The sequence below is a fragment of the Lepidochelys kempii genome, chromosome 10 (assembly GCF_965140285.1).
Source record: "Lepidochelys kempii isolate rLepKem1 chromosome 10, rLepKem1.hap1, whole genome shotgun sequence".
NCBI classification, from domain to species: domain Eukaryota; kingdom Metazoa; phylum Chordata; order Testudines; family Cheloniidae; genus Lepidochelys; species Lepidochelys kempii.
Genome location: NC_136389.1, coordinates 41,136,485 through 41,279,775, shown reverse-complemented (window position 1 = coordinate 41,279,775; position 143,291 = coordinate 41,136,485). Strand labels below are relative to the sequence as shown.

Sequence of the window (143,291 nt, the reverse complement as noted above, 5' to 3'; positions counted from 1 at the left end):
CCCCCAGCTCCTTTTGGATCCTTTCCTCTGCCCTCACCCCTCTGTGCAAATCCACCCCCTTTAGTGGCACCTGGCAGCTTTCTTCATGTGCAGTTCTCGCCATTACCACGTTGTTCAGGGAGAATATGAAGAAGACCTGGCTCAACGCCAAGCTGTGCAGAACTCCCCTCTCCAGCCCTTCACTTCAGGGCAGCAGGTCTTTACTGATCATGGGATTAGAGGACCTGGGGATTACAGTGGATGAGAATCTGGATATGAGTCAGCAGTGTGCCCTTGCTGCCAAGAAGGCTAATGGCATATTGGGCTACATTAGTAGGAGCATTGCCAGCAGATCGAGGAAAATGATTATTCCCCTCTGTTCGGCACTGGTGAGAACACATCTGTAGTATTGCGTCCAGTTTTGGGCCCCCCACTACAGAAAGGATACGGACAAACTGGAGAGAGTCCAGCGGAGGGCAACGAAAATGATTAGGAGCCTGGGGCACATGACTTATGAGGAGAGGCTGAGGGAACTGGGTTTATTTAGTCTGCAGAGAAGAGTGAGAGGGGATTTGATAGCAGCCTTCAACTACCTGAAGGTAGGTTCCAAAGAGGATGGAACTAGGCTGTTCTCAGTGGTGGCAGATGACAGAACAAGAAGTAATGATGATGATGAAAGGGGGATTTTGAGTGCTCGCCACACCCATCATCCTTGCAGGGCTGCAAGCTGATGGAGGTGTTCTAAATCTCCTCTCTGGCCCAAGACAGGCTCCTGTGCAGGCCTGACCTGCTGCCCCAGGTGTGTGAGCCAGGGTTTGCAGAAGAATGAGGGGGGATTTGATAGCTGCTTTCAACTACCTGAAAGGGGGTTCCAAAGAGGATGGCTCTAGACTGTTCTCAGTGGTAGCAGATGACAGAACGAGGAGTAATGGTCTCAAGTTGCAGTGGGAGAGGTTTAGATTGGATATTAGGAAAAACTTTTTCACTAAGAGGGTGGTGAAACACTGGAATGCATTACCTAGGGAGGTGGTAGAATCTCCTTCCTTAGAAGTTTTTAAGGTCAGGCTTGACAAAGCCCTGGCTGGGATGATTTAACTGGGAATTGGTCCTGCTTCGAGCAGGGGGTTAGACTAGATGACCTTCTGGGGTCCCTTCCAACCCTGATATTCTATGATTCTATGATTCTATAATGGTCTCAAGTTGCAGTGTGGGTAGGTCTAGGTTGGATATTAGGAAACACTATTTCACTGGGAGGGTGGTGAAGCACTGGAATGGGTTACCGAGGGAGGTGGTAGAATCTCCATCCTTAGAGGCTTTTAAGGCCCGGCTTGACAAAGCCCTGGCTGGGATGATTTAGTTGGTGTTGGTCCTGTTTTGAAAAGGGGGTTGGACTTGATGACCTCCTGACATCTCTTCCAACCCTAATATTCTATGATTCTGTGACACACTCTACACGTGGTGGCAAAAGAGATGTATAAAAAGAGAAACATTCTTGGGTTAGTGTCAGGGCTTGTCTGCACTGCGAAGGGGACTCGTGTTATAAGACTCAAGTATGTACCCTACTTCGCGTTCTGTCCCCACACTTGAGTGCATTTGTGCTTTTAACTCCAGTTAGCCTACATGCTCCTCAGACCAGTTACAACTCAAGGGAGCACAAATCGTCTGCCATTTTGTTACCCTTTGGGGAGGGGGTGCCGAAGAGACTGGGCCAGTACAGGGGTTGGGAAGCCCAGGTTACTTCAGGGGATGGTTCTGGGGATTCTGGGCTGAAGTCCAGTTCTTGAGGAGTGCTGTTTTGAGAAGGGACATGAACTCTGAGCCTAGCCCCTTGAGATCCTGTGACTCCAGCTGTAAGTGAGGGGGATGGGCCCTGGTCTCCGTGGCAAACTCCACCCTTGCTGGTTATCTTGGCTTCTCCCCTCTGCAAAGACACCAGCTGAGGAGTGAATGTGGTGTCTGAGTGTAATACGCTGTCTTGTGTGCCCCCTGACCACAGCAACTGCGCTATGCTGCAGTCCCAGCAGGGGCTCCGTTAGCTCACGTGCCAGGGGCTGACACTTGGTTTGATTTCTGCTGATGACTGATAGCAGCCAGTAGCCATGAGTCTGGGTCACAAGCATTCTCCTGTGCTCAGGGGACAGAGCTAGAGGGACAAGGTGCTAGCTAGCCCCAGGCAGCACTCAGTGGAGGGGAGTTGCAGCTCATGCCACAGGGGGTGGGTGAGAAAGCAACCCTCGCAGCTGGCTGCACTGTGAGGCGTGTGCCAGCTGTGAGGGTCGTCGGAAGGCCCAGCACTGTGAGACACCTGGTTACCTCTTTCCCTCCTGTGCTTAACTGGGTCCCTGCCCCTGCCATATCCAGTCTGTTAGCCACCCATCCCATCTCCTCTGCGTTCCCACAGCCCTTACTTTGCTCCCTGCTCCCTGAGTCCTTTTGGAGTCTTCCCCTCTAGGGTCCAGACATACCAGGGTGGCTGACTCCAAGGGACCAGTCTACATCTCAGTTTGGATTATTCAGCTGAGAGCCAGCACCTAGTTCAATATCCTAGCACTGAGATAGCATTATAGTGAAACCAACAACACATTTATCAACAAAGATTCAAGAGCTATTAAGGAAAATAGAAGCAAAAGGGTCACATGTAAAACAAAGTTATGAGATGCTTTTTGGAGACTGAACTTAGCAGGCTAACCTCCACTCTGAATACGCCTCACCCCAAGTGTCCTCTGTAGCGTTTCAACCCAGGCTGACTGAGAGCCTGGGGTCACTCATGTAAACACCCTCCCCATTGCCACAGTGCAGGCTAAAGGGGTGTTGTTTTTCCTTCTCCTTCTATCCCCTAAGTTATTGTCTGTCTTCATGGACAGACACTCCCCCCACCCCACCCTTCCCAGTCATTGGTGTTCTTGGGTCATGCTTCCTCCCCATTGATTTCATATGCCCCTGTTGGCTTCCAATGTGGAGGTGTAGCTGTTTTGTTAGCTACGATAATCAATGTACATGCTGACAGAGGGGTGAACAGACAGCTGTTGTCTGACAGGAAGCCTGCTTGTCAATGCTGTCTTGATACAGACTTTAAAACCTGTTTTTAGCAGGCCTCCGTTATTCCTGGCATGGCATCTGCCCATACATTTCCCAGTGACTTCAATGCCCAGCGTGCCCCTGGCTTTCATTTCAGACTCACCTGACATTCTTTGGGGAACCAGAACATACAGACCAGGATCAGGATCTTCTTGTAACCCACTGACCAGCTAATAGGGGTCACACATGCCCGAGTCAGGCTGCCTGCTTCCATTGCCAGAGCTTTGAAGTGGGGCAGAGGTATATGGAGGGAAGAGCATCCCCCTGCATGGGGCCATGGGCAAAGCTGCAGTGGAAGTGCACCTTTGTGCTATGCAGTGGCAGGGATATACAGAGCTTTTGTGCAGCAGGGAGAGCCACCCATGTGACCGAGGGCTCTATTTCCAGCTCTGCCACTGACTCCCTGGGTGACCGGGCAGCACCCTCCATGCTTCACTTTCCCTCTCAGTAGAATGCAAACAACAATACAACAAAACGGGATGGATCTTCCTCCTCATCACAGGCTGGTTTCCCCTCGAGCCCTGCTGTAGCTCCTGCCTACCCTGAGGTAGAGCGGGAGCCATGTTTGACGGGATGGTTCCTTGTCCTTCACGCTGTCTTCATTGATCCATCAAACAGGTGGTCAAAATCCAGGCACTCAGGAAGAAGAAACCAACCCAAACTCCCCTTTGGAAGAGGCATAGCACAGAGATCTCCTTGCATTTGGTTCCCTGACAAGCCTTCTGTACCTAGCTCCTGTCTCTCTGAGAAAAACTCCTTGGAGGATTCCAGTGAAAGCCAGCCACAAACAGCCCTCCCCGCCCTCGCGGCTGCTCTGGCTTCATCCCTGCTGCTTGGCTTCAGCCCATATCAACAGCAGAGTCCCAGTGGCTCTGTGCCTTTGGGCCCAGCCTCACTCAACTCAGATGCCAGGGATTCCCAGCCACCTCCAGCAGGGGTTCTCAGCCTTTTTTCCCTAAGACCCCCCCCACACACCCCACCACGCTATAAAAACTCCATGGCCCACCTGTGCCACAGCAACTGGTTTTCTGCATACAAAAGCCAGGGCTGGCGTTAGGGGGTAGGAAGCTGGGCAATTGCCTGGGGCCCCACGCCACATGGGCCCTTGTGAAGCTACATTGCTCAGGCTTTGGCTTCAGCCCCAGGTGGCAGGACTCAGGGCCCTGGGCTTCAGGCCCATGCAGTGGGCTTCAGCCTTCTACCCTGGGCCCCAGCAAGTCTAATGCTGGCCCTGCTTGGCAGCCCCCCTGAAACCTGTTTGCAGCCCCCCAGGAGGCCCCAGACCCCTGGTTGAGAACCACTGGGGCTCACATGGTCCCATGCCGTGGCAATCGGGACCAGACACAAGTAAAAGTAGCCTCACTTGGTGAGTCGGGCTGGGGTAGGTCAGCCAGGCAGTGGCAGCAGAGCCATGGATATTACTGAGCCCAGCTCTCATGGGCCTTTGGCCACTCTCTCTAGGAGGTTTTCCCCTCCGCCCCTTCCCCCTCTGAGTCCCAGTACTTGTACTCTCGACAGGGATTGGGTTTGCTCTGGGTGTCGCCATCACTCAATCCCCAGCCCTGCTGTCTCCTCTGATCCTCACATGCAGTAATCAAGAGGATACCAGCTAGCACTTCGGGGCCTGATCTTGCAGACCCGGGCTCAGCATTTTGATTGGATGCTCCCAGACTGGACAGGGTAGAAGGGGGCAGACCTGGAGACCAGTGGCTTGTGTTTCTGCACAGGCCTGGTATAGTGCAGTGCAAGCATAACCCACACACCTTCTGGGTGTGATGTTCTGTTCCCTCTAGTGACACAGAGACCACATAGAGATTAATGCACCTGCTACAGCCTTAGCTAATGGCCATGTGGCTTTTAGCACATGCAGTGGAGGCTCATTCATTTAGCTCCAGAGATCTCAGGTTCAATCCCGCCCTTCGACAACAGGGGTCTGTCAGTGTTACACAAGTTCCTCCAAAGCTGCCCCATCACCATGCCATACGCCTGACCTGCTGGGAAGCATCTTGAATGGCAAGAGATTTGTCCATTCTTAACAGCCTGTTCCATATCCGGCCTCCCTGCTGGCAAATTTCTTTTCCATGGTGTAACAAGGTGCTGGCCAGGAGGTCCTGAGCCAGGCCCCTATTTAGCCCAGCTCCAATTAAGAAGTATTAATTGGGGCTGGCTGAGTATGCCAGGCCTAATTGCTGGAAGAGAAGCACCTGCAGGCCTTATTAGCTGGGAGCTATACAAAGCTGGCAGGAAGGAAGTAGGTGGGGGGTGGCAAGGGTGGAGCCAAAGGCTATGCAACCCTGCTGGCTGGAGAAGCTAGCTTTCCCCCAGGTTGCTGGTTTGGAGCAGACTGTAAATAGAAGGTGGTGGGAGCTGACACTGAAAATAAAAAGCACTGGTGATTGCACTCAGCAGAGGTCTCGGACTAATTTGTTGTGAGGACCAGTGAAGGCCTTGTTACACATGGGCAATTCCAACATTTGTTTTCATTCCGAAGCTGAACACAAAGTCAGTTTGTTCTGGGATGAAAACTCCAAAAATTTTCAATCTGCAAACATCAGAACATTTCATTTCAACAATCTGGCAAATTGTTTACCCCTCCTCAGAAAGTTTCAGATTTTGAAGACCTTTCCTGTGCTGAATCATTCCAAAAAGTCAGTCTCAATTTTTCTGCAAACTGAAGATCTATAAAAAAGTTTAGGTCAATCAAAATGTTTCATTTCAATAGTTTTTAAATGTTTTGATTTTGGGTTTGTTTTTCTCTCACACACAAAACGTAGAACCCAAAAGTCTTTTGAATCTGAAAACCAGGATTTTTCATTTCTAAAAACATCAAAATGGAACATTTTAATTTCAAGACTTTTCTGCAGAATTTTATATTTTGAGTTCAAAAATTCATCAAAACTGATCCTTTCCTGTGCAAAGTTTTGGTTCTCAGGAGTTGGCATTTCAATAATGTCAAGACATTCTAAGACATTATAAAATATTAAATATTATGCATAACATACATTAAAATTATCATGAAAATTAATGTCAAAACAAAATGAAAAGAGAAAGTCAAAATGAAACATTTTTACCTTATCAAAACAAGACATTTTGATAACGTCAAAGTGCATCAACAAAGTCTCAGTGACTCAGTTTGACACTTTCCTGTCAAAATCAGCATGTTCCCATGAAATGTTCTGATTTTGATGTGGCGGCCTTTGCTGATGGAAAATGTCCTCCAAAAGTGAGGGACCAATTAGCGCCACTGAAGGAGTGGATTTGCACTGGGGTCCATTCACCCAAGGGAGCTGACTGGAAGCCAGCACTCAGTATTTATGGAGTTGTACAGCACTCTGTGTAAGGATGTTAGGAGGTGCAGATGTGGGCGTCCTGCTCTCCATATGACACAATAATCATCTGCCTTAGAACAGCCTGTTACAGCTTTGGCTGTTAAAAATTTATTGCTAATATCATTCTTGGCACCTTTCATAATGAAGTATTAAAGAGACCAGCTCCATCTATTAGTCATTCATTTGAATGGACCAGATTATAACAGGCTCAGACACCCAGGTGTTTACACAGAGAATAACAGATGAACTGGAGTAACTTCCAAAGGAGTCATTCCACACAGGGTGGGTTCTGGTGCCATCAGGAAGCCGTAAGAGCTTGCCTATGTGACTCGTCGTTACCGGGATCTCAGCAGAGCACCTGAGCTAGCTGTGCGGGGGAGGGACATCTCCAAAAACCCCAGTAGCCAGATTCTCCACGGCCTGGTAGAACAGGTTGGGAGGGCAGCTTTTCATCCCATTTCACACAGGTGTAAGTGGCCAGCCAAGGAGCAGGGGCCTGATTCCCCACTGTCTTAAGAGATGATGGGGGAATTGTGGGGGTTCAGGAGCCTAATTCAGAAGGAAGAGTTCCATTGGGCTAGGCTGTGGTTTGCTGCCATGCATCTGGGGGTTTTCTATTTAAGATCCTGCCTCCCTGTGGTCATTGAAGGACTAGGACTTCAGAGACCTGGACTGCATTCCTGTCTTGCCTAAGGTCACTCAGCAGGCCAGTGGCTAAGTCGCTTCACCATTATATGCCTCAGTTTCCCCAGCTGTCAGGTTTGGTTAATGATCCTGGCCTCCGTTCGTAAAGAGCTTTGAGATATCACTACACAACAGTTCAGGACAGGAAGAGAAGAGAAGGGGAAAGCAGAAAGCAATGATCTAAACTGGGCTCAGTAATCAGAGCAGCACATTCCACCCATAGATCTCCAAGTGGGCAGTCACACTCCAGCCCAGAGGTGGCTGCATTTCAGTGGCAGTGGAAGCAAGCTATGTATATGGAGCCCACCCTGACCGCAGAGGGCTGTTGTAATTGTTCTCTCAGATAATGTTCTGAAAGTGCTTGAGAGGGGTTGTCTAAGAACAATGCATTTGTTCTCTGGGCTGGTGCAACCTGGGCCATGACAGGATAGGCGTCCCTGCCCCTCCCTTTCCTTGTGCCTTCATTGTGCCCTGCAAGGCCAGCTCCAGTGAGGAGAGAAGAGTCCAGGCTTCATGGCCCATTCAGCCCTGGGCCCCTCTGATGAGGCTGCCCATGGGGGACCGACAGGGGGGTTCTTGCTCACTGGGGTGGTTGTTTTGTGGGGCCTGGCCCAGAGGGGAACAGGACTGAGGCTGGCTGCCCTTCACAAAGGTGGAAGGAAACTGGCCAGAGGGTGACAGTGGCCTCTGCTCACTGCTGAGCCAGCAGGGGTTGAGTTCTGCAGAGGCCCCGTATCCTGGCTCCCCTGTTCCCCCCACTCCACCAACCCCCCGGGTCCTCATCCCATCTATATCCTTCTTCTTATTCCCCCAAGCCCCACAATATCTCCAGCCCGCACACTGTTCTATCCCAAGTCCCCACAGTCCATCCCACTCCTCACTGCTCCCCATTGCACTCCCTCATCCCCAGAATGGCCTGATCTATTGTCACATGTTGCTAACCAGACTACCACGAAGAGGCAGACCCCATTATCTAGGGCGTTCTCTCCTTGGGGCTGTGCAGAATACAGTCACTCACCCCCTCGAGGGAATTACGCCCGGTAATGGGGGAAGATGTAAGTCTAAAGTGGGATCAGGGCTCTTACAGAAACCCCAGCATTGCTACCTTCGTGTACAAGGGATTAAAGAATGAATCACCTAATAGCATCTCTGCTGCCTGGACTACTCCTCCTAAGTGCCTTGTCAGAATAGAGGGAGCACCAAGGTTTCCGAGGCCTCCAGCACCTGAGCACCAGGGCCAAGTAGCGGGGTTTGCTAGCAGGATGCTGACAGGGTATGTAGTCATTCAGGGCTTCCTGTAGCCTTAGAATAAAGGGGTTTTAAACCCCAAGCCCAGACATCCCCTTCTCTGGATTCCCAGGGTCCCTCAGCTGGAGACTGGTAAGACAGAGCGTGACACTGCACAGGGAAGGAGTCTTAGATTTTAAGGCTTGAAGGGACCTGGGAGAACACAGGCCAGAGAACTCCACCCTGTGATTCTTGCATCCAGCCTGTATCTTGTTATGGTGCATATCGTTTACAAAGACATTCAGTCTGGCTGTAGAGATTGACAACAATGCCTCCACTGCCTAGCTCTTCTCAGCAGTAGATCTCAAAGCACTTTAAAATGGGAGGGCAGTGTCATTACTTCCATTTGGGGAAACTGAGGCATGGAGCAGGGACGTACCTTGTCCAAAGCCACCCAGCAGGCCAGTGACAGAGGCAGAAATAGATTCCTGATCTCTTGCACCCTAGCCCCCTGCTCTACACATTAAGCCATACTGCCTCCTATAGCTGATGCTGAATGCACCATGTCCTTAGACCAGTGGTTCCAATGTTAGTTACCAGAGGAACTGGCGCAGTTAGGAAGAACTGGTTGGGGAATGCCTGGGGTGGGGTGGGGGCATGTGTGTGGAATTTTTAAAGCTTTGGACAATGTTTGTCAAAACTGTTTTTGTTTGAATGTGTGCTTTTGAAGTCTCATTTCTCTATTTGTTTCTCCTTTTTCCTTCTTCCGTCTCTTACCCACTTCTCCCTTCCCCCGAGCTTGCCACTGAAAGAGGGAAGAAGAAAAAGAGTAAATTAAATATAACCCTTCTGCCAGGCCAAGTTGATAGCAGCAAGGACCGGGTTCAGTACACAGGGGTTCCCTCTCATCAAAGCAAATGCAAAACTGGCTCGAGCCCACACCCAGTGACCTGGGAAAATCTTACACCTGGGGACCCTGGGCGCCTCAAAGAGGCAATACTTCCCCTCTCGCAAGCACAGAGTCTCGGTGTAGCAGAGAATCTTTAATAACATGAAGTAAACGACATCAGCATTAAATTGGGGAAACACCACAACTAGTGTTCATTAACCAAACCATGAGCAAAGACCCACCCCAGCAAATTGGGCCACATCCTTTCCCTTGGGTTCTTGAGTCCCAGAACCCAAACGTCTCTTGAGTCCAGCAATCCACAAATCACCCAAAGTCCAAAAAGTCCAGCCCCAGAGTTCAAAAGTTCATCTGCAGAGTGTTACCCCCCAGTCTGGCTAAAATTGTGCATGGGGGGGGGGGGGGAGGAAGAGGTAAGGGGCACCTTACGTGACCTGAAGCTGACTGCCCCACAGGGCTCCGCTCTGCACAGCTCACCATCTCACAAACACTCCACCATCTCATAAATGGCTCCGCTCTGCACAGCTCACCTCACTGTCTCACAAACGCTCCACCAGCCTATCCACAAACAGCACCACTGCACTCTAGATCTTCCGGCTCCCCACTACTTGACACAGCGCTCAGTGATTTCAGCTCATAGTACTGGGAGCCTTAGTGCTGGTGCACCATAAGGCCAAAGTGAAGTCAGCACAGTATCTGTAGCAAGACTCTTAACAGACCCAAAATTAGCTCTGACATTCTACAGTGGAGAGAGGTGCAATTAGTGTTTCAGGACCTCACCAAGGCACCCACACCACCAGGCACTAATACCTGTCCCAAACCTCTCAATTCACAGAGTTTTGGAACCCATGTCCCTTGCCTAGTGAGTGCTACTTAGTTGATGGTGAGTCCCTCCATCATAACAAAAGGCCAAGTACAATTCCAAGCACAATTCCCATAATCAGGGTAATAACAATTTATTCTTCCTGCCCCAATAACAGAGACACTGGGGATCCCACAACAGCCAAAGTGACCATTTGGGCAGCTATGGCCTCATTCTAGGCAAGGTGGGTGTGCCTATGCAAATGAGATCGGCCCCTGAAGTTCTTTTCCACAACTTGCCACACCTCACTACCAGATGTCAGGGTGGAGCTCATCCTGACTCTGCTTACATAAAGAATCCCCCAAACCAGAAAGCAATGCTTTTCATTTTCTGATTTCCAAAACAACCGTCTGCCCTGCCCTGCCAACCCAACTAGAAAGTTTCCAAACAAAACCAGAGTTCTGTTACACACCATTTTGATTTCTGAGAAAGGCCATTTTCCAACAAACATTAATTCAGAAAATTCTGGCCCACTCCCTCTTCACTTTTCCAGGGAGTTCAGAGCCCTCGCTGAGCATCAGAACTCCATGCTGTACTACTAGTGAGGAGAAGAGCAGGGTGGCTTCCCAAGATCTTTACAAGAAACATTAAGGTCATTATCTCTATTTTACACATGGGGAAACTAAGGCACAGAGCAGTGCCATGACTTGCTCAAGGTCACTGAGCAGGTCAAGCTAGGAATAGAACCCAGGTCTCCTAAGTCCCATCCAGCATTCTATTCATTAGGCAACACTGCCTCCCTAACCCTCCTCTTCTGAAACAAACCACATTGCTGTTCAAATTGCACCCACCCTCATGACTCCCTAAGTCCTTTGCAAGTAGCACTTTGGGGGCGCTGCACACACACAACCCACAAGAGAAAACCCTCCACCTTTGCGCCCTGTGGTGGCTGGCCCCCGAGGCTCCAAGCCTATGGCAACTGCCAGCGAAGGAGGCTAAGCGCTGAGGTGAGTGGTCAGATCCTGTTGTCTCTACAAGCACTGTAACAAATCCATGCTCCTAGGGGCAGGGAAGAGTTTTCCCCACCTTACAAGTGGGCAAAAGGAAACCCTGGGAAGCCCCATGCCTTGTCCAAGGTTATGTCAGTGGCCCGAGGAGCTAGCATATTGGGCTAGGGCCTGAGAGCCCCAGTCAGGGACCAGAGCCCGGTGCATACACTCACCCAAGGAAAGGCCAGCTCCTGCCCCAGGCAGCTCACAATCTGAGTACAAGTCAAGAGACACCAAGTGGATGCAGACAGACAGACTGGAGCGCAAGGAAACAAGGAGGCAATTCTGGTCTTAGCACACCCACTGCTTGACCACTGTCACTCTTTGCCTGGTGTGTGCTCTCACCACCGCACTGCACTGCCTCAGCATGACGGGGATGTTTGGCTCGGGGTGTGTGCAACTGGAGGAGCCTCTGTCCAAGCGGTGCAATACCCCCCTGAAATTCTCTGCCAGCAGCACCGAGGAAGTGGAATCCAGACCCGCCCCTTGCAACTGTTGGTGATCACATGGGCGCTCACTAACTGGTACTCCCCAGCATTTGGGTGGGGTCCCAAGGTGGCTCTCCAGTGACACAGCAGAGCCCACAGTGTGGCTCTGACTGGCAGGGAGACGTCTGAGGGTCAGGCCTGCCTTTAAGTCCGGTGTTGAGCTGGCACTTGAGATGCCCATGCATGGCTGAGGGGAGCAGGCTTTAACCCCAGCATCCTGGCCAGAGTGCGACTGCCCCCGGCAAGAATCATTCCTTCCTTCCTGTGCTGAGCACTGCTACACAGCTGCTGCTGGTGCAGGGGCTGGGTCCCAGCACCGCCTGGGTGGAGATCCTATGGGAGGAGAGGATGATGAAGGCACCCAAGAACATTCAGATACGCAGAGCGAGGAAGCTCCTGAAGGGCAACCAACTCCCAAAAGGAAACGTTTTCTGCCCCAAGGCAGTGCTTGGAACAGCAAGGGGCTGATCGCTCTGGCCAGCACCAGGCATAAAGCAGGATGGTCCACCTCTGCCAGCTGCCAGTGCCCCTTGCTCCTGATTTGGGGTAGCTCTGCTGTTCCAGTGCTAGAACCTGTGTCCACCCCAGCACTGCCAAGGCCCCCCTCAGAGGCTGCTCTACAGCCAGGCCCAGGATTGGGAGCACCAGTGGGGGTGCAAAGGTGGCTTCAAGTGCCATGAGGTGTCGTGGATGCAGCCCATCATCTCCATTCCCTCTGACCCCCATGGACCCACCCCCACCAATCTCTGTTCCCTCTGCCCCCAGTGGCCCCACCTCCCACCGCCCCCTAATGGCCCCACCCATCTCCATTCCCTCTGCCCCCATAGCTCCCCCAATCATCTCCAAGTCACAGTGCGATCACACTTAGACAAGTGAGGGGCTTGGCCCTGTTGGTAGGGATCCAGCCTGGAGTCCCACCACAATTCCGTGCGCTACCTGCTCCAATGTGGGCCAGGGGTGCTGAGCTGGTGAAACCCAGGGAGTGGGCAGCCCGGAGTATGGGGGTGGGGTGCTGCTGCTCCAGCCCATCCCCCGATCAGTCTCTACTCCCAGGCCAGGGTAGCTTCCTGCTTCCCTTTACCTGGCAGAGCTCCCAGGGGAAGGAGGAGGGATTGCTGTCTCCTTTGGGTGAAGGACTTCCCTGACACAAAGAGTGCCAGATTCAAGGGAGTCAAGCCCACCACAGTCTGTGGCGCCTGCATGCCAACCTGGGCTGCTCCAGGTGGGTCATCACAGCCATAGCTAGGCTGTCACCTCAGAGGTAGAGAAAGCCCCAAGCCATCCAGGATGATCCATCAAACTGGTGATCTGGTCATGTGCAGGGAGCACCCTTATTTCCCAGGGCAGCCATCTCAGAAAGCGGGACCATCCTAGGAGATCCTGGACAGGTGGCAACCCTAGCCATAGCCAGCTTCCCTGGCACATGCATCCAGGCTCTGTCAGCCCTGCTCCAAGAGAGCCAGTGGGGTGCCAGCCTGCCATGCCTGGGAGCTTGCCTGGGATCTCCAGTGCAGGCGATGACGTCAGAGCCAGGAAGTGCCAGCTTGAGTTCAAGGCCAGGGTGCACCGGAGAGGTGTCTTTTGTATGTGAAACTGGACAAAATTTCCTGTGGAATCCAGCCCCCCTTTGCTGGCTATTGCCAGGCTTTGACATCCAGTGTTGTGGGGGGAGAGGGAGAGGGCTGGTAGCAGATGAGTGCTTACAAGAGTTTGACAAGACAGGCTAGAAGGAAAAGACTGTTTCTTAAATGCCCTCCCCAAGCTGCTCCAAGAAGCCCCTCAGCAGCCTCCACTTTAGCGTGCACCAAAATTTCAGATTTTGACATTTGACAAAAGCCAGGGAACGTTTCGGAACATTTCTGCAAAAAGCCCCATGCCCATTTTTACCTGCTCGAGGGGTCAGAGTGTGACATTTGTGAACATTTCCTCTTTTTAACCCTCTCTGACTAAAACAGAGCTGGGCCCTGAACCACACACTGGGATCGACTCCTCCCAACCTGGGACGGACTTCAGATTCAGATCCAAACGTGCAGTTCTGACCCATTTGGGGCCTGATACCTAGTTCTTGCACCATCTTTCTCGGAAGTGGAGGGCAGGATCCCCTATTGCTCTGGACCCAGCTCAGTCACAGCACTCCAGGCCAGAAGGGGCCAGACCATCAAGTCTGGCCTCCTGGAAATCACAGGCCACCAGCACCCAGACACTAACCCAACAACTGAGCTGAGACCAAAGTTTGATAGCCCACAGGAGACTGGCTTTGTAAGAGCCACAAGCAGAGAACAGGAGGGACAAGAAGCACCAGGGCCGGAGGTCCCTGCTCTGGCAGGAAAGTGATGAAGTGAGATACACCCAGATAAGCTTGGCAAGTGATCCTCATGCACATGCTACAGAGGGAGGCAAAACCACTCCTGGCCCAAGGTCACTGTCAATAGGAGCTGGGGGAAATACCTTCCCAAGCCCACATAAGGCGATCAGTTAGACCCTGACCATGTGTCATAAATACAAAGGGAAGGGTAACCACCTTTTTGTATACAGTGCTATAAAATCCCTCCTGGCCAGAGGCAACATCCTGTTACCTGTAGAGGGTTAAGAAGCTCAGCTAACCTGGCTGGCACCTGACCCAAAGGACCAATAAGGGGAGAAGATACTTTCAAATCTTGGTGGGGGATGGGGGGGAAGGTTTTTGTTTGTGTTCTTCGTTTACAGGGTTGTTCTGTCTTGGGACTGAGAGAGGCCAGACAGAAATCCATCTTCTCCAACCCATCCTAATCCAAGTCTCCAATATTGCAACCAGTATAGGTAAGCCAGGCAATGCGGATTAGTTTATCTTTTGTTTTATGTGAATTTTCCCTGTGTTAAGAGGGAGGTTTATTTCTGTTTTCTGTAACTAAGGTTTTGCCCAGAGGGGGATCCTCTGTGTTTTGAATCTGAATACCCTGTAAAGTATTTTCCATCCTGATTTTACAGAGATGATTTTCACTTTTTTTTTTAAAATAAAATCCTTCTTTTAAGAACCTGACTGATTTTTCCATTGTTCCAAGATCCAGGGGTTTGGGTCTTTGATGATTTTGTAACCAATTGGTTAGGATATTATTCTCAAGCCTCCCCAGGAAAGGGTGTGTGTAGGGCTTGGGGGGATATTTTGGGGAAAGAGGTCTCCAAGTGGTCTCTTTCCCTGTTCTTTGTTTAAAACGCTTGGTGGTGGCAGCATACTGTTCAAGGACAAGGCAAAGTTTGTACCTTGGGGAAGTTTTTAACCTAAGCTGGTAAGAATAAGCTTAGGGGGTCTTTCATGAGGGTCCCCACATCTGTACCCTAGAGTTCAGAGTGGGGAAGGAACCCTGACACCATGTGAGCAAGAACCTGCCAGCAAGCACCTGAGAGAGACTGCTCAGTGTCAGCTCAGAACCATGCTCCTCTCGTCCAGTGTCCCACTGTGGCCAACCCTGTTGTTTCAGAGGAAGAAGATAAAAACTTCCCCCTTGTCTAACAAAAAAACATTAGAATACATGGGGAGGGGGTGAATCCCCTGCTGACCCCTGCGGGCTGAAACCCTGAAGCCTGAGCTTGCAGGAATGCAAGATGTAAACAAGAAGTGAGCCCCAGGGCTGCTGATCACAAGTAACCCCTTCATACAGGGATTTATTACATGCACCTGGCACTGGTATGTGCTACCAAATCACAGTGGTGGCACTTGGCAGCTGCTGTCTAAATGACTACCTCAGAGGCAGCGTAGTGGTGAATCAAGCCCGCAATGCCTTCCCATTGACCTCTCTGTGGTACCTTTACCGTGCATGTGTCTGGAGCAATCAGAAGAATAATTGGCAGATAAAAACAGAAACCTTTGCTAAGAGTGCTGTGGGTGAGACAATGGCTCACTTACAAACCTGTGCTGCTGGAACTTCGCCACTAGCATTTCTAGCAGGCCCAAGTTCTCCAAAGAGTTCTGGGCTGGGCTGCCTCTGTGACAGAGACTCTCATGCTACCTTGGAAAGTGTTATCAAAACGTGTTAGGAAGGGTGAAGTTAAGGTGCCTTTGTTAAAACTAATTCTGCTCCCACTTCCCTGTCCAACGCCCACCTCACTGGGGTCATGGGTAAGGCACTGTACCCCATATTCTTCATAGAGATATACCTTTATCAGATAGATCATAATAATTATGATGTATTTTATGCAAGATAGGTCATGTGAGGTGTAATTGGAAAGGTTATGATTTACTGAATATAATCATCCTACCTGTATGCATGTATCATCGCTGTATCTAAAGTTAGGAATATTGTCTATGTATCTGTGTCAAGTATCAGGGGGTAGCCGTGTTAGTCTGTATCCACAAAAAACAACAAGGAGTCTGGTGGCACCTTAACTACTAACAGATTTATTTGGGCATAAGCTTTCATGGGTGAAAAACCCACTTCTTCAGATACATGGAGTGAAAATTACAGATGCAGGCGTTATATACTGACACATGAAAAGAAGGGAGTTACCTCACAGGTGGAGAACCAGTGTTGACAGGGCCAATTCAATCAGGGTGGATGTACTCCATTCCCAATAATTGATGAGGAGGTGTCAATTCCAGGAGAAGGAAAGTTGCTTTAGTAGTGAGACAGCCACTCCCAGTTCCTATTCAAGCCCAAATTAATGGTGTTAAATTTGTAAATGAATTTTAGTTCTGCAGTTTCTCTTTGAAGTCTGTTTCTGAAGTTTTTTTTGTTCAAGTATAGCTACTTTTAAATCTGTTATAGAATGTCCAGGAAGACTGAAGTGTTCTCCTACTGGCTTTTATATGTTACCATTCCTGATGTCCGATTTGTGTCCATTTATTCTTTTACATAGAGATTTTCCGGTTTGGCCAATGTACATGACAAAGGGGCATTGCTGGCACATATCACAGTAGTAGATGTGCAGGTGCATGAGTCCCTGATGGTGTGGCTGATGTGGTTGAGTCCTCTAATGGTGTCGCTAGAGTAGATATGGGGACAGAGTAGGCAACGAGGTTTGTTACAGGGATTGGTTTGTGGGTTAGTGTTTCTGTGGTGTGGTGTGTAGTTGCTGGTGAGTATTTGCTTCAGGTTGGGGGGCTGTCGTAAGCAAGGACTGGCCTGCATCCAAGGTCTGTGAGAGTGAGGGATTGTTTTCCAGGATAGGTTGTAGATCGTTGATGATGTGCTGGAGAGGTTTTAGCTGGGGGCTGTATATGATGGCCAGTGGTGTTCTATTATTTTCCTTGTTGGGCCTTTCCTGTAGTAGGTGACTTCTGGATACTGTCCTGTAGTAGGTGAACTTCTGGGTAGTTCTGAGTGGACTACATCCACCCTGATTGAATTGGCCCCATCAACACTGGTTCTCCACTTGTGAGAACTCCCTTCTCTTCATGTGTCAGTATAACAATGCCTGCATCTGTAATTTTCATTCCATGCATCTGAAGAAGTGGTTTTTTTACCCATGAAAGCTTATGCCCAAATAAATCTGTTAGTAGTTAAGGTGCCACCAGACTCCTTGTCTATGTATCTATTACAAATGTGTTTACATATGGGGAACGCCCACTAGGTAGAATGCACTCAGTCTAGTCTCAGAATGCCATTCCCTTAACTCTGGCTCCTCTCTGATCCTTGGGGCGGGTCTCCATTGCTCACTCTCTTCCCCACAAAGGGAACTAACATGCTAGGGACCAGAGCCAGACACCCAGAGAGCGGCACTGAGAGGGACATGTTGCCCTGGGTTTCCAAAGGTGTTTTAGCTGCCATCAGTGGGAGTCAAGTGGGTTGTGCTAACCCCACAGCACCACACAGATGTGCCCCAGCTGAACACCTGCCCTCAAGGCCATTGAAACGTCCCCCAGTGTTCAGTCTGCGTTACTGGTGCAGAGTGAGTGGTCACATGGGGAGGGGCAAACGCCAGAACCCTAAAGCAGCTGACTCCAACAAACCAATCCTCTCAGTGGCTGCTGGCCGTGGGAGGGGCCTGGGCTCAATGTAAGCCAGACCTGGCTTCTTCTAGAGAGGGGAGGATTGTAGAAGTGCTAAGGGGGAAATAGCTCCACAAAGGGGCAGCAGGAGAGGCTATCACCTTGTCTAGATGGCTGGCTGGGAAGGCCCCATTCAGCTTAAAGGGCCATTAGGAGAAAACAATAGGCCTTATAAGAAGCTTATCTCCCATCGGGGGTGGGGTGTTCCTGAGGACGCTCAAAACAGACATTGGGGGAGGGATAGCTTAGTGGTTTGAGCATTGGCCTGCTAAACCCAGGGTTGTGAGTTCAATCCTTGAGGGGGCCATTTAGGGATCTGGGGCAAAAACTGGGGATTGGTCCTACTTTGAGCAGGGGGTTGGACTAGATGACCTCCTGAGGTCCCTTCCAACCCTGATATTCTAGGATTCTATGGCTGCTATGACAATACAGGGACTCCAAGGACCACAGAGCCACACAGAACAGCTGAGATCTACAAGAGCTTCTCCTGCTATCCCTGTAGGCCTTGCTATAGCTCCACTGGCAGATCCACACCAGCCCTTCCATGGGATGCTACACAACATGTATCTCTGGAGGCTAGTCTCTCTCCACCAGTGTTTTCAGCTCCAGGTAGTTCAGCAGATGATCATTGAAGATGACCCTCCAGCTACACCTCTCCTCTCCCAGCTCCAGTAACACTACACCATTGCCTGGAGGGCCAGGATGACCTGCCTACTGAAAAGGTGCAGGGAGAAAGGACACCAGAGAGGCTGTAATAGTACTTACCAGAGGGGTGAATCAGGATTTAGTTTATCACCATCCACGCACAGAGCCTTTGGTCCCATTCCCCCATAAACTCTCTCACCTCACAGGCAAATCCAATGCATTCTAGGGAGGCAGCGCCCAGCCTGTGCCCTTTCCCAAGGTGATAGCCTCTCCTGCTGCCTGCACTTCTACAATCCTCCCCTCTCTAGAAGAAGCCAGGTTATATTGAGCCTAGGCCCCTCCCACAGCCAGCAGCCCCTGAGAGGATTGGTTTGTTGGAGTCAGCTGCTTTAGGGTTCTGGGGTTTGCCCCTCCCCATGTGACCACTCACTGTGCACCAGTAACACACACTGAACACTGGGGGACGTTTCAATGGCCTTGAGGGCAGGTGTTCAGCTGGGGCATATCTGCGTGGTGCCGTGGGGTTAGCACAACCCACTTGACTCCCACTGATGGCAGCTAAAACACCTTTGGAAACCCAGGGCAATATTTCCCTCTCAGCGCCGCCCCCTGGGTGCCTGACTCTGGTCCCTAGTATGTTAGTTCCCTTTGTGGGGAAGGGAGTGAGCAATGGAGACCCGCCCCAAGGATCAGAGAGGAGCCAGAGTTAAGGGAATTGCACCCAGAGAGTTAAGCCAGACCCATGGCCTTTGGTGTTCTCTCCACCCTGCTAGAGGTGCAAGCAGCAGCAGGTTGGCAGCGATTAAGGAAGAGGAGGAAATCTTGATCCCTGAGATTCTCCAGGGCCTGGGAACAGCCAGGGGAGTGGGAAGGCAGTTGGCATACAATGGCCTGCTCCCCATGCTTTTGAGGCTCCCAGAGGGCTGGAGTCGCTCCCAGCTGGGAGCTGGAGACATTTCCAGGGCTGTCAAAGAAGCCGCTTTCCCATCCCTAGCCTAAAAGGGGACCTGCCTAGGGAAACAATGGTTGTGTCCCCTTTATTCACTGCCCTATATCTTAAAAAAGCCATAACAATACCTAGCTCTTTGCACTGTTGGAGCTCAAAGCACTTTACAAAGGAGGAGGGGACCTTTATCCCCCATTCACAGATTGGGAAATTGAGGCACAGGGTGGTGAAGAGACATGCCCAAAGTCACCCAGCAGGCTGGTGACAGAGGTGCGTATCGTTCCCAGATCGCTTGAATCCCAGTCTAGTGCTCTACCCACTAGATCACACTGCCTCCCAGCCGGTACCCCCGGAGCTCCACTGGCTTTACACCAGCTGAGGATCCAGACTACTGAAGTCAATGAAGCAACAGCAGTTTGCACCAGCTGAGGATCTGGCCTTTGCGGCTTTGTCTGAAGACATATGAGCTGCGTTTTCCAACAGAGGCCACTAATTAGGGTGCCTCTGGTCTTGGGCGCTTGGCTCTTCCCCCCAGGGTTGCTGAGCACGGCAAATTCTGTCTGATGGCCATCGGCATTACCAGTGTTCAGCACCTGTGGGACGCAGGCTCTGATCTCCCAAACTCCTCATAAATCAATAGCCACATGGGGAAAATTCAGGCCAGGGCGGTCCCACCCCCACCACTGGTTTTTGCTCTTTGCCAGAGAAATGGCCTTGTCCAGCCTTTAACAGAACATTCAGGTGTAGTTACATTTTAACAAAGAGAATTTTCCTCCCTCCAGTTTGTTGGACTTGGAGTCCAACTGTGGTTAACAAAACCAAACCATTCTAACCAGCCCTTCCCCTGTCAGTTACACGTTCTTCACTCCCTTGGCACAGATGATGTTATCAGCCTACCAGCTCTCCAGTCATCCAGTGAGTCTTCCAGGAAGAAAGGGCAGAGAAGACCCGGTCTCTGTCCTCACATTTGGAATTGGCTTGATTTCCCCTCACCTCCAACCATCACTTGTCTTCCTCTCACGGGATCCAGCTTTGCTTGTGTGAGTTTCAGTGTCAATAACCACTCTTCCCCCCAGCCAGAGGCATGGTGAGCAGGCTCCGAGGAATGGTTGTGACTGAAGTGGTGCCAAGATCTTTTCCTGGCCCTCTAGGCTGGGTAAATTTCACTCAGTCACCCCTGCTGCCTTTATTTCCTGATTGTTTTGTGCTGACACCCCTGATGTGCCAGAGAACTTAGAGCTGGGAAAGGCCATCCCGAAGTCTATCCCCTCCACTCCCACAGCACATCGAGCTAATGCATGGTAGTCACACTGCTCCATAGCCACTAGCATTTGGTCTGGTGCAGGTTTAAACAGAACAAACAATGTGGCGTCCACGCCATCCCTTGGGAGACAACTGCACAGCCTCAGTGATTGCCCTGTCAGGCCATTTCCCCTGGTAGCTGTCAATTTCCTTTAGCTACATGTTCTTGGATCACACTCCCCAAGTCCTTTCAATCAAGGCTTATAGACAGTCAACACGCTGCTCTCTTCCCAATCTTGCTCAGTGCTCTCTCAAGCGAGCCGAGAAAGAGAGAGAGAGAGAGAGAGAGAGAGAGAGAGGAAATTAACCCTTTGAGGGCTGGTTGCTGAGCTCAGTTAATTTGGGGGTGACTCCAGTGTAATGCCATCAGGCCAGCCGATGCAGTGCCCCCACTGCCCTGTGCCAGGTACACCACTGCACTGTGCCTACTGGAGAGCCAGGAGGGGTTGTGCATTGATTTTTCTGCCTGGGACTCCCTGGGAGGGGTTGGGGCAGTCTGCACCGGGGTGGATTGTTCTTGGGACCAGTGGAAAGGTGGTGGGGCTGAGTCCTGGCCCTGCCTCCTCCTGAACTCTTTCTGGGTGACCTGACCATGTGGACAGATAGGCCCACAAAGGGGAAAGAGGCTGGGCTCCAGTTATCTTTGAAAACTCGTGGCGAACGGGGGAAGTCCCGGATGACTGGAAAAAGGCTAATGTAGTGCCAATCTTTAAAAAAGGGAAGAAGGAGGATCCTGGGAACTACAGGCCAGTAAGCCTCACCTCAGTCCCCGGAAAAATCATGGAGCAGGTCCTCAAAGAATCAATCCTGAAGCACTTACATGAGAGGAAAGTGATCAGGAACAGTCAGCATGGATTCACCAAGGGAAGGTCATGCCTGACTAATCTAATCGCCTTCTATGATGAGATTACTAGTTCTGTGGATAAAGGGAAAGCAGTAGATGTATTGTATCTTGACTTTAGCAAAGTTTTTGACACCGTCTCCCACAGTATTCTTGTCAGCAAGTTAAGGAAGTATGGGCTGGATGAATGCACTATAAGGTGGGTAGAAAGTTGGCTAGATTGTCGGGCTCAACGGGTAGTGATCAATGGCTCCATGTCTAGTTGGCAGCCGGTGTCAAGTGGAGTGCCCCAGGGGTCGGTCCTGGGGCCTGTTTTGTTCAATATCTTCATAAATGATCTGGAGGATGGTGTGGATTGCACTCTCAGCAAATTTGCAGATGATACTAAACAAGGGAGGAGTGGTAGATACGCTGGAGGGCAGGGATAGGGTACAGAGGGACCTAGACAATTTGGAGGATTGGGCCAAAAGAAATCTGATGAGGTTCAATAAGGATAAGTGCAGAGTCCTGCACTTAGGACGGAAGAACCCAATGCACAGCTACAGACTAGGGACCGAATGGCTAGGCAGCAGTTCTGCAGAAAAGGACCTAGGGGTGACAGTGGACGAGAAGCTGGATATGAGTCAGCAGTGTGCCCTTGTTGCCAAGAAGGCCAATGGCATTTTGGGATGTATAAGTAGGGGCATAGCGAGCAGATCGAGGGACGTGATCGTCCCCCTCTATTCGACATTGGTGAGGCCTCATCTGGAGTACTGTGTCCAGTTTTGGGCCCCACACTACAAGAAGGATGTGGATAAATTGGAGAGAGTCCAGCGAAGGGCAACAAAAATGATTAGGGGTCTGGAACACATGAGGTATGAGGAGAGGCTGAGGGAACTGGGATTGTTTAGTCTGCGGAAGAGAAGAATGAGGGGGGATTTGATAGCCGCTTTCAACTACCTGAGAGGTAGTTCCAGAGAGGATGGTTCTAGACTATTCTCAGTGGTGGAAGAGGACAGGACAAGGAGTAATGATCTCAAGTTGCAGTGGGGGAGGTTTAGGTTGGATATTAGGAAAATCTTTTTCACTAGGAGGGTGGTGAAACACTGGAATGCGTTGCCTAGGGAGGTGGTGGAATCTCCTTCCTTAGAAGTTTTTAAGGTCAGGCTTGACAAAGCCCTGGCTGGGATCATTTAATTGGGGATGGGTCCTGCTTTTGAGCAGGGGGTTGGACTAGATGACCTCCTGAGGTCCCTTCCAACCCTGATATTCTATGATTCTATATCACAGTCAGGGACCTTGATTTCAGGCGTGTGACTAGGGTTGCCAACTTCCTAATCACACAAAACTGAACACCCCTGCCCTGCCCCTTCACTGAGGCCCAGTCCCTACCTCATCCCTTCTCAAGGCTCTGCCCCGACTTGCCCATCACCCCTCCATCTTTCGCTCACTGTCCCTCACTCACTTTCACAGGGCTGGAGCAGAGGGTGGGGTGTGAGGGGGTACAGGCTCTGGACTGGGGGTACAGGCTCCGGGTGGGGCCAGAAATGAGGGCTTCAGGGTGCGGGAGAGGGCTCCAGGCTGGGGCAGGGAGTTGGGGTGCGGGAAGGGGGTGGGGGCTCTGGCTGGGGGTGTGGGCTCTGAGGTGGGGCGGGGGATGAGGGGTTTGGGATGCTGGGCTGGAGCAGGGAGTTGGGGTATTGCTGCGGGCTCTGGGAAGGAGTTTGGGTGTGGGAGGGGACTCTGTGCTGGGGCAGGGCATTGGGGTACAGAAGTGGGTTTGGAGTGTGGGGTCCTGGCAGTGTTTACCATGGCTCCCAGGAAGCTGCCGCCAGGTCCCTGCAGCCACTAGACACATGGGTGGCCAGGGATGCTCCATGCACTGCCAATGGGAGCTGCAGAGCCGGCCCTCAGGGCGGGGGCAGCGCACGGAGCCTCCCTGGCCGCCCATGCGTCTAGGGGCTGCAGGGACCTGGCGGCCACTTCTGGGAGCCGTGCAGAGCCAGGGCAGGCAGGAAGCATGCCTTAGCTCCAGGCCCCTGCTGCACCACTGACCGGCTTTTAATGGCCCAGTTGGCAGTGCTGACTGGAGCCACCAGGGTCCCATTTCTATGGGGCATTCTGGTCGAAAACAGGATACCTGGCAACCTTAGGAATGACTATGGTCTGGGGTGAGAACTGAGCCTACAAACTGCCCCTCGTTGTGAGCTCAATGGGAAGCCGCATGTAACAGCTTGTACAATGTCACACACTGCTGATAGGAAATGGTACAAAAGGGAGCCAGCAAAAAAGGCCATGTTGAGATAATGCAGAGGATTTCGGGAATAACAGGCGAGATGGAACCTGAAATTAACAAACCAAAATTGGTGTGCTGGCTGTTAGGCCTAATTGGGAGACAAACTAATGAGGGCTTGGGCTGTTCCACCCATCACTCTCTTTTGGGTCCTTAAAGAAAGAGACTGGGGGGAACAGACAAAAGAACAGAAGGAGGCTGCTGGAGCAAAGTTCACCACCATGGCTCCCACCCCACATCTCCTGGGACCCTCTTCATCCTAAAACTACGAGCTATGTTACTGGCCTGGGCCAGCTAGTGGGACCCAGATGACAGCACCACCTCTACCGGCTCCAGCTGACAGCCAAACACCACACGATATGAAACGGGATTGGATTTAGCTCAAGCCCTACTCAACCAACTTTTCTTGTCTCCAAAGGACAGTTCTTACATCTTTGACACCCTCTAAGCAGGCTGTGGTCGCTGTGCCCCAAATCTTGCTGAACAGTTTCGTGCTGCCCAGTGCCTGGATTATGTAAACACCTTTGGCCCATTTGTTCCATATAAATTAATACAATCCTCCACTACCCTGCCCCATGCATGGTCATTTACACTAGACCTGTAGGCAGCAATCTTTTCTACAGCAGGATCCCCTTTTCCATACCAGGACCCACACACCCCATCTAGCCAGAGTCCCTCCCAGTTGGCCATATGGGAATGGCGGGGCTCAGAACCCGTGCTCTACAGCTGAGTGTGTGTACAACGCTTCCATTCTGCTCTGGGTGTGTTTCACAGCTGCCCAGCACTGGAGTACAGAGGCACAGAGCGATGGAAAATTGTGCCTGACAGCTTTGAACTGGGCCTTTGCCACCGACATCAATAGAAGTTTAGCCACTGATTTCAGTGGGTGCAAGATTCTCTCTTAAATCAATGCCTCCAGCCCCTTCATCACGGCTTGTTGCACTTCTTTCCAGTCCCTGAAACTTAGCACCATCCCCCTGGCACAGAGGTAGACATACTGGCAACAAGGTTTGTTCACCCCAGGCCACATGCAATACAACAAACCAAAGCGCATCGGCTTTTCTTGTTGTTGTTAAAGTGCATATGCCAAGCTTTATTGTGCTGGGAGGCTAATGAGATAGCTTTGCCAGTTCATCATCAACAAGGCTAGTGATTAACAAGGTACCTGTTTTGGGGCTATGCTTGGTCAGGAGCCCAGGCTTCGGACAGGATTAAAAGAGTGGCTGGCTAAAGGTTAAGAACAGTCAGTTTTCTTTTCTGGTTGATTTCTTTGTTGGGAATGGATCAGCCAGCTCATTCCCTGTGTTGTGATAGTTCAGAACCAGCTTGAGAAAGCGCTCTCATGCCACAAGGGGTCAGATTCTTGATTTTCACAAACCAAGGGGCTAAATTGTGCTTGTCAGCTCTGCACAGAAAGCCCAGACAGGTGTGGCTGCAAACAGGTGACTGTGTGCAGCTGCAAACTCTGCCCAATCACCAGCATGCATGTGCCCCAGGGGCAGCATAGGCACCTCTATGTGAAAATTAAAACCCCATGGGCTAAATCCTGATGTCAGTTACTCCCTGTGTCAAGCTGCAGTGATGCCATGAAAGTCTCCAGAACGACTCCAGATTTACACTGGTGTAATTGGATCAGAATCTGGCCCTTCTAGGCCCGAGTTCAAGAAAGCACTTCAGCATGTGCTTAACTTTAAACACCTGCTTAAGACTCAGTTGGACTCAATAGAACTTAAGCATGTGCTTAAAGTGAAGCCTGGGCTTCAGCAACTTCCTGATCAGAGCTGGGCTCCTGGCCTTAAACCAGGGTTTTGTCTGGAACTGAAATGCAAGACCTGATGCTCTTCTCATTCCCCTGGGTGTAGATCAGGAATAGCGCCAGGGAAGTTAACTGACATATTTTATACTGGTGTACAATTGGTGTGAGATGAGAATCAGGCATGAAGAATCAAAACCCTTCCAGACATGTCTGGCAATCAGTCCTCCAATGCTATTTTCTTGCCATAGCCACACCCCATTCTGACTCTAGTCCCATTTGACCAAATGACTAGGAAAATCTAACCACCATGAATGGCACTTGACTGATGGAACAGGAGTCACTTGCTGACCCATGGCCAAACACAAAAAAACATTGATTGACCTAGAGAACTGACTTGCTCAGAGGTCCAGCCAATCTGAAACCAATTTGTTCATAAAAATAGAGCATACAAAAATTAATTGTTCTTTAATGAATAAACAGGTTTTTGATTGGCTGATTTCTTTCAGAAGAGGGGTGGGAGCGTGGTCAAAACCCAGAGGTCAATCCAAATTCCGGGGCTCATCCCCATCTCTGGAACGCTGCGGGGAGGCGTAGGATACAAATCCAGCAGCACAAGGGGTTGGCCTGTCTTCCTTTCCCAGAGACTCTTTCAGTCTTAGTTCACTTGCCCCCCCCACCCCCCCAGCCCCGTTTCCCCACTATCCCTATGTAGAGAAGACCCATACGCCGTCCACCCACAGACCTAGTTAGTGAACTGAGGTGCTAGGCTGGCATTTGGGGATGCCCCTGAACATATCTCTCTCCCATCCTCTGCTTCAGAGGTGGGGGTCTATATGTATAGATATTATTTCCCTTGTTCCACACGGTTATTTGATCTCTTTTGTTCAGTAAATAATTTCAAATTCCCTGAGCCTCAAAAATGACAGTTAGGTAGCTGGACATTATTGTTATTAGTTTTACACCTTTTTGTTTTGTTTTTATGATTAGTATTTTGATTTATTTAAATATATATATATATATATATTTCTGCCCCTCCTCCTGCTCCGATCAGTCCCCATAGCTCCGATTCCTCCCCCCCCCACCCCTGCTCAGTTTTTGCCTTTGATTTTCTGCTTGGCCGATACGTAGGGCAGCACGGTCTGAGTGCTTTTGTCCGACACGGTCTGTGTGCTGCTGTTCTTCATCAGTTTCCGTTGCTGAGTGGCACTCAGGTGAGAAGAGTGCCGCTGCAGCAGTGGCAGCGGATTGGCAGAGGGCCCAGCCGGCAGCTTGTGCCCCGCCTCACTGGGCTCCTCCAGAAGGTCCTTGGGCGGTGGCGGCCCGCCAGTGCCTTCCTGGCTGTTCCCGTCGTCATCGTCGCAGCACAAGGCATGGTAGAGCACCTTGTCACTGAAGCGGACCCGCTCCCTCATGCCCGGTGTCCTCTGGTGCTGGGCTTTGAGGTTGGGGCCGGAGCTGAAGGCCTCCTCACTGGAAGAGTCGGGCGTCTCCACCCGGGGTCCGTTAGGGGTCAGCACCCCACCGTTCATCAGCCGGTAGTCTGGCTGGCGGCCTGGCTGCTGCTCCGAGCCGTCCCCAGAGTCAGATGGGGTGGAGACCTCCAGGAAGGAGCAGAACTCCCAGCTGTCAGAGAGGATGTCCGAGGTCATGAAATCCAGCTGGCCGAGGTCGAATGTGCCACCCCCTTTCTCGCTGCTGGATGTGCTGCTCACTGTGGCCGTGGTCCAGTCGTCTGGCTCTAGCTCAAACTCAAAATCCGACGTCAGCTTATCAATCTGGCTCACTACCTGCATGAAGACAGAGCGAGAGAGCAATCAGGGGGCTGGCAGGACCACTCCACAGCAGGCAAGCGGGCCAGCCTTAATGTAACGCAGTCCCACTGGGCAGGCCAGCCGTCCCAGGGCTTGAACCTGGTGTGACGTTGCACTCCATATGTTTTATGGAAATATAAGTGTAAATACAATGTAACTGGAATATGCTTTATGCAAAAGGTCTTTTTGTAAGGTATCATTACAAAGCTTATAATCTACTGAGTGTGATCATCTTATTTGTATGTATGTATCATTCTTGTATCTGAAGCTAGAAATATGAAGTATTACTCTAAAGTCCTATTGTAACTATGCAAAGTGTGGGCCATTAATGGTAGTTTAGAATCTTGATGGATCCCTTTAACCAGGACAATTGGTTGTAAATGGCTCTGTTTACTTGTAAGCCTTCCTGTGTTCATTTGAGTCAGGCTAGAAAGAATGGAGGCTTGGGGATCTCACAGCCCATGTGACCATGTCACATGGTACTGGAATCCATCTTAAACCTGGTGCTTTTCCATTTAGAAGGAAGGATGGGAACCCAGAGAGAGACAAAGGATTCCTGCCTTGTGCCAAAGATATAAAAGGGGCTGGAACAGAACAAAGGGGGCTGCAGTCATGATAAATCCCCTAGTTACCACCTGAGCTGGAACTAACAAGAACTGTACCAGGAGAAAGGATTGGGCCCAGACTAAGAAGGAGTCTAGTGTGTGAAAGAAGCTTATTGGAACATCTCTGAGAATGAGATTTACCTGTATTCAGTTTCTTAATGTATTAGGCTTAGACTTGCGTGTTTTGTTTTATTTTTCTTTGTAACTTACTTTGTTCTGTCTGTTATTACTTGAAAACACTTAAATCCTACTTTTTATATTTAATAAAATCACTTTTGTTTATTAATTAACCCAGAGTAAGTGATTAACACCTGGGGGAGCAAACAGCTGTGCATTTCTCTCTATCAGTGTTACAATTTATGAATTTACCCTGTATAAGCTTTATAGAGTAAAATGAATTTATTTGAGGTTTGGATCCGATTGGGAGCTGGGTGTCTGGGTGTTGGAGACAGGAGTACTTGCTGAGTGGTTTTTGGTTAAATTCTGCAGCTTTGGGGGTGTTGACCAGACCTGGCTGTGTTGCAGCGGAGTAGCGTGTCTGGCTCAACAGGACAGAATTCTGGAGTCTCAAGCTGGCAGGAAAAACGGGCTCAGAGGTAATCTTAGCATGTCAGGTGACAGTCCCAAGGGGGTCTCTGTAACTGAACCCATCACACCTGGGACCATTGGATCTGAAAGCGAGACACTCCACTTCCTGAGCTAAAAGACTCTGTGCTCTCAAAGCCAGCGGCAGACTCAAACTGCTCTTTCTCCTGGTCCCTAGAGGGGGACAGAGCAGCACGGTGCAGATGTGTGATGCACTAGCATTTCCTCCCCATCGCAGAGCTAGGTTTGTGCTGGATTAGAGGCCAAAAGTGAAATGAGTTTTGGTGGGACTCAGTATAGTTTTTAGCAAAGGTGGGCAAAATGGATGAGAAACTAACCTGAACACACCCTCAACTGCCAGACTCCAATAGAAATGTCACTGAAACTCGTGAAAGCTTCCAGCTAGTATTTTTAGCTGTCAGGCTGGGCCTGAAAGTATTGACATGCTAGGAGCAAGGCTATTTCCACTGGCCCAGGAGGCCTGTGTCATTGACGAAGCTCCAACTAATCAGCTGGATCCTGCTTCTGCTACGCTCCCCAGATGTGTTTGTGGCTCCCCCAGCATCTGCCTTCTGGGAAGGTTGCTCACATCCAGTTGAGCATGCAGGAGGAACTTTGCTTAGGCAAAGGCTCTGGGACTGGAAGGACACATGAAAGGGCAACTTCTGATGGGCTGCTCCCACCTCTGAGTGGTGATGGGAGTCAGGAGAGAGAGACAGTGGCAGATGCCCCTAAGTCCCTGATTAGCAGAACCTGGAGGAGAGCTGCAGAGCAGGAGGGTGGCTCATTGGAAGACCTTTTTGTTGTAGAGCTTCATGTATGCCGGGGGTCCAGAGCTCCCAGTAGTGTCCCAGTAGCAAATTCCCACTGCCTAGGCTGGGGTGGGGTTTATACTAGTGCTGCCTCCAGTACAAGTAATAAGACACTCTGGGGTGCTGCAGCAGGGTGCGGGAATCCTGCTTGGTGTTTCCTTTGGCGCGCCAATAATACCTGCTGACAACCACACGTCTCATTCTAAGCATGCCTCTTCACCACAAGGCGCTACCCAGTGTGGTACGGGCGGGGATAGGAGATTGCATGGGTCAAACTACTCCCTGTTCTGCTTCCCACTGGCACAAGGCCCCTGGCTGTCTCCCATGACTGTATCAGATCTGGCTGTTTTCCTTGCTCCGAGATACACTCAATTCCCCTGTTTCTCCTCCTCTGTCTCATGCTCTCCTACAATGGTTTTCTCTTCCGCCTGCATTCCTCTATCGGCTGCTCTCTGCCCCCTTGCTCCCAGTGTCTCTTCCTCTTTCCGCCTGCTCTCTCCTTCTGGCTCTGCCAGCCCACACCTCTTTCACTCTCCCTCTCTGCCCCCTGTGGAGGAAGAACAAAGCCCGAGGCGTTCAGACAGCTCACGCTGCAGATTGGGCCGAGACAAGGCTGGGTCAGAAATGGGCAGATCAGAGAGGAGCTGGCATGGGGAGGCCAATGAACACCAGGAACCAGCTCACCTGTGCACGCACAAACAGAGTCACTGGAGAGGGTGCGCTAGCAAAGTTGGTGCCTGGAAGCCACTGTATTTAAACACTCTGCGCCCAATTCGCCTCTAATTTACACGAGTGTGTAACTCTCCAGACGCCTGATTTACACCAGCAGCAGAGCCCAGCCTTCTCCTTCTCTCTGTCCTTGAGGAGGATTCCCAGGCCTGGCTGATGCCTGCCTGGCATGCACCACCCTGGCTGCACTCCGGTTAGATTTCTGTATGGGTGTAACCTACAGTCACCCACTCTCCCTGCAGCTCACTGCCTGGCTCGCCCTGCTGCTCACCATACCACAGCTCAGGTCTCCCAGGAACCAGCACTTTGTACTGTGAAACTCATCCCCAGCCTGACGGCCATGGGGAGAGCAGGATGCACTGCCATGGAGTTTTGCTCGGCATCTTGGCCTGGGGGAACCCAGAGCAACTTCCCGCCAGCTGCATTGAAGTTCCTCCTCCCCAAATGGCAGCATCCACTCTAGGGGGGCTCTGCATGTACCCAAACACTTTGCAGATTTATACCCCTGGGGCCAGATCCTCAGCTGCTGTATATCACCATAGTTCCATTGACTTCAATGGGCCAGACCAAGAGCTACTCCGATTCACCCCAGCTGAGGCTCTAATCGCCTACTATGATGAGATTACTGGTTCTGTGGATGAAGGGAAAGCAGTGGATGTATTGTTTCTTGACTTTAGCAAAGCTTTTGACACGGTCTCCCACAGTATTCTTGCCAGCAAGTTAAAGGAGTATGGGCTGGATGAATTCACTATAAGATGGGTAGAAAGTTGGCTAGACGGGCTAGTTGGGCTCAACGGGTAGTGATCAATGGCTCCATGTCTAGTTGGCAGCCGGTGTCAAGTGGAGTGCCCCAAGGGTCGGTCCTGGGGCCTGTTTTGTTCAATATCTTCATAAATGATCTGGAGGATGGTGTGGACTGCACCCTCAGCAAGTTTGCGGATGATACTAAACTGGGAGGAGTGGTTGATATGCTGGAGGGCAGGGATAGGATACAGAGGGACCTAGACAAATTGGAGGATTGGGCCAAAAGAAATCTGATGAGGTTCAATAAGGATAAGTGCAGGGTCCTGCACTTAGGACGGAAGAACCCAATGCACAGCTACAGACTAGGGACCGAATGGCTAGGCAGCAGTTCTGCGGAAAAGGACCTAGGGGTGACAGTGGACGAGAAGCTGGATATGAGTCAGCAGTGTGCCCTTGTTGCCAAGAAGACCAATGGCATTTTGGGATGTATAAGTAGGGGCATAGCGAGCAGATCAAGGGACGTGATCGTTCCCCTCTATTCGACATTGGTGAGGCCTCATCTGGAGTACTGTGTCCAGTTTTGGGCCCCACACTACAAGAAGGATATGGATAAATTGGAGAGAGTCCAGCGAAGGGCAACAAAAATGATTAGGGGTCTGGAACACATGACTTATGAGGAGAGGCTGAGGGAACTGGGATTGTTTAGTCTGCAGAAGAGAAGAATGAGGGGGGATTTGATAGCTGCTTTCAACTACCTGAGAGGTGGTTCCAGAGAGGATGGTTCTAGACTATTCTCAGTGGTAGAAGAGGACAGGACAAGGAGTAATGGTCTCAAGTTGCAGTGGGGGAGGTTTAGGTTGGATATTAGGAAAAACTTCTTCACTAAGAGGGTGGTGAAACACTGGAATGCATTACCTAGGGAGGTGGTAGAATCTCCTTCCTTAGAAGTTTTTAAGGTCAGGCTTGACAAAGCCCTGGCTGGGATCATTTAATTGGGGATTGGTCATGCTTTGAGCAGGGGGTTGGACTAGACAACCTCCTGAGGTCCCTTCCAACCCTGATATTCTATGATTCTATGATTCTACCCAATACATTAACCTGTAGGGGGCCCGTTTTACTCCAGCCTCCCCAGACTGCAGACTGCTCTGGGGTGTAATGCAAAAGCCATGATGACACCATCTTGATCCTTTCTATGCCAGGGATTTTGTCCTGGAGAGGCTAACCCAGCAGAAGTCCCATCTGATAGCAGCACGACCCATCTGTGCTAAAGCTTGTTACTGGTGCCACACTCCCTGTCCAGCCAGAGCCACACACTGCACTAATGGAGGACACGAGAGATGGCTGGAGATGAATGAGGACTTAGCACTTTATTGCCCAAGTGGAGTTTGGCCAGGACATCAGAGAAGCAGTCAGGGCTTCTGCCTCCTCGGAAACCCAGTACCCGCAGCAGCACAATGCCCCCTAGGCCCAGGAAGCAGCACCCAACCCCAAGCCAACTAGAGGTGTCAGGTTCAGGTCAGGGCGGGTATGAAAACCCCTTGGCACTCTGAGCCTCGGGTCAGGTTCTCCCTGGCTGTGGTCTAGAAGGGTTTGGGTCAGGCTTCACAATTAGGCCCGAGCAGGAGCAGACTTTAAGCATCTCCCTAAGGTATAGCCCCTCTGACGCCAGCCTCCCCTCCTCCTGGGGAGTGTGCTGGGAAAGGAGGGGGCCAAGCAGCTCTTCCAAAGGGGCTTCCCAGCGGCCCCAGCTGCTGCACTGTCTTGCAGGAAAGGATCTGCCTGCCAGGTGCACCAGAGACCCATGGAGCAGAGCGGTTTTAGAGGAGGAGAGCGAGCCCCATGGCAGAGGGACTAAACAGCCTTGCAAATACAGCAGCATCGCACCAGCGCCTCCTACCCTGGGGGTGCAAATCTTCACCCAACCATCTTCTTTGCAACCAGGGTCTCTGCAGGGTATGCATGGCAGGCACTAGCTCTGTACACCCCCTGGGTCCTCCCTCTCTGTGCTCTGGCTTTGCAGCTCCATTGCATGTAATTTGCACCTGCCACCAGTGTGCTAATAAGCACCCGGGGCATTGCAGGGGCCTGAGACTTGCACCTGACTCAGTTTTGTTACCAGACCCTAACGTTATCACAGCTTTGGATGGGACGGCTGCACAGACCCAGCTCAGGCTCCTCCTTTACTGCCTGCTGGATCCAGAGCCTGTTCCAAGTCGTGGCAGGAATCCACTCCCAGTCCTTCCCTTGGCCCATGTTCCAAAAACATGCACAGCCGCAGGGACTTCTAGCTCTGCCTGATACTTGTGCATGCAGCTCCTAGGTCCTGCACATTGGATTCCTGTGTCGCCCAGGACCAGTCACTGGCTTCTCTTTCTTTAGCTGGCAAGGGCCCTGTTAGTGCACAGTCGGCTGGCAGGGCAGCCCTGGGGCTTGGGGAAGGAGAATTGATTCATTGGCATGTCATCGGGATGCTGTGCCTTTCTCACAGTGCTTTGCAGACATTAACTGATCACATCCCAGCGACAGACAATGGTCACCAGCCCCATTTTATGGACAGGGAAACTGAGGCACAGAGTGGGGCAGTGATGTGTCCAGCAGAGCCAGGGGTACAACCTAATTCTTCCCATTCCTAGTGCTGTGCTTTTCCCCCAGCTCACCCTTCTACAGTAAGGATAAGCAGAGCAGCGTCTCACAGGACTTTTCCTAGTCTCTATGCAAAGCAAAATCCGCATGGACTAAAATGGGATTCGTGCCTGTATGAGGACCAGTGTCGGCTGAGAAAGGTGACAGGTCTCAGGGGCTGGTAGAGGGCACTTAGTGGGCACAGCAGGGAAGCTGGGGGATCAGGGGTCATGCACAGCTGAAAACCAGGAAGGCAGAATCCTTTGAGCTGCATAGGCCCATGGGGAGACCTGCTGGGGAATGCAGGGCAGAGAGCAAGTCTGTCAGGGGATCCACCTGTGCAGCAAGGGTGGCAGAAGGAAACAGCAGTCAGGAGACCGTTTGCTGCGGCTGGGCTGGACAGTCGGCCTGACCAACCCTGGGTGGGCGGGACAAAGCCAGCCTGTGCAGGGCCTAAGAGGAATGGGTGCCACAGGCAGTATGGATTGGCTATGCAGGGAAGCAGAACTGATGCAGTGCTGGTGAAACGGTGCAACCGGGACAGGTCAGCCAAAGCTGGGGGAAGGAAGTATGGTCTGGAGCGAGGAGATCAGTCAGGAGACCTCAAGGCTACTCCCAGCTGTGCCACTGAGCTTCTGCATGACCATGGACAAGTCACTTCCCCACTTTGTGCCTCAGTTTCCCCTCCCATGCTTTGTATGCCTTAGCCTGGCAGCTCTTTGGGGCAGGGTCTGTCTCTCACTATGCACTTGTACAGCACCTAGCACAATGGGTCCTATTATTGTGCAATACAGAGCTGCAGTGCAGTACAGAGTGGGGCCAGTGGGGCTGGCTCCTGGGCAAGGAGGTGTCTCAGGCTCTGTAGCTATGGGAGACTCTTGTCCAAAATCTGCCATCCCCTTTCCCTCCTGAGGGAGGGAGCAGATGCACCATGACCTTGCTTTTATTTGGATCCTGGGCCTGCTGTCTCCTATGGGATAGTTGAGCCAGCTCAGCCCACTTCCTTGGTGCCAGTTCATCCCAGGCGTGGCGTGGGTAGGAGGGGAGGAGCGACCCAGTGGAGAAAGCAGAGGGAGGGAACAGGGAAGGTCAAGGCACGACTGGCAGGCGCTCCATCTGGCAGAGAGGAGTGGGGTAGAAGAAAGAATGGATCAATTCGTCCCATGAGCTTCCCCAGGCCCCACTGCCTGCCTCACAGCCTCCCCCCACCCCACACACTGCCTGTGGGGGAACACGCTCTGGGATGCAGCTGCCTCCATTGTTTTCATCAAGGGAGCTCTAATGAGGCCTGACTGTGGGCGGCTTTTGTCCCCCGGCTCAGTGAGAAGATGGCTCTTTGTTCAAACACAAGGAGAGCTCTTGGGAAGCATACAGGGCTGCGGAGGAGCCATCCACGTGCTCAGAATGGCTCGGGGGCGGTTGTGCAAAGTCAGCTGGCACGTCCCCCATCCTGACCATTCAGAAACAAAATCCGGGAGTGCCCCCCCCCGAGAAACCTGAGAAGCTGCAGCTGACGCTGAGGCAGGGAAGGGAGCCAGGAGATGTCAGGAAATGGAAAGCTCTGGCTTCAGCTGCTTCCCTCGGCTCATGGGCTCGGAGTGTGTTTGTTTGTAGCAGCTTGTTGAGAAGATCTCATGGTCTTGTTTGTTTCAGGCATGTGTCTGCAGAGGTAGGATGATCCGGTGACCTGGAGTGGGCCTTCAGCCTGGGGTCTATTACTGCCTCTGCCCTGCTGGTGCCCTGGGGCAAATCATGTCCCCTCCAACTCTTTGTCTCTCTTGGCTATTCTGGTTATAACCCATCAGACAAGGCACTGTCTCTGTGGCCTTGTGGCCAGAAAGCAGAGATCTTGGTGCGGTTATACAGGTATAGTCAGACAGTACTACCCTGTCGTGGGGTCTGGTATACGTTGCTTTCTCAGTTTAGCTAAAACCCCTTCCCAAGTGACACTCCCAAAAGGCCCTCTTGTCCCAGAGGAGAGAGTATCTAGAGTATCTTGGTGTAATGAGATCGCTTTTGATTCGCACCTGAGGTTGTACAGGAAAACCTTTCCCATGTGGCCAAGGCCATACTGTGTGTGTGCAGAGCCGAGCACAGTGGGTCTTGGATTGCCTGCCGGTCCTATAAATACTAGCAAGGAGGAAGAGGTGAGAGCAGTAAAGCTTATGCTCTAATAAACTGGTTAGTCTCTAAGGTGCCACAAGTACTCCTTTTCTTTTAGTGAAATTTAAGTCCTCTTGCACTTTTCTAAAGGTAAAGCAATGGGATTAGAGTGAGGACAGAATTCCCAGCTCTGCCACAGTTCCCCTGTGTGACCTTGGCCAAGCCCCTGTGTCTTGCTGTATCACAGTTCCCCAGTTGTGAGATGGGATAAAGATACTCCCCGTCTCCCACCTCTTGTCTGTTTAGCCTGGAAGGTCTTTGGGCAGGGACTGTCTCTCTGTATAAGCATGTACAGCACCGAGTGCAATGGGGCCTTGATCATAACTGGCCACTAGCTGCTACCATAATTTCATCCTGCCAATGATAATGGGACAGCTGTGAGGGGTCATAAAGGGAATGAAGGCCTCAGGAGAGGTCCTGAAAGACGGGAGAAGGGCTAACATAGTTCCCGTCTTTAAAAAGAGGGGAAAGGAGGAGCTGGGGAACTATAGACCAGTCAGCCTGACCTCAGTACCTGGGAAGCTACTAGAGCAATGTATAAAACATCCCATTTGCGAATACCTGGAGGATGGAGGGGTGATCACTACCAGCCAGCATGGATTTACCAACAACAAATCATGCCAAACCAGCTTGATTTCCTTCTTTGGCAGGGTAACTGGTTTGGTGGATGCGGGAATGCCGTGGACTTAATATACCTGGACTTCAGCTTGGCTTTTGTCACAGTTCCACATGCTATTCTGATAAGTAAGCTGGAGAATGCAGGCTCGACAGAACTACCATTAAGTGGATACATAGTTGGTTAAACAATATCAAATAAAGAGTAACTGTTAATGGAATGATGTCAGATTGGAGGGAGGTCTCAAGTGACCCGGATGTAGGCATAGAGAGCATACTGATCAAATTTGCAGATGACACAAAGCTGGTGCTAATGCAGAGGTATACACATGTGGTGCTCTCTGCACACATGACCCGAGAGCACCACAAGCCCTCTGAGCGTGAAGCTTTTATGGTGTACTTAATAGGGACAACCGTATTCAAAGAGCAGCGAGAACGCACAGTGCAGTAGCTGCGTTTTAGGCATTAATAAAACAAGCCTTTTAAAAACTAAAACTAAAAGATCATAATGTCCTAGTTCACATTATGGCCAGAACAAAGCTGGTGGAATTATATTTTAAAATCACTGTAGGCTGAGGAATAAAGAGAAAACCCTGAAACTGATCAATCAATCTTTCTTTCCCAGTGTAACACATTAGCAGAGTGTGCATCATGTCCCGCTCTAATGGCTGCTCTATTAGACAGTATTGGTCTAATACTGCTGCCAGCGAAGGAAGTGGTGAGATAGATATGGCAATTCCTGCACTATGCTTGGGAGCTCTTACGGAATTAAGTTTAAGTAGCTTTAGAGTCTGTTGTATTATAAATGCAAAATGTATGTCTTATTGGAGGACTGCATGTAACTTCTCAAAGGGGGAGATGTGAGCAATGGAAACCCTGGGAAGGGTTAGGGATGTCCAACAATCATTTGAATCAGTATGCCAGACAAGAAGGAACTTTTGGGACAGACAAAGTTAAGTGGGTTTCCTAGGACATGCTTGGGAGGAGGGAAAGGCAGATTCCCACCTCTGGACCCAAACTTTTGAAGCTATTCTCTGAGAAGAAACCTGCAGTCTGCTGATTACCTGTTTCTGGATCCTAAAGCACAAAGGCCTGAGCTGTCCAAAGGAGGGACTCACAGAGTCAGGGGGGTGCTTGTTCTGAGCTAGCAGCTACTGTGCACTTGTAACCATAGAACCACTCCTTGATCAGGTTGGAAGGACAGTTCACTGCCCCGAGCCCTTGTTGGAGTTGATGGGTGATCTTTGGCCAGCTTAGCAGCAGGCATGGTAGGTTCCTGTATTGTTTTTAACGTGCTTTCTCTGTAACACATTCACCTTCAGAATAAATGGGCTTGCTTAGAAAGGGCAGGGTGGTAACTTGCCACTGTGGGTGATTACGCTGTTCAGAGTCTCTGAGGAGAAAGCAACGGGCAGACATAGGCTGTTGAGGCTGACTGGCTTGCTGGAATATCGTAGTATAGGCAGAAGCTGTGTAGCCTGGAAGAGCCCTGCTCAGGAAGGAGAGAGACACAGTCTCCACCCACGAGAGGTGACGGCTGCAGGGCCCTTGCTGAACCACAAGCAGGGAAATCCATGTGCTGTTGCCCTGAACTGTGACTAGCAAGTCCTGTAGCTCAAGCACTAGAAGGCGGTGCTGCGATGCAAAGGGCAAGCCCTGCTGACAAAGAACCTACCCATATGCTGTGAATATCCTGCCATGGCTACTGCTTAGGGAATTCATTAGCAAGCAGAAAGGGTTTATGCCTGAGCTATGACCGAGACCCAGAGCCCTGCTGGCATTCTAGCACGTGGCTTCTAGATCACTCCTGCTGCTTCAAGATGCCTCTTGCAGCGGGCCCAATCCTGCACTTATGGTGCACACTCCTGAATGCCCATCACTGTCAGGAGCAACTTTAGGCAGGATCATGACATGCTGTGATGCCAAGGCCCAATGGGGCAGAATGCAGGAAACCGAGGGGAGGGAGTCTTGGCTCCCAATTCCTTCCATCTATGGCCTATGGAGACTTGGACCCCACTTGCTCACTTTCCTCCTGCCCTTTCCCAATCTTCCCTCAGCCCAGCTCTCTTCTCCACTCCACCGGCCCATGGAGGGAGGGAGCAAAGGGGCTTCTCTTTGGGCTAGTGGCTCCCACACACTAGGCAGGGGAAGACCCAGGGGCTTTCCTGGCGCTGGCTACAGCAGAGCAGGGTCTGTAGCATGCTCCTGGCTCCAGCTAGTCTAAGGTAGAGCATTCTGCCTTTGCTCACGGCTGCTGAAGCCGAGTGGGCATGGTCCACAATGATAAGGCCCCATGGAGCATGGGAATGTGTCTGGGAGCCAGCTACCTTCCCAGGGAACCTCGTGGAGTGCCCTAGCAAGCTGGATACTATGCAGCTGGGGAAAAGGCACTTACTTATCCCTTAAACACAGAGGGTGGGGGGCCCCAAATCCCACCTGAACGTAGGGAGAAGCACTGGATTCACCTCTGGAGATGTGGGATAAAATATGGGACAGATCACCAGTGCCATGAGTTTGGTCAGTCTCACATTAGACCCTGGGGAGTCTAAAAAACAAACCTACAGTCTGGTCTGATTGACAGTCTGGGCTCGAGAGATGCTCGGAGGTGGAACAGCAGAAGGCAAGGCTACAAGTCAGGATGGAGGGGCACTGGCAGAACCGTGAGGGGTCCCGGATCTAGGAGAGTAGCAGGAGGTTGCAGAATGACAGAGGGACATTGGTAGAGACCCAAGGGGTCCTGGGCCTGGGAGAGCAGCAGGAGGTTGCAGGGAGGACAGAGGGGCCTTGGCAGAGCTGGGAGGGATCCCTGGCCTAGAAGAGCAGCAGGAGGTTGCAGGGAGGATGGAGGGGCATTGACAGAGCCATGAGGGTTCCCAGGTCTGGGAGAGCAGCAGGAGGTTGCAGGGAGGACAGAGGGGCCTTGGCAGAGCCATGAGGGGTCCCAGATCTGGGAGAGCAGCAGGAGGTTGCAGGGAGGATGGAGGGGCATTGGCAGAGCCGCAAAGGATCCAGGGCCTCGGAGAACAGCAGGAGGTTGCAGGGAGGACGGAGAGGCATTGGCGTGGACTTGCACCCTCAGCAAGTTTGCAGATGACACTCAACTGGGAGGAGAGGTAGATACGCTGGAGGGTAGGGATAGGATACAGAGGGACCTAGACAAATTAGAGGATTGGGCCAAAAGAAATCTCATGAGGATCAACAAGGACAAGTGCAGAGTCCTGCACTGAGGACGGAAGAATCCCATGCACTCTTACAGACTAGGGAGTCGCTAGGCAGCACTTCTGCAGAAAAGGACCTAGGGGTTACAGTGGACGAGAAGCTGGATATGAGTCAACAGTGTGCCCTTGTTGTCAAAAAGGCTAACAGCATTTTGGGCTGTATAAGTAGGAGCACTGCCAGCAGATCGAGGGACGTGATCATTCCCCTCTATTCGACATTGGTGAGGCCTCATCTGGAGTACTGTGTCCAGTTTTGGGCCCCACGCTACAAGACAAATGTGGAAAAATTGGAAAGAGTCCAGTGGAGGACAACAAAAATGATTAGGGGGCTGGAGCACATGACTTATGAGGAGAGGCTGAGGGAACTGGGATTATTTAGTTTGCAGAAGAGAAGAACGAGGGGGGATTTGGTAGCTGCGTTCAACTTCCTGAAAGGGGGTTCCAAAGAGGATGGATCTAGGCTGTTGTCAGTGGTAGCAGATGACAGAACAAGGAGTAGTGGTCTCAAGTTGCAGTGGGGGTGGTTTAGGTTCGATATTAGTGTAAGCAGTGTCAGGATGAGCTCCACCCTGACATCTGGTGGTGAGGTGTGGCAAGTTGTGGAAAAGAACTTCAGGGGCTGATCTCATTTGCATAGGCACACCCACCCCGCCTAGAATGAGGCCATAGCTGCCCAAATGGTCACTTTGGCTGCTGTGGGATCCCCAGTGTCTCTGTTATTGGGGCAGGAAGAATAAATTGTTATTACCCTGATTATGGGAACTGTGCTTGGAACTGTACTTGGCCTTTTGTTATGATGGAGGGACTCACCATCAACTAAGTAGCAGTTGCTAGGCAAGGGTCATGGGTTCCAAAACTCTGTGAATTGAGAGAGGGTGGGGACAAGTATTAATATTTGGTGGTGTGGGCCCCTTGGTGAGGGCCTTACATGCTAATTGTACTTCCTCCTCTCTCCACTGTGGAATATCAGAGCTAATTTTGATTTCATTAGGCGTCTAGTTACATGCTGCTGAGCTCACTTTGGGCTAATGGTGCACCAGCACTGAGGTTCCTCTACTACAAGCTGAATTCACCAAAGAGCTGAACTGACTAAGAGCTGAAATCACTGAGCGCTGTGTTAAGTAGTGGGGGAGCCTGAAGATATATTGTGGAGAAGTTTGGGGGCTCGTCCAGGATGCCTGGGTCAGTACCCCTTGCAAGCACCTGTTGAGTGATCCACTACATTAGGAAACAATTTACATTTTTTTTGTTTGTGCTTATATTTTGAGGAAATTACTGTTTGTATAATGGCTAATATGTCAGGTTTGTTGGGCCCTGGCTCAGCAGCTTCTCGCTCAGAGGCTGCAGCCTCGGCTGATGATTGGACAAAAGCTCTGGGGCAAACATTGGAAAAGGTTGTGCTGTCCCATGCTGCGTCAAACTCTTGTCGTAAGTTAAGATTATTTGCTGGGGAGGAGGAGTTTGAACCCTGGTTAGAGCATACCACTGAAATGCTGCAAGAGTGGGCCGTACCAGATGCAGAAAAGTGAAGATGCCTCATAGAGAGCCTTGGAGGCCCAGCATTAGATGTGATTCGCACCCTGAATCTCATTGACCCCGGGGTCAGTGTGAAGGACTGCCTAGAGGCCCTTGAACACAACTTTGGGAGCGTAGAGGGCCCTGAAGACAGCTACTGTAAGTTCCTTAATTCCCGACAGCAAAAGGGCGAGAAGGCTTCAGCCTACATACAGAGACTGGAGAGACTGCTTCAGAGAGCTGTCATGAGGGGAGCAGTGACTGCTGAGCAGATGGATCAGACCAGACTGGCTCAAATTGTAAGAGGAACTCAGTATCAGAACCTGATTCTACTTCATCTCCAGCTAAGAGAACGACAGGAACATCCCCCAAGTTACTCCCAGCTGATAAAAGAGGTCCGAGAGGAGGAAGAAAGGCAGGCTGCCAGTGAGTTTTGGGAAGCCCAAACATCAGATCCAGCCAGCACAACACCACTGCAAACGGTGATGGTGAGCACCAGAGAGGAACTTGCCCAACAAATGCAGGTCCTGACGGAACAGATAGCTGAGCTGCAAAGTACCGTTGACCAAGTTAAGACTTCCAGGAATAAGAAGCCTCAAACTGTGGTGATTGAGAAGCCCGCACTTAGAGCCACCATCCCACCCAGGCGAAGGGGGAAAGGTCATTTCTTCTGCTACCGATGTGGTCAGGATGGACACAGTGCTGCCAAGTGTCGTAATGAAGAAAACCCCTCCTTAGTGTATGGAAAGCTGAGGATCAGTTGGGAGAGATCTGGTAGCTGCCAGAGGGTCTGGGAACGGGGACCCCCCCAGGTCTGCAGGATTTGAAGATTCCCCCAGAAAAGACTGTCCAGCTGGGATCCCCACAGGACTGACAGGGCCTCGAGCAGAGGTCATGGTGAGGATTGAAGGGGTGGAGTGTAAAGCAGTGCTTGACACTGGATCTCAAGTGACTATTATATTTCAGTCATTCTACCATCAGATGCTTAGGCACCTGCCTATACAGCCACTGACTGGCCTTGGCCTGTGTGGCCTCAGCATGGATGAATACCCCTACTGAGGGTATGTCATAGTGCACCTGGAATTCCCAGAGGAGGTTGCTGGGGTAAGAGAAGACGTAGACACAGCTGCCTTAATATGACCTGACCCTAAAGGGACCTCTGATGTGTCTGTGCTGATAGGGACCAACTCCAGTCTCTTCAAGGTACTCGCGGATTACTGCAGAAGGCAGGCTGGGGACCAGTACCTGAACACCCTGATGATCCATACGCTTTGTGCTGAAGCCTATAGGAAAATTGAGAGCGCTAAAAGGGACACATCTGAGCTACCGCTTGGGGCACTGAAGTTTGCGGGCATGACCCCCTTAGTAGTGTTTGCAAGGACGGAGCAAGAAGTGCTTGTCATGAGTACCTGGCTGAAAGGCAGTAAACGGACATTAGCAATGATAGAGCAGCCAATGGGAGGAGAGCTCCCTGAAGGAGTGCTGGTCCCCAGTGGAGTCATAACCCTACCTGCTGAAGCCCAGGAAAGGTGACTATACTGATTGCTAATGAAACGAGTCGTGATGTTGTTGTGAAGCAAAGACAAAAGATAGCAGACCTCTTTGAGCCTGAATTGATTGTAAAACCTCAGTGTGAAACTCAAGTTCCGATAATAGACCCAGCAAAGTTTGACTTTGGAGATTCACCAGTGTCCGAGGACTGGAAAGATCGCCTGAGGAAGAAACTTTGTGAAAGATCCAAGGTGTTCTCACTGCATGAGTGGGATGTGGGATGTGCAAAAGGAGTAGAGCACAATATCAGACTACATGACTCTCGACCTTTCAGGGAGAGATCTAGGAAGATTGCTCTCTCTGAGATGGAAGATGTGTGACATCATCTTCAGGAGCTGGCTGCGAATGGCATCATTACAGAGTCCCGCAGCCCATACGCCTCACCCATTGTGGTAGTCCGTAAAAAGAATGGGAAAATCCGGATGTGTATTGACCACCGCACACTAAACAGCCATACTGTGGTCGACCAGTACACTATGCCTCGAGTGCAAGATGCCTTAGACTGTTTGCTGGGAAGCCAGTGGTCCTCTGTGTTGGATCTTCGAAGTGGATACTACCAGATCCCTCTGGGAGAAGAAGATAAGGAGAATCTGCCCATTAGGGTTTTATCAATTCGAACGCATGCCCCAAGGGATTTCTGGAGCACCTGCCACCTTTCAACGTCTCATGGAGAAAGTTGTGGGAGACATGAATTTACTGCAAGTGTTAGTTTATTTGGATGACCTGATTGTGTTTGGAAGAACCTTAGAGGAGCATGAAGAAAGACTTCTTAAAGTGCTTGATAGGTTGGAGGATTATGGTCTGAAGCTTTCAATTGACAAATGCCAGTTCTGCAGAACCTCAGTGAAGTATGTGGGTCACATCGTGTCCCAAGAGGGTGTTAGTACTGATCCTGATAAAATAGAAGCACTCACTACATGGCCACGTCCAAGTAACTACAGAGAACTCAATACCTTTCTTGGATTTAGTGGCTACTACCGCAGATTTGTGAAAAACTATGCTACGATTGTAAAGCCTCTGAATGATCTTACCAGGGGACATCAGTCCAGCAAGAACAAATCTAAGTCCAAGAATAAGGGGAGGTCCCCAAAGCCTCCTGTGCAGAGACACTATGGCCCCTTTGAACCATTTGGGCCACGGTGGGATGAGAGATGTGAAAGGGCTTTTCGAGAAATCGTTACTTGCTTAACTCATGCTCCAGTCCTAGTTTTTGCTGACCCAAACAAACCATTTATCCTGCATACTGATGCCAGTTTGGAGGGTCTGGGAGCAGTCTTGTACCAGGAAGTGGAATCATAGAATCATAGAATCATAGAATATCAGGGTTGGAAGGGACCTCAGGAGGTCATCTAGTCCAACCCCCTGCTCAAAGCAGGACCAATCCCCAATTAAATTATCCCAGCCAGGGCTTTGTCAAGCCTGACCTCAAAAACTTCTAAGGAAGGAGATTCTACCACCTCCCTAGGTAACGCATTCCAGTGTTTCACCACCCTCCTAGTGAAAAAGTTTTTCCTAATATCCAACCTAAACCTCCCCCACTGCAACTTGAGACCATTACTCCTTGTCCTGTCCTCTTCTACCACTGAGAATAGTCTAGAACCATTCTCTCTGGAACCACCTCTCAGGTAGTTGAAAGCAGCTATCAAATCCCCCCTCATTCTTCTCTTCTGCAGACTAAACAATCCCAGTTCCCTCAGCCTCTCCTCATAAGTCATGTGTTCCAGACCCCTAATCATTTTTGTTGCCCTTCGCTGGACTCTCTCCAATTTATCCACATCCTTCTTGTAGTGTGGGGCCCAAAACTGGACACAGTACTCCAGATGAGGCCTCACCAATGTCAAATAGAGGGGGAAGGCAAACGTAAACCTGTAGCCTTTGCCAGCCGAGGATTGTCTGATAGTGAAACTTGCTATCCCACCCACAAGCTGGAATTCTTGGCCTTGAAATGGGCCATCACTGAGAAATTTTGAGACTACTTGTATGGTGCTCAGTTCCAGGTGTGGACAGACAACAATTCATTGACTTATGTGTTAACAAGTGCTAAGCTGGGTGCTACAGGGCAGAGATGGATGGCCGCCTTGGCTAGCTATGAGTTCAGCATTTAGTACCGATCAGGGAGAAGCAATGTAGATGCAGATGCATTGTCCAGGCGTCTGCAGGCTCCAGAAGTTGCTGTGATACCCACAGATGGAGCGAGAGCTATTTGCAGTGTGAGTCACCAAGAGCCAGAGGCCCGTGAGAGCCTTCAGGGATATGTTGCAGAAGCTTTGGGCCTGCACCCTGAATGCATGCCTTCTGCTTCAGTGAACTATATTGCATTGGACCAATCTCCTTTGCCCATGCTCTATGTATGGGCTGACTGGCAAGAAGCCCAGCGGCAAGATATTGACATTTGTGATACACTACTTGCCAAAAGGGAGGGGCGAAGCCCAGCTGCGGTTGTCCCACCTAACCCGGAGGGTAAACTACTATTGAGAGAATGGACCAAACTAAAACTGATTCAGGGAGTGCTACACCGAATGACCACTGACCCTTTACAAAAACAATGAGCACAACTAGTACTGACAAAAAAGTACAGAACCCTGGCCATGAGGGCCCTGCATGATGACTTTGGGCATTCAGGGATGGAGAGGACCCTGGAACTTATTCGTAGTAGGTTCTATTGGCCCCGAATGGCTGAAGATGTTCGCAGGAAATGTGAGACTTGCGCTCGATGTGTTCAAAGGAAAACTCTGCCCATGAGGGCTGCATATCTCAAGAACATCACCAGCAACAAACCTTTGGAATTGGTATGCATTGATTTCTTGTCTGTAGAGGTAGACAAGAGGAATGTTGGGAACATTCTAGTAGTGACTGATCATTTTACACGGTATGCACAGGCATATCCCACAGGTGATCAGAGGGCCACAACCGTCGCTCGAGTATTGTGGGACAAATATTTCTCAGTCTATGGATTCCTGGCTCGGATACATTCTGATCAGGGGCGGGATTTTGAGAGTCACCTTCTGAAGGAGGTGCTGAAGAGAGCAGGAATTAAAAAGTCTAGGACAATGCCTTATCACCCCCAAGGTGATCCTCAGCCAGAGAGGTTCAACCGAACCTTATTAGATATGTTGGGAACTTTGTGACCAGAGCAGAAGGCAATCTGGAGCCAGTATGTCGCATTTCTGGTGCATGCCTACAATGCCACAGAGAATGATGCTACGGGAGTCACCCCATATCTCTTGATGTTTGGGCGAGAACCAAGATTACCCATAGACTTGTGCTTTGGTGTATCAGAGATGGAGATAGCTATGAAACTCATCAGCAATATGTATCCCGACTAAGAGAAAAGCTGCGGGATGCTTATCACTTAGCTACCGCTGTGGCTCGGAAGAACGCAGACCGCAACAAACATCGATATGATGCTAGAGTGCGTACACAGGAGCTCCAGCAGGGGGAAAGAGTCCTGCTGCGAAATTTGGGTATTGCTGGCAAACACAAGATAGCTGACAGATGGAAGGCAGTACCTTACCTGGTGATGGAAAAGCTGGGAGATCAGCCGGTCTACAAGATCAAACCTGAAGATGGTCCAGGGCAAATAAAAACAGTGCATAGAAACCTTTTGCTCCCTGTGGGGGAATTGGTAAGCACCCCTTATGAGATGGGCCATGACAGGGCAGCCGGGCAGAACAGAGGTGCTAGACCAAAGCTGCCGTCCAACACAGACAGCGGGCTCCGTGCAGCAAACTTACCCCTATTCTGCACATCTGAGAGTGAGTCTGAGGAGGAAGACACAACCCTGGTGTACCCTGGGATAGAGACAAGATTTCAGTCTCGATCAGCTGAACCAAACGAGAGTTTTCCCTCTTCCGCCCTAAACCCCATGGCGGAATTATTTAGGCCCATTTCTGACACCCCTGTGCCGCTGATGAGACCCTTGTGTGATGACACACACAGGTTATTGGACAGTGGAGACACACAGGTAGAGGATGTCCTGGGCACCTTGGACCCTCCAGCGTTAGAACTAGAAGTGCAGGGGCCTGTGCCAGTAGCCAAGGGACCCTCAAAGGAAGCTTCTCCATCCGTCACTCAAGAGGATGTTCCCCCTACCTCGGCAACAGAGATTCTCAATAGATGAGACAGGGTGATAAGACCAGTAAAATGGTTAACTTATGATGCACCTGGGGTGACTAGTGAGGAGTCAATACATTTAGCACACAGGCTTGTGGAAGCTAAAGTGGGCTTCCTGAGGCCCTTTGGAGGAAACCAATGAGTTGGTATAAAGGCAGTGTGATTTGTCGGGACGACAAATTCTCGGCTGGGGGGAGGATGTAAGCAGTGTCAGGATGAGCTCCACCCTGACATCTGGTGGTGAGGTGTGGCAAGTTGTGGAAAAGAACTTCAGGGGCCAATCTCATTTGCATAGGCACACCCACCTCGCCTAGAATGAGGCCATAGCTGCCCAAATGGTCACTTTGGCTGCTGTGGGATCCCTAGTGTCTCTGTTATTGGGGCAGGAAGAATAAATTGTTATTACCCTGATTATGGGAACTGTGCTTGGAACTGTACTTGGCCTTTTGTTATGATGGAGGGACTCACCATCAACTAAGTAGCAGTTGCTAGGCAAGGGTCATGGGTTCCAAAACTCTGTGAATTGAGAGAGGGTGGGGACAAGTATTAATATTTGGTGGTGTGGGCCCCTTGGTGAGGGCCTTACATGCTAATTGTACTTCCTCCTCTCTCCACTGTGGAATATCAGAGCTAATTTTGATTTCATTAGGCGTCTAGTTACATGCTGCTGAGCTCACTTTGGGCTAATGGTGCACCAGCACTGAGGTTCCTCTACTACAAGCTGAATTCACCAAAGAGCTGAACTGACAAAGAGCTGAAATCACTGAGCGCTGTGTTAAGTAGTGGGGGAGCCTGAAGATATATTGTGGAGAAGTTTGTGGGATGGCTGGAGTGCCTTGTGGACAGGCTGGTGGAGCAGTTCGTGGGATGGCGGGAGCTGCTGGTGGGACACGGAGCAGAGCAGTTTGTGGGATGGCGGGAGCTGCTTGTGGGCCGCAGAGCTGAGCGAAGCAGTTCGTGGGGGTGGCTGGTGGAGCGGAGCGGAGTGAAGGCTTATGGAGCTGTGGGTTGATCAGGTTCAGATCATGTAAGGTGCCTTTTACCCCCGCCCCAATCTCCACCCAGGTTGGGAGGTAAAGCTCTGCAGATAAACTTTTGAACTCTGGGGCTGCCCTAACCAGGGACAGAGACTTTTGGGTCATTGGACTTTTGGGACTTTGGGTGATTTGGGGTTGCTGGACTCAAGAACCAAAGGGAAAGGGCATGCCCCAATTTGCTTGGGGTGGGTTTTTTTGCTTATGGGTTGTGTTATGAATCCTGTTGGTGGTGTTTCCCCAACATAATGCCACATTGTTTCTCTCTGTTATTAAAAGGCTTTTTGCTACACTCAGACTAGGTGCTTGCAAGAGGGGAAGTATTGCCTCTGGGAAGTATTGCCCAGCGGGGGTGGTATATATTTGTCCCAGGTCACTGGGTGGGGGCTCGAGCCGGTTTGTATTATGTTATTGGAATGGATCCCCTAGATATTGAACCTGTTGTTCAAGATATTGAACCTTGTTGCTGCCAACTCTGACGTGCAGAAGGGTTACATTAGGAAAAGCTTTTTCACTAGGAGGGTGGTGAAGCATTGGAATGGGTTACCTAGGGAGGTGGTGGAATCTCCTTCCTTAGAGGTTTTTAAGATCAGGCTTGACAAATCCCTGGCTGGGATGATTTAGTTGGGGATTGGTCCTGCTTTGAGCAGGGGGTTGGACTAGATGACCTCTTGACGTCCCTTCCAACCCTGATATTCTATGATTCTATGATAGGACGCCCTTGGCATGCAGCGCGGCAGCCCAGCCATTGATCCCACCAGCACGGACCTTGGGGAGGGCCCAGCCAGGGCTGTCAAGGTTACCACTATTCTGGGCAGCAGTCACATGGCCTATGGGGATAAGAGGTGCTGGCCATGCAACCTCAGCCTTCAGGCACCGAGCACTCTTTAGCACCACCTGCTGACCACTCTGGGAAGAGCATGGCTAGCCCTTCTGGAGCACAGGTGCAAGGGGTGGCAGCCAGTCAGTTGCATCCGGCTGTGTCTCAGGACAAAAGTGCACTGGTTACGCTGAATAAGTGATGCAGGCTTATATTATGACACATCAGGGATGTATGTGCTCCTGCCCACTCCCTGTCTTGTTAATAGATAAGGGTGATTCCTCCCTGGGCAGCATAACCTCATCAGACCCCCAATCAGGAATTCCAGCTTCATCATATGGCCAGGTCACCCAGGGCTGGGCCCATTAATAGATCAACACCAAAAGGTGGGGGTAGGGGGAGGTGAAGGAGAGATGCTCTGCTGGGTTATAGCTTCAGCTCAGGGGAATGGTGAAAATTACAGTAGGGGAGTCTGCTTCACCTCTGCAAAGGAGATCAGTTCCTAAGAAAGCTTCCTCTTCCGCCTGCTCCTCTTCCTCACTCCACTCCCACTCCCCCTCACCCGCTGGGCTACAATCCAGTCTGCTGCTCATTTCCCTGCTGTATTTAAAGCTGCAATCAGGTTCTGGCATCAGGGCCTTTCACTTGGAAAGCTGGCATGAAAGCCTGACAGATCTGCCAATGAGTGTTCAGCCCAGGGAGTGGGAAGTGGGGAGGGGCTTGCTTTCCTGCAACTGCAGGATGAGGAGAGAGGAGAGCTGGCAGTACATTGGAGAAAATGCTCCTAGACACCCTGAGACACGGGCCCCGCTACTTGCTCACTCAGAGAACTATTAATGGCAGTGAGATACCACCCGTGCTGTTTGAAGAGTTCCCCAGGTTGGCTTTCAGACAGGGCGAAGTGCAGGGGCTCTTCCTAACTGCAAAGTCTTTGAGCACAAATCCACCCCAGAGGCTGGCCAAGGGGCATGCCCAGGGTTTTGTTCCCACTGCACTCAGTGGCTGTTTACAAAATGGGACAGTAGCGATACTGCAACTCGCCAGGACAGAGGCGCATTGGCAGAGCTGTGTGGAGCCCAAGCCTGGAACTGCGAGAGGCTGGGGAGCAGGACTGAGGTGCATTTTTTTTTTACGGGGTTGGCTCCTCTCTCTCCTCCCCTTGCGGGAGCAACTGCTTAGAAAGCTTTCAGCCGAAAGCGACTGGCAGGCACCATGGCTCGAGGGGGAGGAGAGGTGACCGTTGCTTTGCCTGAGCAGTTTCTCAGAGTCATAAGACTTCCTTAGATCTGGAGTTGTGCTTCCCTATAAAAGTGCCTGGGCCCTGGGGTCAGCTGCAAAACTAACTAGATGAAAAGAGAAATGAAATAACAACAATTTCTAAATTAAGGATGTGATTTTCACATGTATCTAGGGGATTTGGACACCCAGTTCCCACATAGTAAGGAAAGTTGGATGTTCAGACCCGTGGGCAGCCTTGAAAGTCTCAACCTATGATAACAACGGGAAGCCTACTTGTTTATATGTTATGCATTCAGACAACCTCACAGCCTTCTGGGCCCTCTCTACCCCCCAGTCTTGTGTCACATCTCACTACATCTCACCCAGTCCCTCATTTCTTACCTAGATGGCAAGTTCCCAGGGCTGGACTCTGAGCCCAGTTGAAGTGGTGCAACTGCAGAGTCATTTTAAAGGAAGTGGGTTGGCAGTGAGATCAGAACCCATCTCAGAAACACTGTGCACCACCATTGAGGTGAAAAGGGAGGAGGGATGGTTCGATGATTAAACTTCTAGCTTAGAATTTAGGAGGCTTTGGATCAGGTCCCTGGTCTGCTACAGACTTCCTGAGGCACCTTGGGCAAGCCCTTAGGTGTCCCTATGCCTCAGCTTCCCATCTGTACCATGAGGATAACAGCAGAGCCCTGCCCCACAGTGGTGGGGAGAGGATAAATGCATTGAAGTGCATGAGCTGCTCAGATGGGGATAAAAGCTAGGGCCTGTGCTATTCAGGAGGATCACAATGGTCCCACCCAGCCTTGGAATCTCTGAATTCCAGGGAGGGGAGGGTCCCTGACCGAGGTGTTGTGCTCCCACACAAGGGCGGTAAATGCTTCTTGGGGAAGCAGGACACATGGGCAGCATCAGTGTGTAGTGGGCACCTGAGTAGTGGAAGGAAACAGGGCCAATGAGGCCTGAGATCGGGGCTCACTTCCCAGCTCAGCACCTGCATCCCTCATGAGCTTGACTAAATCATTTGACCTCCCTGGGTCTCAGTTCCCCATCAGTACAATGAGGGGAGACCAATCTTTCCTTTCTCCCCCCGACCCTTTGCTTCTCTTGTCTCGTAGCCTGGCAGCTCTTTGGGTCAGGGACTGTCTCTTATTCCATATTTGTACAGCGCCAGACCCAGGCTTCTCCCTGGGGGAGAAGAGAAGCAGACATGACAAATGCACTCGTGGAAAGCGCTCAGACACTGTGGTGAGGGGGGTCAGAGAAGAATCTGCATAGACTAGAGGAGGCTGCTGATCTCCACTGGGGCCTTTGTGTGCTACCGTAATGCTGGGATGGCTGTAAGAGCTGGGAATGGGACTGAGCCTTCCAGCTCCATGGCTTGGGGCATTTAAAACGACAGTGGATAAGCCATGGAATGTCCTGCGGTGGCCAAGGGAAGGGGATGGATGAAACGGTCTTTTCCATTTTGGACATCTACAGTCCAACGTTGGTTGATGAGAAGAGGGCAAGGTCTGTTCGTGGCTATGCTGACTGAAATGAAGCTGCCTGGTTCAGCTACCCTAAGAAATGAGGAATGTCATAAGAGAGAGAGATGCAGCACAAGAACATAGAAAGGCAGAAGCCCAAGGAGTTTGCAGAGCAGGACTCCAGCGCTCACATCAGTGCTACTAGCTCAAGGATGAGGATTGAGGACTCTATTTCAACGCAGATATTTCCTAGTAGGGTCTAGGTGTCCCCCCAAATGCCATCCCCTGTCAGGGACCACATGTTCCTAGATGTCTGTGGGGGTGAGGAAGATCTGCTGTGGATGAACCAAAGCCACTCATTCTGGAGACTCTACCAGTGGGGTAACGTGGCTGGAAACAGGTGCTTGGTTCCATCAGGAAATGTTTGGATGGAGGGCTCAGGGCATTGTTAATGGGGCCTGGTGCCTTTCCCTTATCACCAGCCATTGCAACCCCCCCACACACACACACACTCGCTTGGCTGGTCACTGAATCAGGTCCTTGATCACCAGCCTGACTCCGGCCCTGGCCAGCCAGGCCTAACCAGCAGTTTTGTGATCAAATGTGCAAGGAATGGCTGGTCTCAGAGCAGCCTGCTTTACACAAACCACCCCACAGGTGGCTCCCTCATTGCCAGAGAAACCAAAGGCTGCCTGGGCCTGAACTCACTTCTCCAGTGTCAGGCTGAGCCCTATGAGGGAGGCTGTGCTGTCCAGGACAAGCTCCATGTGCGCAGAGACGCCTTTGCTCCCAGGGTCTACTCACCTGCAACTGACTTACCCTGAGTATTGGAGTGAAACCACCAAATTCCACCCGCACCTTGCCTTGTGCCACCCAGTCTGCAGCCCCTGTGCATATCAGAGGGAAGGCGAGTGGTGTCCGAGGTGGGAGGTCAGCTCCCGCTCCACACCCACCTGCTAGCCTGCTTCAGGAAAGGTAGGGAGGGTCTAGGGCCTGGCACTTAGCAGGCCTGGGTTCTGTTCCCAGCCCTGCTACTGCCCTTTTGTGTGCCCATGAGCAAGTCACCTTTGTCTCCTGTCTACCTTGTCTGTCTAGATTGTGAGCTCTTCAGGGCAAGGCCTGCCCACTACTCTGTATGTAGAGAGTCTGGACCTTGGGCTTGGCTGTTTTAGTATCCTTCATCCCACCGGTATGATTTCCAGACTTCCAGAGTTTTTGTTTTAGCTCTGGGTTTGGTTCACTGACAGCGGCTCCTCCCTGTTATTTCTGCACAGCTCTGTGCGTGTGGGTGGCATTTCTCTGCCTCGTGGGTGGGAGGCAAAGCAAGGAGCAAAATTTAAGATCAGCAGCATTTTTAAGTGCATATTTTTGGCAGGGAAGTTGGATTTTCTCCCCTCTTTCCCAGCTCTCGCTGGCGGAGATTGGCAGAGGACCCGTGGGAAGCCTTCCCTGCACAGAGTGCCCCGTACAACGGAAGGGGAGCTATGCATTGCGGAGGCTCAGATCCCCACGCACAGGAGGAGGGAGGGCTCCGGGGTGCCTGGGAATATGCTGGCATGTAAGAAGGGAGTGGGCTGAGAAGAAGGGGCACTGGGGCTGGGACCAGAGGGAGCTCTCAGGCAGGAGCCATTCTTCTAAGAGGCACTAGAAGGAGCTCACTGCAACCCTCTGGTCTGCCCTTGGGTAAGAGCTGGATTTTGTTCCTGAATCTCCTGGATTACTCAGCCTTCTGCAGTTCAACCCATGTGCCCTGGGGAAGGATGACTAATGTGCGCCACACTGCCCTCTACTGGGTACAATCAGAACTGCTCTGACGTGTGTCACAGGATTTGTAGTACTAACAGCTGAGGGGGATTCTCCAACATGCTGAGTGGGGGCTCTTGGAGCAAGGAAGAGCCATGTTCTATCCCTGTTGCTACCATGAGGTTTGGAACGACACAGCACAATGCCACCCCAGCTAGCTAGGGGTTTGCTGAGATAGTCACCCATCATTCATAACATGCTGCAGGGGCTCTACCATGGATTCAGGGTAGGGCGGAGTAGGCTCACAAGGTAGGTGCGGAGTGATGCTGAATTGTGTTCCCAGCCAGATCTCTTTCCACCCCAGAAAGCGAGAGGTGTGGTAACAAGACCCTGGGTTTCGGCAGCACCTTCTGTCAGAGGATCTGACATTGTTTTCCAAACAGCCAGTGTTTACACGCCTAATTGAACTGATGGAAGACCTGGGTCCCAGGAACTTGACAAATACTCTGTAAATAGCCTTCCCAACCCCCCAAGATATTAGCATCACTGCTTTTAGAGAGAAGGGGATTGAGGCCCCCAGGAATGCTATGACTCACCCAGGTGACACTGTGAATCAGTGGAAGAAGCAGGACCAGGACCCAGGTGTCCTGGTGCTCCGTCCCTTTCTCTAACCCCGGCACCTATGGGACATTATTCACCATGTATCCTATCAAGGATAAATGTAACTGCACTATTACCAGCTACCATACCAGCCTCATGGCCATACCTTCTCCTGCCTTCTGCACCCCAGGGAAGTCACCCTGACCACCCCACACACATCTCCTGGGAACCCCCTGCCATAGCCCCCTCCCCTGGGGCCAAGCTCTGGTTAGATCCAAGGAATGAAAGCAGCCCTGTACACCCTACACACCATTGTAATAATCTTTGCACAAAATGTGCCTTGTGAAGTTTCATTTGGTAACTAACAACTTGCTGCTCAACAGTATCATGGTGAAACCTGTGTAGCAACATTACATGCAGAGCTATGACATCCCCTCTGTGATGTTATGAGCACATTAAAACCAGACAGCTCTGCCTAGACAAAAGTTGTTAAATGGGTCTGTCTTAATCACAGGAATGTACATGTAAATTGAGGTAACACACATAATAAACAGGGTCCTCAGACAGTGGGGAGGAGATGGCAGGAGACAAAGTGAATTTGCATTTCAGCAAACACAGGTAGGAAGAAAGAGCATGGAGCCTCCTTCACCACCAGACTGCATGTCGCCTTCCTCACTGCTTGGTTACCCTTTACTCCGAGGGATAACTTTCAGAAGAATCCACACGAAAGGTACACTGGACTATAAAAGAAAGGGGGAGAACCCCAAGTTCTCTCTCTCTTTCACTTAAGAAGACAAAGATGCCAGCATGTTTGGGCTTTGGGGAGAGATCCTGACCCTGGGAAGGGTCAGTCACCATCTGGCTGGAAGAGAGGGGTGAGAAAGGCCATCCTGATCTAAAGCCTTGAACCAAAACTTGCTAGATTAAGTTTTAGATGCATGTTTTCTCTTTCATTTGGTTGTAACCATTTCTGACTATCTCCCATACTTGAATTCACTTATAATCCTATCTTCTCTTCTTAATACACTTCTTTTATATTTAATCTAAACCAATCCAGTGCTGTGTTTAAATGGAACTGTTTGGTAATTCCAGTTAGCGTAGAAGTCTGTTGAATATTGACTGTTGACAGGGGCAACAGACCTTTAATCTCTGGACTGTTCAGGAGAGGGCATGACAGTGCAGAACACATGTTTCTGGGAGAATCCAGGACTGGGGGTGTGTTGGGGTCACCTTGTGAGCAGTAACCAAGGTTGATGGAAGCCAGAGAGTGGCTCGTCTGTTGCAGACAGGCTGCTGGGGCAGAGTTGCTGAACCAGAGCTGTGACTATACAGACACTCAGGTTGTGACCTGCATGGTGTCTGGCTGTTTGTGAGTGGCACAGGTTGTGAGCTACAACAGTAAAGCATTGTGAGGCACCTGAGCCTGCAGGGTAGGTGGTGACACATCCCTCCACTGGTCTGGATTGCACCCCAGAATGTGGCAGACCCACAGACTGGTAGGTGCAATACTCAGAATCCAATAGCAAGTGAACTGAGAAAAACCCCAATTTCCCCCTTGACAGATAAACACATTGAAAACAATGTGGTATAAACACTGCACATGATGGACTGGAGGTGAGCGATCTACAGACTCAAAAGGTTCCCACTGGAGGGGTGTGTCTTCTTTCTTGTCAATCTGTCACGCATGAGTAGCCCCACCCCTTGATATAGAACAGGAGGAACTGGTTGGACTATTTTTGTTGAAACAGTTTCCCTTCCCACCCCCCACCCCCCAAAAAAAAACAAAAACAAAAAATCAGCTCTCTCTGAAATTAACGCATTTTCCTGGGCAAATTTTTATTTTGCTCAACATTTTTCCATAAAAGTGTTTTTTCTGTGTTCCCCGCTCCCGTTGTTCCTCCTTTTCTAGTGGGGTGGGAGGAGAGAAAGAGAAAAAACAGAAACATTTTCAAAACTTGTTTCATTTCATTTAGACAAAAAACAAAAAAAGGAAAAAAAAATCAAAGGAAAATTTTGAATAAAGTGGACATTTTTTGTTTCTTTCAAAAATTTTCACAGAAAATCTTTATTGTACAATTGGCCCTAATTAACTGAGCAATTGAATGTTGTTTCATTGCAGTTTACTTCTCTGTCTAGACAGAGATTCAATAATCTAGTTAGTTCTATTGTCCAACATAAGAGGCGGGATCTATCCTTGATTATTCTACTGATATCGCTACTTGTGCATGTTGCTCCTAGCCACATAGCAGCTCTCACAGAGAAACTGTTCTCACACCTGCAGAGTTAACCCTGGCTCTTGCCTGGCTTTTAGCCCTAACCCCATCTATCGACCACACACACAAACAACCCTTTTACCTGAGGTTTAACCCAGACTTGCTTACCTGGCTGGCTGTATAGGTTAGACCCTGGGTTTCACTTTAACACAGGCTCTCACCCACCTACTTTGCAGGGTAGATGCAGGCTGAGATACCCCGTAGAGTTGACTGCACTGCAGCTGGGACAGACATGCACTAACTCTGCTCGAACTAGCATGCTAAAAATAGCTGTGGGGATAATGACAGAGGCTAGCCACCCAAGTGCAAGCCCCTCAACTCCCAGGGCCTAAACTTGGGTGGCTTGCTTCCAGTGGCAGTGTACGTGTAAGCAGGTAGCTTTCCTTTAAGGTCTCCCTCAACAAGAATGTATGACACCCCTCACTCCAGTTATGGCCAGGAGACACCACCCACAGCCACTAGGCACCCCACTGCTGGCAGCGTGGCTCTACAGCACAGGGATAACCTGGGCCTGGATCTATATAGCATCATAACAGTTACAGCGTACACCAGTGCTTAATTTGTGCCCCAGCCCCTCTGGACCTGGTGGTTCAGAGCCCCAGCCTCTCTGGGCTTGGTGCATCAGTTATGAAAGTTAAAAAAAAATTGCTTGAGCCCTGGCACCTCTTTCATTGCAAATTAAGCACTGGTCAGACCTTATATTTCATTGTAAAAACCTACACTGCCAATAGGCACCGGTTTCCTCTGCGCCCTGGGGGTGCTCAACCCCCCGCCCTGTTCCCCCAAACCCCCAGCCCGCCTCTTCCTGCCCCTGCTCCACCCCCAACCCGCTCCACCCCTTCTCCCAAGCTCCCACCCCCACCTTGTCTCTTCCTGCCCCCGCTCCACCCATGCCCCACCTCTTCCTACCCAGTTCCATCCCCTGAGCGTGCTCCATCCCTTCTCCTCCCCTTCCCCCCACACCTCCTGCAAGCTGCGGAACAGCTGATCATAGCAAGTGGGAGGCGCTGGGGGCAGGGGAGGAGGGGAGCTAGTGCCCGATGGGTTCTAAGCACCCACTAAATTTTTTCCATGGGTGCTCTGCCCTAGAGCACCCACAGAGTTGGCACCTATGGCACTGACACACCTTGGGCTGCGTACGTGAACACAAAGGCCCGAAATTGAAAGATTCCCCCAGCAACACAGTCCCCACACATTGCCTTTTAGACTACTATCTAGACTGGCTTTTGCATGGGCAAATGTGCAACCTTAAAGTTACATTAATGTAATTTATTACCTTGTTATCTCTCTGCATATGCTCATTAGATAGAGCTGCCTACACATGATGCTGCCTGGGGGTGGGCCAGCTGCAGGGACTGAACTCGAGGCCACTGGATCTAGAACAAGCCTCTACTGCTTCAGCCAAAGGATCAAGTCTTTTGATGTGGTAACAGATTCATAAACTTGTTACCTGGTCCAGACACTACAGGGGACGAAGACTCAGTTGGATAATGTGGGATGGATGGATGGACACATGCACACACTCTCTCTCAAGTTTGTCATGTGTTTCAATAATGGAGATGTTAAGAATTCCCAAAGGCTTCCAATACAGGGGTCATTGTCAAGTCCAAGACTTTTACTGCAGACCTAAGGAGAAACTCACTTACCAGATACAAATGGCTTGATCTTTACCTCCCAATAGCCTGGAAAGAGCTCATGTCCAGCCACTCAAGAAAACGTGTCGTGTTATCTGACATACGTCAGTATACAGCACACACAGAAATTACATAGAGCCATCTGCAGATCAGTTTCACCAGTTTCACTGGCTTTAATTAACCACTGATGATGAACAGATGGGAGACTCCAGCAGGGTGCAAATGGATTTGGAAGAAGGAGGTGAAGAACTGGATTTTGGAGCCCACTTTAACTGGATTCTGAGAGTAGCCACCATTGCAGTACAGGCTGGATCTTGGAAAGATACCCAACTCTCTGACAATGCCTCTCATTCCAGCCCTGCAGCCCCCTCTCTGCTCTTCCAGTCCTTCCCCCTCCCCTCCAGCTCTGACAAGACATTGTAGGCTTGTCCTGAAGAACAGTCCTGGGTCCACCAACCACCTCTGTCAATGTTCCCGAGGCCTGCCTGATAGCACCCGTACAGGCCTGACATTCCATGCAGCTCTCCTGATAAACTGCAGCCTTGATGGCTGGCACTTCCTGCAATTCCAGTCCTAGGGCCAGATTGCCCACTCCAGATTGTTCCCCTGGGGGTCTGGTTGGCTCCCCCATCTCCAGCTCCATGCTTCCCCTTGCTACTGTCCCTTGGCTTCCCCCGCCACTCCATGCACCATTCAGCTTCAAGCTCTATTGCCTTCTGAAGAAGGCCCCTCCGGCTGCCATGATGACAGTGCCCTTAGCACACCCAAACCCACACTAAGCCTTACCCAGTCTTACCCCCTGGAGAGCTCTCCCTGGGGCCAATATCCCCATCTCCACGACTTAGGAGTTCTGGCGCTCAATTCCCTGCTCCTATCCACAGACCATACATCCTCTCGGCCCACTTTTATACATTTCAGCCAACAATGGGCTCCAATCCCTGGCTTGCCCAAGTGAAATCCAAGGCTAGAGGTTACAGACGGCAAGCATCAGAGAGAGACGCTTACAACATTTCAGGCTCCTTGAAACCTCACACCCTGCCTTTCTTAAAGCCACAGCAGTCAGCAGGGCTGCAGAGCACACATTACAGCTGTCTCTGTCTGTAAGTGACAGGGGCTGTCCTGCTTCTACTAGAGAAAGCGCTGCTAACCTCAGCATCAATTAATGCCAGGGGAGCAATGGATGCATGTACAGGAAGCAGGAACACAGCCACTAATTGTACATCTCAGAATGTGCTGGCTCTTTAGTGAAAGGGACATGGACTGTCATCTGCTTTGTCTCCTCAAGAATGCTGTCTACAGGATAGGATGGGATCAGAAGTCAGGACTCCTGGGTTCTAGTCCTAGCCAGGAGAGCCAGCAGTCTAGTGGTTTCAAGTGGTCCATTGCTCGTTCCCTCTGTAGACGTGAGCAAGTTACCGTGCCTCAGTTTCCCCATCTGTAAAACAGAGTTACTAATCCTTGGCTGCCTCACACAGGCATTGTAAGTCTCAATTAATAAATTAACATGTTTGGAGACCCTCAAATGGACACCAGAAAGCCCAAAGTTCTGATCTGGATTTCAAACCTTCAAGGACAGGAGGGTTTGGATCTGCAGCTCTGGTTCTGCCCATTACAGGGCTGGGCAGATCAGATCTGGGGTTCCAGTTCAGACACATCTCTAATCCAAATGTTACAAATTTTGCAATTTCTACACCCCCCCCCCAAAGCCAAAAGTCATTGATTCTCACTGAATATTGCTTTCAGTCTTTTGGGTTTATTTGGACCCCACCTCAGAGCCAAACCCAGGAGTGGGGGCCATGTGGGTGTGTGAGCTGTGGACTCACACACATGGAAAGCAAACAGAACATTCCCATGAAGCTCAGCCAAGCAAAACAGCTAATCTCCTGTGTTATCAGCATGGGCTTTTCACAAACCAGAACATCCTATCCAAAGCGCAAGTTCCGGACTGACCGTCCATCCTCTCCCATCATTCCCCTTTGCAAATGCTCTTGCTTTTCACTTTTGCATTTGATCCCGCTCCCCACACTCTCTTGGAAACTGCCATCCTAACAGCAGGTCCAAGACTGGTAAATATCATATGCTACTGGCAGCGTTCTGTGTTCTCCACCCCCACCTGTTCATTTTGTGTGCAATCAGCACATTTCACTCATCTACAGGCAGTCCTTTGATGTAGGTCAGTGATGTGCAGGAGATGACAGCTCAGAACATCGGCTCCTGCGGGACGTCAGGTGACTGCGCCCTTCCACTGCAAGGAGCAGCGCTGCAAAGGCACTGGGAAATGTTTGTTTTTAACCCACATGGTTGCAGATGCACCCATAGCAGGATGCGTGTTTCACAACAGGCAGGCCCAGCTCCTGGCATCACGGGGCTAACCTAGTCCTTTACGTACACCTGCTCATAAACCCTTGGAGTAGCAGAACTGGCGGGTCCCAAATTATGTAGGGGGATTATTCACCTCAAATACAGGCTCCCACATGATCCCTTCTAAAAAGCCTTCTTGCTCAAGATGCTGATGTGTCACTCTGGATCTAGCTATTCCTGCCCTGGGCTACCCCCAGCTCTGCCAATGCCCCTCAGTTCTGACCTGCAGTGCCCCCTCCTGCTCTAATCCTGGACCCTCCCATATCTCTGTCAGTGCTCCTCAGTCCTGGGCTCCCCCAACACCTCCTTCTATTCTGGCTTTAAGGATAATGACAGGTTTCAGAGTAGCAGCCGTGTTAGTCTGTATTCACAAAAAGAAAAGGAGGACTTGTGGCACCTCTATTCTGGTTTTGTGTCTCTTGGGAGTATAACTCTTGGATGATTTTGCAATGTAAATAAAGGCTAATCGGGAATAGACTCCCCCAGTTCATTTCTCATTGTGCCTCAAGCGAGGGTTGATCTAACAGCCCCAATGGTGAAAGGACATCCCTCTGCTCCCATGTGCACATCCCCTCAGTGGAGTCATACAGGGGCTTAAAACTGAATGCCGGGGTTTGGAGTTTGTGGTTGATATGGAAGATGAGACTGGTGATAATGACTAACCCCTCGCTGCTTGGTTTGTCCTGACCAGAAGCCACCAGCTGCCCCTTTCCTGAGCGAACAGGGTGGAATAGGGATTAATACCAACCCGGTCCCAAAAGAAAGGAGGTTCCCTCTTCTGCCCTCTGAGCTGCTGCAGTCTGTCCCCAGGCCATTGTTACACAACCAGCTCCTCAGCTCCTCGCTAAGGCTGAGAAGCAGAAAAAGAAACCCCAGGTTGCAGTTTTTCTGACTTTGCTGAGCACATCCAGCCTGTGTGTAACGTGAGGAGAGAGTGCCGGCTCCACCCACCCTTCCCGGGTGCCTCATCTCCTGCCACAGAAGGGCCAGTGCCATGTACCTGACATCTCTCCACCCATCCGGGACAGCTGCTCCAGCTGGCTGGGTTGAGGCGACAACAAGCATAGCATGGCGTGCTGGCTGTGGGGGAAGCACCTAGGGGAGGAGTAGCAAAGATGGCCCCAGGAGACAGGGCTGGGGGGACCTCAAATCTTGACTGACCCTGATCAGATGATACCAACCTTCAGACAGGTCTGTTGCTCCCTGGGGCAGCACTGCGCCCTGGAGCCTGCCAGCTTCCCAAGTGCTCTCGGGTGGGTGTGGGTGTGTGTAGGGGGAAGGGGGAGATGCTGGAGGGCCTGGGGTGGAGGCAGCTCAGGCTGAACCAGCAACCTCAGATCCTGCTCTGAGGCAGGCTCCTTGGAGCCAGGGGATTCTGGACACACAGCCTGGTGCATCTACCCTGCAGCTTCCTCTGGATGCAATAGGGGCTGGCTCAGCATGACACACGCCCCCAGTCTTCACACAGCTCCTCACATCCCTCTCCATTCCCACCACCCTCCCCAGGGCAGCTGGCCACACTGGGAAAAGTGGGTGCAAGATACTGGCCTATCAGCATTCTCCAGTCCCAGCCCTGGCTGCTCTTTTCACCCATGTTGCGCAGCTGTAAGTGACTAACCAGGGGGAGGACAGTGGGCACTGCGGGTCAGTGTCACAAACAGCATGTGGGTCTCCTGACTGCCAGCCCACTACGCTGACTGCCAGGCCAGGCAGCCTGACGGGCAAGCAGGGGCTCTGCTGCAACAGTGCACACATGCCACAGAGCCTTTGGGCCATCTGATCTCTGATGCCCCATAAGCAAGAGATGGCAGAGGCAGGGTGGCCTGGGGAGAGGGCGCAGACTATGGGGGTCTCTTCCTAGCTTCCTGGTGTGACCTCGGGCAGATCACTTGCCCCTCTATTTCCCCTGCTGCCCTTTGTCTGATTTGATGGTGAGCTCTTTGGGGGAGGGATCTCAGCACAGCAAGCTTCTCCTCATGTTCAGCCTGGCGTTGTCCTGTGGTCTGCCTCCCCCATCACCACTAGGTCCTGCCACACTAGGCTGACTTTCCCCTGACATTGCTGCCCTTGATACCTGCTCTGAGCAAGGGGGGGGGGCACAAGATGGAGGTGAAAATACCCGCAGCTACCTGAGTCCTACCGCCACTCCATCCCCGCAGGAGGAGCTGGCCATTGGCGTGTAACCAGACCCTGCTCTTTTCACCAGGAGATCTCCAAGCACTTTATAAAGGGGGCCAGCACCATTTTACAGCTGGGGAAACTGAGGCACTGAGCAGTGAAGCAACTTGCCCAAGATCACCCAGCCGCAGAGCTCCCCTATTCCTGAGACCAAAGCCAGTGCTCTATCCACTAGGCAACACTGCAGGTGGACTGTTACACTGGCTATCAGTCAGGGCTGTCCAGGTACTCCCTCTACTGGCTGAGTATGAACCTACTGCCCCAGCCACTACTACACCTGCTCTTCAGTTGCTGCACAGACACCGTTTTTGCATGAAGCAGCCCTGGTGCTGGTTTATTCACACTGCAGAGAACTCTCCACCCATGGAGCTCTGTTACCACCCCCCAGCCCGCATCAGGTTCCTCAGGCACTCAGTTGCCTTTTCCTGGGTGCAGTCCTCATTTCCCCTCCCACAACAGTCCCCTAACCATAGCATGGCTCACTCAGAGCCCAGATCTCCGCTCCCCTAAGCCTACCTTATTTCCTGAAGGACAGTCAAGCTTTTCCTGCCATTCTCTTTCTGGGGCTCAGCTTTCCACAGATTCTTTCCAGGCTCTAGACTCAGCCCCTTCCTGGGCTACCCTGTGCTAGCTCCCCGCATTTCTTTTCTGTGGCCCTCCTAATCCCCTGACTCAGGTGTCAGCCCGTCCCTCATTAAGCTCAGCCTGGGAGCACCTGGACCTGCTTCATTTAAAGGGGCTAGCCACCCTGCGCCATGTGAAAAACTATTTCACAAGGAGGGTGGTGAAGCACTGGAATGCGTTACCTTGGGAGGAGGTGGTGGAATCTCCATCCTTAGAGGTTTTTAAGGTCAGGCTTGACAAAGCCCTGGCTGGGATGATTTAGTTGGGGATTGGTCCTGCTTTGAGCAGGGGGTTGGACTAGATGACCTCCTGAGGTCTCTTCCAACCCTAATCTTCTATGATTCTATGATCCCCCTTTAACCTTCAAGCTCAGGCGTGCAACTCCAGTTGACTTACAGCGTGGAGGGTCCAGGATCAAGCCATGTTTGGAGGGCGTGAGTTTCGGCATGTCCCGTGGGAGGCAGGTTACCAGCACAGATGCCTTCCAGCACACTGATGATTGTTAAAAAATAAAAAAGTAAAGTAACTTTGCCATGCTGGGGCAGGAGAGACAAGGAGAATCAGGAAAGCTGAGATGATTACAAAGGATTAGAGGAAGTCAAAAGGAATAAAGGCCAGGGGGTTAAGCACATTAAAACAAAGCAGCCAAGTATTTGACTGTGGTTCAAAACCTTGGAGCTATGTGGTGCCTTGCACTTGGGAAAGGTCAGAGGCAGGTGCAGAGTTAACAATCAGTTTGGGCTGAAACAACCTCTTGACAATGTGCAAAGCCAAGAGAAATAGACATTCTCTCCGCACTGCAGTGGGGAAGGGGCTTATAAGAGATAAACACACAAGGCAGGGGCACCCAGAGACGGACACTTGATTTGCACCACCCAGAGCCACTAGGTGGTGTTGCTCAACTCAAGGCACCAATCACATACATAATCTTTGCATTACAGGATGGGTCTTTTGCTGGGCTCAAACTCTCTTTCCTGCACAGCCTCTTTAACAAAAAATCTAATGAATTTAGTGGAGGAAATTGTGATCTGGTGGTTACAGCAAGAGTCTTAGAGTCCTGGGTTCTGCTCCTACCTCTGTCACTGACTTGTAGTGTATCCATGGTCAAGTCCCTTAACTGCCCTATGAACCAGCTATGTGTTTGGACAAATGATGATGAGCGATTTCATGACAGTTTGCAAAGTGCCTTGAGACGGGGCGGGAAGTGGGCTCAGCAGCAGCCATGGAGCAGAGAGTGGAAAGGCACGACTGGAGAGGTTCCATTCCAAACCCCTCTGGAGGCATCTCAAACATCCATGGATTTTTACATGCCTCAGAACAGCTAAGCCCACTACCTGCTTTGGATGGGCACCAAACTCACATCTTCCTGCCCCCCAAAGGATCAGCCCTACAACCTGAACTGACAGAGAATCCCCATGAGCTGTAAGCAGCATACTGTCTATGACACATAGTTGGGTGGTTCTGATTCCAGCCAGTAAAGGCAATGAAATACAGACACACCCACATACACGCATTTACAAGTTGCCTGGCTCCTATAATAACAATGTTAATACTTAGGAAAGGTCACAGCTCATGAAAGGGATAGCTGGAATATTACATGGTAAGTTTCATACGATTGAGTTTCATAGGGGTTGGATTCTGGGCTCTCCTACACCATCATCAGTTTGTACTTAAATGATACTTTTATCCCCAGCCCAATAACTCAGAAAGTAAAAAAAAAGAATACAAGAAAATAGCTCATTCCAATGACACTGAGAAGGGATGATATGTTTACATAGGCTTGGCAAAAAGAAAAGGAGTACTTGTGGCACCTTAGAGACTAACCAATTTATTTGAGCATGAGCTTTCGTGAGCTACAGCTCACTTCATCGGATGCATACTGTGGATACTGCAGAAGACATTATATACACAGAGACCATGAAACAATACCTCCTCCCACCCCACTCTCCTGCTGGTAATAGCTTATCTAAAGTGATCATCAGTGGGGTGAGAGGAGGTATTGTTTCATGGTCTCTGTGTATATAATGTCTTCTGCAGTATCCACAGTATGCATCCGATGAAGTGAGCTGTAGCTCACAAAAGCTCATGCTCAAATAAATTGGTTAGTCTCTAAGGTGCCACAAGTACTCCTTTTCTTTTTGCGAATACAGACTAACACGGCTGTTACTCTGAAACCTGTCATAGGCTTGGCAGAATATGATGTTTATTTTGTATAATTTCGATGAATAATATCAATGTTTATTTTTAAGAATTTTTTTTATTTTAGCTATTTAAATTTTCACAGTTGTGGGAAATTAAAAGGGGATGCTAGACTGTAGGGGATTTATACAATAATTATTTAATAGCAGTAGACACTGAGATTCAAAAAGGTAAAGCTTTATAACCGTTAAAACACAAATTATCAACATCACATTTCAAAATATACATAATATATATCCTTAAGTCAAACTCTAATAAGTACTCAATAGCATTTTTCTTACATTGCCTACCTGTAAATTTTGATTATTATTCAATGGAAATATCTTTAATCAGTTTGTGTGTATATAGTGAAATCAACATTTACCAATAAAAAAATATAATCCTTCCAAGCCTGTGTATAGCACCTTTGATCCAAAAGTACAGCAAACAACAACACCAACAATACCATTTTCCAATTTTTTTCCATCAAAAAAGCAGTTTTTAAATAAAAATGTTCACCCCCCAAATTGTTTATTTTTGTTGCGTGCAACCCAAAAGAGGAAAAAAAAGTTTGCGATTTTTCCTTTTTCTCCCCACTTTTATTCTTTATCCCCCCCCAATTTTTCAGGGACAAAAGAAAGGAGGAACCACCACCTCAAAACCTGAAATATTTCTATTATAAATTCATAACAGATTTGAAATAAACCAAGAATGGTTCCAATTCAAAACCTGCAGAATGAAACTGATTTTGAAATTTTTCCTAAAATATCTTTCCGACAAGCTCTAATGCTGATAATAAGGACTTTGTGTACATGTAGTACAATTCATCTAAAGCAGGGGTGGGCAAACTTTTTGGCCCGAGGGACACATCTGGGTGGGAAAATTGTATGCAGGGCCATGAATGTAGGGTTGGGGCAGGGGGGTGGGGTGTAGGAGGGAGTGCGGGGTATGGGTGGGGGTCTGGTGTGAAGAAAGGGGCTTAGGGCAAGGGTTTGAGGTGCAGGAGGGGTGCGGGGTGCAGGAGGGGCTCCGGGCAAGGGGTTGGGGTGTGGGCTCCGGCCCAGCACCGCATACCTCAAGCTGCTCCGGGATGGCAGCAGTGCGCAGCAGAGCTAAGGCAGGCTCCCTGCCTGCCCTGGCCCCGCGCCGCTCCTGGAAGTGGTCAGCATGTCTGGCAGTGTTTCCTGGGGATGGGGTGAGGCAGGTGGCTCCACCGCCCCCCGCAGCTCCCATTGGCCGAGAACAGGGAACTGCAGCCAATGGGAGCTGCGGGGGATGGTGCCTGCAGGTGAGGGCTGCTCATGGAGCCCTCTGCCCACCCCCCCAGGGGCCACAGGGACATGGTGCCAGCTGCTTCCGGGAGCAGTGCAGGGCCAGGACAGGCAGGGAGCCTGCCTTAGCCCCCACTACACCACAGGGCTGGGAATCCCGCGGGCCAGATTGAAAGCCCTGAGGGGCCAGATCTGGCCTGTGGGCTAGAATTTGCCCTCCCGTGATCTAAAGATCTCCAAGTACTTTATCAGCTGAGTTAGTAGAGGAATCACCAACACATATGGGGGTACAGGGATTGCCAGACTGGGTCCGTGGGTCCATCTGGCTTAGTATCTCACCTCCAGAAATGGACAGCACTAGAGACTTGAGAGGCAGGTTCAACAATCCCCGCAGTTACGAGATAACCTGCTCCCAGGGGAAATTACTTCCTAGCTCTCATTAAAGATTGATTTATGTCCAGAAGCAGGAGGATTTGTCTCCCTTCCAAAGATCTTGGGTGATATCCTGGCAATGGCAAAACTCCCACTTGACTTCAATGGGGCTAGGGATTCCCCCTTAGTTTTTTCAGTCCTCACTAGTATAATTTGGACATCACTTCCCCCACCACTGAGGTGCAGCTGGCTCTAGGGCTGAACCCAGCGGCTGTTTAACATCACAGAGCAACATTATTCAGTATTGCACTACAGTAGCACTTAGATGCCATAACTGGGATCAGGGCTAAATTGTGCTGGGTGCTGTACAAAGCATGTCACAAGAGACAATCTCTGCCCTAAAGAGCCTATAATCTCCCGTACAAAAGACAAACAGGATGGGAGGCAGAGGTGCATAGATGTAAAGTGACTTGCCCCAGATCCCATAGTACGTCAGTGCAGATCTCCTGAGTCCCAGGCCTCTGTCTTGGTCGCTAGATCATGCATTCCCTGCACCAAGCTCAGCCAACAGTGAAGGAAAGAGCATCCCATGGCAAGGCTATACAGCAAAGAAGAACTGGCGGCGCCGAGTCTCAGAGCCCAGATGATTCCCTGGAGCTGGCATTGCAGGGCTAAAGGCTGCAATGGGGCTCAGGCTTGAGCCTGGCCTCTGAAACCTGGAGAGGAGGGAGGGTCTTGGAGCCCGGGTTCCAGCCCCAGGAACATCTCCACTGCTATTTTCAGCCCCGCAGCCCAAGCCTCGTAGCCCAAATCCACTGAGCCTGGCTCTGAGACTTGGCGGTGTGGGTTTTTATTTTCAGATATCCCCCTCAGAGACTCCTCTGAATTGAATTCAGGGGAATTGAAGGAGACAGAGTGCAATCCTTCCTGCTGGGATCTGGCCAGGACACTGGGCTCAGTACTGTTTCTCTCACAGAAAGTGCCACGGGATCTGTAATGGGTGTGAGTGCCTGATATTACCTTCCATTGGGAAATCCCGGGGACTTTTGCCTTGACATCCCAAGGCAAGCCCTTCTGTGCCTGGCAGCATTGAGCATGGTGTCAGCCCTTCCGGACCACCACATGCCTGGCACATGGCAGCAGCACCCAAGGATTAGTGCTGAGCTAAGGCAACTGGGCTGGAGATATTTTTAGGTACGCGCTCCTGGCTTTTTCTATTTAAAAGGGGGATGAGGCTAAATGCAGCTAGAGCTGTGACCCAGCAGCAGCGGGGAGCTGGATTTAAATATAAAGTAGGATTTGGCTTTTTTACTTTACTGAAGCAGATTGTCAGAGTGTCTTAGCCCAGATGATCACAGACACAGAGAGAGCGAGAATATGAATGAGACGGGGTGAGTGAGAGAGAGGGATGGGGGAGGAGAGATCGGCCAGGAACACAGTGCCCTTAGGTCTCTTAGTGCCCCTGGAGAGGAGCAAAGCTGCAGGAAGGAATGTTGCATGGGGATTACACAGCATGGATGCTCCTCTCCCATGAGCCACGCCTGGGCCAGGGGCCATAGCCAGGGAGCAAAGGGGAGGAGTTGGATGCCAGCTCCCTCCCTCCTTCCCTCCCCCCACTGTGCAAGGAGTGAAATTTGCACAGGATGCACAAGGTGCACTGATGCTGCTTGAAGCCCCACTAGTTAATTCTCCCACGTGTGGAGATTCTCCCCGGGGTCCCTGAGCATGGCCCTGAGCAGGAGCTGTTTGGGCTGCCATGGCAGGCGTGGGGGACACTATAAAGGGGCCTTCAGCAGGTCTGAGCAGGGATCCCTGGAGCTGAGGAGGGCTCTATGGCCTTTTTTGGCTCTGCTTCACTCCCTGACCTGCACGGCTATAGGCCCAAGTGGAGGAGGGGGTAGGGAAGTGGGAGACAGTCCATCCCCGCATGCAGCGGCCTCCCCTCCTGGGGCAGCTGCTCTGAGGAGGTACCAGGGTTCTGCGAATGAAAGTGTCAGACTCCGCAGCAGGGAGAATGGCACGGAGCCAGCTCCCCAACCAGAACCGGAGTTAGATTTCTATCCCCACCTGGACCACACTGCAGGTGAAGTTCCTAGGAGGCTCAGAATCTGAACTGGACTCTGGAGCCCACCTGGAACAGATGTCAGGTCTGCTACTGGCTTGTCCTCCTCTCTGACAGGTGTCGGAGAAGCCATGCAGTGATCTCAGCCTGGAGACTTAAGGCAACAAACCAAGGGTTCCCGTTACTGTAAAAGATACCAGTGAACCAGGAGCCAGGAGTTGTGCTGTGCCTGCAGTTCTTTTAGATAGAATCCGAGCCCACACTGGTACTTTATTCCTTTAATTAAAAAACAGCTTTAAAGCTGATTGCGCAGCGTAATATTACCAGTCAGCCAGGCACAGGCGGTGCTGCCATGCCATGGTCAGAGCTTAGCCACAGGATTCCTGGCATGAAGGGAGAACCCACCATCACAGTCCCCCTACCCCGCTCCGGCTGGTGTCCCTAACACACCACCAGGAGCTGATGGAGACCTGGCCATGTGTTATAGTCCAAGAAGAATTCCTGGCTCTCCATTAGCCAGGCAGACACTGGATAGCAGTGCAAGAACCTCCTGTCCATGCAAGACAACAGCAAACACTGCTCCCGGTTCCCGGTGCTCAGCAAGTATGGCAACGAGGTATGTGTGAACTCACAGATGGATGCAAAGATTTGGCACTGTTTCCCCATAAGGACTGCACACACTGTCAGTGCAGGCATAGTGTAGGGATCAGAGCCATGGTCCATGTAACGCAGGGTCCTGTCTCCGACAGAGGCCAGCACCAGCTGCTGCAGAGAAAGGGGGTAGAACCCTGCAGTGGGATAATCACCCCCCTTTGGTCTCATCCTGATTTCTAGTGAATTGGTTTGAGCCCTGAAGCACCAGGTTTTATCTCCCTTCCATAATTTCTCTTAGGCTCAACTCATTATCCATGTAAATAGCCAATCCCACTCTGACTCCTGCTAAACTCAGTGAGCTCCCCAGTGTAATTATGCACTGTGTGAACACGTGTTTCTTTTCATCAGCTTTGAATCTGCCACCATTACGTGTTTCTTTTCATCAGCTTTGAATCTGCCACCGTTTCATTTCATTGAATGCCACAGAGTGTGCCTGGGGGAATGCCAGGAGTTGCTGCACCCAGAACTGGGAGGAAGGTATGACCGGCACCACTGCCTCTGGGACGGGCACAGGGCATCCCGACCATGCATGGGACATGGCTGCAGCTGGATAGCCCAGGGCGGGAAGAAGTTGGGCACTCTCCTGTGCAGCTGGAAGGGACAGAGCTGCTGCGCACAGACCCATCCTGGGGTTTCTGGACAGAATGTACCACCTGATGGACAGTGGGAGAGTAGAAAATTATTACTACTGAATCTGTGATCCCAATAGCACCTAGCAGCCCCAGGTGAGTTCAGGGCCTTGTTGTGCTGGGTGCTGTACAGACGCATAGTATGAAACAGCCCCGGCCTGGTGAGCATACAATCTAAGTAGACAAGCACCCTTATTTTACAGATGGGGAGCTGAGATGCAGAGGGATTAGGTGACTCACATCAGACAGGGATCTTGTAGCAGAGCTGATAACTGAAGGGCTAGCTCTTAACCCTTAACCACAAGAACATCTTTCCTCTCTGGCTTTCACATCTCTAGAATTCTCCAGTGAACCACAGACGTCTCACCAATCTCTACCCCCACAGTTTGCAAATTCACTGTGTGACAATGGGGCAAAAGGGCAGGGCTGAGGGCACATCTATCTACACCTGGAGTTCTCGCTGTGCTTTCACACATGCTCATTGACTAAAACAATCACAAATTCAAGAACAGACAAAATATTTATGGCTAGTCACGTTTAATCCTGGGTTGTAGCTTAAAGACAACAAATAGCAAATTTAGGGCTAAACACAACCAACATTTGTGTTCTGGAACAAACATTTTTGCAATGTTGACACTTGGTGCTATAATCATACCCCCAGAATACAGCTTCATTTCGAGCTCTGACACGGATTCATTCTGCAGCCCTGCATCAGTGTCTCTCGCCTCAGTGTCCGTACCTGCAAAATGGGGACGATGCTCCCTGGCTGGCTGGCTGGGAGGCTTAGTTCACTTACATTTCTGAGATCTTCATGTAAAATTGCCGAACATCACAACAGCTCATTCAGTTTCACCAGCACACTGAATTCTCTCTGTGAGATTTCTGAAGGCTTCATGCTGCTTGTATGTGCTCACAAAAGCCTGCTTGGCATGAAACCCCTGTGTGGCTCAGCACGCAGGTGTGAGTACGGATGTAAATAAGAGAGGGGAACACACCCTGGTGAGCCCAGTACAATATTATTGTCTAGTGCGCTGTTCCTACATGTCTCTCTCCACATGCAGCAGCAACAGCAATGCGAATGTCCAGTTGAGAAGGGGCGGGGGAGGAATAGCACTCATGACATAATAAGGAGATGTGCAATTATTTAGGCAAATAAAAACAACCAAAACCCCCCAAACCTGAAGAGCTTTGTCAGTGACAGAATCAGAATCAGAGCGAGAGAGAGATTCCAAGTGATTTGTGAAAAAGCCAGGCACTGTAATTGTTAAAGAATAATATAGAGTCTCACAAAGGAAGTCCCAGCGTAATAAGTGCACTAAACCAGGCAGCTTTCTGCTGATCCCTTGCCAAAGAGAAAAGTATTCCATCGTGAAATTAATCACGAAATTACAGCACATCTCAAACTGCTAAGGTAGGGAAAGGGCTAATGTGCTCATACCCACTTCCCACCCCTACCTCCAAACTCCTGCTTTCAGTGTGAAATTAATCACCGATTTACCATTCAGATCAAGCAGCGTGCTAAACTGATCATGCGAAAACCCAAGCGCTTCCTGCCACATCTGGAAGGCATTTCAAAGCGCAGGTGGACTTGTGCTCTAGTAAGCAAGGCCATTTCACAGCTGTATTTCATGGACCATTAAAGGGAAGCTGCTGGGTGGAACAGACATGGCTCTGGAAGGTTAGCCAAGGTTAGTGGGGGGGGAGTGTGGCCTAGTGGCAGGAACAGGGGACTGGTAGCCCAGACTTATGTTCTATTCCCAGCTCTCTGTGTGATCGTGGGTAAGTCACGCCCCTGCTCATTGCCTCAGTTTCCCTATCTGTAACATGCAGATGATGATACTTGGTAAAGTGCCTACAGATCAGTGGTTATATAAGAGCTAACTGGGTTATGTGGTGGAGAGCCATTCGCTACCTGTCAAGTCTCAGAACATGTCTGGAGCTGAGTGAGCACGGATGCCTTCAAGGATGCAGCCTGATGGTGCTTGGTTTTTCGCCTTGATGAATCCCTAGCATTGTTCATCCACTATTCAGCGTCTACCCTTCTGACTCCCTGTCTGGTCTGGTGACCAGTGCCTTTCCTACCCACCATGGAGTCTATGTTAAGTAATAGTTCTACAGCACCTATCTGGGGCTTTGCAGCTGGCACTGTGCCACCTGGATCCTCATGGTAGCAGTGGATCTTCCTGCTACAAACCATCTGGTTTTCACTCCTGTGTTCTAAGCACAAGAAAACACAACAACACTGATCAGTTACCCTATTTTAAATACACAGGAATACGTTACACACACCTATTGACTAGACAACTGGCATCACTACAAAGAAGAATCTTTGTAAAATCAACACCCTGGAGGAAAGAGCACGGGAAGAAAATTCATGTTAGATTAGGGTTCTAGGTATTCTACTTCTAAGGACTCTGGTATTGCACACATGGAAAAATACCAATTATTTTTTGAGAGACATTTTTTTGAGAGAGGATGCCAGACTGCAGGCATCTCTGACAACGCCCTGCCCCCACCATGGTGCCTCAGTTAATGGCACTTCATCAGCAGCAGCACCAGGGAACGGTTCCCAGCAGCACCAGGGAATGGTCCCCCATGCTGTCCTGCTGGGGCTGGAGGAGGAAAGCCCTACCAGGGGGGCAGCACCAAGCTCTCCTGGACTCCCTTAGCTGTTCTCCGGTTAATCTTCCCAATTCCGTTCCATTCAAGGATTCCATTTACAAGGCCCTGAAAGTGCTATGGCAGAGATACTGATTGGGAGCCACAGGGAATCTCAGCTTCCACGTAGGACTGGGGTCAGCCAGCTTGGTGCACTATGATGGTGGGTTTCTGTTTGGAGGGAATTCAGGGATCATGAGAGGGAGGGACCTGAGAGCGCTAGCACAGACCAGAGCCAGGCAGAGGCTTATAGGTCGGAGCTGTGCACTTCCATATGAAGATCTGCCAACATACCTCAGCTCTGTCAATGCACCTAGATCTTGACCTCATGTACCCACTGCTATTGCAGCCCTGGGCTCCCCACAGCTGTGCCCATGCAGTCCAGTCCTGACCCACAGCACATTCTGCTGCTCTACTTTTGGATCCCCATAGCTGTCCCAATGCACAACCATCCTGACCTGCAGATCTGTCCCCCACTTCACTTTGCCAAAGTCCCTGCATCCTGACCCAGCTAGACCCAAAGCCCACACCCAAGCCATGGGAGATGCACTTAGGGTCAAGTGCCCCTGATGCTTATCCCTCCCCTCCATTACTTATACAGCAGTCAACAGACCTTCAGCCACAGGTCCAGCCCTGGCTTTGGGAAATGGGGTGAGGAGGAGCTGGGCATTGATGACTGCTCCTGAGGCAGGAACAACACACTGTGGTGCCGGGGCAGTGCAAGGCTGAGCATCACCATTCCGCAGTACATGCTTCCCGCAACATAAGAATATAAGAATGGCCATACTGGGTCAGACCAAAGGTCCATCCAGCCCAGGATCCTGTCTGCTGACAGTGGCCAGTGCCAGGTGCCCCAGAGGGAGGGAACCTAACAGGTAATGATCTAGTGATCTCTCTCCTGCCATCCATCTCCACCCTCTGACAAACAGAGGCTAGGCACACCATTTCTTACCCATCCTGGCTAATAGCCATTAATGGACTTAACCTCCATGAATTTATCTAGTTCTCTTTTAAACCCTGTTATAGTCTTAGCCTTCACAACCTCCTCAGGCAAGGAGTTCCACAGATTGACTGTGTGCTGTGTGAAGAAGAACTTCCTTTTATTTGTTTTAAACCAGCTGCCCATTAATTTCATTTGGTGGCCCCTAGTTCTTATATTATGGGAACAAGAAAATAACTTTTCCTTATTCACTTTCTCCACACCAGTCATGATTTTATATACCTCTTTCATATCCCCCCTTACTCTTCTTTTTTCCAAGCTGAAAAGTCCTAGCCTCTTTAATCTCTCCTCATATGGGACCTGTTCCAAACCCCTAATCATTTTAGTTGCCCTTCCCCTAACCTTTTCTAATGCCAGTATATCTTTTTTGAGATGAGGAGACCACATCTGTACACAGTATTCAAGATGCGCGCATATCATGGATTTATATAAGGGCAATAAGATATTCTCCGTCTTATTCTCTATCCCTTTCTTAATGATTCCTAACATCCTGTTCGCTTTTTTGACTGCTGCTGCACACTGCGTGGACGTCTTCAGAGAACGATCCACGATGACTCCAAGATCTCTTTCCTGATTAGTTGTAGCTAAATTAGCCCCCATCATATTGTATGTATAGTTGGGGTTATTTTTTCCAATGTGCATTACTTTACATTTATTCACATTAAATTTCGTTTGCCATTTTGTTGCCCGGTTACTTAGTTTAGTGAGATCTTTTTGAAGTTCTTCACAGTCTGGTTTGGTCCTAACTATCTTGAGCAGTTTAGTATCAACTGCGAACTTTGTCACCTCACTGTTTACCCCTTTCTCCAGATCATTTATGAATAGGTTGAATAGGATTGGTCCTAGGACTGACCCTTGGGGAACACCACTAGTTACCCCTCTCCATTCTGAAAATTTACCATTTATTCCTACACTTTGTTCCCTGTCTATTAACCAGTTCTCAATCCATGAAAGGATCTTCCCTCTTACCCCATGACAACTTAATTTACTTAAGACCCTTTGGTGAGGGACCAGCTTTGTGTCATCTGCAAACTTTATTAGCACATCCTCACTTTTTGTGCCAAGGTCAGTAATAAAAAAGATTAAATAAATTTGGTCCCAAAACCGATCCCTGAGGAACTCCACTAGTAACCTCCTTCCAGCCTGACAGTTCACCTTTCAGTTTGACCCATTGTACTCTCCCCTTTAACCAGTTCCGTATCCACCTTTCAATTTTCATATTGATCCTCATCTTTTCCAATTTAGCTAATAATTCCCCATATGGAACTGTATCAAATGCCTTACTGAAATTGAGGTAAATTAGATCCATTGCGTTTCCTTTGTCTAAAAAATCTGTTACCTTCTCAAAGAAGGAGATCAGGTTGGTTTGGCACGATCTACCTTTTGTAAAACCATTTTATATTTTGTCCCAATTACCATTGACCTCAATGTTCTTAACTACTTTCTCCTTCAAATTTTTTTCCAAGAACTTGCATACTACAGATGTCAAACTAACAGACCTGTAGTTACCCGGATCACTTTTTTTTCCCTTTCTTAAAAATAGGAACTATGTTAGCAATTCTCCAGTCATATGGTACAACCCGTGAGTTTACAGATTCATTAAAAATTCTTGCTAATGGGCTTGCAATTTCATGTGCCAATTCCTTTAATATTCTTGGATGCAGATTATCTGTGGCCCCCAATTTAGTCCCATTAAACTGTTCAAGTTTGGCTTCTATTTCGGATTTGGTAACATCTACCTCCATATCCTCATTCCCATTTGTCATCCTACCATTATCCCTAAGCTCCTCACTAGCCTCATTAAAGGCTCCCATCTTCCACTCCTTGTAGGCTTTCTGCTTTTTCTTAATCACCTCTCTGAGATGCTTGCTCTACAACTCCTGCCTATGAATTTTTTCGCCTGTCTTGGGATGCAGGCTTCTGATAGTTTCTGCAACCTTGACTTGAAGTAATTCCAGGCCTCCTCTGTCTTTAGATCCATAAGTTCTTCAGTCCAATACACTTCCCTAACTAATTTCCTTAATTTTTGAAAGTTAGCTCTTTTGAAATCAAAAACTGTAGTCACAGATCTATTTTTGTTTATCCTTCCATTTAGTTTGAACTGAATTAGCTCATGATCGCTCGAACCAAGTTGTCCCCTACAACCATTTCTTCTATGAGGTCCTCACTACTCACCAAAACCTAATCTAAAATGGCATCCCCTCTAGTCGGTTCAGCAACTACTTGATGAAAGAATCCATCAGCTATTGCATTTAGGAAAATCTAAGCCCTATTATTATTACTAGCACTTGTCCTCCAGGCTATATCTGGGAAGTTAAAATCTCCCATGATCACACAATTCCCATTAGTATTTACTTCATTAAAAACATTAAAGAGGGCTCTATCCATATCCAAATTGGATCCCAGTGGTCATCTTCATTGTGTCTTCCACTGCTTGGGTCACTACCATTGCTGCCTCTGTATCTGTCATAGCCTTCCCATCTAAGTCCTGTTAGTCTGGGAAACACAAACCAAACCAAACCAATCACCACCCACAGCAAAACAAACCCCCAACGAGCACCAAAACACTGCCAGACCACCACACACTCCCTTCACTAGCCTGTCTGCTCCTCTGCCTGGCTCTCTTAGTCTTCCCCCCAAACTCCCCTTGCAAACTCCCACTCAAACGCCCCTGTTTACAGCTCTGTTTGCTGGCTCCTGTGCTGCTGCAGCTGTCTGTGCATAGCAAAGGAGGAAGGCTCTGACCCTCCTTGGTTTGATTTACTCTCCAGGGGACATGGGGAAGGACCCTTCCGGGCCCTTGTGTCCCTGTCACAGGTTCAGAAATGACTCGTCTCTCCTGCTCTGGGAGCCCTGTTCTCGTGTGGTGTGTGTGAGAGCATGAGAGAGGACGTGATTGGAATGGAGACTTGAAGGTGCTTCCCCTTCCCTTGATCACTGCAGCAATCTTCCCTTCTCTTACATCCCTTCCCTTTACAACCAGCCTTGCCTTTCCCCTGGCTGAGAAGCTCAGTGATCAGCTCAGCCAAGCCTGCCCCCACCCCACCCTTTAGCAGGTTCCCCTCTTGTCTGGCCATGGATACAGATGCTGCTCTCGTTGGTGTGCAAATGGCAGTGAGGTCCCCAGAGGGTGCCTGGCTTGCTCAACAGGGCACTCTTCCCTTGGCTTAGGGGACCAGCCAGCCAAGGGAGCAGGAGCAGTCACAGGCATAGCAGGAAGTAGCTGACCTATGGCCAGAATTTCACTCCAGCTATGAGCACTAAGGAGGCCAGGTGGTCCAAGAGCTCCAGGAGCAGAAGGAACAGCCAGCCCAGATCAGACCTGGGTTGATCTAGCCCAGTGTTCTGTCTCTGATAGTAGCTGCTTCAGAGGAATGTGTAAGAGCCCCACAGTAGCAGATGTGGGATAATCTGCCCCCATATTAGAACTCCTCTGATCTCTAATAGTGAGAGATTGGCTTAAATCCTGCAGCATGAGGTTTAATATCTCTGCCAGAATTTTTGTTATCATTAAGGATGGTAATTCTGGATGGTGTTGATCATAGAATCATCATAGAATAGCCATGGAAAGCTCCAGTCTGCTTTGAATCTTGTTACATTCTTGGCCTCATGACTTCCTGTGGCAGTGAGTTCCACAGTCTAATCACACTTTGCATGCAAAAGAATTCTTTTCATTGTTATCCTGGACTTTGGTAGCCAGGAAGCTGTGACCCAGCCTGATTTCATTTCTCAAAGGTGAAGGAAGGTTTTAATCCTAGGAGCCATCAATTATTGGTATTACGAGAGCTGTTTTGTCATAAATTCCATCCCACCCACCAGCCTTTCCCCAACTTAACTCATCTCCTTTATGGACTAAAGAATCCTATCTATTACTAGGGCAATTTATAAATCAGTGCTGTCATAAATATAAAGGGAAGGGTAAACCCCTTTGAAATCCCTTCTGGCCAGGGGAAAGCTCCTCTCACCTGTAAAGGGTTAAGAAGCTAAAGGTAACCTCACTGGCACCTGACCAAAATGACCAATGAGGAGACAAGATACTTTCAAAAGCTAGGAGGAGGGAGCGAAACAAAGGGTCTGTGTCTGTCTGCTGCTCTTGCCAGGGACAGAACAGGAATGGAGTCTTAGAACTTTTAGTAAGTAATCTAGCTAGGTATGTGTTAGATTATGATTTCTTTAAATGGCTGAGAAAAGAATAACTATTTCTGTCTGTGTATCTTTTTTGTAACTTAAGGTTTTGCCTAGAGGGGTTCTCTATGTTTTTGAATCTAATTACCCTGTAAGATATCTACCATCCTGATTTTACAGGGGGGATTTATTTCTATTTACTTCTATTTTTTATTAAAAGTCTTCTTGTAAAAAACTGAATGCTTTTTCATTGTTCTCAGATCCAAGGGTTTGGGTCTGTGGTCACCTATGCAAATTGGTGAGGCTTTTTATCCAACATTTCCCAGGAAAGGGGGGGTGCAAGTGTTGGGAGGATTGTTCATTGTTCTTAAGATCCAAGGGTCTGGGTCTGTAGTCACCTAGGCAAATTGGTGAGGCTTTTTACCAAACCTTGTCCAGGAAGTGGGGTGCAGGGTTTTGGGAAGTATTTTGGGGGGAAAGACGCGTCCAAACAGCTCTTCCCCAGTAACCAGTATTAGTTTGGTGGTGGTAGCGGCCAGTCCAAGGACAACGGGGGGAATATTTTGTACCTTGGGGAAGTTTTGACCTAAGCTGGTAAAGATAAGCTTAGGAGGTTTTTTCATGCAGGTCCCCACATCTGTACCCTAGAGTTCAGAGTGGGGGAGGAACCTTGACATGGTGGCACAGTGGTGGGATTAACCTGAAATCATTTTGAGATCCAGTTGAGATTTTTTGAACTAGAAATACAGATTTTAAAAAGGAATTTTTAGGAAGTCCAGAAAGCAGCTTTGAAACTGAAAGCAGCTTGGTTTCTCTCTGCTTTGTGGCCAAGCAGAGACAAAAGGGGATTATCTTGTGAATTGCAGGTTTTCTTTGCCTGGAGGCAGGGTACTTAACTCCTGCAGGGAAATTCACAGTCTTCCAACCCAGAAGTTTTTTTTTCTTTTCTTCCTAAAAGTAAATAGGGGGTGTGTGTTCTACCCATTTGCTTTTTCTTTGGGCTGGGTAAGCAGGTTTCCAAGTAGTTGGAGGTTTTTTGCTTTAATTTGGGCCCAGAGCAGAGACAAGGGAATTGTCTTTTTCTGTAGGCTGACAATCACTATCAGAGAATAGGTATTCTATTCCAGCACAGCAAAATTTTACAGCCAAGTTTTGTTTGTTTATTTCTAAACCTCGGGTGTAAAGTTAGTTAAAAACAGAGAGGTTAGAATGGCAAAATCCGCGGCTCGACTACAGCTCGAATTAGCCAAATTTCAGGCTGAGGAAAGACAAAGGGAACATGAAAGACAGATAGAACTCATGCGGCTGAAGAAGGAACAAGAAAGGGAGGCAGCGAGAGCAGCAGAACAACACCAAGTGGCTGCTCACAGGAGAGCTATGAAAGCGAGGGACAAAGAACTGGAGGAGAAGGAAAAAGAGGAAGTATGTGGAGGAGATGGAGAAGATAAAGGCTCAGCAGAATATCCCAACAAACCCTAGTAATCCTTCTCCAAGTACCACTTCCCATCCCAGAAAGTTCCCCACCTACAAGGCAGGCGATGATACTGAGGCCTTCCTAGAAAACTTCGAAAGGGCCTGCCTTGGGTACAACATCTCTACTGACCAATACATGGTAGAGCTGAGGCCGCAGCTCAGTGGACCCTTAGCTGAGGTGGCAGCTGAAATGCCTAAAGAACACATGAACAAGTATGAACTGTTTAAATCCAAGGCGAGAGTCAGAATGGGGATAACACCCGAGCAGTCTCGTCGGAGGTTCAGAGCCCTAAGGTGGAAACCAGACATGTCATTTACCCGACATGCCTACCACATTGTGAAACATTGGGATGCCTGGATATCAGGAGCAAGTGTTGAATCTCCAGTAAATTTGCCCTTCCTAATGCAAATGGAACAATTCTTAGAGGGTGTTCCTGAGGAAATCGAAAGATACATCCTAGACGGGAAGCCCAAAACTGTAATCGAGGCAGGAGAGATTGGAGCCAGATGGGTGGAGGTGGCAGAGAAGAAGAAAACTGGTCGTAGTTGGAGCGGAGACCAGAAGGGACCACCCCAGACCACACCTATTACCGGGGGCCGCCCAAAGCCCCACCTACCTCCCAAAGAACCCTCCAGACCCCTTATCGTCCCACCACCCCGTTCTCCAGCAACCTTCCTCGCCCCAGTGACCCGTCAGCTGGACGATGTTTTAAATGGGCATGTAAAGGCCAACTGCCCCAAGAACCCCAACAGATTACAGTTCATTGCACCGGAATCACACCAGAGGTCCACAGGCCCAGATACCTCCCAGATAGCCTTGGAGCGGAGGGAAACTGTGAGTGTGGGCGGGAAGAAGGTCACCGCGTGGAGGGACACCGGAGCACAAGTGTCAGCTATCCATGCTTCCTTAGTGGACCCCAATTTAATCAACCCAGAGATCCAAGTGACGATTCAACCCTTCAAGTCCAACTCTTTCAATTTGCCTACAGCAAAGTTGCCTGTCCAGTACAAGGGCTGGTCAGGAATGTGGACTTTTGCAGTCTATGATGATTATCCCATCCCCATGCTGTTGGGGGAAGACTTGGCCAATCATGTGAAGCAGGCCAAGAGGGTGGGAACGGTCACCCGCAGCCAGGCTAAACAAGCCGTGAGGCCTAGCTCTGTTCCGGAAACTTCTATCAGGACCCGGTCAGAGGTGATGGACCCGGACCCCAGGCCAATGTCTGCAACAGCAGTAGTGGATCCAGTCCCAGAGACCCAGACGGAACCAGTCCCAGAACCGGAACCAGCCGAACAACCAACACCAGACCCTGTGTCAGCACTGAATCCAGTACTTGCAACCTCAACACCAGAGGACCCCACTGAACCTGAACTGGCAGCAGCCGATAACCCTACACAAGAGGCTCAGCCGGAGCCTGAATCCCAACATAGTGCACCAGCGGAGAGCGGTTCACAGCCAACAGAAACAGCTCCATCCCCTATATCGCTTCCAGAGGGACCAAGCCTAGGTCCACAATCCAATGAGGGACTGATGTCTCCAGCATCAAGGGAACAGTTCCAGACCGAACAGGAAGCAGATGAAAGCCTCCAGAGAGCTTGGACGGCGGCACGGAGCAACCCACCGCCTCTCAGCTCTTCTAATCGATCCAGGTTTGTTGTAGAAAGAGGACTTTTATACAAGGAAACTCTTTCTGGGGGACACCAGGAAGACTGGCATCCTCAGAGACAGTTGGTAGTTCCAACTAAATACCGGGCCAAGCTCTTGAGCTTAGCCCATGATCACCCTAGTGGCCATGCTGGGGTGAACAGGACCAAAGACCGTTTCGGGGGGGGTCATTCCACTGGGAGGGAATGGGCAAGGATGTTTCTACCTATGTCCGGTCTTGTGAGGTGTGCCAAAGAGTGGGAAAACCCCAAGACCAGGTCAAAGCCCCTCCCCAGCCACTCCCCATCATTGAAGTTCCATTTCAGCGAGTAGCTGTGGATATTCTGGGTCCTTTTCCGAAAAAGACAGCCAGAGGAAAGCAGTACATACTGACTTTCATGGATTTTGCCACCCGATGGCCGGAAGCAGTAGCTCTAAGCAACACCAGGGCTAAAAGTGTGTGCCAGGCACTAGCAGACATTTTTGCCAGGGTAGGTTGGCCCTCCGACATCCTCACAGATGCAGGGACTAATTTCCTGGCAGGAACTATGGAAAACCTTTGGGAAGCTCATGGGGTAAATCACTTGGTTGCCACTCCTTACCACCATCAAACAAATGGCATGGTGGAGAAGTTTAATGGAACTTTGGGGGCCATGATACGTAAATTCGTAAATGAGCACTCCAATGATTGGGACCTAGTATTGCAGCAGTTGCTCTTTGCCTACAGAGCTGTACCACATCCCAGTTTAGGGTTTTCCCCATTTGAACTTGTATATGGCCGTGAGGTTAAGGGGCCATTGCAGTTGGTGAAGCAGCAATGGGAGGGATTTACACCTTCTCCAGGAACTAATATTCTGGACTTTGTAACCAACCTACAAAACACCCTCCAAACCTCTTTAGCCCTTGCTAAAGAAAACTTACAGGATGCTCAAAAAGAGCAAAAAGCCTGGTATGATAAACATGCCAGAGAGCGTTCCTTCAAAGTAGGAGACCAGGTCATGGTCTTAAGGGCGCTCCAGGCCCATAAAATGGAAGCATCGTGGGAAGGGCCATTCACGGTCCAGGAGCGCCTGGGAGCTGTTAATTATCTCATAGCATTCCCCACCTCCAACCGAAAGCCTAAGGTGTACCATATTAATTCTCTAAAGCCCTTTTATTCCAGAGAATTAAAGGTTTGTCAGTTTACAGCCCAGGGAGGAGACGACGCTGAGTGGCCTGAAGGTGTCTACTACGAAGGGAAATGTGCTGGTGGTGTGGAAGAGGTGAACCTCTCCATGACCCTTGGGCGTATGCAGCGACAGCAGATCCAGGAGCTGTGCACTAGCTACGCGCCAACGTTCTCAGCCACCCCAGGACTGACTGAACGGGCATACCACTCCATTGACACAGGTAATGCTCACCCAATTAGGGTCCAACCTTACCGGGTGTCTCCTCAAGCTAAAACTGCTATAGAACGGGAGATCCAGGATATGTGACAGATGGGTGTAATCCGCCCCTCTGAAAGTGCATGGGCCTCTCCAGTGGTTCTAGTTCCCAAACCAGATGGGGAAATACGTTTTTGCGTGGACTACCGTAAGCTAAATGCTGTAACTCGCCCAGACAACTATCCAATGCCATGCACAGATGAACTATTAGAGAAACTGGGACGGGCCCAGTTCATCTCTACCTTGGACTTAACCAAGGGGTACTGGCAGGTACCGCTAGATGAATCTGCCAAGGAAAGGTCAGCCTTCATCACACATCTCGGGCTGTATGAATTTAATGTACTCCCTTTCGGGCTGCGAAATGCACCCGCCACTTTCCAAAGACTTGTAGATGGTCTCCTAGCGGGATTAGGAGAATATGCAGTCGCCTACCTTGACGACGTGGCCATATTTTCGGATTCCTGGGCAGACCACCTGGAACATCTACAAAAAGTCCTTGAGCGCATAAGGGAGGCAGGACTAACTGTTAAGGCTAAGAAGTGTCAAATAGGCCTAAACAGAGTGACTTACCTTTGACACCAGGTGGGTCAAGGAACTATCAGCCCCCTACAGGCCAAAGTGGATGCTATCCAAAAGTGGCCTGTCCCAAAGTCAAAGAAACAGGTTCAATCCTTCTTAGGCTTGGCCGGTTATTACAGACAATTTGTACCGCACTACAGCCAAATCGCTGCCCCACTGACAGACCTAACCAAAAAGAAACAGCCAAATGCTGTTCAGTGGACCGGAAAGTGTCAGAAGGCCTTTAACAAGCTTAAAGCGACACTCATGTCTGACCCTGTACTAAGGGCCCCAGACTTTGACAAACCATTCCTAGTAACCACAGATGCATCCGAGCGTGGTGTGGGAGCAGTTTTAATGCAGAAAGGACCTGATCAAGAATTCCACCCTGTAGTGTTTCTCAGCAAAAAACTGTCTGAGAGGGAAAGCAACTGGTCAGTCACTGAAAAAGAATGTTATGCCATTGTCTATGCTCTGGAAAAGCTACGCCCATATGTTTGGGGACAGCGTTTCCACCTGCAAACCGACCATGCTGCACTGAAGTGACTTCACACCGTCAAGGAAACTAACAAAAAACTTCTTCGGTGGAGTTTAGCTCTCCAAGATTTTGATTTCGACATCCAACACATCTCAGGAGCTTCTAACAAAGTGGCTGATGCACTCTCCCGTGAAAGTTTCCCAGAATCAACTGGTTAAAATCGTCCTTGAGATGTGGAAAATATTGTTAGTCTTTATGTACTTGGTAGTATATTTAGAGATGCATGTGTCTTATTAACTCTGTTTTTCCTAGAGCTCCAGGAAGAAATCCCAGCCAGTGTTTCACCCTAGCTGAGATTTGGGGGGCGTGTCATAAATATAAAGGGAAGGGTAAACCCCTTTGAAATCCCTCCTGGCCAGGGGAAAGCTCCTCTCACCTGTAAAGGGTTAAGAAGCTAAAGGTAACCTCGCTGGCACCTGACCAAAATGACCAATGAGGAGACAAGATACTTTCAAAAGCTGGGAGGAGGGAGAGAAACAAAGGGTCTGTGTCTGTCTATATGCTGGTTTTTGCCGGGGATAGACCAGGAATGGAGTCTTAGAACTTTTAGTAAGTAATCTAGCTAGGTATGTGTTAGATTATGATTTCTTTAAATGGCTGAGAAAAGAATTGTGCTGAATAGAATAACTATTTCTGTCTGTGTATCTTTTTTGTAACTTAAGGTTTTGCCTAGAGGGGTTCTCTATGTTTTTGAATCTAATTACCCTGTAAGATATCTACCATCCTGATTTTACAGGGGGGATTTCTTTATTTCTATTTACTTCTATTTTTTATTAAAAGTCTTCTTGTAAAAAACTGAATGCTTTTTCATTGTTCTCAGATCCAAGGGTTTGGGTCTGTGGTCACCTATGCAAATTGGTGAGGCTTTTTATCCAACATTTCCCAGGAAAGGGGGGGTGCAAGTGTTGGGAGGATTGTTCATTGTTCTTAAGATCCAAGGGTCTGGGTCTGTAGTCACCTAGGCAAATTGGTGAGGCTTTTTACCAAACCTTGTCCAGGAAGTGGGGTGCAGGGTTTTGGGAAGTATTTTGGGGGGAAAGACGCGTCCAAACAGCTCTTCCCCAGTAACCAGTATTAGTTTGGTGGTGGTAGCGGCCAGTCCAAGGACAACGGGGGGAATATTTTGTACCTTGGGGAAGTTTTGACCTAAGCTGGTAAAGATAAGCTTAGGAGGTTTTTTCATGCAGGTCCCCACATCTGTACCCTAGAGTTCAGAGTGGGGGAGGAACCTTGACAAGTGCTACCTCCTCAGCTGCAACAGGGCATTCAGTCCAGGTCTCTTCCCCTTCGAGATCACACAGTGGAAATAACAAAGGTCCAGAAAAGGGCAGCAAGCACAAGGAGGGGCAACCCCACTGACCATACCATAGCCACTGAGTCATTTATCTTCTTAATACCCCTGTTATTGTTTCCACGGGGCTCTGAGACACAGAAATTTAGTCATTCATCCAACTTACACAGCAAGGGTAAGTTGCAGCTGTTCTCTCCTGAATGGCTCTGAGACTTGGGCAAGGCCCCTCCCCCGAGATGATCCATGCATCTGCACCGGGCAAGAATGTGGATGATGAAAAGTCCATTCAGAGGCATGCTGCTCACCCTTGACATCCTGGGCAGTGGGTCTCCACAGTGGATCAAGTGCGTGTTACCACCACAAACAGGGGCATGGTCATTGCACGGCCTAGATTCATACAGCCAAAACAACACATGGCGGGGAGCAGCAGGCTCTGCTTCCCAGTATAATGCAGTAGCCAGCAGTGGGCAGCCATTTGAGTGCCACAGAGTGGGGCTAAGAATTAACTCCCAATACCCCATTGTGTTTCAGCACTTTTGCAAAAGAGTGAAGCCCTTTTACTGGAGTTTTGCTCCTCTTTTCAGAGTAGGCACCACTGGATTCACCTCTGGAACTCCCTGCCACAAGATAATGTTGATGCAAATAGTCGACTGAGCTTTGTTTTAAAGGATCTGATTGTAGCAAGGTCTCAGTTGGTCCACCGAGCTGCTGGGGGGCGATGGGGAGCTACTGCCTTGCCAAAAGGCCTTGGTCACACCTCTCCGTCGACGGGGAATTAGTGGAGGGAGGTGTGCTATCGCAGTTGGCGTGATGCTGGAGTACTGGCCAGAGTCCATGGCACGCCCCTCAGGCAGGGGAGCGCCGGCAAGAGTCCTTAGTACTTTAGTGGGGTTCTGCCACCCTGAGGTGGGGTGGCAGGGGTAAGGGAACACAGGCCCACCCTACTCCACTGCGTTCCAGCCAAGGGCCCTGATAGGTGTGGGAGGAGAGGGTCCCACCACTGGGTCAGCAGGGATCCGTCTGCAACACACTGATCAAACACTAACTCACCTCACTGTCCAGCTCCGCCCCGGGCTACTTCCTACCCAGTCTCTTGAGTGGGTCCCTCTGGTTCCTCCAACTCATTGGGGTATTCAGCCACCAGTAGCCCTGGTAACTCCAGCTCACCCTGAGCGTCGGGCTCACTCGGGCTCGGGGCACTTCCCAGCTCCTCCAGTTCCTTGGGGTACTCTGCAGCTGGCAGTGCTGGTAGCCCGAGTCCTTCCTCTGGGTCAGGCTTCCCCTGGCCCAGTGCGTCCCCTGGTTCAGCAGCAGCATCTACATAGAACAGCGAGCAGCTTGTGTCTGTCTCCCTCCCTGGTCCTTTTTCCACTGGGCAAAGGGCCCCGCCTTTTGTACTTCCTGTTCCACCCCTCCCCTTCCGGGGGGTGGAATAAGCTTGGCCTGGCCCCACCCACTCAGGCTGAGAGAGTGGCTCTTTACCCTCTGGTTTGGAGGAAGGCCACCCCGGCTCCCTACACTGATGCTTATTAGAATATGCTCTGATCTTATACTAGCAAAGATAGGGGCTGTCACTTCTCATATTCAATCACTAGGAGAAGTTAGAAGAGAATTCCTCCAGAGTATGGTACTGCTGAACTAGACAAATGCTTGATTGGTGGAAAGGGTGTCTGCCTCTGAAGCTGTAGCCAATGGCCACTCTCGGAGACAATGAGCCAGACTCAGTGGACCATTGAGCTGCTCTACCATGTTAAGTTGGATGTTCCTGTGCAGTCTTATAGCAAATGGGACCATCCTGCTAGCCATTTCTGTTACCTTTCCATGGACCTTTTCAATGTTAACAAGCTCTCCATCCAGGAGGATGATGCAGGTAGCTGTTCTGCAGCTAAGAAGAAGCCGTTGTTCTTTGTAATGACTGGTTTCAGAGTAATAGCCGTGTTAGTCTGTATTCGCAAAAAGAAAAGGAGTACTTGTGGCACCTTAGAGACTAACCAATTTATTTGAGCATAAGCTTTCGTGAGCTACAGCTCACTTCATTGGATGCATACTGTGGAAAGAGTACAAGATCTTTTTATATAAACACAAAGCATGAAAAAATACCTCCTCCCACCCCACTCTCCTGTGGGTTTGTGTGTGTGGTGGGGAGGGGGGGTGAGAAAACCTGGATTTGTGCTGGAAATGGCCCAACTTGATTATCATACACATTATAAGGAGAGTGATCACTTTAGATAAGCTATTACCAGCAGGAGAGTGGGGTGGGAGGAGGTATTTTTTCATGCTTTGTGTGTATATAAAAAGATCTTCTACACTTTCCACAGTATGCATCCGATGAAGTAAGCTGTAGCTCACGAAAGCTTATGCTCAAATAAATTGGTTAGTCTCTAAGGTGCCACAGTTACTCCTTTTCTTTTTGTAATGACTGTATTTCCTGAGCCAGTGGACAGAATGTTGTGCATTTTTAAATTAATTAATTAATCAATCAATCTTCTTTTTTGTAAATTCTTGCCAAAAGTTCAAAATTTTATCTCTTCCCATCCTGCCCCCCCAGCCCAACACCAAACTTTTGGTGTTTTCACTCATCAGGTTTTGATTTTTCCCCTTTCCCTCCATTTTCTCCTTTTTCTGCCGTTTTCAAAGGCAAAACATTTTATGCAACCTGAAACAAGAGTTTTCAACTTTCTGAGTCACTGAGAATTTTAAAAAAATTAATTTTCAGTTCATCCAAAATTATTCCCCCCCCCCGATCTTTTGAAATTGCCGTGAACCGAAAAATCCATTCTTCGCCCCGCTCTACTTCTCACAGTCCTACTTGTTTTTCCCACTAACAGAAGCGAGGCAATTGAGGATGATGGTTGATAGCTGGGGTGCAGCAGCGATTGTGAATACACCACTCACAGCTGCCTCTCTGTTCTCTTGGGCTCCCTCTGGATGCTGTATCCATTTGTCTCCCACCTTATACTTTAGATTGTCAGCTTTTTAGAGCAGGGACCAACTCTTTGCTAAATGTGTATATAATGCGGCCCGGATCCCTCAGTCCTTCAGTCACTACCACAATATAAATAAATAACAGTGTCACCAGCAAAATACTCCAGCCACTCACTGGCCACCTGCCCTTTGGCCAGTCCTGTAACCCACAGTTTGCTTATTTTTAGGTTTTTAATCAAGGTTTTATTTGTCTGCCTCTCATATCTGCTTGGGCTTTAGTCACAAGCCCAACCTGGTCACTGGCCCACTTTCAAAAAGCTGGAAAGGCATAATTTCCCCCGACAACCCATGCTGGTTTGCCCCTACTAGGCTGTGCAGTACTCATCCCAATGAATTGCTACCGTCACATCTTTCTTCACAGTGGTCACTTAGCCCAGGGATTTCTTGCCTAACATTTTCAAAATCTGTCTGCCTGAAGGTGGGCAGCTAACTTCCCAGTAAGAAGCCACCTTGTGATAAATGAAGGGGGGTGGTAGCTCCCTTTTATGGACACCCAGCCAGCCAGCTAGCTAAAAAATCCCTCTTAGTAGCTGTTCTCTACTTGCTTTACCTGTAAAGGGTTAAAAAGTCCATAGATAAAAGGAAGGGAGTGGCAGGGCTGGCTCTAGGTTTTTTGCCACCACACGCAAAAAAATTTTTGGCTGCCCCCCCTTTTTGGCCAGAATGCTGCCCCTGGAAATGTGCCGCCCATGGAAATGTGCCCATAGGTGCCGACTCTGTGGGTGCTCCGGGGCTAGAGCACCCCCGGGGAAAAATGGGCTGCCCCCCCCCCCCCGCCCCAGCTCACCTCCGTTCCGCCTCCTCCCCTGAGCACACTGCTGCTGCTCCACTTCTCCCCCATCCCAGGCTTGCCGCGTAACAGCTGTTTTGCGCAGCAAGCCTGGGAGGGAGGGGGGAGAAGCAGAGCGGCAGCGCACTCAGGGGAGTAGGTGTTGTTTTCCCAGAGAGCAGAGACAAGGCTTGGGCCAGTTATGAAAAATCATCAGATCATACCTAGAAACTACTCATTTGGAATCCCAGATATGAAAGTAGATCAGGAAATGTCTAGGAAAACGCAATTAGGTTTATCTCTTTTATTTCTTTATGGCTTGTGGACTCCTCTGTGCTAACCCAGGTGCTTTTGTTCTGTTTGTAACCTATAAGCTGGACCTCAAGAAAGCTAAAGTTTCTTAATTTTTGTATTTGCTCTTTTTAAATCTAGCAATAGCCTACGTTTTGAGATTTTTTTTCTTTTTTTCTTTAAATAAAGTTTACCTTTTTTAAGAACAGGATTGGAGTTTTGTGTCTTAAGAGGTTGGTGCACATGTTGTCTAATTAGCTGGTGGCAACAGCTGATTTCCTTTGTTTTATTTCTCAGCTCTTCCCTGGAGGGGGAGGGGTATGAAAGGGCTTGAGGGTACCCCACAGGAAGGAGTTCCCAAGTGCACCTTCCTGGGTTCTCAAAGGGGTTTTTGCACTTGGATGGTGGCAGCATCTACCCATCCAAGGTCAGAGAAAAGCTGTAACCTTGTGAGTTTAATACAAGCCTGGAGTGGCCAGTATTAATTTTTAGAATCCTTGCACGTGCCCCCCTTCTGCACTCGAAGTGCCAGAGTGGGGAATCAGCCTTGACACACCTGTACTGCAGACGTTAAGCATCTGCTTCATTCTCTCCTCCTGTTGTTTGGGGTAATCAGCACTTCTGAAAATCAAGATGCGTTTTATTCAGCTGCCTATCTCTGGAGTTAGGTGGCCAATTTGAGGATCAGTGCCCTCAGTTTCAACATTTGTCCATTATGGTTATTACTGAGCCTAACCCATTCAGTTCTTTGCCTCAGGGAGAGTCATCAATGGACAAAGGACAAGGACAAAGGTACTTCAAAGTTCCCCAGTTGAATAGGCTGTGTGGATTCATTAGCTAATAGTAAGGGAAGAGGTCTGGTCTGTAATTGAGGATGCATCTATTTCTGAAAACAGCAGAGGTGGGATGGGAGAAGGACCAGACTGAGAAGCAAATGGAAGATACAGTCACGGCATCATGAACTAACTACTTCCTCACAATAAAGTCACTGAAGCAAGTTTACCCTGCTCCAGCAATGCAGATCTATGTTTCCTGAAAGCAAACCATTTGGGAAGGAGGATTGTTTATTTAGGTGCAGAGGATCAAAGCCAGGGTCCCTGAAATGTGGAGCCAGGGAGAAATGGAAACGGGCAGGATAGGATCAGATCTTGCAACCCAGGGCTGGGCTTGGCTGAGAACCCTTTAGGTATTGCAGGAAGCAATGTTGGTGATGTAGGACACATCCCTTGGAGGCACCGTGACATGGCACTAGGGGGCACTGTGCTACTCACACTTGTCATCTTCCAGCAGTACTGACCACACATGATCATTACAGACCTCATGCAGGAGCAGGTAATCTGCTCTAGTGTCTCCAAGGCAGAATTCCAAGGTGAGCAGCTGCCTTCCACTTACTTCATTGCCCTTGGATACAGAATTCCTCACTTCCTGTGCTAAACTGCTGCATGGTGTTAAGTAGCTACCCAGTTCCACCTGTGTGGTAAGTGAAGTGATTCCTGGATCTAGACAGTTAGCAAAGTGCTTTGGACTCTGGGAGCACAAGGCTCTTCTCTGGACTTTCTCGAAGATGTGGGCAAATTGGAGATTCAGAGAAGAGCAACAAAAAATTATTAAAGGTCTAGAAAACATGACCTATGAGGGAAGATTAAAAAAATTGGGTTCGTTTAGTCTGGAAAAGAGAAGACAGAGTTAATAACAGTTTTCAAGTACATAAAAGGTTGTTACAGGGAGGAGGGAGAAAAATTGTTCTCCTTAACCTCTGAGGATAGGACAAGAAGCAATGGGCTTAAATTGCAGCAAGGGAGGTTTAGGTTGGACATTAGGAAAAACTTCCTAACTGTCAGAGTGGTTAAGCCCTGAAATAAATTGCCTGGGGAGGTTGTGGAAGCTCCATCACTGAAGATATTTAAGAGCAGGTTGGACAAACACCTGTCAGGGGTGGCCTAGATAATATTTAGTCCTGCCATGAGTGCAGAGAACTGGACTAGATGACCTCTCGAGGTCCCTTCCAGTCCTACACTTCTATGGTTCTATGAATCTATAAATATAAGCGATGACACCAGAGACTGCTGTAGGGGGATTGGACTCTGTCCAATTCAGTGAGATATCTTGCTCAATATTTCTGGTTACAAGACATTGCAGATAGAGCTATTGAAGGCTTGCGAATGAAACTCGTGGAGCTGAGTTTATATTACAATCTTAGTTGCACTATGTACTGAGCCTACTGTACACTTTAGACATAGATGCTTGGGTTATAGCTGTGAATCTACTCAAGGTATTTCTAAGCTATAAAGTAACTGAGCCAGATCTGCTCTGAGTTACAGTGGTGTAAATCAGAGGCACTTCACCGATTTCGGTAGAGTTACTCCAGATTCACAGCTGTGCAATGAATGAAATAAGACTCTGGCTCACTGGGTCTAATACTGGAGACATTGCCATTTTCTGTTGTCTTTGCCTTGTGTATTCCTTGCCATGGGTTCAAAACGGTACCATTCTGATTAACTAGCATTTTACACTCAGGGGCTTTAATAGAAGGAAATTGGCAGTAAGGGTACAGTGTTCACATGGTGTTAAACCTAAGAAAATGTGACAGAGCGCAGGCCTTAGAAAACAACCCCCAGCCCCTTCATCAATCAAACAGAGCACCCAGCAGAGCTTCTGACACCACCCTGGAAAACCAACAAGCCAAGAAGCAGCAGAAAGCAAAACCCCTCCACATTCTGCTTGTGAGAAGGTAGAAACAGGAGGGTTCCCCTGTGGCTGTGATTCCTTCTATGGCGAGGTCACTGGTGGTTGGTGCAACCAGTCCACGCACCCCAACCCTACCCCTGCCAATTACAGTCCTGGCTCCTGAGTGTCAATGGCTGGGCAGGTGCCAATTGGCTGTGCAGCCAGGCTGGGGGACCCAGAGAAGAGAGAAGAGTCAGCCAAAGCCCTAGGGGCACTAAGAAGCTTGGGTTTGCTGGGTGTTTGAGTGAATCAGAGGTCTATGGCCCAGGCAAGCTCATGAGAAAGACTGTGTGCCTGATTTTTGCAACTAAATTATGCAGACCCAAGAGGTTTGGGTACACTTTGGAGATGTGGAGCAGTGATGCTGGGATTCTGGTTTGGCTCATACAGATAGAGGGAGTGTGGACAACTCAGATCTGGAATTTGAAGGTGACCTAACGTCCAAGCGATGGCTGGTTCCAGTGCTTCAGTTCCGATCCACTGTCAACACACTATCTAAAGCAAATGGCTGATGCTTCGGGAGGAGAGATGGCCTAGTGGGGAGCAGGCGGGCCTAGGACTCAGAAGACTTGCGTTCAGTTAACAGCCCAGTCATAGACTCCTTGTGGGACCTCATGCAAGTTTCTTAACCCACTCTGGGCCTTTGTTCTCCAGCTGTAAAACGGGGATCATGCTCCCCTACCTCCCAGCAGAACTGTGAGGAGAAATCCATTCATGTTTATTAGGGTCCCTGTAAGGATCTAGCCAGGCAGACACTTCCTCCTTCCCTAAGGTATCTAGGGATGACTGATTGTCACAGTAGATAGGCACCAATAGCAGCCTGACCCCAGAAACTAGGTGCACCAGTTCCCTCTGGTGCACCAGTTTAATGAGCGGGAAGAAGAGCTGGGTTTAATGAGCGGGAAGAAGAGCTGGGCTGCCATGGCTGCCATCCTGAGTCAGTGCCCGCTGCACACTGCCCGAATACTAACTGGGCCTGCATGTTTGTGATAAAACAATGCGGGAGGAGAGTGCCGCCCCAACTAGCCCCCTTCCAGGCCCCCGTTCGCTGAGGCATCGGCTCCATGAAATCCTGGGCTGACCGAGTAATTGAAGGGTTACCAAAGATGGAAGCAGCCCAGTGAGCGGCTTGATTACCAATCTGCTATCACTGACCCCCTAGTAGATTCAAGATTCCTGGTGGGGTGTGTAGGGGACTGCCAAATTCCCCTGGAGCAAGAGAGCACTGCAGCCACGGCAATCAGTGGCTGTCAACGCAGAGCGGAACAAAGCCGTCGGAGACAGGTGGGCAGGGCACAGAAATATGGACAGCACACAGGGATGAGTTCCTGAGATCTGGGTGTGCAGGGATCAGGGACTGGGAGAGCAGCCAGGAGAGGACGTGCAAAGGGAATGCAGAAGAAATTTGCTCAATGGACGCTCCATCCAGAAGAAGTGGAATGCCCCCCTCTACCCCACCATCGTGTACTGTCAGCACTGGATAGCACCTGGGGCTGGCAATCTGGAGACCTCGGTTCCAGTCAAGGCTCTGTCTCTGTGGTACATCTACACACCCAAAAAAAGCCCAACAAAACCCATGTTACCAAATCTCAGAGCCTGGGTCAACTGACTTGGGCTCACAGGGCTCAAAAGGGACATTCCCACTTTGGGCTAGAGCCTGGGCTCTGAAACCTGGGGAGGGGAGAGGGTCTTGGAGCCCGAGTGTCTACACTAACAAAGTTCCTCCTCTGCCTTGGCGGGTCCTGTGCTTATTGGCAGATTTGCTCACCTCAGAGATTCATGGCAGCCCTCAGTTCGGCCACTTTTGCTAGTGGCTTAAACTTGCCGTTCACTCAGCTAACCTCATCACTGGCCAGCATGGGGAAAAGGAAGTAGAACAATCCCCGCAGTCTCTGCTGGTCCACCTAGTGGGTCGGGGGACAGGCCAGGGACCTTCCCCTCTGGTGGGACCCACAGTCCAGGTCAACTCCTCCTGTATCCAATAGGGAGTTGGGGAGATGCGGGAACCCCGGCCTGCCCTCTACTCCGGATTCCAGCCCAGGGCCCTGTGGATCACAGCTGTCTATAGTGTTTCATGTAACACCTGTGTGACAGCTACAACTCCCTGGTCTACTTCCCCATGGCCTCCTCCCAACACCTTCTGTATCCTCACCACAGGACCATCCTCCTGATGCCAGATAGCATTTGTACTCCTCAGTCTTCCAGCAGCACACACTCACTCTCAGCTCCTTGCGCACCCCTCACTGACTGAAGTGAGTTCCTTTTTAAACCAGATGCCCTGATTAGCCTACCTGTCTTAATTGATTCTAACAGCTTCTTAATTGGTGCCAGGTGTCCTAATTAGCCTGTCTGCCTTAATTGGTTCCAGCAAGTTCCTGATTGTTTTGGAACTGCCCCTGTTATCTTACCCAGGGAAAAGGGACCTGCTTAACCTGGGGCTAATATATCTGTTTTCTATCACTCTCCTGTAGCCTTCTGGGCCGACCCTGTCACAACTGTTATTTGGAATCCCCCAGCACAAGCCCCATGAGCCTGAGCCCATTAACCCAGACTCTGAGACTTGCTACTGCAATGGCTTTTTTTGCTGTGTGGACGCAGCCTCTCTGACCCTGGGCAAGCCACACACAGCCAAACTTTGCAAAAGTGGCCTCTGATTTTAGGGCTTCAGTTTTCGGGCTCAATCTAAGGTGCCAAGGTGGAGCTGGGTGGGAAGCGGGTTTCTCAGCTCATGACAACTTTTGAGATAGTGAAAAATGTTCCTGACCCAGATCAGGAGAAAAAGTCAAAAATCTGGAAAATCAGAAAAGATTTTTGATCTGGGTTAGTCAAAATGATCAAGTCCAATAGTCTATTTCATTTTGATTTTGAGCATTTTTTAAAATGGTTAATTTCTTAGCTTAAATCTTACTCTAATTAGCTTACATTTCTGAACAAAACATTGTTTCAAACCAGAAAATTAGAATTTTTCTCTAAAACATTTAGAGAATTTCAAAACTCTTTTTTCCGAGTCAAAAAATTAATCAAAACTGACACTGGTTTTGACAAATCGGCATTTTCTGACAAAAAACGTATGTATTGGGCAATTCCTGGCCAGCTGTACACTGAGTGCCAGAGATCGGCAGCTCCCACTGACATCTACAGCAGTTCTGGTTACCCAGCATCTCTGACATGCAGGGCTCTGGGGTGTCCGATCAAGCACCGTGAGCTGAAGCACCTAACATCAGACATCACTTTTGAACTTGTAGAGCTAGTTTCCCCACCTGTCAAAGGAAGCTAGTGATCCTCGCTTGTCTCTGGGAAGAGCTTGGAGATTTATGGACACAAAGCTCAAGAGAATTGCCAAATGTCATTATTACCATGTCAGAAATACCAACTTGCTGGGGCAGAAGGAAGTTCCTCCCACATCAGACCCTGTGCACACAAACACACAGTCACACATTTTTCCTGTTAGGCAACACCAGGGCCCCAGTTTGCAAACATGGGTGTCTGAGTTAAGGCCCCCAATTCCCCATCTGGGGGTTGTCCAGCTCCCCAACTGAGGTGGGCTCAGAGGGGTTTGAGCTCGAACTTCCCCTGAGTTCAGGAGCTGTGGATGTGGGAGTCTGGTGCTGGCCCATCTCTAGCATTGAAAACCTACAGCCAGATGTTTAACAGCGCTCAGCGCTGGCACCGACAAGAAGAGCCGGGCCCTAGAGCTAGTTCAAGGCCAGATCCTTCTCAAGAGGCCCTGCTGATGTAGAAGGGACCACAATGTGTTGTGATCTGTCTGAGAAACCCTTTTGTGGACGTGCTTGAAGCCTCCTTGTAAGTGCTGGTTGTCAAGAGAAGCAAATGTGGGTGCAAGCTTGAAAGCTGGTGCCAGCACATCTGGCAACCTCCTAAAGCACCAACCGATGGATCTGCAAACATCCAAAATGGAGCTTCATCTGCTTTAAAGGAAGCCGCCCCATCTGCTCCCCGGCTCTCACTGCTGCACTGCTCCAGAGCAAGGCGCAGGGATGGAGGGGCATTTAAAACAGCTATCTTCCCAGCTCTGCTGACTGTGAGGTCACCTGTCAGTATGGTACAAAGCTGGCGGGGGGTCTGATAGTTCAAAATCACAGTCACAGCAGGGGTCCAGAGCACCTGCAGCCTGCACCGAAGTCAGGGGGAACCCAATGGCCATCAGATGGATAAGCTCCAAGGCTCTGACTTTTGTAAGTCTGCGCACTTGCACTGGGAGCTCCAGCCCTTCTGAATACTAGCCCCCAAACCAGTTCCCATCTGGACTGGCCTACCCCTCACTGGCAGGCTAATTAGTGCAGTTTGCTTTCTTTGCACACCTGCAGCACTGTGGAAATCAGCAGATGAATGGGCCTGCCCCCATTTTGCCAGTGAGCTCAGGAGTGGTCCCAGCACCTGTGCAGGGCTTTGACTGGCTTAACTCTGCTCCCGCTGATGTCCTGGGGAGCCTTACCATTAACCTCAGTGGGAACCACACCTCCCCCAGCTCTGTGCACAGCTTCCTTAGCCATACTGTTCAAACCAGCATTATAATCAGACCTAACAATGTAACCTGGAAAATTCATTCATAGATGCTTACCTCCACCAATCAACAGGGAGTAAACAAGATCCAGCTTTTCGGGTCAAGGGCCCTCCCTGTCTGCATTTCCCGAAATCCTTCCACAGGAGGTGAAGCGTGGAAACAAGTAATGATGAGTAAATGATTAATTGCAGCTTGTTTCTCAGTGAATGGTGAGTAGATGGGTTTCTGTTACACTGTCTCGCAGCATGATTGTGCTATCTTGTCTATTCCAGTGTATTAGAGTGCGCCGGATCATTTGCGATATCAGCAGCTGTTATGCAGTTAAACATCATTTACACAGCTCTCTATAACATGTGATTAGAACAATAAGCCATCTTTTCACCATTTACTTTTCAAAGCAATTTCTACTCATCAGCTATTGATTGCAATATTATTATGGGATTTATTATAATAATGGTAACATTTCTGGAGCGCCCATCAGCCAAGGATCTTGGAAAGCTTAGGAACGGTAAATAGTTCTCCCAGCACCCCAGAGAGGTAAGGAAAGTATTAAAGCCAGTTCACAGATGGGTAAAACACAGCCAAATTGTGAGCACCCGGAGCAGTGCCTGGGGAAATCATACTGATTACATAGTAAGGTGCCCCTCAGCATGAGTAAGGATCAGAATCTGTCCCACAGAGATTAAGAGGTTTGGTTGTCAGGGACCATATCCTCAAAGGTACTTAACTGCCTAACTCCCACTGGTTTCTAAGAGAGTTAGGCACCTACATACCTGTGAGGATCTGGGCCCACATGTCTTTCCATGAACTTGTCAGTAGCTTTCGTGCCATTCTTCCCCTCTCTGTCTACACTGCACATCAACGCAGGTTTGAGGGGCCTCCAGGTGCTCCGAGCCCCTACTTGCCCCCAGAGTACAGGACATGGGTGACAATATATCCTAGGATCAGTCTACCCCAGAGGTCATGATGATGGCATCTAAGAGGTGCAAACAGACACTCAGTCATGGCAAGGGAAGGCTCTGCAATGAAGAGCACTAAAAAGATCTATTAACCAGATCCAGTTCAGCAATAAAAGTAGAGCCAATGGAAAAACTACAAAACAAGGCAGCCCCGGCATTATATGCATAACAACAGCTCCCATCATCTGCAAAGAGTGGGGAGAGCTGATCCAGATGTCAACTTTGCAATAAGTTAATTAGCTAAGCCCCATAAAGCCCCCTGTGAGACAAGCATTACTGCGTCAGAGCTGATGGGTAAACTGAGGCACAGAGCGTTTAAGGGGTGACCCAAGGTCACACTCTGTGGCAGTGACAGAGCCAAGAATGGAGCACTACCATGCTGACACCAAAGGCCCCACATGTTGGGTGCTGAGCACAGACAGTGAAGAAATACTCCTTCCCTAACAGAGCAAAGTCAGGGGGCTAGGTGGAAATTGGAGCAGCAGGCAGGGGGTGTGAAAAGGAGCTCAGAGTAGCTACACAGACCCTGGAGGAGCCAAGCAACTGGGGAGGGCAGAGGGACTGGGTGAGGTGAGTTGTGCTCCCAGGGCCAGCCAAGTGTGCAGGGATCTCTCCTTCCTCTCAGTTTGTGTCAGCAGCACAGCTGCTGAGAAGGAAGCTCTCTCATACCATGAGAGACCATAGCCAGCCCCTGACCTCCCCTTCACTGGGTTATGAACAGGGCAGAAGACACGGAGCCCCATTCAAATCCTATTCAAAACACAAACTAAAGGAGCTTGGGGTAGAGGGAACCATCATACTACTTCCTACTGGGGCAGCTCTCTGTGCAGGAGATGCCAGGGCTGGAACAGCAGAGACTGCTGCAGGTCAGGACTGATGTATATCAGCAGAGTTGGGTGGGATCTCCAGTGACGGAGCAGCAGGGTAGCCAGGGGGTATGGGTCTGGGATTGAGGGGCATCTGCAAAGCAGGGTGGAGAATCCAGGATTTGAAAACCAGAGGGTGCAGTGGGCAGAGACCAACCTGCGCTACGCCCAGGCTTACAATCCCACATCACTGAACAGCCTCCCTATTTGGAACAGCTCCAAATGAAGTCAAAAGGGTGTGGGGATTGATGGACTAAATGCCCGTGCCTGCGTTTCCTCTGGAGTTTTGCCACAGGTTGTGGAGAAGGTAATTGCAAGCTCACAAGCAGCTTTTGGGGCCTGTCGCGACCATTCCCATGGTGCTGACACATGGCACTGCCGCCCCGACAGGGCCCAGAGAGGCACCACGTTGATAAGGGTTAGTCAATTTGGAAATGCCAGCACGGAAGCCCATTCATTACCTGCCTTCCCGTTTTATCTTATTTCAAATGTGTGATCTCAGTCAAAGATTTAATAATCATTTTCCCTACACATAATACAGCCCTGTCTTGGAGATCTGGGGAATAATTATATACACAAAAGGAGAGAGGGAAAGAAAGGAGAGGAGAGAGAGGGAGAGAAAAAAAGAGTGTTAAAATATAATCAGGAATAAAATGGACACCTAAAACTGCACGGGGAATTTACCAAGATTAATACATGAGTGGCGGGGTATAAGAAGGTGGCACCTCCCTTTTGGATAATACTGTTAAAAATGAATGGATAAAACTGGGAGGGATTTTATAGAGATGGGCCTGAACTAGAATCCTACATCTGAACACCCCTGAACTCTGGTGAAACACAGATCTGGGTCTAGACTTCACAGCTGCCCCGTGTCTCTGTAGCAGGCTGAACTAACCAACAGAACTGAATGCAGAAAGGCCATTAGGAAGGCACCATGGTCCAGCGGATAGCTACCAGGCCAAGCTGCTAAGCAAACTTGACTTCTAACCCTAGCCTAGCCACTGATGGTTAAGTAAGTCATCTCTGTCTAGTTTGCTTAAAAGACTGAAAACTCCTCAGCACAGGACCTGTTTCTCACCGTGTGTTTGTACAGCATCTACCACCCTCAGGCCTGGTGGTGCTATATAGCACAAATAAAGATGTTGACATCTAGGACTGAAGTATGTGACTCAGGCTCATTTCTAATTTACAAGATAGAGACAGGCCCAAACTGGAACCATTTATCCCAGCCTGCCCAGGCCTTGTGTGTCTGTGTGTGTGGAGGGGACAAGTGAACATGATCCAGAACCAGACTCATTTCCGGATTTACAAAACCATAATCCAGCCAGCACATTTTTCACTAAATCAAAGCCAAAAGCCACCCCACCCCCCCATTGCAGAACGGTTGTCTGTCTCTGTAGAGTTCTACAGCACTCCACTGTCATAGGGTAAGGAGTTTCATGGATCCGCTTGTGAGCACTACAGGAAATATCACAGAGCACAAAATGCCTCTTCATATCATCCAAACACTGAGTGAAGGTACTCTGAGTACCAGGGAGACAACTTAATGGGTCACTCTCAGGTTAAAAATCCCAGGACAGATTTTCAGCTGACATAAATTGGCCTAGCTTCATTAACTTCTATGGATCTATGATGCCAGCAAACAAAAAAACCCAACCAAACAAGAAAACATAACACACTATATTATGGCAACAGAAATAATTTTTAAGATCAGATTTCTTGCAGTGCACTTAGTTCACTTTCTGCATTGCACTCCTCTTGGAAAACGAAATAGTCAATTTCACAGGTTTTTGCAGCCAGTTTGGCTTTCCTGCAGGCAATGTTTGGGTTGCAAACACAGGGCTGCCAAGTGCCAGGCATCTCATGTAACACTCACGCCTCGGATGCCATGTGGCTAGCCGGACTGCAGACTGTAGCTGTGGTGGCTCCTCTGGGCCTGCTTTGGCACCTGCTTTGGATGCAGCCCCGCAGCCCGCCCTCGCAGCATTCCTTCTGCTGGAATCGGGTGGTGAATCTAAGCAGGGAAGGAGCAACGGAGAGGAATGGGTGGAGGCGGCACCGGCATCAGACTCCTACAGCCACTAGTGAGACCCCTGCTACCCACCCACCCCAGGGCCCCCAGCCACCATGTGACTCATTCACCCCTCCAGTAGCACCCAACTAGCACTGAGCAGCCCCCAGTCTGAAGCACTTACCCACCCAGCACCCATCAGACACCATCCAGCACCCACTGAGCCATCCATGTAACCCAACACTGCAACACACCCTCCCCCACGCCTGCCCTAATGCCCCCCCCCCCCCAACCTCCCGATAAAGCTGCCACACTTTGTGCATCTGTGAGTTGTACCCCCGTCACTGCTAGAGGCAGGTGTGCTGGCAATTAGCTAAAACCTATTTATATTCAAAGTATTTGCAAATATGCAAATTAGGCCATGAAATAAATGTGCAGAAAATACCACACCTCAGGCTCCTGCAGGGGAGGGTCAAGTCCAAACAAAAGTTATTTTCGTGGACATTTTAATTAAAAAAAAGAAACATGACAGGCCAACAGGACGCTGCTCAGCTCCAGACTATGGGTCAGCTGAGGTGCACACATCGGGTTAGAGGTCGATCAGAGTTCTCCGTGTCTGAAATCTTGGATGCCAGGCCCCTGAGGTTGCCATCTGATGATCTTCCTTGGTTTCTGCCATATTGGGTCATAACAAAAAAACAGGCCCATTCCACTTAGGGGGTGCAAGTCCTCCAGGGATACAAGTCCGACTCAGCACTCCCTGAAACTGAAGGGGAGAGAGAGGAGCCAAGAGTAGATCTGAGTTTCTTAGGCCCATCTTTAATCACCACCAATCTTAGATCATGCCTTGTTTTTACAAGGGCATGAATCCACTTGACAGTGCCTCTTCACAGAATAAAAACAAATGTTTCCCTGCCCTCACCCCTTGCAGGACAAGGGAGTGATCCGGGGGAAGCTCCATGACACAAGACAACATTTAGTTGTTGTTGGTCCTGATTTAGTTGAGGTTTTTAAGGTCAGGCTTGACAAAGCCCTGGCTGGGATGATTTAGTTGGTGTTGGTCCTGTTTTGAGCAGGGGGGTGGACTAGATGACCTCCTGAGGTCCCTTCCAACCCTAATATTCTATGATTTTATGATTCTATGATCTCCATTAAAACACCCAAAAAACCTTTGAGGGGTTCGGATTTGTACCAAAGCAAATCAGTGGCCACTTAGCCACTTGACCAGCACTGCCGTGCTGCACACCAGTGCTTTTCAGGCCTTCTTGTACCAGCTGGGACAGAGCTGAGATCCTGCATTGCAGAAGCACAGCACCTGAGTGAGAGCAACAGCCCCAAGCTGCTAGGGCCCATGTCACACAGTTGAGCAATTCTGATTCTATCCATGAGAGCGGCACGCACAGCCACCATCCAGTTCATTACATTAGACAATGTCCATTCTACTTGCCCACTGACAGAGCCCATCAGCTCAACACAGCTGTGATGGTGTGGCTCTGTAGCAGTCATTCCTAAAGGCCTAGCTGTCATTTCACTCCACCCCACCACTGACAGGACCCAGTTTATCCTGTTGCGTTCAATGGGAACTTTCAGGCCCAGCACATATAATTTCATTGTAATTAAGACTTACCTTGAACGGAAGTGAGCCCCTAGGACTGCAGAAGCTGCTTGGTGCTGCATTCTTAGCAGCCTCCCTGGGTTTGGTAAGTGATGTGTGCCACTTGGAACAGAGCCCAGCTAGCTGCGCTACAGAGAGATCAGCAAGATCTGCTGCCTTAGATCCAGCAGTGCTGCTGCAGCAAGCCCAGGAAAGACAGCATGGGATCCAGCCTGTCTGTCCCCTTCCTAACCTCCCTGCTTCACCATCTCTGCCACAGCTTCCTGCTTCTCAACTACCAGCCACATTGGGGATGGCTCATGGCCTCAGAGCACATTCAGCTATCGCGTTTACCAATTTGACAGCTTTGCTCGATGGGAAGCAACAAGTCACGACTGGGGCTTGGGTGGACAGACCTAGTGGTTGGAGCAGGAGTCAGTCAGTGATCCAATCCAAGGGTAAGAGCCAGAACCAGTCAGAGACCAGGGGCAGGAACCAGGAACAGGTCAGGAAAGCAGGAACCAGGAATCAGGGAAGAAGGCAGGGGGCACCGTAGCAGCCAGCCAGGAATTTACCAGTTACACAGAAAACACCCTGTACCTTCTTCATGCTTAAATAGCACTGCTGGACCAAGTGGTGCGGCCAGGCAGTCCTACAGTCAGGACTCCCATGGGTGGTGCCTCTGGTGGGGCGAGGACTCCATTAGCCACTCAGCCCACCAGTTAGTAGCAAGCCACCAGATCCAGCCAAGCTGCAAAAGCTGCCTGGGGACCCACGGATCTGAGTTCCAGTCCTGTGGCTCCTCCTGAAGCTGGCTCTGGCTCTTTTCAGAGCTCTGAGAACCTCCCTCTTGCCCCTGCCACCAGATCATCATTCTCACTGCTGTTCGCAGACAGTTCTGTGATTTCATTAGCCTGTCGTTTTGTGTAATCTCTGAGGATTATCACAGCATCGCTTTCCTGCTTGACTCCATTCTCAGTGCTGTCCCTCCAACTTTGCTCTGAGTCAAGCTCTCAGCTAGCTGGCTCTTGAGGATAGTTCTGAACTAGAACATTAGACTCTGGTCTGGATCGGAGTCTCAGCTCTGCAGCTTGGACCCATCTCTAGCTTTCCTGCTGGATGCCCAGCTTAATAGTCTAGACCACAGCTAGCTGGAATCTTCAGCTGGCAGAAAGCAACATAGCTCTAACTGAAGTCGGGGAGCTAAGGATCGCCCCTGCCATGTCAGTTGCACGCACAGCTCCCATTGACATTAACCAATGGAATGAAGAGGCTCCTGAGGTCAGGTCAGTTTAAAGTCAGCTTGGATCAATTCAGCCCTTCATTGTTCTGAGGTAAATGATGGTGCAACAAGGTGCAGTTTTATTGAAGTTAGCAGTACCCATGAAAATCAGTCTATTTAGGTGCCTACATGTGGAAGTGGATGCCAAAAGTTATGCCCCGAAGTCTGAGATAATATGTAAATACACACACACCAAGCTACGTTAAAAGAATGTTCTGTTTGCAAGGTCAAGCACTCAAAAATTAGGAAATGCCAGCATGAAGACTGCCTCTGCAACCTCAGATCAGTCTCCTGGAGTGTGTTCATACGATACAGTCTTTACTCCTGGGGGAATTTTGCACCACTGCATGCGCACAGAATTCATGTCCCCCACAGATTTCTTTGCTTCCCCATAGAAAAATGATTTTCTGACAGGGAAGCAAAGGGAAAATGCAAGAGCAGTCATGTACCACTCCCTAGCAGTGCAGGTACATTGTTTCAGGTACCTGGAGCAGCCAGCGGAGAGGTAAATCACAGCAGGGCTGGGGATACCCCAGCCAGTGGTTCCTACCCTGAGCCAGGATCAGCTGCTAGTCCTGGCTGGGCTGGAGGCAGGAGACGACGGGACTTCCTCTTCCCCTGCAAGGAGTGGCTGGGGCTGTGTCATACCCACCACCCTCCCCCAGCTGCAGGAAGCTCAGCGTTCTCCCCTGCTTCCTGCCCCCATCGCTCTTCAGTTGTGGCGGGGAGGGGTCACTGTATGAGGAGCTGCTCCCCCATCCACCCAACCCCCATGCATCCGGACCTACCATACCCAGACACCCCTGCCAAGCCTTACCTGGTACATCCAGAGCCCCCCTAGCCCTCCACACCCAAAACCCACCCCACTGAATCTCAACCCCTGTATCTGGAGACCCCCTGCACCCAGACCCCCTGACTCTGGGCCCCCACCCCTGCACCCAGACCACCCCCCACTTAGCTCCTTGTACTCAAACCCCCACCCTGATGCCCCACCCCCTGCACCACCCTGAGCCCCCACATCCAGCCTCCATGCCACTGATCCCCAACTAGCTGCAATCAGACCCCCATCCCACCAAGCCGCACTCCCCCACACCCAGACCCCTCCACTGAGCTACAACCACCTTCACCGGGAAGTCCCTGCAGAGTCCCATTGTCCCTGCACCTGGATCCCCCCACACTTAGACCCCCCCACCCCACTGATTGTCCCACACAGAATCCTGTCACTCCACACCTGGATCCCTCCACACCAAGCCACGTTTGGATCCTGTCTGGTTGAGCATGCCTGCCCCGCACCTGGTGTGCCTGGCACAGAGGTGCAGGGCTCCAGGGTGTTTCTGGGGCAGGCCCAGGCCTTATGCTATGTCACGGTCGGGTGCAGCCTTACCACTGAGTCCATGTCCCACGGGTGTGGGGGCTGCAGGGTGATCTCCCTTCTTCATGCAGCAAATAGCCTGTGCTCCCCACTGCCATTCTGGAGCCTCTGAATTTTACATGGTTTCTGAATTTTATTTCCCCAGGACTCCAGCCTCATTTGCAGTACAGAATGGACACCGCTCACTGAATGAGCTGCTGTTCAATATTTTGTTTTCTCCTCATTGTTCAGTGTGTGGTCCAGGCCTTATTTATTATCCACTAGTCAAACCTTGCTCTGAGACAGGATTATTAATTTCCATATGGAGTACCTGAATGTGTCACAAAACCCTAATGAATGTATTTTCCCAATGCCCCCGTGTGGTGAAGGGTGATGTTTTCCCCTTTCACACATGGGGAACTGGGGCACAGAGACATTAACAGCAAAAGTTTGCACTAATTTGACATACATAGGGTCTGAATTTCAGAGTGCTTGGCATGATGTAGTACCTTCTATGTTCAAAGCCCAGCTCCCATTGACTACAGACACTTCTGGAAGTATTCAGAGCTCCTAAAAATCAGAGCCCAGTGTATCAAGCTGGACACACAGAAAATGAGGAACACAGTTAGGGACACCTGTGACATTGCAAAGTGTTCTTGTAACAGTTTTTGTGTGTAATTTCCTAGGGTTTTAAAAGAACCAAATTGGAAAAACAAACATGGAAACACACCAAACAAACCTTCCCCTTCTCCGCTGAAATTCCATCACAGGGAACCACGTTGACACCTACATGGATCATCAGCAGGGCTGGAAATTTTAGACTCACACAGATCTTTGCCACTTGAGTTAACCAATAGCGAGAGCAGCAGTGGAAAACTGGAAAGCGTTAACTACTGGTGTTGCAGCCTGTGTAACACACACAACCCATGTGCTGCTGTAACTCTGACCAAACACAGCACTCCCTTTGGACATGAAACATAAGGGAGTTAGAACAAAGCTGCTCTCCCTGTCACATTAATTCTCTCTAATGTCCCAGGCAAAGCATCTCATCTCTACTTCAAACACCAATAGGTACAGAACTACACAGCCTGCAAGTTACGAAGCCCACCTGCTCTATGTTCATCATGGGAAAAAAACTGACATAGTCAGCATGGTGAGAGTGCCAGGGTGCTGGTTACTTTCTCAGGATGAGGGGGGAGGTGTGATTGAGAGCGGTGGAAGGGAGGAAGCTGAGGATGAGGAAGGGAACTGATGAGTGGAGTGGAGATGTGCTGCTTCATGACAGCCACTTATTTTCTTGCTTTTTATCATTTGCATTGATGGGACATTACTGATTGTGACATTGCACTCCATGTTTTATGGAAATATGCCTATGAGTGTGAATATGATGTAACTGGAATATGCTTTATGCAAAAGGTCTCTTGTAAGGTATCATAACAAAGGTTATAACCTACTGAATATATTCCTTCTACTTGTATGCATGTATCATTTTTGTACCTGAAGCTAGAAATATGAAGTATAACTCTGAGGTCCTATTGTAATTATGCAAAGTGTGGGTCATTAATGGTGGTTTAGAATCTTGATGGCTCCAATTACTAGGACAATTGGTTGTAAATGGTTTATTTACCTGCACGCCTTCGTGTGCGCTGACCCTGAAAGAATGGAGACTAGGGGGTCTTACAGTGACATGTGACCATGTCACATGATACTGGAATCCATCTTAATCCTTGTACTTTTCCATTGATAAGGCAGGGGTAGGGACAAGCACAGATAAAAGATTCCCGCCTTGTGCCAAAGCTATAGAAGGGGGTGGAGCAAGACAAAAGAGGCAGCCAGTCATGAAAAATATCCTGCTTACCACCTGAGATGTCTGCTGGAACTAACAAAATCTGTACCAGGGGAAAGGATTGGGCCCAGACTAGGAAGGAGTCTAGTCTGTGAAAGAAGTTTATTGGAACATCTTTGAGGGTGAGAGATCACTTGTAATCAGTTTCTTAATGTATTAGATTTAGACTTGCGAGTTTGTTTTATTTTGCTTTTGTGACTTCCTTTGGTATGTCTTCACTACCCGCTGGATCGGCAGGCAGTGATTGATCCAATGGGGATCAATTTATTGTGTCTCATCTAGATGCGATAAATCGACCCCCTAGCGCTCTCCCGTCGACTCCTGTACTCCAGCACCACAAGAGGTGCAGGCGGAGTCGGTGGGGGAGTGACAGCAGTTGACTCACCAAGGTGAAGACACCACGGTAAGTCTATCTAAGTACTTGACTTCAGCTACATTATTCACGTAGCTTAAATTGCGTAACTTAGATCGATACCCCCCTCAGACCAGGGCTTTGTTCTGGCTGTTATTTCTTGAAACCACTTAAATTCTACTTTTTATACTTAATAAAATCACTTTTGTTTATTAATAAACCCAGAGTAAGCAATTAATGCCAGGGGGAGCAAACAGCTGTGCATATCTCTCTATCAGTGATATAGAGGATGAACAATTTACAAATGTACCCTGTATAAGCTTTATATAGAGTAAAATGGATTTATTTGGGGTTTGGATCCCACTGGGAGCTGGGTGTCTGGGTGCTGGAGACAGGTAACCTGCTGAGCTGTTTTTAGTTAAAGTCTGCAGCTTTGGGAGCATGGCCCAGACCCTGGGTCTGTGTTGCAGCAGGCTAGCATGTCTGGCTCAACAAGGCAGGGTTCTGAGTCCCAAGCTGGCAGGGAAAACAGGCTCAGAGGTAATTTCAGCACATCAGGTGACAGTCCCAAGGGCATCTCTGTGAACGAACCCATCACAGTGGTGTAGTCAAACAGGGTATGTGCACAGCTGATTGCTTTGAGACAATGGTAATGATTTTAAGTGAGTTTTGAGTGTGGTGGCTGGAGAACAGACAAAGTGGTTACTGGTTTGTTATTTTATGTTTGCTTATTTCGGGTAAGGGAAATAGGGAAAGAAAAGTAAGCAAAATGAGTGAGAGTAAAGCTCAGAAGAAGCTAGAACTGCACAGGTTGAGGATCACTGAGAAGGAAAATGAACACAAAAGGCAGATGGAATTAAGACAAATGGAAATTGATGCCCAAATTACCAAAGAGAAAGCTGCTCATGAAAGAGCCATGGAGTTAAAAGACAAAGAACTTGAGGCCCAGAAACAGGCCCAATTTGAAGCACAAAAAGCTGCCCTGGAACTCAGGCAGCTGGAGGTTGACAAAGAAAAGGCTGCTCACCAGCAAACCCTGGACTTAAAAGACAAAGAAATTGAGGCCCAGAGACAAGCACAAACTGAACACAAAAGGCAGATGGAATTAAGAGAAATGCAAATTGAAAATTGCCAGGGAGAAAGCTGCTCACAAAAGAACCATGGAGTTAAAAGGCAAAGAACTTGAAGCCCAGAGACAAGGACAAATTGACACCCAGAAGCATGAACTGGCTGTAATGGAGTGGAAGAGACAGAATCATTCAGCAGCTGGCTCCACTTCCCCCAAAATCCACAAATGGGAACAGTTATGCCCACCATATGATGAATCCAGTGATATTGCCGAATATTTCCTCACCTTTGAAAGACTGTGCACTCTCCATGAGATTCCTGAGGATCAAAAGATGACTACTTTGGTTGCAAAATTGACGGGGACAGCGCTGGACATATTCAATAAGATCCCTATTGCTGATGCTTCAAACTATGGTATATTTAAGGAACTGATTTTGAAACAGTTTCAGATTATACCTGAAACCTACAGGGTTAAATTCAGGATCCTTAAGAGGGGAACTGGATTAAGTAATGTGGTTTATGTAAATGAAATGAGGGATTTGTTAGACAAGTGCATGAGCGAAAAAGGCATTACAGACTTTGAAGAAATGTGTGATTTGGTTGTTCAGGAGCAGTTCCTGAATATCTGCAGTGACGATGTAAAACTGTATTTGTAGGACAAAAAGGCAGATGCAATGGGACAATTAGCTGGGTTTGCAGACTATTATGAGCAATCACAAGCTGCAATTAAACATAAACCACTGGCAGCGGAGTGCAGGGTTGGTGGAAAGCAGGATCACCGTTTTACCCCTGGGAAAAAGGAGGCTGGGTGTTCACCTCCCCAATCCCCTGTTACTCATCCAAAATCTCCTGTACAAGCAGAGGAGCCCAGAAGGTTCTATCATTGTAATTCCACTGAGCATCTGAGGAATAAATGTCCTGGGATGAGTGGGAACGGGCAGCAGATAACACGTGGAACTGCTGATTCTCACAGCACAGGGGTATCCCAGGCTACTGCCTATTACCATACAGGATTTGTAAAGGTTGCTTTTACACAATCAAGCAGTGAGCATATGCATGCTGTTAAACTTAATGGCAAAGTGCTCCAAGGTTGGAGGAATACTGGTGCAGAGATTTCTGTGGTCAGGAGGGACCTGATCCATGAGAAGGATTTGTTACCAGGAAAAATGCAGGAATTAGAATTGGTGGGAGGTTACAAAGTCCTTGCATCTTTAGCTAAGGTACGCATGGAAACTGGTGATTTTCAGGCTGAACTAACTGTTGCAGCAGTGGCACACAGTTTTGAACTGTTTCTACTGGGGAATGATTTTTTTGATGTGGAAGAATCTGTCCCAGGGTTTGTTAGCAGCAAGAAGGAATCTTGTGCTGAAAGCCCCAGAGGGGAGGGTGAAGTCACATGTGCTGCTGGGGAAATAGCAGAGTGTCTCTTTAATTCCTCTGTAGCAGTGGAAAATGGGCTGTGGGGGCAGGGATGGTCGAGACCAGTTACTGTAGCCCCCGGGCTCAAGGCAGGTCCCTGTGGGAGGAGGTGGACAGAGCCAGCTCCTGTCCTGTGATCATCTCCCTTGGGGAGGGGGATGTTCCACCTTGTAACAGGGAGGCCTTCCCAGCTGCTGACTGCCAGGAAGTTGCAGGTCAGCAGGGGACAGGCTCTGCCCTAGGGTGCACCGGGACATGCATTCCGGAGATGGAAGTTGGGGTCCTGGTGACTGCTGTGGTGGGAACAGACCCCAAGGACTCTGTAGCTGGGAGCAAACCCAACTTGAGTGAAGGGGGGTGGATTTTGCTGGCCAGTGAAGGGTCTGTCACAGCTGGTAGCTGTGAGCCCACAATTGGATCAGGGTCACATTCCTTTTTAGGGGACAGAGGGGTGTCTGCCTTAGCCGGGAGCCCAGAGAGGGAAGTCCAGATGGAAGGTGAGGGGGGACAGGAAGGTCTACCCCCCTTTTGTAGGAAGGCTTTTCCCCAGGAGGAGGGTGAAGGGTCTGCATCTGAAATGCCAGACCCCCTCACCTGTGGATCAGGTTTTAAGGGAAGACTGGCGGTCAGATCTCCTGGCAGGGAGAGTCCACCCAGCTGACCTTTTGGGAACAGAGAGTGGGGTGACCAAGGGGATCTTACAGCCCAAAGCACTTCATTGAAAGATGTTGTTCCTGCTATGGTTATAGAATTTAACATTGTCTCTTCAAGGCAGGAGAAGGAAAAATTTTGCATTTGGGAAGCTTCACAAGCTGTAACCCTACAGGTGATCTGAATGCCAAGTTGGAAGAATCCAAATTTAAAGTGGTCACAGCCTGGAGCTAAGAATATTCCCCAACAAGCAAATGTCTGGGAGCCATTGTGGGAGCAGGTGCAGCCAGCACTTTTTAACATGTCCTTTCACTCTATTACATGGGTGGTACGCCCCAAGGAATGGTGGGTGGACCAAATTCATCCTAATTGTAGTATGTACATAAAAGAATTGAAACAACAATTCAATTGGTGGGTGAGAGGGGACACACCTGGAATCGTTGTCAGAAAAGGGGATTGTGGGCAGCGGGGAACACTATGCTGGGTACGTGGAATCTGGGGGACAAGTGGTTAACCAAACAATTAATAAGCCAAAATGTGAAATTTCAACAACAAATTAATGAATTAATGGCACAGCAACTATTGGCAGTTACCACAGGGTGGAGGACAGCAGTAGAGGTAAACTTGCAGTTAACTCATTGGGCAGGGGACCTGGTGACATGGGTGGGGGATGGCTTCAGAAGATTAACATGGGGAGAAGTGTGTCAAGGTATTCAAAATGCTCAGTTAATAATGTTAATGGATATTATGAGAGATGCTTGGTCATAACAATGGCCTTCAGTATTAAATCGGGCCCTTAGCCCATATTTATCCACAATTGCAAAAACATAGCCATCTACCTGGAAAATAACATACCTGACCTGTGGGGACAGTTCTTGTGTTATTGTTACTATGATACCATGGGAAGGAAATGCAAATAAGGTGGTCCCCTTGAACCCTATGGGAGTAACTAAGGAAGGGGGAACACACTGGGAGCCACTAGGAAATAGGTGGGGGCGATGGAAGCCCCGTAAATTGGACAGTCATCACATTAAGCAGTTGTATATCCAGAGGAGGAATATGGATGTGCCCTTCACCTATGACTATGGAGGAGCAGGATCAATGGCCTATTGCAAAGGGGGGTATTTAGGGGTAACATATATGGGGAACGGTGTATTCTGTTGGGAATGTATGCAATCCTGCAATATAACATTAGGAGGCAAAATCCTTCCAGTATATGACCAAATTATGAACTTCTATACACTGCCACCTGGACAATAGTGCACCCATGGATCAGTGGACTTAATCGTTGTAAACAATTGAACCAGCACCTACTACCCAATGCTGTACCAAGTAGTTGAATTGGTTTGGACAATACCAGATTTCACTGCGGATATTCAATGGACACACAATATGGACAAGAGTACACAAAGATTACAAGAGCAACTTGCTGCAAGCACCAACAGTTGGACACACTTACAATATCCACTACAGGATGGTTATGACAAAATTTTAACCCTATCAAAGGAGGAAAAGAAGTGTTTTTGGTGGTGGCCAGGATGTTGCGGTGGTCAGGACTCTCGGTGTTGCTGTGGATTATCATAGCAGCTGGTGTATTGTTAACTGTATTTGTGTTACGTTGCATATGGAAACAATCAAGGGGGTCACAACCCGCTAGAGAACATCCACTAATTATAACCTATAAGTAATGTAGTAAGCCCTCCCCCTCTGTGTACTAGACAACCCAGACCCAACCTTCTCGGGCCAATTGTAATGGGAAGTCTGGAACAGTAACTGGAATAGGTGTGGTATGCCCATATGAGGGAAGCAGAGGTGAAAGTAAGCTGGTACGCCCCGGTACGGCGTACCGGCAAGAACCGGTGCGCCGTACCAGGGTGGATCGGCTTCCCCAGGTGCAATTTAAAGGGCCTGAGGGTCCCAGCAGCGGCTGGAGCCCCCGGCCCTTTAAATTGCTGCCAGAGCCCTGCTGCCGGAGCCCTGGGGTAGCAGCGGCGGGGCTGGGACGGCGATTTAAAGGGCCCAGGGCGGGAGCAGTGGCTGAGCCCTGAGCCCTTTAAATCGTCCCTGAAGTCCCACCACCGCTTCCCCAGGGCTCCGGCAGGCTCTGGGGACGATTTAAAGGGCCCAGGGCTCAGCTGCCGCTACCTCCCCAGGCCCTTTAAACCACTGCCAGAGCCCCTGGCTGCCGCTGTTACCCTGGGGAGGGGGAAGGAGGCACTTGCTGGTACAGGGTGGGCTGGGGCTGGCTCTTCCGCCTGAGGCCCCGCCCCTTCCGGGTGCCAGAGCCGGCACCAGCCCAGCCCAGCCCCGTACTGGTAAGTCCCTAGACTTACTTTCACCCCTGGAGAGAAGGTGCAGGGCACGGTACTACACAAGGGGCAGTGGGACAGATGGAGCATTGACATCTTCCACCTTGATGCCTGGCCTTATCAGGAAGTGTGTCACCATATGTCCTATGCTTTTCCAGGGATACCTGGGCAGGAGGATCCCAAAAGAAAAAAAGGGGGTGGAATGTTAGGATATAGATATGCAGGTCTGCCTGTAAAGGCCTATACTTTAAGAATTTAGGTATATGTTTATCATTTAGCTAGTTATAGAGACATAAAGAAAGATCAAAATCACTGTCTGCCTGTGTAAGGGCCTTCTCTCACTGTGACAGTCTGAGGCCCTGTTCTTAAGCTAAGACCTTTGGCTAAGTAGCAGAGGCAGCCATAAGCTGGGAAGCGACCAGTCACCTCCTCACATTCCAAACTAGTTCACATTGAAATAAGGTGCTATTGGGCTGTTAGGAATACAATCCTGTCCTGATAGTGCCTATCGCCTCCAGAGAAAGATGGTTAAAGAAAACTTAGTTTGATAGCCTCCTGTCTGGCAAAAAATCACTTCTCAATAGCTGTGGTTGTGAAACCGTCATTTCTGTATGTTTTATCTTTATGGCCCCCACTTTTCTATTGTTCATCTGTCTGGTTCTCTAATTGTTTCTGTCTGCTGTATAATTAATTTTGCTAGACGTAAGTTAATTAGGGTAGTGGGATATAATTGGTTAAAGAATTATGTTACAATATGTTAGGATTGGTTAGGTAAATTTCAGTAAAATGATTGGTTAAGGTATAGCTGAGAATATTACTATATAAATTAGGGGCAAACAGGAAGTAAATTGGGATTCGGAAATAAGGAAAAAGGAACTTGGATTTAAGCTTGCCGGAAGTTCACCCCAATAAACATTGAATTGTTTGCCCCTTCGGACTTCGGGTATTGTTGCTCTCTGTTCATGCGAGAAGGACCAGGGAAGTGAGAGGGTGAAGGAATAAGCCCTCTAACAGTGGGGCCCAACACAAAAAGATTCCAGAGGGAGGGGCAGAGGGGAGGCATGGTTGCAGTGTACCCTTTCCTTGCCAAAACCCCAAACACATACCTGAATTGAGAACCTTCTCCAAAGAAACAGGAGAATCTGTATCTCAACACCTACCATGGCACACTAAGAGTTTGTGAAATGCAATAGACACTGAACAAGTCAAACTATGTGAACAAAGTCTGTCTGTCATAAATTGGCTGTTAATCTTGTGTCTTTTGATACTTCATCTAGGGGTCAAGACAATGGAGCTGATGCTATGGACAAACCCTGTGAAAATGTGTAACATACCTGATTTTTGGAAAAAAACTTTTGTACAGGCTAGGGATGGAAACAAGACAGTACCACAAACATGATGCTTCTCAGCTAATACCTGTAAACAGGCTTAGAGCTCAGCACAGCAGCAAGAGCATAACAGACCTACACTTCTGTATGGAAGGGGAAACTGAGGCACTCCACCTCATGGCATGGTGGCTAAATGCCAAGACACCTACATTTTAGCAGATATTGCTGTCTGCATTCTGTTAGTAATACTACACCCCGGCATGTTTTCAGGCACCCAGAGACCAGGAACCCAGAACTTCGCTTGAACACCTATGAATGACATCATAGGGTTTAAAGGTACTGAGAGGGCATGTGACCACAGACATACAGGGATTTTACATGTAGTGCCTCTGCCATGGACAGTGTCCAAGAGTATGGCAGTAAGTTCAGGAGGAAGGTGTGATGTTGCACTCCATATGTTTTATGGAAATATGCCTATGAGTAACTGTGCAAAAGGACTCTTGTAAGGTATCATAACAAAGGTTATAACCTACTGAATATATTCCTCCTATTTGTATGCATGTATCATTCTTGTATCTGAAGCTAGAAATATGAAGTATAATTCTGAGGTCCTATTGTAATTATGCAAAGTGTGGGCCATTAATGGTGGTTTAGAATCTTGATGGCTCCCATTGACTAGGACAATTGGTTATAAATGGTTTATTTACTTCCTGTGTCTGTGTGGGCTGACCCAGGAAGAATGGAGACGAGGGGGTCTTAAAGTGAAATGTGACATGACCATAGAATATCAGGGTTGGAAGGGACCTCAGGAGGTTATCTAGTCCAAGCCCCTGCTCAAAGCAGGACCAATCCCCAATTTTTGCCCCAGATCCCTAAATGGCCCCCCTCAAGGATTGAACTCACAACCCTGGGTTTAACAGGCCAATGCTCAAATCACTGAGCTACCCCTCCCCGTTGGATACTGGAATCCATCTTAATCCTTGTACTTTTCCACTGATGAGGCAGAGGTAGGGACAAGCACAGACAAAAGATTCCTGCCTTGTGCCAAAGCTATAAAAGGGGGTGGAGCAGGACAAAAGAGGCAGCCAGTCATGAAAAAAACCCTGCTTACCACCGGAGATGTCTGCTGGAACTAACAAAGACTGTACCAGGGGAAAGGATTGGGCCCAGACTAGGAAGCAGTCTAGTCTGTGAAAGAAGCTTATTGGAACATCTTTGAGGGTGAGATATCACCTGTAATCAGTTTCTTAATGTATTAGGCTTAGACTTGCGAGTTTGTTTTATTTTGCTTTTGTGACTTACTTTGTTCTGTTATTACTTGAAACCACTTAAATCCTATTTTTTATACTTAATAAAATCACTTTTGTTTATTAATAAAACCAGAGTAAGTGATTAATACCTGGGGGAGCAAACAGCTGTGCATATCTCTCTATCAGTGATATAGAGGATGAACAATTTACAAATTTACCCTGTATAAGCTTTATACAGAGGAAAACGGATTTATTTGGGGTTTGGATCCCATTGGGAGCTGGGTGTCTGGGTGCTGGAGACAGGTAACATGCTGAGCTGTTTTTAGTTAAAGTCTACAGCTTTGGGGGCATGGCCCAGACCCTGGGTCTGTGTTGCAGCAGGCTAGCATGTCTGGCTCAACAAGACAGGGTTCTGGGGTCCCAAGCAGGCAGGGAAAACGGGCTCAGAGGTAATTTTAGCACGTCAGGTGACAGCCCAGTAACGTCACAGTCACACCGCTAATGTAAAGTTTTCTGTATGGGAGCATTCTCTCTCTCTCTCTCTCACACACACACAAACAAACTTTGGACCTGGATTTCAAACACCCCCAGATCAAGCAGGTTCTGGGATTTTGGATTAGCTGATCATTTTTAAAAAGAGTCAGCTGCGTATATTTGCATCTGATCCCAGGTTCCAGCCCCTCCTTACTGGATGGTTTGGATATTGACGACAAGGTGCAGACTCAGGCCCCTCTCTTCAGTTTTGTTACACAGAGGCTCGTGCGATTCTTTAACTTGTATTTTGTCCCTGTGGGGCTGCTGTCCCCAAGTTCCACTTTGAATTTCAGTTTCAGGACAAACAGAATTGAAGCCATGGAATTTCACCCCCTCTGCTAGTGCCCTCTGGTGGACTCTCTCAGTGGTGGCTTAGTTGCATGATGTCATGTCCTAGATTCCTGCGCCAGCACGTTTTCTACAAGCCATTTCACAGTTTCTCCACCTCAGGGCACAGCAGGGCTCTGGTCTGTTCCTAGCTCCAGCTGGCTGCTTGGTGAGTCTTCGTGCCTGGATGCTGTGCTACCACCTCATGCATTTGGATAGGGTTTTATGCATTGTTGTATCAATGCTATACATTGCCATTCAGTTGGGCATGTTGTAAAACAGTTCCACTTTAGCGCCTCTGTCCTGCCAAGAGCCCTGTGTTGGCAGATTAGCAGCTTGTGCATTTGTGAATCCTGTGTGGTTCTTTTAGGGCAACCAAGGGCTGATTTGGCAAGGACTTCCAGGGAGGTGATATCTAGTAATGGCACCACAGGTCCATGGTAAATATACCATGGGCCAACCCACTTCCTGGGGAGCCCCATTACACCAGCCTGGCCCCTGAAGATTTTCCTTACCTGCAGGAAGTAAGGTTTACAAGACCTCAGTATTATTCATGGACCCATTTCCCAGCAGGGGTCAGCAGCGATTACAGTGAACCTTCTGAGAAGGTACAAGCACCTGAACATAGGAATGGACAAACTGGATCAGACCCGAAGTCCATCTAGGTCAGCAGCCTGTCTTTGACAGGGGCCAGCATCAACTGCTTCAGAGGAAGGCACAAGAAACCCACACTAGACAGATGTGGATAATCTGCTCCACCCCGCTTTCCAGTAGCTAAGGGTTGGTTTAAACCTGGAAGCATGAGGTCTAATATCCCTGCCGGAACATTTGTGTCGTCACTGACTATAACTCCGGGGATTTTCCATCTCCATATGAGCCCTAGCACCTGCTAGCCTGTTAGAAGTCCCTGCGACTATAATGGGTCTCACAAAGCCGCTGTATCAGAGCTCCTCTTAGCCTGAATTTTGTAGGTTGGGCTCATCTCTAGCTAGGGCATTTATTGTCTCATGCTGACATTACATGCTGCTGACCAGTTGCTGCTCATTCTTCTGGCATTTGTAACATGCCCCCCGGGACAGAAACAACACCATATGGTGTGAGAACTTTGCCTTCCCCACCCAACAAAATCTTAACGCTGGTAAGATGAACGACATTTCACCCTTCTTCAGCACCTTGCAGGGTCAGATCTCTGCCTGCTTTGCTCACCATTCACTAATGGAGCCTTACAGTACTTACGAATTATTCCAGGCCAAGGGCACCCTGAGTCAAAGCTGACAGTGGAACCCGGATCCCCTGATGCCGGGGTCCCATTTCTAGGGGTGAGGAAACAATGTCTATTTAATGGGGTGGGGCGGTGGGTGGGACAGAGAATCACTTCTATTTTCAATCCTTTGTTTTCCCTTTCCAAAAGTCAGTTTCCACAGATGGATCCATTGTTATTTCACACATAGCCATGGACCAAGGTAAACATGGTGTAAAGGGCCCCACTCACCACAGGTGTGCATCCTTGTGGTTAGGTCAGGAAATTAGCTCTCTCCCCATCTGGCACTGCTCACCACTGGTTATTCACCCTGTGATGTGCCCACCTCCCCTCCCCCGCCCCGCCTCCTTTACAACTCGACTCTCTGGCCAGGTCACTACACAGTCCCCCATCCTGGGGTGACAGAGTCCCACTGGATAAGCTGTCCACATGCCACCTCAGGCAGCTTTCTGTTCCACCTCCAGATCCTGGGCCATGTCCCCGTGGCTGGCAGGGGAACCCAGGCCCACCCACTACTGTGAACTCCAGCCCAGGGACCCTCCGACTAGCAATCCAGCTCTGTTCACTCTCAAGTCCCGGTTGCTGATTCCCTGGGCTCCTTTCTACTCAGCCTCTATCTCCTCCCCTATCTCTGAGTTTGCCATCAGAGCTTCCCCCACTCCCACTTCACCCCTGTAGGCCTCTTGTAAGGCTCCCTAGACGAGGCAGGACCTTAGGGCTCACTCACCCCTTGGATCCTCTCCTTGCCTCTGACCAATGCACCTTTCCCTCCAGGGAGTGACCACAGGCCTCCTCTTTGCAGCCTCCTCCTGCTCTGCCTTCCTGGCTTTACATGCCTATCCCAGCTCCTCTCAGCTGGGCTTCCTCTGCCTTTAGGCTCTGCTTCCCCTCCAGGTGCAGTGTCTAAGGTTAATTGGCCCCCCGGCCCCCATTAACCCACTCAGGGCTCATGTGAGGTGGACAGCCCGTCGCACATGGTTGAACAGAGTGTACCACTGCTCATCTGGGGAATCTGGAGTTTACTCACATTTTCTTTTATTTACAAATCTAGCCAAATCATTAAATAAGGATTAAAACACAGCATGGTCACTTCTATGTGAAAGTGAGTGCCCAAAAACAGTCTAATGACACTTCTGGCTTTCGCCCAATGTCATGCTAGCCTAAATCCCAATCATAATACGGGCATCTCGGCTCACCCACAACATCTGCCAGGCTACTGCTCAGCCTGGAACGCCAAAACGGTTAGTTTACCCACTGCTTTTTTTCCTCACTAACCTCCCCTCAGTGATTTCACAGCTTTCTTTGCAATGAGACATGGGGACATTTCTCTCCTACTACAAGGCCCAGCTGTGATTTTTCATGGCATCTGCTGTGCCAGGTAGGAAAGTGCGTGCAACTGCACTGTTTGTGTTACATGACAATGTAATTGCTGGCAGAGAGAACACATTTTCTCTGGATAATTTTTGCGGGGCCAGAGGGCAGATAGGGGAAGATCTGGCCTTGAGTGCGAATACTGGCAAAGGAAACGATGGTGCAGAGGTTTCACACAGCTCAGTTCACAACTTAGCTAGACTCTGTGGGCCAGATCCCCAGCATATGTGAATCGATGTAGCTTCACTGAAGTCAATGGACTTACCCCAAAAATACAGCAGCTGAGGATCTCATTTGCCTTTCACCCTGAGGGAAGAGACTGACATAATTTTCAGCCCTGGAACCTTAAAGGGACATCAGGGCCTTAAAAATTACCCTTGTCTGAAATTATTGCACTTGCTACAGCTGTAACACCTATAATTCCCGTAACAGAGATGGAGGAAAAAACACTCTCCTCCCTCCCACCCCCACCCCAGTTTATTTGCTTTGTATATTTGACTGTACTTTTTGTCTAGTCAATTTCCCTGCTTCTTCTGTGCAATCGATTAGTCAGTTTCCTCACTTGTCCGCATGGGTCTTTCAGGCAGCAACAAGGGAGAAACAAATATTGTTAAATTAGAAAACTGTGATTATAAAAGCAGGAGAACGGGCAGGGAACTACCAGGAAGATTTAGGGCTTGGAAGCAGTTAAACAGATTTTTGATTTTTTTTTTTTAAGAAATAGACTGCACTTCAAGTGGATGGTGTCCCTTTAAACTGTGACTTTTCCTGCTCTATATTTCTCATCCTGTGGGATGAATTGCATTGAATAGCACTGAATTCCTGCACAAGACATCCCTCCATCCTGCAGGATAGGATATTTGAAGGCTTCAAGGTTGTACTTTGAGTTAGTTACAAGGATGTTTGGGGTTATGTCTATGCCGTGAAAAGGAAAGGTGATGTTCTATAGATAGTGTATAAGCCCCCCAACACACCCTTCCCCGCACACATCCTAGCTTTCTTCTATGTGGCTCTGATCCAAACGTCACTGGAAAGCCTCCTACTGACATCAGAAGGTTTTGGATCAGGCCCAGCTGTTGCACCAGTGTGGATAGTCAGTTAAATGCCCATTGCACTAAACAAAGGGCCAAATTCATTCTCAGCTAAGTCACACCAGGCATGAATCTGGCCCCAGCTGTCCACCATGACTTGCTACAGTGGGAGTTAATGTTGATTGACTCTGCCAGCAGGACACCTATTTCTATCTCTGATTCTTATCCACTCCATTCCTGCACTTGGAACAGGGGCAGAGGAAGTGGGGGCAAAGATTGCTTCAAGCCACCTTTGCATTCCCCATATACTGAGGCTGTTTGGGGTCCAGTACAATGCCTGACATCAGTTAGAGCAGCCACAGGGCTGCTCTTACTTATGCTGTGCTTACCATGGCTCCTGTAGGTGCTGGAAAGCAGTGAATAACTGGAGAACAGAGTGCTCCCATCAGCTCCCATCCCTGCCTGGGCACATTCCTTCCCTCCCACCCCCAACCTTGCTCCTTTACCCATCCCTGCCCGGGCCTGTGGAACCATTACCAGAGAGGTGTAAAGGGGCTTTAGTGGAGTTTTCTGAGATTTACTCTTTACTCAGAATGCTTTCTGCAAATAATAGTTAGTTTGTACCTCACACATGAGCAGTTTGCTGTGACTAGTGTGTAGTCAAAATTCTAGCTGTTTTGATTGGCCACAAAAGTCACATGGTATACTAGGGAGCTCTGATTTCACAAACTTTATTCTAAACTCACGTTTGTGGTTTCATTACAAAAGTGAAATTCATTTTACAGAAATATTTTGCACTATTTCTTGAATATTAGCTGTTCCCTCAAAACCTCCCAACCACTAGGAGGCACTGTGGTCTAGTAGTCAGGGCACTGGACTGGGAATCAAGAGACATTGGGTTTATTCCTAGCTCTGCCACTGACCTGCTGTGTGAGTTTGCTCAAGTCACTTCCTCTCTTCGTGCCTCAGTTTCCCATCTTACCTTTTGTCTCTGTTTAAATTGTAAACTCTTTGACAGGGGGCTATCTTTCACTAGGTGTCTGTACAATATCTTCCCCAATGCCACGTAACACAATTTCTAGTCTTACTTGAGGCCTGTAGGTGATAGTGTAATATAAATAATAATACAGCAACTGGCTGCAATTTTGGGGCAACAACACCACAAAAAGAAAAGGAGCACTTGTGGCACCTTACAGACTAACACATTTATTTGAGCATAAGCTTTCGTGAGCATCTGATGAAGTGAGCCGTAGCTCATGAAAGCTTATGCTCAAATAAAGGTGTCAGTCTCTAAGGTGCCACAAGTACTCCTGTTCTTTTTGTGGATACAGACTAACACAAAGACACAAAGACAGGGAAAAGGTTAAAAATTTCAATGCAGAGTCTCAAGAAAGATTTTGCCCAATTCAAATACTGTTGCCTATGACACGGAAGGGGTGAGCTGGTGAGCAGACTCCGTGAGCGCATGACCAAGTGTTCTTCTCCAACGGGACACCGTCCACCTGATTTTTTTTTTTTAAATCGGTGATTCCAGTTGAACCCCCCCACTCCAAGTTTGATTCTGCGAGTTCACCCTTTAAACAGCATGGCTGAGATTGTCCTTTACATTTAGTTCTCTTTACACTGCTCTGGCCACATTATGCAGGAAGTCAGACTAGATGATCAGAATGGTCCCACTTGGCCTTAAATATCTGTGAATCTGTGAAAGGGGTCTTAAAGTGAGCATAAATTACATCCACTCTCATTGTGAGCCTCCTTTAAACTGCTGGTGTGGTGTACAGAGATCTCAGTGTAGATGAAAAACCAGCTTCAAGTTCTGATTATTTTTTTAAATCCTTTACAAGATTTTTATAAGAGTTTTTCATCTCCCTTGCAGATGTTTAGAAGGGTCTTTTCTGCAAGGGAGATGCCGACTGATGGACTATACCATGGAATCAGTGAAATGGATTCTACACCAAGTGGGTTCAAGTACATAAAAAAAACAAATGGAAGAAAAATTCTCCCTTGTATTCATTTCAGATTCAGCAATCATAGGTATGTCTTGGCACGACACTTGGTTTCCATGGTCAGGAAGAAATGTTCTTTTTCAAACTGCCCTTTCAAAACACTGCTTCCAGTCCCAAGGATAGCCCCTGTCAGAGTATAGCCGTTCAGAAGTAGGTCAAGCTGTAGATCTCAGGTAGGAGCCAGTGCCATTAAGCTTTGCTTAATGGATACTGACCATGTCCCCTATTTTAAACATAAAGCACTTTCCCAGGTGGAGAGTCACATGGGGAAGGCAACGACCTCATCTGGAGTACTGTGTCCAGTTTTGGGCCCCACACTACAGGAAGGATGTGGATAGATTGGAGAGAGTCCAGCGAAGGGCAACAAAAATGATTAGGGGTCTGGAACACATGACTTATGAGGAGAGGCTGAGGGAGCTGGGATTGTTTAGCCTGCAGAAGAGAAGAATGAGGGGGGATTTGATAGCTGCTTTCAACTACCTGAAAGGGGGTTCCAAAGAGGATGGCTCTAGACTGTTCTGAATGGTAGCACATGACAGAACGAGGAGTAATGGTCTCAAGTTGCAGTGGGAGAGGTTTAGATTGGATATTAGGAAAAACTTTTTCACTAAGAGGGTGGTGAAACACTGGAATGCGTTACCTAGGGAGGTGGTAGAATCTCCTTCCTTAGAGGTTTTTAAGGTCAGGCTTGACAAAGCCCTGGCTGGGATGATTTAACTGGGAATTGGTCCTGCTTCAAGCAGGGGGTTGGACTAGATGACCTTCTGGGGTCCCTTCCAACCCTGATATTCTATGATTCTATGACCAATCTGCTGGCAAAACTGGGGTGCTAGGTGTGGATGAGGAAGACTTATCCCAGCTCTTGGGGAGTTCAGCTTGGAACAGGAAGCTTCTTTGAAACTTCGCGTGCTAATAAATAATGACAACTGGCTCTTATTGAGCACTTTTCCCCACAGATCTCACTGCCTTTCAGTCTGAAGGATCTCAAAACATGTTACAGATTGATACATACAGCAAAGACTTCAGCAGCCCCTGACATTCTCTCTCTTCCGGGCTGAGGCTGGGCAGCTGCATTACTTGTGACAGCTTGGAGCAACAATGAGTTATAGTTTTGGCCAGGAAGCGAAGAAGAAAAATGCATCTGATTGAAATGGCAGCAGTTCGGTATAATTAGCCATAGTGGCATTTGGCCAGGAGGTTGGAGATAAGGCCCTTTGCTGTTGTGAAAAGTTCTAACAGGCCTTGAAAGTGCACAAGTGCTCTGGATTTCCATGTAACATCTCACTCATTAAACACTGCACCCGCATTGGTTCTGTCCTGACTTAGAAGGAAGAGAGCCATGTACTACGGGTTGGCTTCTGCCACTCAGCTTACATGTGCATTCCTCAGAATCATGACCTGGCAAAACTAGGGCAACTCAGGCACTGAATCATCCAACTCACCTCTAGGCTTTTCCCTGGAGGTCTTCATTCCAGCACTGACCTGGCCTCATCCCTGTACTGACCTGACCTCATCCCACTCTATCAGCTCAGACAGGATTCCACGGGAGTCTCAGCTGCAGAGTCAAAAAATGCACAGGCTCCAAGAATCCAGCCTCCAGATGAAGGACTCCAACTAAGCAAGAGTGTCTGGTCATCTCCAGTGGGCATGAGCCACATGCCCACATGGAAACTCATTGGGCACTCTTCACTTGACATCACCTCCAGCGCAAGGGTGCCCTGTTTTAGGCCCTTTCCCAGCTCAGCCTCTGTTACTAGAGTTTTCTGTCTGAATCGCTCTGCTAGGCCGATTCTCAGGATTTGTTACAAGAACAATGCTTTGCCCTTTCTTCTGAGGCTCTCAAAGCACATTATGGACATGACAGGATTTAGCCTGGTGAGGCAGATAGATATCACTCTCCCTGTTTTACAGGGGAGGAAACTGGGGCACAGAAAGGCCAAGTGACTTGCTGAAGGTCAAGAATACCTTCCTATGCCTTAACCACATGGCCCAGCCTCCTTTCTGGGGAGCTGAAAGACACGTCTCTTCTAGAGCTACTATTGTGTTTCCAGCCAGAGGACAGCAGCTACCAATACTTTTGCTTTCTCTCTCTTCTTCCCGCCAAGCCCTAGCTCTGCTCCCTAGTCTAGTGTTATCATTTCTAATCTTCCCCTCTAGCAGGTATTGATCACTCTCCAAAGAGGAGAAGGATTAGCTGTTAGTCACATAACACTTGGCTAGCTGGTTGGTTCCTTCCATCAAGCAGCCCATGATTCTGGCCACCTGCATCTCCGCAACAGGGCTACAAGTTTGCCTAAAGCCCCCCAACAAACCAAATGTGACCCCATAGGCACATACCATCAGGATGGGCCTGATGGTGCATGATTCCTTCTAGGCTCCAAAGTGTCCCATAGGGCAAAGAGGGGAATGTGTGTATTTCACAGACTCCCTGGTGCTGAAAGCAGTCATTCAAGAGGGGTTTGATCATTGCTCAGACACACAGAGTTTCTCCTGCTGCCTGCACCTCCCACAGCACAGGTTGGGCCGAGTCAGGAGAGAGATGTAGAACAACAAGCCACAATAAGCAACCTGCCCCTCTGTCCTCTGCAAAGCCTTCATGCCCACAGATTCTTCGCCCCAATGGAAATCCAGTGAGCCAAGGAATAAGTGCAGCAGGATTTACCCCATAGATTCCTATGCAATTGCTGCTTGCATCTCCCCACCCTGTCTTTGATCCTTGGCTGGTTTTTTAAAGCTCTGCTATTATTTCCCAAGATGGGTTATTTTGGGCAAGGCTCCAGAGCTTGATTGTGGCTGTGAGCTCTGGCCAAGAGGCATGGAGAGGTATAGGACTTCCAGTGCCAAGTGGGGATCTGGCAAGCTGGCTGGCTCAGTCAGCTCCTCCTCACTTGGACTGGATGCCACGTGCACTCCCTTTTGCATCTATGGCCCTGCCTTTGCCACGTCACTAGTGTTGCCAGCAGTGCTAAGATGGGGTCTGATCCAAAGCTTACTAGAGTCAATGGAAAGACTCCCGTTGACTCCAATGGTTTGGATCAGGTCCCTGGAGCCTCAGCTCTGCTCCCCAGCCATTCTATCCATTTCCCCTGCACAGGGGTGCAAGGTTGAGGAGGGGAATTCCTTGTGATGCTGTCCACCATGCAGGCCCAGGCACAATCCAGACTTGGGAGGAGCGCAGGAGGGGAGGCAAGAGCAAAGAAAGATACCCTTGGAGCTCAGCCAGAGTTGAATGTGGCCCAGTATGTTTTCTCATGGACACGTTATAGTGAAAGCTAGTCATGCCCAAATGATTCCCAGCAGGAGCTTCTATTTTCACACAGGGAAATGTTTGAAATTTCTGCCCATAGCTGGTGCCATGCCCTTTGGAAAAGCTGAGCCAGCTTCTTCAGCTACTACTGCTTCCTGGCTGGGGGAGTGGGACAAAAACCCATTTAATTCGCCATTTAAGGGCCAGATCCTCAGCTGATGTAAACCAGCAAAGGGCTGTGGAAATCAATGGAGAATCTGGCCTTGAGATTTTAGCAGACCCTGTTGATGCACCACCCAGTTTGTGACATCACAGCACTTCCTCCTGCCCAGCCTGACAGACGCAGGCCTGCCACCTGGACAAACCGGCCAAGGGAGGTTGGAAATAACTTGCATCCATGGCAAAATTCACTCATATGAGGGACAGGAGAATTGTTGGCCTGAGGGTTAGGTGGAGGCCTCCTGGATCCTTTGATTTCAGGGTTTCTCTGTGAGATTTGCTGCAGTCTACAATTTTATGCCAGCTCCCAATTAACCCCTCCCCCCCCATCATTAAGTTTCTCTCTTTCTGCTTGAAAGATCCAATCTTCACAATGCCAAACTGACAGGCTGCTACTCTCGTCACCCAGGGCAGCATGCAGTGAACTGTAGCTAAATATTCAATCGGATTCACCAGATCAGCCTTAAGGAAGCAACGCTTATCTGGTATCATTTAAGGACAGGGGATGTCTCCTCTCTCCACCCCCTTTTCTTTAAAGAAGGCAAGGAAATTAAACACAAAAAAACGACCTGACTGCAGCACATAACAGTCCAAAGCACAGCAAGTCATAACATCCAATGGGGAACCCAAACAACACTAGCTCTACTACACTGTTCACACAGGTGGAATGTCTAGGTTACTTCTGTGATTCACAGACACAGCTTGGTATATTAGGACCTGATCCACATGGGGGCCTATTGGACCCAATCCTCCAGGGGTCAGATGCCCCGAGCTCTACACTGGGCTCGATCCTGTGTGGAGCTGGGCAGCCCATGGCATTGAAGTCAATGGAGTCAAGGGCAATTGGGAGCCCTTCTTGCTTCTTGGAAATCATCCACCATAAACATAAAACAGGCACAGGCAGCCCTGCTAAGGGCGCTGCTGGGACTGAGCTGTTGCATTCGCTGATTTGGGGAGCATCACCTCTCTCCTGTGAAGGGCTATCCTGAACATGGAGATGGAGGAAGGCAAAAAAATGGGGGCCGGATTTTCCGCTGACATGGTGTATGTGTGTGGTGGGGGGGTGTCATGGACTTTTCCACAAAAAGAGTGCAAATCAGACAGCAGTCAGGATATGCACTCGTGACTTGACTGTCTGGGGTTTAGGGCAATAGGGGAAATCTAATTTGCCCCCTACACACACACAAAGAAGCTGTACCCACAATAGGGGACCGGGACAGATCGAGGACCAGACGGACACACACACACACAGAGGCTGGACCCACAACAGGGGCCGGGGAGACAGATACACACACACACTCAGTACCCACAATGGAGGACACACTCACACACATACACAGGCTGTACCCACAACAGTTTGCTTCTCCTAGCCAGGCCTGCTCCATGAAGGGAATTCTTTAGGCATGGCAGAGCCTGGAACTTTGGCCCGCTTTGGGACTCCCCATGGTGCCCCCGCCGCAGCGGTGCTCACCTCCCGGAGCTCCTTGGCTACCTCCTTGAGCTCCTGCAGGATCCCCTCCAGCTGCCCGATCACCATTTTCATGCGGCACCTGATCTGCTGCCTCTCGCTGCTGCTGCCGCCGGCGGGGTCTTCACTGGGCTGCGTGTTCTGCGAGCCCCCGGAGCTCATCCTTCACAAGCTGCCTGGGCGCCCGGCGCTGTCCATTCTGCTCTCCCCCAGCCCGGCCTTGCCTCCGCGGAGCCCCTCTCGGCCGGGGAGAGCTCACCATCTTAACGTCCCACGCGCCAGAGAGCCGCAGCCGCGCTCTGCCTCTCGCCGCTCTCCGCACCAGCAGCTCACAGCAGCGAGGCGCGGGGCAGGACTAACCAAACTCAGCTCCGGGGACCCAGCCGCACGCCCATGGGACTGGAGCGCTGCCCGGTCGCAAGGAGCCGCCTTCTGCCGATGGAGATCCACTGGCAGGCGAGCCCTGAGTGATTCCTTCCCTGCTCCCAGCTAGCGAGAGAGGGCGGGCAGTGCCCGTCTGCCCGGGTCTTGCCGGCTCTCCGGACAAGGCATAGCTCCGGATGTTTTATAGAGGCTGGGAGCAGCGCCGCCTCTTCCACCTGCTCAGTCTCTCCGCCTCGTTTGTAGCGCGCACTGAGCCCCCATGGGCCGGCTCCGGGCACGGCGGCCACCTGTCCGGGCGAGCTTCGCCCACTTGGCTCAAGGGCAGCGAACGATGATCCTGGGATATTCGCAGCAGGACGAACTCGGAAAACGCTTCGCAAGATCCACGGCGACTTCCAGGGCCGGGGCTGGTGTCCTGGGGCTCGGGGAGCCGCCGGCCTCCTGCGGAGAGACCAGTAACGCGTCACTGGGCGAGCCGGGTTGGGGCCCCAAGGGCCGGGCTGGCCCTTGGCTGTGCGGGGCGGGACAGCTTCGCCCCGTCCATCCCTGCAAGGGCCAGCGGGGCGCCCTGAGGCCAGCCTCCGAGCCAGGATCGCAAGGGTCCCCCCTCCACCCACGACCCTTTCTTTTCCGAGAGGGGACCCGGATTTGGAGCCGGCTCCGCGAGGACTGTTGGCGTCAGCAAAAGGAACCAGCCCCTCCCGCAGACTCCCCTCAAGCCCAACTCCTCCCGGCGCAGTGACCAGCCACAAGCCCCCATCGCTGGGGTAGGTTAAACGAGGATGCTGCATCCCAGCTTCCGGCTGCCGGCTCTGCGCACTGTTGGGGCGCCGTGCCGGCCTGTCAAACGCTGCCAGCTCTGCCATCGCAAAGTTTATCTACCAGCCACCCCGCGAGAGCCATAAGCCAAGCGAGGCGGCCACGAAAACCAGCAACTTACTAGCCCGGCTCTCCCGTCTCCTGCGCAGGGGCTCCGGCTGCGGTTGCCCCCGGGGTCACCAGAGCCAGCTCCGCGGCTCTTCTTGGCTGCTGCTCCCGGGAGATGCCATCCTGATCCGTCCCCTCCTTGCCCCTTGGAGCAGAGCCTGCCGGCGGACAGGAAGCGCGGAGAAGGGAGACTGGCGTGGGAGGGGGAGCGCCCTGTTGTTATTCTGGCTGGATCGCCGAGAGTGGAGGAGCGGAACCGGCTCACAGGAGGAGGGGTGCTGCCACGCCGTGTGCGGGGGAGGCGGCCGCGCACCCCCCCTCTCCAGCGCCACAGTGCAGTGCCACTCGTCCGCCTTCGCTCCGGCGGCCCATCGTGCGCACAGAGCCCGCGGGCCGCTCCACAGGTGCCAGGGTCTGCGGCCGACACACAGCCCTCCTGGGGGTCCTGCGGCTGGCCGGGAGGGCTCTGCCAGCGGCCGCGCCGGAGCTAGTGGGCTGGGCACGGCAGCCGGGACGGCTCCCGCTGCAGCGGCAGCTCCTTGAGCGCGGGGCTCGGCCCCAGGCTGGGCTGCTGGCTGGGAGGCGCCGGAGCTCCCCACATGGCGGGGGGGCCCGGCGGCGAGCGGCTCAGATCCCTCCTTTTCGCCCGCCCTGGGAGGCTGGTGCCCGGCCTCTGGTGCCCCGCTCCGCGCGGGCAGGAGCGGCCATGGAGGGAGCCGCAGTGGGAGCGCGCTGAGCCGCGCCGCGCGTCCTGCCTGGAGCCGGGCTGGTGGCGCCTGCAGCCGGGGCTCCGCGCACGGGCGTGTGGCTGGTGCTGTCAGCGAGGGGGCAGAGCCAGGCAAAGCAGCCGGCGCTTAAAGGGGCAGAGCTCGCCTGGCCGCCTGCGGCAGAGGGGGTACCAGCGCCCGGCTTTGCCAGGCGAGAACCCCTCCCGACCCCGGCTGGCTGCAGGGCTGGTCAGCTCCAGCTGGACCCCCCTGCAAGGGAGGGCGGTGGCATTTAAGAGGCAGGAAACTGAGGCACACGGAGGGGCAGAACCATGCCCCATCTCCCAGCGGCCAATGGTAAAGCCAGGACGAGAGCCCCTGTCTGCGCTGCCCCATGGTATATCTGCTCGATCACGGGGAAGATATCTGGGCTGGCAGTCTGCACACAGGCCTGCTGGCCAGGAATGCCTGGAGTCTAACTCCACCTTTGCTACAAACTGGGAGCATGGCCCTGGGGCACGTCCCACTCTCTGCCTCAGTTTTCCTCTGTATACCACCAGACCCAGCTCACCAGTTACATGGTGGTTCATGAATTAACTAATGTTCCCAGGGTAAATCCCCACCCTGCTTGGCCACCCAGGGCCTTGCTCTTCCCCTGCAAAGAAGCCACATAACTGCAGTCAGCAGCCTCCTGTGGCCACCACTAAAGTGCAGGGGAGGGCGAGCTTCTGGGGGGCTCCAAAGAGGGGCCAGTAGATTTGACACTTAACCCTGAACACACCTACCTGCTATAGACTATAAGGCAGCTACATCCCTGCTGCACAGGTGCCCCTGCCCTTCCTTCAGGTAGTGGTTCCCAACCTGTGGCCCTTGGGCTGCTTGCAGCCCAATCAGCACAGAGCTGCGGCCCATATGACCTTCTCAGGGCCATACAGGTAGTATTGGATGCGGCCCACAATGGTAAATAGGTTGAGAACCACTACTTTAGGGGAAGGGATGGTCCCGCCCTGCCATGGGTCCTCTCTCCCATGCCCATGTGGACTCTGCCCTGCTACAGTCACGGAAGGGTAAGAGTCTCCTCTCCCACCACGTTGGTTCTAGGCTGGTCTGATTTACACTGCTGGGAGTAAGAGAAGACTCAGGCCATGTGTCACACTGCACAAAGCAGAACTTCAGAGCTGCTGGGCTCAAGGAGGCAATCAGCCCTTCACTCCCAAGCCCTTCATCTGTGAAAACAGCCAGCACCGAGCCCTCTAGCTGCAAAGAGCTGGGATACCCAGAAGCAGCTCCCAGGAAGGGTAACGATAACAGTGTGATTCAGAACAAGGCAGGCGCATGAGTGCACCAGGGAGCCACCACTGCAGCTGGGAGCGTGCGGCCAGCTCAGGTTGGCAGACACACACTAACTCTGCTCTAGCTGCATATCGGGGGGTAACATGGGCAGTAGCTCAGGCTAACTACCTGAGTATTCACTGGTCCAGCTTCATTGGAGGCTGGTGGCTAGCCCAAGCCCCACCTGTGCTTCCCCCAGTTACAGCTAGCCCGAGCAGAGGGAGTGTGTCTGTCTGCTCAAGCTAAGAAGCATTGTTGCAGCTGCAGTGTAGATGTACCCTCAGAGGAGCCTCTCCATCAGTTTCACTGTCCTGCTTTCAGATGCCCCCAGCCGCCCCTGGAAGATCTCTGTAAAATGAGGGCCAAGTTAGGAAAGAGCAAGCCATACCAATGGACAAGCTCAGTGAAAGGCAGCTCTTCCCTGCAGGGGCAAGGAGGGGTCGTCTAGCTTGTCTCTGGCCTCTCTGGAGGTTCATAATGCTGCTCATCATTGGTAGTTGATGGCTAATCCCTGGGCCTGTCCACCACACAACCTGAATCCCACCTCCAAACTCTTCTTCTTTCTCACAGTGACCCTGGCCCAATGTCAACTGTCCTCCTTGCATCACCTTTTGCTGCACCTCCCTTCGACTGCAGCTTCTTAAAGCATGGACCAGGCCTTCACTGTCTCTGTAGCGTGCTATACGCACCTGGAATGCTGTGAGCCATATAATTACATCCCCAAAATGCTATGTTAAAAGAACACTAAGGTTTCATATTTCAGCAATCAAAAGTTAGGAAATGCCAGAATTAAGCTGCTGGTGTCACCTTAATTCAGAACCTGTGTACATACACATGATGATACAGTTTTTAATGACACGATCCCATACCACTTCCTCCACAGGACCCCTGCCACCATCAGTGAATGAGGAATTCTTCAATATTTCTTTTAATCCTCCTCATTCATTTTGTGGCCCACATGCCATCCAAATCCTGCAATGAATACAGAATTATTAAGTTCCTCCTGGGCAATTGTATGGTGCTTTCACAATAGTGTCTGAGTGCTCCCCAAACATTAATGAATTTATCTTTACAACATTCCTTTGTGATTAGGTGGTTTTATTATTTCCATTTTAAGGCTGGGCAATTGAAACAGTAAAGGTAAAAAATGTCAACAGTGGCCACTAATTGTTGGTGACCAACTGGAGACACCATGGGCCTGAGTCTTCAGACTAGCTCACATTTTTATTGCACTTTAGATGTCCAAAGCTCCGTTCCCAGACTTCAGCTGTGAGTGCTCAACATCTGCATGGCCATCTCACCTTGAACACCCAGAAAACAAGCGGTACACAACTAGTGGCCACTTGTTAACATTTTGGTTTAGGTGATTTGCCTCTGCCACAGGAACAGGAACATACAGAGTCAGGAAGCCTGGGTTCAAATGGAGGTTCAGGAGGGAAATGTGCTTTAGAGACTGTAGACCCATCAGCCTGGTTCCCCCTCCCACCTATCTACCTGAGCTCCCACTCCTTGTTACAGGTTTGCCTGAGCCAAGCATCCCATGGAGCAAGCTGAATTATTTTCCATAAAATTAAGGTAACACTTCACATGGGCATTAAATTCCAAAATGCAGATCAGGGAGGCAGGAGCTGGTGGTGGACAGGAGTGTTATTGGGTGCACCAGGCATTTGCAGACCCTGATCCAACCCAAATACCATCAGAGCTGGGCACCGGATCAGGGTGAGTTCCTAAGACTTTAGAAAAGACCCAGCTTCCCTCCCCTGCCACAGCATCACCCACGACTGGCATTTGAAAGCAGCAGCCAGTCCTTTTGTCCCTGCCCTTCTAGCCACTGGAAGATCAAGACTCACTGGTTCCACCAATAGCCGACCCTGGGAGGCCTCTCTCTCTTGCTGGTCCCCTGTTCCACGAGGAGAGTTTCATAGGGCAGGATGCCCCAGGGCATCTGTCATGGGGCAGCAGATGCCTGCTACACCCCCCCACACCCCTATCCCCACCCCCCCCACAACTTCTGCCTCCACCCCTTCTGCTCCTGTTCACATATCCCACACCCCAGCTCTTACCATCCCCATCTCTGCACCTATATACCTGTCCCCCTACTACCATCCATCCTTCCACCAGCTCCTGTCCCCCTCCCACTCTGCTCATCCCCACCCTCCAGACCCTGCAATCTCCTGCCCCATTCTTCCCCCCTCTGTGTGCCAGTCAGGTGGCTTTCTCCTTCTCCGCCTTGCTGCCAGGGGAGAGCATCGAGAGCCCAGGACAAACAGACTCCCTGCTCTCAGTTCCTGTGGCCAGGAGAAGCAATTGCATGGAGTCCCACTTAGCTGCTGCAGCCTCAGGATACAGCTTGCTCAATCATTCTCAGGGGATGCTAGATGTGTCATTCCGCTGGCACACAGGATCTGGGAGAGGGTGGAGCATGCTCAGTTCAAACAATCTTCAGAGATTTTAGCTGCTGAACTAGATTTAGCAGAGGCTCAGAACTTGGCCAAAATTTGGCCACCTTTCATGGGGACGTCAAAAGACACCAGGGCAGCGCCTCTGCCAAATCTGAGTCTCTGTTTCAGTTGTATTTTTTACTTTTACCATGGGTAAAATAATGTATTTTCTCCTAACCTTGGTCTTGGAAATAACTGAACCATTTTAGCTGAAACTTAAAAAAAAAAACCAAACAAACAAACAAAAAAAAACAACCCACACACACAAAACAAAAAACATGATCAACCTGAGGCAGACATCTGGCATGGGAAATTTCAGCCCAAACTGTTAGAGTCTGGCCCAGTGATAAGAACCAAAACCAAGGCTTTATAATGGGAAATGTTTGGCAACCTTACCTATATGTGCTGCTACCTGCCGTTTATAATTAACTGTGCACACAACATATCCCCCCACTGGATGGAATCAAATTGCTCAACAGTGCACTGCTAACAGATTAGCCTTTGACTCCTGTTATAGGCACCTCTATGGGTCCAGATCCTGCTGATCCTCCTGTTATAGGCACCTTTGGTTTTGGAGCAGGAACATCTGAGGCCTTGCCTTACTGTTACAATAATGATCTAGAGAGCCACAGAACTGTGAACACAGCCTGTCTGCATCAGGAAGTGCAGAGGCAGGAAAAGTGAGCTGGAGAGCAGCATGGAGGATAGACCAAAAGTAGGTCTTTAGGAACGCAAGAGTGACGCTGCGTGTAGCACTGTAGTGAGGTCAGGACTTATGGGTGCAGCGCCTCCTGCTGGTCATCTTGGGACTAAGCTGAACTCCAGCTCCGGAGCGACCTCTGCTGGCAGTGTCTCACCTGCCTCTGGATCACAGTGCCCCTTTACTTCAGGGTTCTGCCCCAGCAGTACCCCCACATACTAGGTCTCCCCTCCCAGGGGAACCCCCAACCCTCTACACCCACCTTGCCTCAATGGCTTCTGCCAGTCATCATCTAGTCCCCTTTCACTGGGGCAGACTGCAGTCTGTAATGGTCACTCATCATTGGCAAGGGGGTTGGACCAGCTGCCTCTGCCTAACCCTGGACTACACCTCTGCAGCCCCGGTACCTCTTTAGGCCTTAACCAAGGCCTAAGCCTGGGGAGTTGTCAGGCTGGAGCTCCCCAGCTCCTCTCGCCCTTTTCCCCAGCACTGCTCTGTTCTGCTTCACATCCATTGCTTCCATGCAGCTAGCCCTTCCCACTGCAGGGCTAGGGTAAGACTTCTCTATCTCCTGGCCCCACAGCCCTTTTATCCAGGCCAGCTGTAGCCGGATTAAGCCAGCCACATCTGGGGCCAACTATCTCGCCAGCCTCCCTCAGCTGCTCTTAATCCCTTTTACCTTGGAGTGGTGCAGCCACCCCACTACAAGCACACTTACCATAACAAAGCTCTGGGTATGTCTACACTACGAAATTAGGTCGAATTTATAGAAGTCGCTTTTTTTGAAATCGGTTTTATATATTCGAGTGTGTGTGTCCCCACAGAAAATGCTCTAAGTGCATTAAGTGCATTAACTCGGCGGAGCGCTTCCACAGTACCGAGGCAAGCGTCGACTTCTGGAGCGTTGCACTGTGGGTAGCTATCCCACAGTTCCCACAGTCTCCGCTGCCCATTGGAATTCTGGGTTGATATCCCAATGCCTGATGGGGCTAAAACATTGTCGCGGGTGGTTCTGGGTACATATCGTCAGGACCCCGTTCCCACCCTCCCTCCCCCCATGAAAGCAAGGGCAGACAATCATTTCGCGCCTTTTTTGTCTGCTGCCAGCCAAAGATGTAAAGGATAGATGGAGTGGGTCAGAACAAGACATAGACCAGATTTGTTTTGTACTCATTTTCCTCCTCCCCTGTCTAGATCACACTGCAGTCAGTCACAGAGAAGGCGCAGCGAGGTTAATCTAGCCATGTATCAATCAGAGGCCAGGCTAACCTCCTTGTTCCAATAACAACGATAACTTTGGTGCACCATTTCTTATTGGAACCCTCCGTGCAGTCCTGCCTGAAATACTCCTTGATGTACAGGCACACCCTTTGTTGATTTTAGCTCCCTGAAGCCAACCCTGTAAGCCGTGTCGTCAGTCGCCCCTCCCTCCGTCAGAGCAACGGCAGACAATCGTTCCGCGCCTTTTTTCTGTGCGGACGCCATACCAAGGCAAGCATGGAGGCCGCTGAGCTCATTTTGGCAATTAGGAGCACATCAACCACCACACGCATTATCCAGCAGTATATGCAGCACCAGAACATGGCAACGCGATACCGGGCGAGGAGGCGACGTCAGCGCGGTCCCGTGAGTGATCAGGACATGGACACAGATTTCCCTGAAAGCATGGGCCCTGCCAATGCATGCATCATGGTGCTAATGGGGCAGGTTCATGCTGTGGAACGCCGATTCTGGGCTCGGAAAACAAGCACAGACTGGTGGGACCGCATAGTGTTGCAGGTCTGGGACGATTCCCAGTGGCTGCGAAACTTTCGCATGCGTAAGGGCACTTTCATGGAACTTTGTGACTTGCTTTCCCCTGCCCTGAAGCGCATGAATACCAGGATGAGAGCAGCCCTCACAGTTGAGAAGCGAGTGGCGATAGCCCTGTGGAAGCTTGCAACGCCAGACAGCTACCGGTCAGTTGGGAATCAATTTGGAGTGGGCAAATCTACTGTGGGGGCTGCTGTGATGCAAGTAGCTCACGCAATCAAAGATCTGCTGATATCAAGGGTAGTGACCCTGGGAAATGTGCAGGTCATAGTGGATGGCTTTGCTGCAATGGGATTCCGTAACTGTGGTGGGGCTATAGACGGAACCCATATCCCTATCTTGGCACCAGAGCACCAAGCCGGCGAGTACATAAACCGCAAGGGGTACTTTTCAATAGTGCTGCAAGCTCTGGTGGATCACAAGGGACGTTTCACCAACATCAACGTGGGATGGCCGGGAAAGGTGCATGACGCTCGCATCTTCAGGAACTCTGGTCTGTTTCAAAAGCTGCAGGAAGGGACTTTCTTCCCAGACCAGAAAATAACTGTTGGGGATGTTGAAATGCCTATATGTATCCTTGGGGACCCAGCCTACCCCTTAATGCCATGGCTCATGAAGCCGTACACAGGCAGCCTGGACAGTGGTCAGGAGCTGTTCAACTACAGGCTGAGCAAGTGCAGAATGGTGGTAGAATGTGCATTTGGACGTTTAAAGGCGCGCTGGCGCAGTTTATTGACTCGCTTAGACCTCAGCGAAACCAATATTCCCACTGTTATTACTGCTTGCTGTGTGCTCCACAATATCTGTGAGAGTAAGGGGGAGACGTTTATGGCGGGGTGGGAGATTGAGGCAAATCGCCTGGCTGCTGGTTACGCGCAGCCAGACACCAGGGCGGTTAGAAGAGCTCAGGAGGGCGCGGTACGCATCAGAGAAGCTTTGAAAATCCGTTTCATGACTGGCCAGGCTACAGTGTGAAAGTTCTGTTTGTTTCTCCTTGATGAAACCCCCCGCCCCTTGGTTCACTCTACTTCCCTGTAAGCTAACCACCCTCCCCTCCTCCCTTTAATCACCGCTTGCAGAGGCAATAAAGTCATTGCTGCTTCACAGTCATGCATTCGTTATTCATTCATCACACAAATAGGGAGATGACTACCAAGGTATCCCAGGAGGGGTGGTGGAGGAGGGAAGCAAAATGCCACACAGCACTTTAAGCACAGCACTTTAAAAGTTTACAACTTTAAAATTTATTGAATGACAGCCTTCTTTTTTTTGGGCAATCCTCTGTTGTGGAGTGGCTGGTTGGCCGGAGGCCCCCCCACCGCGTTCTTGGGCGTCTGGGTATGGAGGCTATGGAACTTGGGGAGGAGGGCGGTTGGTTACAGAGGGGCAGCAGTGGCAGTCTGTGCTCCAGCTGCCTTTGCTGCAGCTCAACCATACACTGGAGCATTCTGGTTTGGTCCTGCAGCAGCCTCAGCATTGAATCCTGCCTCCTCTCATCACGCTGCCGCCACATTTGAGCTTCAGCCCTGTCTTCAGCCCGCCACTTACTCTCTTCAGCCCGCCACTTACTCTCTTCAGCCCTCCACCTCTCCTCCCGGTCATTTTGTGTTTTCCTGCACTCTGACATTATTTGCCTCCACGCATTCGTCTGTGCTCTGTCAGTGTGGGAGGACAGCATTAGCTCGGAGAACATTTCATCTCGAGTGCGTTTTTTTTTCTTTCTAAGCTTCACTAGCCTCTGGGAAGGAGAAGATCCTGTGATCATTGAAACACATGCAGCTGGTGGAGAAAAAAAAAGGGACAGCGGTATTTAAAAAGACACATTTTATAAAACAGTCGCTACACTCTTTCAGGGTAAACCTTGCTGTTAACATTACATACATAGCACATGTGCTTTCGTTACAAGGTCGCATTTTGCCTCCTCCCACCGCGTGACTACCCCCTCAACCTTCCCCCCTCCCTGTGGCTAACAGCGGGGAACATTTCTGTTCAGCCACAGGCAAACAGCCCAGCAGGAATGGGCTATACTGAGTGTCCCTGAAGAAAAGCACCCTATTTCAACCAGGTGACCATGAATTATATCTCACTCTCCTGAGGATAACACAGAGAGAGAAAGAACGGATTTTGGTTGAATGCCAGCAAACATACACTGCAATGCTTTGTTCTACAGTGATTCCCGAGTATGTGTTACTGGCCTGGAGTGATAAAGTGTCCTACCATGAAGGACGAAATAAGGCTGCCCTCCCCAGAAACCTTTTGCAAAGGCTTTAGGACTACATCTAAGAGAACCGCAAATGCCAGGGCAAAGTAATCCTTTCACATGCTTGCTTTTAAACCATGTATAGCATTTTAAAAGGTACACTCACCAGAGGTCCCTTCTCCGCCTGCTGGGTCCAGGAGGCAGCCTTGGGTGGGTTCCGGGGGTACTGGCTCCAGGTCTAGGGTGAGAAACAGTTCCTGGCTGTCGGGAAAACCGGTTTCTCCGCTTGCTTGCTGTGAGCTATCTACAACCTCCTCCTCCTCATCATCTTCTTCGTCCCCAAAACCTGCTTCCGTATTGCCTCCATCTCCATTGAAGGAGTCAAACAACACGGCTGGGGTAGTGGTGGCTGAACCCCCTAAAATGGCATGCAGCTCATCATAGAAGCGGCATGTTTGGGGCTCTGACCCAGAGCGGCTGTTCGCCTCTCTGGTTTTCTGGTAGGCTTGCCTCAGCTCCTTCAGTTTCACGCGGCACTGCTTCGGGTCCCTGTTATGGCCTCTGTCCTTCATGCCCTGGGAGATTTTGACAAAGGTTTTGGCATTTCGAAAACTGGAACGGAGTTCTGATAGCACAGATTCCTCTCCCCAAACAGCGATCAGATCCCGTACCTCCCGTTCGGTCCATGCTGGAGCTCTTTTGCGATTCTGGGACTCCATCATGGTCACCTGTGCTGATGAGCTCTGCATGGTCACCTGCAGCTTGCCACGCTGGCCAAACAGGAAATGAGATTCAAAAGTTCGCGGTTCTTTTCCTGTCTACCTGGCCAGTGCATCTGAGTTGAGAGTGCTGTCCAGAGCGGTCAGAATGGAGCACTCTGGGATAGCTCCCGGAGGCCAATACCTTCGAATTGTGTCCACAGTACCCCAAATTCGAGCTGGGAACGTCGATTTAAGCGCTAATCCACTTGTCAGGGGTGGAGTAAGGAAATCGATTTTAAGAGCCCTTTAAGTCGAAATAAAGGGCTTCACTGTGTGGACGGGTGCAGGTTTAAATCGATTTAACGTTGCTAAATTCGACCTAAAGTCCTAGTGTAGACCAGGGCTCTGTGTAGCCAAGCACATGGTGAAGTGTTATTTTATGGTATAGCACAGCTGATGTGATGTTTTCACAATGAAACCTGAAACCCAAAAAGGAAACTCACCTGTTCTTAGGTTTTGTTGCAGACCTGAGCCTTAGACCAGAATGACTGAAATTTCATGAAGGTTTCTGAACACGGGACCAGCTGGGGTAACAAATCCACAGCTTCTTAAGGGTGCAGCATAAACCTAGGTGATGTCCAGCCATTTCAAATGAGCATTTTCATGTATTTGTACCCAAACCTCAACTGGTGCAAACCCCAAATGAACACAATATTTGCACAAATCCCCCCAACTAAAAAAAGCCATCTCCACCCAGCCCTGAATCAGATGTTTGCTATAGTAGCAGGTTATTGTGAGCTTCCCATGTGCCCCCTCATGACCTCAGGGTGGTCCCGCAAGTAGTCCCTGCCTTAGTTTCTCCCTTCAACAGGCTTTTTCAATAATCCAGATCATTTTGTCCATTCTCACCCCTTTTTGGGTGCTGGTTTATTCAAATAACAGACATCCAAAATAAAGTTCTCAAGTTCATCCACTCACCCCCTTACCAGGTCACTCCAAGGCCTTTGCTGCCTGTAGCCCCACTCCCTGAGCCCCAGGGCTGTCTGCTGGAGCCTACTCTCCCTGCAGATCTCTGAGCACATCCCTGATGGCTCAGGGTTCTCCCAGCAGCATCTATCATCTCTCTCACCACTCTATGGGCTCCCTGGGGAGTCCCTCTGCCGCTTCCTTCTGCTCTTTAGGGGGCATCATCTGATCCCTGCTCAGGCGTGTCTAGTTAGCAACTAGGGTTGGCTACCATCTGGCCTTTAAAAGGCAAGCCAGCCTATTACATGAGTGAATGCTGGTCTCTGCACTAGTGCCAATCCAGTTCAAGGATGGATCGCATAGGGAAGTAGCTAGATGGTTCTTCTAACACTAAGCCATTGGTTCCCATTCAATACTACGATGGTAGTACCTGAAAATTACCCGATTAGGTGTCTGTCTGTCTGTTCAGTGATGTAGATAAAGTGGATTGGTAGATCTCAAACTCAGTTCCTAGCAGACAAGTGTCCATATCACATAAATACATCCCTACATCTGGCTCCACTGCTGGCAGTCTCTGCAGAGAGCCCAAGGGCTGAAATCACCAGCCAAACACTCATTGACCTCCATGGGAGCAGGATTGGGCCCATGCGCATTTAGGGGTGTGCACAGATTATTTTGAAAGGGCAGGAGCTGTGGGCAGCAGAGAACTGTAATTTAGAGGACACTGTATTATAGCTGATGCTCTGGGGCCCAGAGTGATCATCTACCTGGAGATCCCTCCTGCCCCCTTGCCTGTGCCAGGCAAGTGACCTGTGAAAGCAGCTCCCTGCCAGTGGTCATTTGTTCCGCTAGCCAGATGGAAAGAACAGCAGATCCGCAGGCGAGTGACTGCACCGGGCAGCAGGCACAACTCCTCGATGCTGACATCCCCACCAGTGGTTCTGTGGCCCCAAGACCATGACAGGTCTGGGGGAACCTCACAGGGATTGAGAGTTCAGCAGAAGGGTTGGAGAGTTTGGCTGCTCATCCAGGCCTAATCCAGGCTCAGCCCAGTTGGTTGATGATGTCCCAGCTGCCACAGGAATGGCCTCTAGAGCCGGGCTCTACCTGCACCTGAGATGGGTGCTCAATGGTCCCGGAGAGGGAGCTAAGAGCCCACCCCACACTTTGACTGACAGGCATAAGGGACAGTCAGGTTTGCAGTCTCTGCACACACAGCGGCTGCCCCCTCCCTACTCCACTGGGAGCACAGTGCACCCCCCAGGGAGGGGGATGGGCAGGGGAGTGATAAGGCCATGGCTCTGCCCCCCAGCACCAGCCCATGGATCTTGCTGGCTGCCTGGATTCGTAGGGAGCAGGTGATGTGCCTCAGAGGCGCACAGGGGCAGCATGGCTCTGGCCTCTACAGTCTTGGAAGCACAAGCTGTTGGGGGCAGGGCCCTCTGCAGTGTGGGACTCGTATCAGGCCCCAGGTCTCTCTCTGTGACCAGCACAGCCTGTTGGTGCATCACAAATCAACTCCGTAATAAGAGCCCTAACCCAGCTCCCTTGTGGAAGAGCCCTCTCCAGTGCACTAGGGGCCTTGAGCTATGGCAATAACCTTTACTGGGGAGCGAGAGCCTTCCTGTAGCTCTGTGGAGCCACCTTAACACCAGGCTTAGTGTTCATCCGGGCAGAGTTCCACTGGGCAGCGTCCGCTGGCTCCCTCAGCAGCTTTGAGGAGCAGTGGGCGCTGTCCGGGGTTCTCTGCTCGGTGTCCCCATCCAGTATCCTTATTTTGAACCTTTGACCCTCACTCTGGTCCCTGTTTTTTATTAGTTGTCCCCCCAGATCAGTTGGTCTCTGGGTCCAGTGGTCCCTCCCGCTAGGCTGGGGGAGGGGCCTTTAGCAGTGGGTGGGCTTGCGCCCACACACTTCCCAGGTTTTCCAATACGACCAGGCTTAGTGTTCAACTTTCTAATGGCTACAAAACCAAATATCCTAGCCTCACTCATTCCCCAAGGCCCTGCCCCTGGCTCACTACATTCCCCCTCCCTCGGTGGCTGGCTCTCCCCCACCCTTACTCACTTTCACTGGGCTGGGGCAGGGGGTTGGGGTGTGGGAGGAGGTGAGGGCTCTAACTGGGGCTGTGGGGTGGGGCCAGAAATGAGGGGTTCAGGGTGTGTGTGTGGCTCTGGGCTGGGGCAGGGGGTGAGGGCTCAGTCTGGGGGTGTAGGCTCTTGGGTGAGGCTGAGGATGAGGGTTTGGGGTGCAGGAGAGGACTCCAGGCTGGGGGATGGTGCAGAGGTGTTCAGGGTGTGGGAAGGGGCTCCAGGCTGGGGCAGGGGGGTTGAGGTGTGGGAGGAGGGTGAGGGCGCTGGCTAGGGGTGTGGGCTCTGGGGTGGATCCAGGGATGAGGGGTTTGGGGTGAAGGAGGGGACTCCAGGCTGGGGCAGGCAGTTGGGGTGCATGAGGGCTCCGGCTGGGGTGTGGGCTCTAGAGTGGGGCTGAGGATGAGGGGTTTAGGGTGCAGGAGGGGGCTGAGGCAGGGGGTTGGGTTGCGGGAGAAGGTTTGGGGTGCAGGGTCCCAGTGGTGCTTACCGCGGCTCCTGGGAAGCGGCCGCCAGGTCCCTGCAGCCCCTAGATGCATGGGTGGCCAGGGAGGCGCCGCAGACTGCCCTCGCGCCTGCAGGCATTGCCCCTGCAACTCCCATTGGTTGTGGTTCCCAGCCAATGGGAGCTGTGGAGCTGGCACTCAGGGTGGGGGCAGCGCGCAGAGTCTCCCTGGCCACCAATGTATCTAGGGGCTGCAGGGACCTGGCGGCTGCTTCCAGAAGCCACGCAGAACTAGGGCAAGCGGGGAACCTGCCTTAGCCCCAGGCCCCCGCTGCACCACCAACCAGACTTCTAACAGTCCAGTTGGCCGTGCCAATATGAACCGCCAGGTCCCTTCTCAACTGGGCATTCCAGTCGAAACCCAGTATGTGGGGGTACTGCTGGGGCAGAACCCCAAAGTAAAGAGGCACTGTGGTCCATAGGCAGATGAAACACTGCCAGCAGAGAGCACTTCAGAGCTGGAGTTCAGCTAATTCTCAAGATGACCAGCAGGAGGCGCTGCACCCATAAGTCCTGACCTCGCTACAGTGCTACACACAGCGTCACTCTTGCATTCCTAAAGACCTACTTTCTGTCTATCCTCCATGCTGCTCTCCAGCTCACTTTTCCTGCCTCTGCACTTCCTGATAGAGGCAGGTTGTGTCCACAGTGTTGTGCTACTGTGGCCCTCTAGATCACCATTGCAAAAGTGAGGTAATAGTGGATGTGGAGGTGGATGGTGGATGTGACCTGCAGGCTACAAGGCGAACTACAGGGCAGACTCAAGCAGGGATCAGATTCAAAAGCCTCCTGAGTTTATTCCTGCCATTCTCCCCCCCTCCCCCCCCACCGGGGTCAGGAAAGGGGTTTCCTGCACTAGTCTCATTAGGCACCTCAAGCATCGACTTGGGTTGCCAACCCTCCAGGATTGGCCTGGAATCTCCAGGAATTAATAATTATGCCATGTGATGAAATCTCCAGGAATATATCCAACCAAAATTTGCAACCCTGAGCCTTGCCAAGTAAGTACAGCCCACCCATTACTCTCTTTATAATAAACCACAGGAAGAGTCCTAGGATGGAAAAAAAACCTATGGTCCTCTGCCCTTTCCTCCAGCAGTCTCTTGCAGTGGGCAGCCCCTGCAGAAAGGTCATCTTTCTCCATAGCCAGTCTGCTTTTTAAGTGGCCCATTCATTACCTGTCAGCTCATCAACCCTTGCTGGCTCAGGCCCTGTCTACACTGGTAAGTTTTTGCACAATAAAGCAGCTTTCTGTGCTATAACTTCTGAGGTCTACACATTGCCAAGCCACTTAGTGCGCAGAAACTGAACAGTTGCAGCGCTGTAAAAAAACCCACCCCAATGAGAGGCGTACGGCTTTTACCGTGCCGCGGTGCCAATGTAGACACCCTGGTCAATTACAGCGCTGTGATTGGCCTCTGGGAGGTGTCCCACAATGCCTGTTCTTGCCTCTCTGTTCATCGGTTTGAACTCTACTGCCCTGCCCTCAGGTGACCAACCGTCATCCCCACCCCATAAATTCCTTTGGAATTTTGAAAGTCCCCTTCCTGTTTGTTCGGTGATGCATGCGGTGGTCTCAACGCATCTTTCCAGGTGGCCATGCCTGCTCCATGCACCAGGCGATCCCCGCTTGGAGCAACGCCGAGTTGCTGGACCTCATCGGCATTTTGGGAGAGGAGGCTGTCTAGTCCTAGCTGTGCTCCAGCCATAGGAATTATGATACCTACGGACGGATTTCATGATGCATGACAGAAAGGGGCCATGAGCGGGACACAGTGCAGTGCAGGGTCAAAGTGAAAGAGCTGTGGAATGCCTGCCACAAGGCACACGAGGCAAATTGCCGCTCTGATGATGCACCCATGAGCTGCTGGTTCTACAAAGAGCTGGACGCGATACTCGGTGGTGACCTCACCTCCACGCTGAAGGCCATTGTGGATACTTCGGCTGCTTGCATGCCAGTAGAGAGTGGACTGAGCCAGGAGGAGGAAATCTTGGACTAGGATGTGGAGGGGGAGGGGGACCCAGAGGCAGAGGATGACTTGGAGGTCAGAGATGCATGCAGCCAGGAGCTCTTTTCTATCCCGGAGGAAGCTAGCCAGTCACAGCTGTCGGATCTTGGTGAAGCGCAAACAGGAGAGGAGGCCCCTGGTAAGTGGATTTGATTTTGGGAATTGCTGAGGCGAGTTGTTGGGGGCAGGAGGGTTGCAGAAAGCAGGCTTGTCTCTGTATGATGCACGTACCACATGCCTAGTCTGAGAGGCGGAACAGGCTGTTGATTGACTCCCTCACTTCACAGGAATCTGCGTCAGAGATCTCCAGGAAACTCTCATGGAGATACTGGGCAATCCACTGCCGTGGGTTCTTTGGCAGAGCGGCTTTGTTTCTTGCCCATTAACGGTAACTTTCCCGTGCCACTGTGCTATCACAGGGGGTGGGGGTGGGGGAACAATTGCTGCACACAGGCGAGCCGCATAAGAGCCAGAGTGGAAGCTGCAGTCTTGGAGAAGACCCTTCTTTGATTCCCTGCTCACCCTCAGCAGTGAGATATCTTCCATAGTGATCACATTCTGTGGAAAATGTGGGGACAGGAATGATTATCAGGCGCCCCCCCAACAGTGCCCAAAAGCCACATGCCCAGTGTACAGCAGGGTCCGGGAACAGTGATTTACCCTGCCCCTGCAGCTACTCACCATTTTGGGGGTCTTATGGCTCATGTGTGCTTGCCTGGGGTCAGCCAGTTAGTGACAGGTATGTGAATACTGGCTGTGTTTTAAATCACCAAATCAGTGTTGTGTGTATTGCAAACAATACTGCTTCTGTAAAATGTTGCGTTTAAACTTCACAGAGATGACCTTGGGAGCCCAGCCTCCCTCTTTGTTATCGCTGGCTGAATGGCTGCTCAGAATTAGAAAGCGGCCATGAAGAACTAAGGAGGACTTTCTGCGTGAGGTTATCAAACACTCAGTGTCCGAAGAACAGGAATTGAAGGAGTGGCGGGACAGCCAGAAGAGAGACCGAAAGGAGAACGCAGCACGCCAAAATGAAGCCACAGAGCGGCTCTTAAATGTTATGGAGCGCCAAGCAGATACACTCCAGGTGATACTAGCACTGCAAACTGAGCAACTCTGTGCCCACCCTCCCCTGCAGCCACTGTCACAAAACTCTTTGTCGCAGCGCCCCCCGCCCCCCCTCCCCCCAACACTGCCAACACACTCTGATCAATCTCCTGGCTCCCCTCTGTACTCACAGCATTCCACTCCTCCCCCGTCACAGTCCAGCACTGCA

General features: G+C 50.1%; 1 protein-coding gene and 1 long non-coding RNA gene across 4 annotated transcripts in view; one reads left to right on the top strand and one right to left on the bottom strand.

Moving 5' to 3' along the window:
• Nucleotides 1-25,973: 25,973 nt before the first annotated feature.
• Nucleotides 25,974-127,341, bottom strand: INSYN1 (inhibitory synaptic factor 1). Of its 3 annotated transcripts, XM_073363083.2 has the most exons (4): nt 125,245-125,333; nt 99,778-100,093; nt 99,193-99,330; nt 25,974-27,057 (listed from the first exon to the last, which is right to left on the bottom strand). In XM_073363083.2, the coding sequence occupies exon 4, from the start codon at nt 26,917-26,919 to the stop codon at nt 26,359-26,361; it is 561 nt and encodes a 186-aa protein (XP_073219184.1). In that variant the 5' UTR covers nt 26,920-27,057; nt 99,193-99,330; nt 99,778-100,093; nt 125,245-125,333; the 3' UTR covers nt 25,974-26,358. The 3 variants fall into 3 exon arrangements, with proteins under 3 accessions (XP_073219184.1, XP_073219183.1, XP_073219185.1); XM_073363082.2 differs by lacking the exons at nt 99,193-99,330; nt 99,778-100,093 and adding an exon at nt 126,566-127,341 and having other exon boundaries at nt 125,245-126,066; XM_073363084.2 differs by lacking the exon at nt 99,778-100,093 and having other exon boundaries at nt 125,245-125,332.
• Nucleotides 127,342-142,010: 14,669 nt separating this feature from the next.
• LOC140917902 (uncharacterized) overlaps nt 142,011-143,291 on the top strand; it is a 1,491-nt gene continuing 210 nt past the window's right edge. Inside the window, exons 1-3 of the long non-coding RNA XR_012161034.2 lie at nt 142,011-142,154; nt 142,303-142,403; nt 142,852-143,291. The exon at nt 142,852-143,291 is cut by the window's right edge and continues 210 nt beyond it. This is a non-coding gene — a long non-coding RNA (uncharacterized LOC140917902). The remainder of the gene's footprint in view (nt 142,155-142,302; nt 142,404-142,851) is intronic.

Excerpts from the sequence above, each read along its gene's own strand:
- INSYN1 (XM_073363082.2), bottom strand. The coding sequence starts at position 125,403 with ATGAGCTCCGGGGGCTCGCAGAACACGCAGCCCAGTGAAGACCCCGCC. Across the intron at positions 27,058-125,244 it reads TAGCCAAGGAGCTCCGGGAG|GTAGTGAGCCAGATTGATAA; the intron begins GTGAGCACCGCT and ends GTCTTCATGCAG.